The sequence below is a fragment of the Daucus carota genome, chromosome 8, assembly GCF_001625215.2.
Source record: "Daucus carota subsp. sativus chromosome 8, DH1 v3.0, whole genome shotgun sequence".
Taxonomy (NCBI): Eukaryota; Viridiplantae; Streptophyta; class Magnoliopsida; order Apiales; family Apiaceae; genus Daucus; species Daucus carota.
Genome location: NC_030388.2, coordinates 26,422,679 through 26,544,574, shown reverse-complemented (window position 1 = coordinate 26,544,574; position 121,896 = coordinate 26,422,679). Strand labels below are relative to the sequence as shown.

The window sequence follows — 121,896 nt, the reverse complement described above, 5'->3', positions numbered from 1 at the left end:
CCAAGTTACACGATCGTCCCAGTCCCCCAATGAGGACTAACTCACCAGAATACAGGACCCGGACATATGATCGGCCTTCGTGTTACCCCTGAGGGCCTTCTACAACCATGATCACCCCAGGCCCCCGCACGAGGACAACCCGGCAGATAGCAGGACTGGGGATTATAGATCATGCCCGGACGTAACCCGGGAACTACCAGATGAGCCTGATAACTACCAGATGAGCTCTGGCACTAGTCTTCATATCCCTCGGAAGGGTAGGTCTTCGTATCCCTCGGAAGGGTCGTCGTCGAGACTCACTCAACCTCACACATATTCATCACCTGTGGGCGCGACCACGGAGGGCGCGCCCTTGATCCTTGTTCCTCATTAATTCTCTTCACACTTCAGACACGTGACATCGTGCTCTTGAGACAAAGGGCCGCGCCTCCCGGATTACCCGCGGAGGGCGCGCCCTCTCCCAATTCACGTGACCAAATGTGGCCAAATATGGTCAAGCCTCTCATAGAGGTTACACCTCCAAAGGCTACGCCCTCTCATTGAGTTCAAGCCTCTCATAGAGGTCACACCTCCCATAGAGGTTACACCTCCAAGGGGTACGCCCTCTCAAAGAGGTCACACCTCCGAGGGCCGCGCCCTATCACATAGGCCAAGCCTTCCGAGGGCTACGCCCTCTCATAGAGGTTACACCTCCAAGGGGTACGCCCTCTCATTCAATGCGTCCACATGTGGGCGCGACCCCTGAGGGCGCGCCCTTCATCTTCGATGTCTTGTCCCATGAGTCGTCTCAACAGGTCAGACATGTCTTCTAATATCCGAAGGCCGCGCCCACGAGATCACCCCGCCAAGGGCGCGCCCTTGGTCTTCTTCCCATGGCTATTCAAGATACTCCACTGACATGCTCCCCCCTGCCAGGAGGCCGCGCCCTCGGAATTACCTCCGAAAAGGGCGCGCCTTCTATAAGATTACCAGGGCCAAATCTGGCCATAACATAACTGGACCAACTTGTTTGTTTTGTAAATTGTGCATGTAGAGGGCAAGTGAATTAGTCTAATGCCTTATCATTGAGTACGAAGTACACCCTGCTTTGTAAGTTTAGGTTCTAGGTATAATGGATGGATTTGTTGGTTGCTAAAAGTTATTATGTTTAGATGGATAGGTAAAAGTACTTGCTTCTCCTTTTTCATCTGCATGCTGTGGATTTTATGGTAGTGAAGCTTTGAATATATATATATAGTTGCTTATGTGCTTCTAGATATGACTTTTCCCATTTGTTTTTTGTTTATTTGGCTTGAAAATGCTATCCAAATTAGCAAGCAAACGGATTTCCGGTTTGTTTGACAGTATCTTTTAGGGGAATTATAAAGAAACACCCTACACTCTTAACTTGGTTTCAAAAAAATGATTTTTTTAAATATATATTGAAATTTATGTTTTTGAGTTTCATTTTTGAAAAATACGATTTGCAAAAGGGAATTACTTCTCAAATCAATTGAGAAAAATATAATAAAATGAAGTTGCATATTAGATCGGAGAAGTTTGAAATTGTAATTTTTAAAGTTCAATTGATCTAAAATCATATTTTTGAAAGGAATTTGTAGGAGATTTGTATTTTTGAAGACACCCCAATTCTTTTACACACTAGAAAAACCTAATTTGTAACGACTGATTTTGGTCACATATATGCACTCTGGGATGATCAAAACTAGTCAAAATATTATTCTACATCTCCAAAAATCACATTGTATTTATGGTCTACCATTTATTGTTCCTGTAATGTCACACCACGGAACTCAAATTATTATTTGTAAGAAGTACGATATTTTAATAATAACAGAAGTAATTTATAGTAACCGAATATTTGAATACCAAAAGCAAAAGTAGTTCAACATTAAGTCAAAATATTCTTCTAATACATAAAGAGACTAGAGTACTTGGTATAATTCACATAAGGATTACTAGACTTCACAAAAGCATAACTTCTGATTCCACGTAGGGATAGACTACTAGAAAGTTCACATAAACTAAGGGCTGAGTTGAGTGTTGTTGAAACTACCATCTTCATCACTATAATGTCCATCCATGTTTCCTCTGTCATCATCCATGTTTCCTGCTTCATCATCTGTCCATTCTCATTTCCTTCATCATCTTCCATATCATGTCCATTTTCGGTTCCATCCTCCTCGGTATTCTGTATATGAATCAAAATTAAAGGTCATTTTATTCGAGATAAATGAGCAAAAATAATAATCAACAAAAATAAAAAACTTGTGCAAAAATTTTCAAAAACATAGTAGAACTAGAGGTCAGTCTGGGTAAACAGAATGTATTATTCAGCTAGTGCATGATACCAAAACAATATATGAGATAACATATATGAGATAACAATTTCACTCAAAACTAATCCTAAAAAGAAGTGATTGTAACTTGTAAGTAATGAGAAGCTCTAGCTACACACATGAACATGAATATTTGAAATTACATATGGCGGGAAATCTCCCGCTGAGTGCGAATAGGATAATGCGATTATGTTCGGTCATTTTTTAAGTGTGACCATGATTAGTCTCAAATGTAGTAGGTAAATGTGATAGGTCATAGCAAATTGACTATATTTGGTCATAAATGTTAAAGAACTTTGCGATCACATTCAGTCAAATATGATTTTGGTATTATGGTTTAGTAAGTTGACTTACAAATGACTGCGCTCGGTAAAATTTAGTGACGGTCACTTTTATCCGGTCACATTTAATCATATTTTCTAGTTGTATACTAGTATACAAAAGGGAATTACTTCTCAAATCAATTGAGAAAAAATATAATTAAATGAAGTTGCATATTAGATCGGAGAAGTTTGAAATTGTAATTTTTGAAATTCAATTGATCTAAAAACATATTTTTGAAAAGACTTTGTAGGAGATTTTTATTTTTGAAGACACCCGAATTCTTTTACACTCTAAAAGTATTAATTATCTTATTGTTTATAAGCTAAAAACAAGTTATGATGGTAAAATAACATATGTTTTTTTGAATTGATTCTTGAAGTGATTTTTTCAAAAAAAGTTGTCTAATCAAAAGAATGCTTACTCGATATCAATAACATTAATATTAAATTTTCAGGAATTATAATAAACGTAATACTTTACTTTATTATTTCAAGAAATATTTAATGTGAAAATTGTTTTTATATTTAAGACTTCAGTATTTTTCTTTATCAAATACCATTAAGATATTCAACTATGAATTGATACATGCTCTAATTATTTCATATTTTCAAAAGTTATATCTCATAAAAGAAATGTGACCAAATATTAATTATTCTTTTTGTGGGTATGTTAGTCTTCTAACTTTTTTTCATGTACTTTCAAGTAATTTAATCACTTATTTGAAATTTTTACTTCTGTGAATAAAATTATCAGTATAATATTTTTATTCATAAAAAGAAAATTCTAAAGAATAAAATATTTAGCCCTCAGATTTAGTAATATAATATTTAGTAATTTATAACTTTTTTAGAAATAAATTCTTATTATGGCAAAAAATATTTTACCCGCAGATTTTTTTTTTTTTTTTTGAAATTATTTTACCCGCAGGTTTGTTTATGCAGATTGATGACGTTTTCCTGATAAAGAAAAAGAATTTTCCTCATCCAGCGAAGAGTCGCCAAGTGAAGAAATTGAGCGAGCCAAGTGATGAGGTTTGTCGGGCATTGTCTAGGGTTTGGTTTTCATTCTATTGAAAACGACTACAAGATTCTTTGGATTTTAACGAAGGTTGTCCGTGACCTACGAGGTTTCATTGTTAGCATGAATCTTAAACCAGAAGCACAGTTGTATTCCGCAAAGGTTGATACTTGGAAAAAGATTTGTATTCCGGATACTATTAGAATATCTTTTTGGAATAGGCTGAAGAGATCCTGTGGTCCTGATATTAGTGGGAAGTTGTATTTGGAAGGTGACGGTGGGCTATTGCCGTTTGATTTGCGCAACGATGTGTTTGGAGAACTTGTAGTATTACCGTTTCTTGATTATAACGTGGAACAGAAAAGGATAAAGAAGTCCAAAATTTTGGATTTTGAAGGTTCTCTGGCTATGGTATATGAATCTGCCGGGGATGAATCAGTCATTAGTCTTTGGATGCTAGATGATGCTGGATTGTGGATTAAAAAGTTCAATCTTGAAATGGATTTAGAGTTGGATCGGATGTATCTTTATTTGGGCGCTCAACACTTTCTTGGACTTAATTTTATTTTTGGATACAAATTTTACAATTATAAAACGAAAACCACTAAGAAGCTTCCTTTCCCGGCTCATCTCACCGATGTCAAGTCGGTTGTCAAGTTCACCGAGAGCCTTGTCTCTCTTGAGGGGTTTCAATCACAAGAGTGAAGTGGTAAGTAACTTTAATATTGTGAAAAAATGCTCAATTTTGTAGAATTATTCTTTGTTTACTTTAATTTAGAGTTCATTTTTTACAAATGTTATCAAGTGTTTTTAGACTGACATTCTTGTAATCTTTTACAGGGCAATTTCTGGGAAAGGAAGAGTCGAGCATAATTTTTCGGCAAATGTGTTTATAATAGGACCAGCTTGTTTGTTTGGTAAATTTGTGTAATGTAGAGAGCACAAGGGGTTAGTCTAATGCCTTGTCATTGAGTACGATGCCTTGTCATTGAGTACGAAGTACACCCTGCTTTGTTGTAAAAGAGGTTGAAATTTTTGTATATAATTTTCTGGATAATTTTAAACATTCTTTCGATAAACTTTTTGAAAATAAAAGCTTAAAATAATGTACAGAAAAAATAAATTATTCCGATTCGATTCAATTGTAAATGAGTACAAGATTCTTATGATCATAAATAAAGAAATTCGTGTAGTACATGATTATATTGGAATTACTCCTTAAGTAAGAGTGGAGTTGTATTCTGTGATGCTGATTCTTGGAAAGAGATACGAGTTTCGTATCTAAAAAGAAGTTTTCGGTATGAGCTTATGAAAAAAACAATAAATTAGTTGATAAAAAAGAAATATATATACACACGCACACACATATTTCACACTTTAGTATCAAAATTAATGTAAATGATTTTAGTGAATTATTAGTTCAAAATAAAATTTATAGATAACGAGTGGATACAAATATTCTTAATTATAAATTATTAAAATTTTCACATATCTTTAAATACTTTCATTTCAAAAATAAAATAACATTTCTAATTTTTTTGGATGAAAGTTTAATATATATCATATTTTTTTGAAAAGATAATTAAAAAAATTAATTTAGAAATTACGTGGAAAAATAAGTGACCTACATAGGAGTCCTATCTTGAAAAAAATGTCTCTATTATGACATGATTTGGCATATCTTAATTAATTTTATTTTCAGAAATAAATTTTTCCTATATTAAAAATATATAAACATATACCTTTTTCTATCCTCCATGCTTAGTTATTTTTATAAAAATAAAGAATTTTAAGCAACTCATAAATATTTAGTAATTTATAGCTTTTTTAGAAATAAATTCTTATTATGGCAAAAATTATTTTACCCGCCGATTTGTTTACGCAGATTGATGAAATTTTTCTTGATAAAGAAAAAGAATTTACCGTCATCAAGCGAAGAGTCGCGAAGTGAAGAAATAGAGGGAGGCGTCTGTTCGCTATGTAGGATACAGCAGGTATATAATAGGGTTCAGAACTGCCTGACGAGAATCAACTCGCCTCATCTCGCACCCCTCTTCTTACCACCTCTATCTGCAACACCAAATCACAAATTTATTATTATCTTAATCATTTCTTGGGCTCAATGGCGAGTAAAAGATGTAATAATTATTTATCCGAAGAGATGGTGTTCCTCATACTTTCATACCTTCCTGTAATATCACTTCTACGCTGCAAATCAGTCTGCAAAACCTTGCTATCCATCATAAATAGCCCACAGTTTGTTGAAGCCCACCTTGCTAATTCCAAAAACAAACAAGCATCTGTGCTCAAAGCCTCTCATGATTGGAGGGTTCTCTCCATGGACACTGTGGAAGAATCAGTTCAGCTTAAACAGCAATCATGTCTTGAGGGTGAGGTTCGTTTCATGCGTTCTTGTAATGGTCTTGTTTGTCTTTCTAATGAGTGTTGTGATAGTATATGTATTCGGAATCCATGTACTAGACAGTATAAGATGCTCTCTGTCCCCAACTATGCAAATCGTTTCTTCACTTGTCTAGGGTTTGGGTTTGATTCTGTTGGAAACGACTACAAGATTCTTAGGCTTGTAAAAAAGGTTGACAATGACCTACGAGGTTTTGTAGTTCGCATCTATAAACCAGAAGCATTTTTGTATTCTGCAAAGGCTGATATTTGGAAAAAGATTCATATTCCAGATACTATTAAAAGATCTTTTTGGTATTCGTTGAAGAGATTCTGTGACCCTGATATTAGTGGGAAGTTGTATTTGGAAGGGGAGGCTGAGCTATTACCGTTTGATTTGCGGAATGATGTGTTTGGGGAAATTGTAGTGTTACCGTTTCCCATTTACGGGCAACAGAAAAGGATACAGAAGTCTGAAATTTTGGATTTTGAAGGTTCTCTCGCTATGGTATATGAATCTGCCGGGGATGGATCAGTTCTTGGTCTTTGGATGTTAGATGATGTTGGCTTGTGGATTAAAAAGTTCAATCTTGAAACGGATCTGGAGTTGAATAAGATGTATCTTTATTTGGGTGCTGAGCAGTTTCTTGGCCTCAATATATTTTTTGGATACAAATTTTACAACTACAGAAATAAACGACTAAGAACCTTCCTTCCCCAGCTCATCCCCCGATGTCAAGTCAGTTGTCAAGTTCACTGAGAGCCTTGTTTTCATTCAGGGGTTGGAATCACAAGAGTGATGAAGTGGTAAGCTGTAACTTTAATATTGTGAAAGAAAGAATGCTTAATTTCGTAGAATTATTGTTTGTTTACTTTTCGAGTTAATTTATTTACAAATGTTAATTATCAAGTGTTTTAGCCTGGCATTCTTGTAATCTTTTGCAGGGTCATTTAAGGGAAAGGAAGAGTCGATCATATCTGTGGCAAATGTGTTTATAACAGGATCAGCTTGTTTGTTTTGTATGTTTGTACATGTAGAGGCACAAGGGGATTATTCTAAATCCTTGTCATTGAGTACTAAGTACACAGTACACACTGCTAATTGGTTGTAAAATAAATTGAAATTTTGGTATATCTATGTCGTCCTTGTCAAAAAATTGAGTTCTTCAACGAAATCCCATTCTTTAAAGCTAATAACAAGCCTCCCAAAGATCACAAACGTTATTTTTATTAAGACTGACGACATCGACTGACTACAAAAATATATACTTCCTTCGTCTCATTTTAAGACTTTTTAACATGTTTTTAGAGATGTTAAGAAAATCACATCTAATCGTAATTAATCTTCATAAAATTTAAATTAAATAAAAATTTAGAATCTAAACTTTATATGATATAAGAATCGAATTTTTTTATTGAGTGTAGATATTATTTTTTTACACCAAAATATACGTGTTAAAAAGTCAAATATCAGTTAAAATGGGACAGAAGGAGTAGTTTGTCCATTCTGGAGATTGCTTACTTTATATATATATATATATATATATATATATATATATATATATATATAACTGATATTAAATTTTCATGTACAATAATAAACTTAAGTGTTATGTTACTGCTTATTAGCTCCACTCATTTTTTTATATGTTTTTTCAGCTCAATACGTATTTTGAGCTTCTAATAAAATTTATTTTTAAAAGTTTCTTTCTATAAATAAAAATTTAAATACTATGTTCTTATCAAAAAAATTAAATTAATAATTTATAAAACTATATTTAATCAGAGCCATCCGGAATCTCCATGATAATGTAAAAGAACCTGGGAAAGAGTAGTTGATTGTTCAAAGAAATGTGAAACTGTTTTTTACTTACTGTGATCAATATATAGATAACATTGGGGGGTTTGCAACAATCAGGGTTTGAGAAGTGCAACACCAAGATTGCAACTTTAATATATATCATCGATACCAACTTTTAAGGTGTTCGACTTCTGGGTGTGCGTGTGTGTAATCAATTAGAAAAAAAAAATCATTTCTAATATCACTTCCACTTTAAATCAGTTTCCAAAACCTGGCTATCCATTATAACAAGCCCACAGTTTGTTGAAGCCCACCTTACTAATTCCAAGAACAAACAAGCATCTCTGTATTGGAGGGTTTACTCCATGGACACTGTTGAAGAATCAGTTAGTTTCAAACTGCCATCTCTTAACGTTGTTAGGGTATGGTTCGTTACGTTCGTTCTTGTAATGGTTCTATTTTTCTTTCAGATGCTATTTGAATGTGTTATATATATGGAGTGATGCTAGGCGTACAGAAACCATTACAGAAATTTGCAAGCTGGAATCCACTAGCGCTCTTCATTTTTATATTTATAATCTATCCTTGTGTACCAGGGGCTCTTCTCAGTTTTCGGTTCCTATTGTTTTATTATTTACAAGCTTTGCAAACTCAATTTAGAATTTTATCATATAAAATATAAAATAAAAACAAACACACAATAAATTTTTTTATTTCATATGAAATAATATATAAAAAATATTACGTTACTGATAGACGAAACAATATGTAAATTATCTTTTGAATTTTAATATTATTTTTTATGACTTTTATAAATATATAAGAAAATTAAATATAATTCCATATGATATACATTAAATATAATTTATATTTTTTATTATATTTTATTATATACATATTCAAAGTCATAGAAAAAGTTATATTTTATGTATATCATAAAAAATATCATTTGATATACATATTAATATTTTTCATAACAAGGTGTGATAGAAATATCATATGACTTATAAAAGTCATATAAACTTTAATATTTTTTTATGATTTTTATAAGAAATTATATTTAATTTTCTACTATTCTTATAGAAGTAAAAAAAAATATTAAAGTTCAAAAGATAATCTATATATTGTTTCATCTCTCAGTAAAGTAATATTTTTTATATATTATTTCATATAAAATAAAAACTTTTATTGTGTGTTTGTCTTTATTTTATATTTTATATGATAAAATTCTAAATTGAGATGCAAAGCTTGTAAATAAAAAAATAGATTAAGGAACTCAAAACTGAGAAGAGCACTAGTACACAAATATAGATTAAAAAATTAAAAATGAAGAGTGTTAGTGGATTCTAGCTCATTCTGTGCAAATTTTTGTATCAGCTTCTGTACTCCTAGCATTGCAAATTTTTGTATCAGCTTCTGTACTCCTAGCATTACTCATATATATGTAGGTGTAATCCATGCACTAGAGCACTAGAGACTAATATGCCTTACAAGTTACTAAGAATCTTAATTATAAATTATTTAAAATTCTACATATTTTTAAATAATTTGATTTCATAATTGAAATAGTATTCCAAACTTTTTAGATGAAAGTCTAATATATATTATATTTCTTTCAAAAGATAAATTAGAAAATTTTTAAATTAGAAATTACGTGGAAAAGTAAGTGACCTACACAGGAGTACTATCTTGAAAAAAATGTCTCTATATATTATGACATAATTTGACATATCTTAATTAATTTTATTTTAAGAAATAAATTTTTTCCATATTAAAAATATAAACATATACCTTTTTCTATCCTCCATGTTTAGTTATTTTTATAAAATAAACAATTTTAAACAACTCACCAAATATTTAGTAATTTATAATTTTTTAAAAAAATAAATTCTTATTATGGTAAAAAATATTTTATCCGCAGATTCGTTTAGGCATATTGATGACGTTTTTCTTAATAAAGAAAAAGAATTTACCTCATCCCGCGAAGAGTCGCCAAGTGAAGAAATAGAGCGAGGCGTCTCTGTTAGCTATGTAGGATACAACACTACATAATAAGGCTTCAGAACTGCCTGACGAGAATCAACTCGCCTCACCCCTCTTCTTACCACCTCTATCTGCAACACCAAATCACAAATTCATTATTATCATAATAATTTCTAGGGCTCAAATGGCCACTAAAAGATGTAATAATTAGTTATCCGAAGAGATGGTGTTCCTCATACTCTCATATCTCCCTGTTATATCACTTCTACGCTGCAAATCAGTCTGCAAAACCTGGCTATCCATCATAAATAGCCCACAGTTTGTTGAAGCCCACCTGGCTAATTCCAAGAACAAACAAGCATCTGTGCTCAAAGCCTCTGATGCTTGGAGGGTTTTGTCCATGGACAGTGTTGAAGAATCAGTTCAGCTTAAACAGCCATCACGTCTTGAGTGTAAGTTTGGTTACATGCGTTCTTGTAACGGTTTTGTTTGTCTTTCTAGTGAAAATTGTGATAGTATATGTATTTGGAATCCTTGTACTAGACAGTATAAGATGGTTTCTCTCCCCAACTATGCAAATCGTGTCTTCACTTGTCTAGGGTTTGGGTTTGATTCTGTTGGAAACGACTACAAGGTTCTTAGGCTTGTAAGAAAGGTTGACAATGACCTACGAGGTTTTGTCGTTCGCATCTATAAACCAGAAGCATTCTTGTATCCGCAAAGCCTGGTACTTGGAAAAGGATTCGTATTCCGGATACTATTAAAAGATCCTTTTGGTATTCGGTGAGGAGATTCTGTGGTCCTGATATTAGTGGGAAGTTGTATTTGGAAAGTGAGGCTGGGCTATTGCCGTTTGATTTGCGAAACGATGTGTTTAGAGAAATTGTGGTGTTACCGTTTCCCATTTACGGGCAACAGAAAAGGAATAAGAAGTTTGAAATTTTGGATCTTGAAGGTTCTGTTGGTATGCTATATGAATCTGCCGGGGATGAATCAGTTGTTAGTCTTTGGATATTAGATGATGCTGGCTTGTGGATTAAAAAGTTCAATCTTGAAATGAATCTGGAGTTGGATCACATGTATCTTTATTTGGGTGCTGAACAGTATCTTGGCCTCAATTTGTTTTTTGGATACAAATTTTACAACTGCAGAAAGAAAACGACTAAGGAACTTCCTTTCCCCGCTCATCTCACTGATGTCGAGTCAGTTGCCAAGTTCACTGAGAGCCTCGTCTCCCTTGAGGGGTTTGAATCGCAAGAGTGAACTGGTAAGCTGAAACTTTAATATTGTGAAAGAAAGAATGCTCATTTTCATAGAATTTACTTTTCGAGTTAATTTTTTTTACAAATGTTATCAAGTATATATATAGCCTGGCACAAAGGGATTATTCTAATGCCTTGTTAGTGAGTACTAAGCACACACTGCTTTGTTGTAAACTAAGTTGAAGTTTTGGTATATCTATATGTCGTCACAATTTTTTATTAAAATAATTTTTTATTGAGTTTTTCACAGTTTTTTCATGCTAACACAACCAAATAAAACAATGTGAATTCCAAGTTTTCTGAAAATATATTCCGATTTTAAAATTTGATTTATTATTTACTCCGTCCCTTTTTAGTTGTTCATATTTGATTTTTGATCAGTCAAATTGACCAAAGTTTGACTGTAATTTATTAATATTTTATCAACTAATATTGTGAAAGATAGAATGCTAATTTTATCTTTAATCAGAGCTATCCCGAATCGCCATGATAATGTAAAAGAACCTGGGAAAGAGTGGTTGTTTGTTCAAAGAAACGTGAAACTGTTTTTTATTTACTGTGATTAATATATAGATAACATTTGGGCGTTTGCATGTATATATACAATCAGTGTTTGAGAAGTGCAACACCAAATCGCAACTTTATTATCATCAATTCGCTTCATGGCGACTAAAAGATGTAATAATTATTTATCAGAAGAGATGGTTGGTTATTCAACATTCTTTCGCGTCTTCCTGTAATATCACTTCTGATCCGCTTCAAATTAGTTTGCAAAACCTGGCTATCCATCATAGAAAGCCCACATAAGTTTGTTGAAGCCCACCTTGCTAATTCCAAGAAGAAACAAGAGCATCTTTGCTCAAAGCCTCTTATGATTGGAATTTGGAGGCTTTTCTCTATGGACACTGTTGAAGAATCAGTTGAGCTTAAACTGCCATCCGCACGTCTTGAGGGTAAGGTTCGTTCTTGTAATGGTCTTGTTTGTCTTTCTAATGAAGGTTGTGATATTATATGTATTTAATTGGAATGCATGCGCACTAGACAGATTAAGATGTTCCCTATGCCTTACAAGGCAAGTTATCCTGTCCCGCTCTATCTAGGTTTGGGTTTTGATTTGCATGAAGAGATGTTGGAAGAAATTGAAGTAATAGGGTTTCCCAACCATGTGCAATATAGAAAGTCTAGTGATGACTATAGTATAAAGACAAAAAAGTAAAATGTTTTGGATTTGAACGTTCCGCTGCAATGATCTTCGAATCCGCTTGTGATGAATCAGTTCTTAGTCTTTGGGCGTTAGATGGTGTTTGTGGCTCTTGGACTAAAATGTATAATCTTGAAAATGATTTGGAGTTAGATCGGGTATATCTTTATTTGGGTGCTGAACAGTTTGTTGGATTGAAATTTGTTTTTGGATACAAATTTTATGACCTTAGAAAGAAAGGAACTAAGAAGCTTCCTTTCCCAGCTCATCTCACGGATGTCAAGTTCACCTGAAGCCTTGTTTTCCTTGAGGGGTTTGAATCACAAAAGAAAAGTGGCAAGACATTAATTGTGGGAAAGAAAAGATGCTCAAGATTGTACATTCATTGTTCGCTGCTCAAGATTGTACATTCATTGTTCCCTGCCTTTTCAAGTCTAGTTATTGTTGAATGTAATCTCATAGTATACTTCTTGATAGCTAATTGATTTGTCAAATTAGATGACTCAAGATCCTAACTCAATCTAATTATTTCCACAAGTGAATTTAGCTCACTTAGATTTATGGATCAAGCTATAATTGTTGGATGACGTACATACATAGGTATTACTTGCACGTGCACACCGTGTTCTAACTTTTAGACAATATATCAGTACAGTCTTATTAATTTAAGGACTTAAATGTACTTATTAGTATACTTTATATTAGGATTGGAAAAGTTTTGCTTGTGTTTATGCTTTTTTTGTTTCCCACAAACATTCTCAATACGCTCTGACCACCTTCGCTTTATTAGGGCTTCAATGCATGATCCCCTTGGGATTTTTATTTGTGTTTTCTTAGATTGTGTGTAGTTCGAAAATTTTGACTTTTTATGCTACAATGTGCTTGTGATAGGATACCTTTTTTCCCTGAAATAATAGCCAGAACAGTGTCATCAATGTGACTATGTGAGTGATATATCTTTGCGCCCATTCTGATCTCTTTACATTATTCCTTTACCAGGGAAATTATAATCAGAAGACTGTCATCATTTCCACTGATAAGTTCTTTTATTGCTAATTCCTGGACTAGGAAGGTTGTGAAGTTAAAGTGTTCTTCGTAGTTTATTAGCTGTTCTCTGATATCTGTGTAATATATATCAGAAACTGTAGGACTTGGAACGTATTTATCCATTTATAGATTTTTGTGATCTACCATGATACGTTGTCCTTTGCTGAATTAATGATCAATTAAGATTCATGTGTTGTCGAACTAGTTTTACTAAGAAAGGGAAAATCAAATTAACAATAAAAAGGAATAATTAAAAGGATTTTACCTTGTATTATGGTATTCTACTAATTGTTCAGGACTTCAGGATTTCTAGTGAATTGATCCCCGGTGTTAAGTCGTGTGTTGTTTAAGATTGGACCAGTTGTGTTTGTTGGTGTTCGTGTGCAAGGGGAATATCCTAGTTTTGTCAATAACCTTTGAGTATGCTTGTATGTTTCAGTTTAAAATTTTGGTATATTTATCCTTACTATTAGTATTGAATGATTTTTTCTTGCATTTAGGTAAAAATGATGTTTAGTTGGATGGGTCAAAGTCTCTGTTTCCTGTGTTATAATTTCTGGAATAGAAAAGATTTGCACCTTGTATTATTTTCTACTCATTGGCCCCGTACTTGAGGTGTTTTTGAGAGTCTAGATCTTGTATGTGGAGGGATCATCACTATTTTTGTTGTCAATATTTCATACATTATTTCAGTTTAATCTTTTATCTATAAACTAGATTTTCTTACCCGCGCTCCGCGCACGGGTGTCCTGATATTGTAGTTGTTTTTTTTTTGGCGTTGCGAAATAATTTTTATGATTAAGAACAGAAAATCAAACCATCAAATAATCCCAAATTAAAAATTAAATTTAATAAAATAAAATGTCATTTAAAATCAACATAACCCGGATGAAAATACTTCGTCCATGATATGAAAACATCAGACTTACCACCCATCATTTCTTCATGCATCATATTTGTATTAGTCTTGCAATTCTTATTTTGAGCAAGTCAAGTTAGACCATAAGCTCCGACTCTGGAGGTACTTGAAGAAACAATTTCACAACCAGGTGGTTTAGTATCCTTATGTGGTCTTCGTTTCTTCAACCATTTTAATAGATTATCGTTTGAAAATATTTTAAATAAATTTAAATTTCAAATGCTTTGAATTATAGCACTTATCGAATCAATACTTACGTATTAGTTAAGACAGTTAAAAACAAAAGATAGAATGAATGCATAATTTGTGGGATTGTGCTAGAATCAATGCTTTGAATTATCGTTTGAAAATATTTTAAATAAATTTAAATTTTAAATTCTTTTTGCTATAAATTATAGCAGTCTATATCCATGTATCGGGAAATATAAAAAAAAATATATATATAAAAATTTCATTATCAAAAGCTAAATTGTGGTGTTAAAAAGTGTTCCATTGATTAGAAAGTATAACAAAAAGTCTTGATTTGAAAATTAAATGTATTGAATATGAAAACCAGTATATATTATACAAAAAAGTATTGTAATAATAACAGCTAAAATCAGTTAATTAAATCAAATAAATTTTGACTGTTTTTCCTTATTTACATATGGGTTATAGCAGGCTAGAACCATGTATCAAAAAAATTTAAAAAGTCAAAATATATAAAACCTTCCTTATCAAGAGCTAAAATTATGGAGTGAGATATTTATTTGAAATTATAACAAAAAATCTTGATTTGAAAATTGAATATAATGAACATGGAAACTGCAAAAATTTAATAGAAAAGTATTTTAGTAATTAATGTCAAAATCAGTGGAAATCAAATAAAGTCTGACTTCCCTATTTGCATATGAGCTATAACAATCGAGATCCATGTATCCGAATATTAAAAAATCTAATATATAAAAATTTTCTTATCAAGAGCTAAAATTGTGGAGTGAAAAAGGACTTCATTAATTTGAAATTATAACAAAAAGTCTAGATTTGAAACTTGAATATAGTGAATAGGGAAACATCTACATATTATACAAAAGAAATAAATGCCAAAATCATTGAAAATCAATATTTTGACTACTTTTTCCTATTTACATATGAGTTATAGCAGGTTAGATTCATGTATCTGGACAGAAATTGCGTCATATTCATTCTCGGTGGTTCTTGTCAAACAACAATGACACACGATAAGATGTAAACAAAAAGTCTAGATCAATAAGCAGATGTTGAGGAAAAGTGAATATAAATCTTCACACGATGAGCATCCGATAGTTGCATGGACGAATCATCTCTATTCAGCAGCTGCAAGGAAAACTCAATAACAAAAAGTGGCTCAATAAATGCATTAGAGTACATATATGCATCCTAATCACTATCAATACGAAAGGAAATTATGCAAAAATAATCGTTAGAAATAAAAAATAATCTCAAATTCCTGGAACATGAAATCAATAGAAATCGTGAGGACGGATTTCTTAGCTTTTCTCTGTAGCAAATTATCAAACACGTTAAATACAAAATCATATACTGATTATGATACCTGCAGCGTTCAAACAACAAACTTCAGAACCCGTTCAACAATAATAGAATAAACAAATATACACAATGGAGCAAATATTGTAAATTAAGTTGGAAATAGTGCAAACCTATTTCACGACCAATGGTGTTATTCTCTTTTTGACTTCGAGACGTCATCCCTTGTCGAAGCATCGTCGCAAAAGGACTTTGACGGATACTACCTGATGCATACACGGATCAACGCGATTTGTGCAAGATAAGTAGAATTCTATTATTAAATAAAGTAAATATGCGCAAAGCAAAGTTCGTAGGTAGAGAAATTAATGTGAAAAAAGCCAAGATCAGTAGTACCGCAGTAAAATCCAACCGAGGACACAAATCAGTTCGAAAACTAAGCAAGAAAACATACTCGTCACGATTAGAGGCTTGGAAGAAAGAATGGTTTTGAATGTGAAATTAAAATCATCTGCTTTGATCTGATAAGAATATCATATGCAAATAAGTAGTAAAGCTTAAATATGAACTGACGTCGTGATCAGTGACACGATTTAAGGATGCGTGATTAATGCTATTTTGAAATTCTAATCTTGATAAGATGATCGTGATATGATTTGAATGGGCTCTCAGATCCAACGATACTCGGGTCGGGTTTCTTGAAGATCCGAAATATTTCATCACAGTGTTAATTTGAATAAGAAGATGCGGGGTCAAACCGGAAGCTTGATGGGTTGATCCACTCCAATGTAAAATTACCATATCAGCCTTAAAAAAGAAAAATAAAAATAAAGATGAATACAAACAATCAAGGATATGAGGTCTTGATGACGGTTATATATATATATCCACTCTCTACCAAATATATAGATATATAGACATATACATATATACATATATATGAAATCAATCAAACAAATTAGCATAATATATATATCCACTCTCTACCAAATATATGGATATATAGACATATACATATACATAGATATGAAATCAATCAAACAAATTAGAATAAATAAAATCGTTGTTTTAATTTTTGTCATACTATTGTTTAACGAAAGCTATAATCAAGGAAATTTGAAACGAAAATTGAAGAGCGACAACCATATGATTCCAATTTTGCAAATTTTTAGATGGTAATGAAAAGAATCGAATGAAATTCACTCCATTCCCATTCTGAAGCACCAATCATGCATATAATCAAGTAGAGCTAAATATTGACCACATGTCCCTTCTAAATTGCTTACAATTTCTGATCCTCAAAAGATATTATTTTTCAAATAAAATTAAAAAAATTCAAACCAATTAAATATATAAAAAGCATTGATTATGCAGCTGATTGAGCATGCTTAAATATCAACCAAATGCTGCTTCAGACACCCTACCATTGCGACGCTCTGTTAGTGCTTTAGTATATAATTTTGAACTAATTTCATATTTATTTTAAAATAAAAGATAAGAGAGTAAAACATATATAATGACGCATCTCACAATTTTTATATATAAGAATTACTTTATTAAAACTAAAAAATAAAATAATGAAGAAAACAATAACACATAAATAAATTTAACAAAATAATAGTCAAATCATAATTTTTTAAAGTATAATATATTTATTCGTGCATTAATACCTTATTCTTTTTAATATAATCTTATGAAAATATTTTAACTATACTTTATTTTTAAATATTTTAAGAAAAGACGATTACCAGTTTAAGAGGTAATCACTCTTTCAATTTATTGAATTTTTAATGCAATATCATACAAAAATCTTTTAAGTTCTTAGGAAGTCTTTACAAATTTAATTCGAAAGAGATAAGCAAAAAATTACAATTAAAAATAGGTAAATATACAAAAATATATTGTAGATGTGAAATAAATTAAATGTATAAAGATAAGAAAATTATTGTTTAAAATTTTCTTAAATATTTTTATTTTAAATATTTTAAGATAAGATGATCAACAATTTAAGAGATAATTCAATTTTTGAATTTTTAATTTTTCATGTAACATCGTACAATAAAGTCTTCAGAGTGCTTAGGATGTCTTCCTATATTTAATCAAGGAGAAATTGAAAGTAATTAATTACAATTAAAGATACACAAATATATGGATACACACACATATGAAATCAATTAAAAGAATCAAAATAAGTAAAATAAAATCTGTTACAATTAGTAAACTTCCCTTGCAAGTTATACTAATTATTCAATTAACATACTTGAAACCGGAGGAGAAAAATAAAAAAGATGAGAGAGATACCGATGAATTTGAGTTTTTAAAATAGATGATAAGAATTGATTTGATTTTGAAAAACAATCAATGCTTTACATATTGGTTAAGACAATTAAAAATAAAAGCTGGAATGATTGTAAGAAAGGAAAGAAAAAATAGGATACATACCAAAAATGACAGCCATTCAACACGAATTAATTGTGTCATAACATCCAAAGAATAGGAAGCATAAATCAAGGCTGAAAATATGAGATTACATATTTAAAGTAACCATTGAGCTGGATTTTATGTGGCATTTACGTGGCTTTTAACGAATTACGTGGACTTTGTGACTGGGCATCATTCAGGAATTATTATATAAATAGATAAATAGATATTGCAATCCGTAAGTTTGAGTTTAATTACATATCAGCAATTTTAGTAACTTTAATTTTCTAAAGAACCTTGTCTCAGAGGGTGTTGGGTGTTCTAGAGGATTGACATTCTTTTAAGAAATTGTCTAATCAAAAGAATGCTTACTCGATATCAATAACATTAATATTAAATTTTCACATTAATGTGAACTTAATTAATTCAAGAAAATAATGTGAAAATTGTTTTTATATAATACTTTATCATTTTTTTTATCAAATACCATTAAGATATTCTACTATGAATTGATGCATGCTCTAATTATTTCATATTTTCAAAAGATATATCTCATAAAAGAAACGTGACCAAATATTAATTATTAATTCTGTGGATATGTTAGTCTCTCAATTTTTTTTCAGGTACTTTCAAGTAATTTCATCACTTATTTGAAATTTTTATTTTTGTGAATAAAATTATCAGTATAATATTTTTTCATACAAAGAAAATTCTAAAAAAGAATATTGAACCCGCAGATTTAGTAATATAATATTTAGTAATTTATAACTTTTTAAGAAATAAATTCTTATTATGGCAAAAAATATTTTACCCGGAGATTTGTTTAAGCAGACTGATGACGTTTTTCCTGAAAAAGAAAAAGAATTTACGCGAAGAGTCGCGAAGCGAAGAAATAGAGGGAGGCGTCTGTTCGCTGTGTAGGGTACAGCGGGTATATAATAGGGTTCAGAATGCCTAGTCTCGCACCCCTCTTCTTACCACCTCTATCTGCAGCACCAAATCACAAATTTATTATTTTCATAATCATTTCTTGGGCTCAATGGCGAGTAAAAGATGTAATAATTATTTATCCGAAGAGATGGTGTTCCTCATACTTTCTTATCTTCCTGTAATATTACTTCTCCGCTGCAAATCAGTTTGCAAAACCTGGCTATCCATCATAAATAGCCCACAGTTTGTTGAGGCCCACCTTTCTAATTCCAAGAAGAAACAAGCATCTGTGCTCAAAGCCTCTTATGATTGGAGGGTTCTCTCCTCCATGGACACTGTGGAAGATTCAGTTGAGCTTAAACTGCCATCATGTCTCGAGGGTAAGGTTGGTTACATGCGTTCTTGTAATGGTCTTGTTTGTCTTTCTAATGAAGGTTGTGATAGTATATGTATCTGGAATCCGTGTACTAGACAGTATAAGATGCTTTTTGTGCCCAACTATGCATTTGGTGTATGGCATTGTCTAGGGTTTGGTTTTGATTCTATTGGAAACGACTACAAGATTCTTTGGATTGTAACAAAGGTTGTCCGTGAGCTACGAGGTTTTATTGTCAGCATGAACCTTAAACCAGAAGCACAATTGTATTCCGCAAAGGTTGATACTTGGAAAAAGATTTGTATTCCGGATACTATTAGAATATCTTTTTGGAATAGGCTGAAGAGATCCTGTGGTCCTGATATTAGTGGGAAGTTGTATTTGGAAGGTGAGGGTGGGCTATTGCCGTTTGATTTGCGCAACGATGTGTTTGGAGAACTTGTAGTATTACCGTTTCTTGATTACGTGGAACAGAAAAGGATAAAGAAGTCCAAAATTTTGGATTTTGAAGGTTCTCTGGCTATGGTATATGAATCTGCCGGGAATGAATCAGTCCTTAGTCTTTGGATGTTAGATGATGCTGGCTTGTGGATTAAAAAGTTCAATCTTGAAATGGATTTAGAGTTGGATCGGATGTATCTTTATTTGGGTCCTCAACACTTTTTTGGACTTAATTTTATTTTTGGATACAAATTTTACAACTACAAAAAGAAAACCATTAAGAAGCTTTCTTTCCCCGCTCATCTCACCGATGTCAAGTCGGTTGCCAAGTTCACTGAGAGCCTTGTCTCTCTTGAGGGGTTTGAATCACAAGCGTGAGTGGTAAGTAACTTTGATATTGTGAAAGAAAGAATGCTCAATTTCGTAGAATTATCGTTTGTTTTCTTTTCGAGTTCATTTTTTACAAATGTTATCAGATGTTTTTAGACTGACATTCTTGTAATCTTTTGCAGGGTCGTACCTGGGAAAGGAAGAGTCCAGCATAATTGCGGCAAATGTGTTTATAATAGGACCAGCTTGTTTGTTTCGTAAATTTGTGTAATGTAGAGAGCACAACGGGGTAAGTCTAATGCCTTGTCATTGAGTCTACCAAGTACACCCTGCTTTGTTGTAAAATAGGTTGAAATTTTTGTATATAATTTTCTTAATAATTTTAAACTCTTTGATAAACTTTTTGAAAAGAAAGTTTAAAATAATTTACAGAATTTCTAAGAATAAATACAACATATATATATATTAGGGTTCGATAACGGAAACCCTAAAATGCAACTTTATCATCATCATTACAGCTGAATAAGGAGTAAAAGATCTATCTATTATTTATGTGAAGATATAATATTCGACATTCATATCTTCTTGTGATATCACCTTCAGCTTTGAGTTTGTAAGACCTATCTATTCTTTATAACAAACCCTCAGTTTGTTGAATTCCACCTTAATTGCAAGAGAAAATAAGGGCACCGGCCGTTAATAGTGTTCAAATTGTCATCATGCTGTAAGAGTATGGTTCGTTATTTTCATTCTTGTAATGGTCTTGTTTATCTTTCTGATGCACATGTCTATGCCCTAAAGCATGTTATGCTCTATGTTTATTTTCTATCGGCTGTGCAGAGGTGATATATAATATAGGCTGGTCGAACATTACAACAGATAAGAAGGAATGAGTTGTGACCGATCATGTATTTTCAACTAGTCAATTTTTGCCAGTTTAATTGGATGTATTTTCGATTAGTCAATTTTTGACAGTTTGACTGGTGTTTGAAAATATTTTATTATGATCAGTTAAGTAATGATAGAAAAAAAAATATTTTATTCCGATTTCGATTCAATTGTAAATGAGTACAAGATTCTTATGATGATAAAAAAAGAAATTCGTATAATACATGATTATATTGGAACTCCTCAAATAAGAGTGGAGTTGTATTCTGTGAATGCTTCTTGCAAAGAGATACGAGTTATTATCTAAAAAAATTTTGGTATGAGCCTAGGAAAAACACAATAAATTAGTTGAGCAAGAAGAAATATATATATATGGACCTATTTTACACTTTAGTATCAAAATTAATGTAAATGATTCAATGAATTAATTAGTTCAAAATAAAATTTATAAATTACGAGTGGATACAAATATTCTTAATTATAAATTATATTAATTTTCACTTATCTTTAAATACTTTCATTTCATAATTGAAATAACGTTTTAAATATTTTTTAGATGAAAGTGTAATATATTTGAAAAGATAAAAATTTAAAAAAAAATTACTTTAGAATTATGTGGAAAAGTAAGTGACTTACGTGGGAGTCCTATATTAAAAAAAAAAAAATAGCTCTATTATGACATAATATTTTGGCATGTCTTAATTTGATTTTAAGAAAAATTATTTCTGTATTAGAAATATATAAAATATACATACATATATATGACCTATTTTACATTTTAATACCAAAATTAGTGTAAATAATTTAATGAATTATCAGTTCAAGATAAAGTTTATAGATTACGAGGAGATACGAATAATCTTAATTACAAATTATATAAAATTCTACATATTTTTAAATAATTTGATTTCATAATTGAAATAGTATTCCAAACTTTTTAGATGAAAGTCTAATATATATTATATTTCTTTGAAAAGATAAAAATTTATAAAATCTTTAATTTAAAAATTACTTGGAAAAGTAAGTGACCTACCCGGGAGTCCTGTCTTGGAAAAAATGTCTCTATTATGACATAATTTGGCATATCTTAATTTTATTTTAAGAAATAAATTTAAATTATTTCTATATAAAATATATATAAACATATACCTTTTTCTATCCTCCATATTTGGTTAATTTTTATAAAATAAACAATTTTAAGCAACTCACTAAATATTTAGTAATTATAAATTTTTTAGAAATAAATTCTTATTATGGCAAAAATCTGCGGATAAAACTTTTACCCGCAGGTTTGTTTAGGCAGATATTGATGACGTTTTTCTTGATAAAGAAAAGGAATTTACTCGAAGAGTCGCGAAGTGAAGAAATAGAGGGAGGCGTCTGTTCGCTGTGTAGGGTACAACGGGTATAAATAGGGTTCAGACCTGCCTAACGAGAATCAACTCTATCTTATATACCACCTCTATCTGCAACACCAAATCACAAATTTATCATAATCATTTCTAGGGCTCAAATGGCGACTAAAAGATGTAATAGTTATTTATCCGAAGAGATGGTGTTCCCTCATACTTTCCTATCTTCCTGTAATATCACTTCTCCGTTGCAAATCAGTGTGCAAAACCTGGCTATCCATCATAAATAGCCCACAGTTTGTTGAGGCCCACCTGGCTAATTCCAAGAACAAACAAGCATCTGTGCTCAAAGCCTCTGATGCTTGGAGGGTTTTGTCCATGGACACTGTTGAAGAATCAGTTCAGCTTAAACAGCCATCACGTCTTGAGGGTGAGGTTCGTTTCATGCGTTCTTGTAATGGTCTTGTTTGTCTTTCTAATGATTGTTGTGATAGTATATGTATTCGGAATCCATGTACTAGACAGTATAAGATGCTCTCTGTCCCCAACTATGCAAATCGTTTCTTCACTTGTCTAGGGTTTGGGTTTGATTCTGTTGGAAACGACTACAAGATTCTTAGGCTTGTAAAAAAGGTTGACCATGACCTACGAGGTTTTGTAGTTCGCATCTATAAACCAGAAGCATTTTTGTATTCCGCAAAGGCTGATACTTGGAAAAAGATTCGTATTCTGAATACTATTAAAAGATCTTTTTGGTATTCGGTCAAGAGATTCTGTGGTCCTGATATTAGTGGGAAGTTGTATTTGGAAGGGGAGGCTGGGCTATTGCTGTTTGATTTGCGGAACGATGTGTTTGGGGAAATTGTAGTGTTACCGTTTCCCATTTACGGGCAACGGAAAAGGATATAGAAGTCTGAAATTTTGGATTTTGAAGGTTCTCTCGCTGTGGTATATGAATCTGCCGGGGATGGATCAGTCTTTAGTCGTTGGATGTTAGATGATGGTGGCTTGTGGATTAGAAAGTTCAATCTTCAAACGGATCTGGAGTTGAATAAGATATATCTTTATTTGGGTGCTGAGCAGTTTCTTGGCCTCAATATATTTTTTGGATACAAATTTTACAACTACAGAAAGAAAACGACTAAGAACCTTCCTTCCCCAGCTCATCCCCCGATGTCAAGTCAGTTGTCAAGTTCACTGAGAGCCTGGTTTCCCTTGAGGGATTTGAATCACAAGAGTGAAGTGGTAAGCTGTAACTTTTATAATGTGAAAGAAAGAATGCTCAATTTAGTAGAATTACTGTTTGTTTACTTTTCGAGAATTCGAGCTAATTTTTTTACAAATGTTATCAAGTGTTTAGCCTGGCATTCTTGTAATCCTTTGCAGGGTCATTTAAGGGAAAGGAAGAGTCGATCATATTTGTGGCAAATGTGTTTATAACAAGACCAGCTTGTTTGTTTTGTATGTTTGTACATGTAGAGGGACAAGGGGATTATTCTAAAGCCTTGTCATTGAGTACTGCTTTGTTGTAAAATAAGTTGAAATTTTGATATATCTATATATGTCGTCCTTGTAATGGATGGATTTGTACTTATAAGAATTATTACGTTTAGGTGGATGGGAAAAAGTTGCTTTTCTTTCGTTTGCCCTGGATTTCATGGTAGGCTTGAATTAATTAGTTGCTCAGAGCTTCATAGATTTAATTGTTCTCATTCGTTTTATTGTCATTTTTGGCCTCAGAAAGCTAGCCAAAGCAAGCAAATTGGTTTTCCAGTTTGCTAGACATAAAATTTTAAATTGATCAGCGAAGTAAAGATATAACTTTACTAAAATAATTTTTTATTGAGTTTTTCACATTTTTTTTCATGCTAACACAACCAAATAAAACAGTGTGCATGAATTCTAATTTTTCTGAAAATATATTCAGATTTTAAAATTTGATTTGTTATTTACAGCTATCAAAACTAGTGAACTCTTTTGTTTTTTTTAGCACCATACCATCTATGGACAAGATATTATTTATAACATTTTTCAAAACTTTTAAAATTTTAACAATTTTGAAGTAGTTTTACTCTTTTTTAAATTCGAAAGGTTTTAAGATAATGCTTATATATTTTAAGGTAAGTGATTAAAATGATATTTTTGAGATTGATGAATAAAATAATATTATTATCTCCACTTTTGTGATCACATTAATGTTTCACTTGTTGTGAACAATAAATTTTTGAGAAACTATGTGAAAATTTACATTTTTAACTTATTTTGAAAATTTGTCTTTTCAAATGTATATTTAAATTTCTGTTTTTTAAAGTTTGAATTTCAAAAATATGATGTGCAATCACAAATCAATCTTAAACTCAAAGTTTAAAAAAAATGAATTAATTTTGCATTTTAGATTGTAGAAGTTTCAAACATTATTTTGATAATAGTTATACATTGTTGTATCTGTTTTTAAAAGAATTTGTAAGTTAAGAAATTAAGCTCATAGTTTGTAAGAGCAACTCGGATAATCTCTTAGCATCCTCCTCAAAATTAATATAAATTATTAAATCTTAATTATTTGAGAAAGATTTAGAAAATTGTTGGAGTGAAATTTGAAAACATTTTCTCTAAAAATATGATTTAAGAGTGAAGTATGGAGTGATGCTCTAAAATACACATACATTTCCACTATGCAATTCTTAAGTTTCATACTGAATGTACAAACAGTTTCATTGCACATACTGAATAGATAGTTAGTTTTATCACATATTATTATCCTGTCCTGCTCTATTTATGTTTATTTTCTGTGGCGTGTGTATATACGTCGGTGGAAAATTACATAATAAGGTTTAAGTTATGACCGATTAATTATAACGTATTTTCAACTAGTCAATTCTCGACCGTTTGACTGTGTTTGAAAATATTTTATTATCATTTAATAGAAAAAAGTAAATTCGGACATTTTTTCCCCGTTGAAATTAGTTGGTTTTTTTTTTAAGAATTTCGGTTTTGGATTCAATTATAAATGACCACAAGATTCTTCGGATGGTAAGAAAACACATTTGTGTAGTACATGATTATACTGGAACTCCTCAAGAGTGGAGTAATACTATTCTGTAAACGCTGATTCTTGGAAAGAGATTCGAGTTTCGTATCTGTAAAAAGATTTTTTTGATATGAGCATAGGAAAAACAAAAAAAAATAGCTTAATATATGTTATATTTCTTGAAGAAGATAAAAATTTAGAAATTTAAGTGACTTCCACGGGAGTCCTATCTTGGAAAAAATAGCTCTATTATGACATAATTTGACATATCTTAATTTTATTTTAAAAAATAAATAATTTCTATATTAAAAATATATAAACATATGCCTTTTTCTATCCTCAATATATGGTTATTCTATAAACAATTTTGAGCAACTCATAAATATTTAGTAATTTATAACTTTTATAGAAATAAATTCTTGTTATGGTAAAAATTATTACTATTATACCCGCAGATTTGTTTAGGCAGATTGATGACGTTTTTCTTAATAAAGAAAAAGAATTTGCCGCAATCGAGTCGCCATGTGAAGAAATAGAGGGAGGCGTCTGTTCGTACTTCGTAGGTTCAGACTGCCTGACAAGCCGTACACGAATCCAATCCTGAGCAACTCGCCTCGCCTCCAACTCTCCTATTCTAGCAGCACCCACCTCAAATTTATTAATATCAATGGCGACTAAAAGATATAATAATTATTTATCAGAAGAGATGGTGTTCCTCATACTTTCTTATCTTCCTGTAATATCACTTCTCCGCTGCAAATCAGTGTGCAAAACCTGGCTATCCATCATAACAACCCCACAGTTTGTTAAAGCCCACCTTGCTAATTCCAGGAAGAAACAAGCATCTGTACTAAAAGCAGCCTCTTATGATTGGAGGGTTTTCTCAATGGACAGTGTTGAAGAATCCGTTGAGCTTAAACTGCCATCACGTCTTGAGGGTAAGGTTCGTTACATGCGTTCTTGTAATGGTCTTGTTTGTCTTTCTAATCAAGGTTGTGATAGTATATGTATTTGGAATCCGTGTACTAGACAGTATAAGATGCTTTCTGTGCCCAGCTATGCAAATCGTGCCGTGACTTGTCTAGGGTTTGGGTTTGATTACGTTGGAAACGACTACAAGATTCTTAGGATTGTAACAAAGATTGCCCAAGACCTACGAGGGTTAATAGTTAAGATCTGTAAACCAGAAGCACTGTTGTATTCGGCAAATGCTGATACTTGGAAAAAGATTCGTATTCCGGATACTATTAAAATATCTTTTTGGTATTCGGTGAAGAGATTCTGTGGTCCTGATATCTGTGGGAAGTTGTATTGGGAAGGTGAGGGTGGGCTATTGCCGTTTGATTTGCGGAACGATGTGTTTGGAGAAATTGTAGTTTTACCGTTCCCCAATCACGTGCAACAGAAAAGGATAAAGAAGTCTGAAATTTTGAATTTTGAAGGTTCCCTCGCTATGGTATATAAATCTGCCGGGGATGAATCAGATCTTAGTCTTTGGATGTTAGATGAAGGTGGCTTGTGGATTAAAAAGTTCATTCTTGAAATGGATCTGGAGTTGGATCAGGTGTATCTTTATTTGGGTGCGGAACACTTTGTTGGCCTCAATTTGTTTTTTGGATACAAATTTTACAACTACAGAAAGAAAATGACTAAGGAGCTTCCTTTCCCAGCTCATCTCACCGATGTCAAGTCAGTTGCCAAGTTCACTGAGAGCCTTGTCTCCCTTGAGGGGTTTGAATCACAAGAGTGAAGTGGTAATCTTGAAACTGATTTGGAGTTAGATCGGGCGTATTTTTATTTGGGTGCTGAGCAGTTTGTTGGATTAAACTTGTTTTTGGATACAAATTTTATGACCGTAGAAAGAAAGAAACTAAGAAGCTTCCTTTTGCAGCTCATCTCACGGATGTCAAGTCAATTGTCAAGTTCACCAAAAGCCTTGTTTTCCATAAGGGGTTTGAATCACAAAAGAAAAGTGGTAAATAGTGGGGAAAAAATGATGTTCAACCTAGTACATTCATTGTTCCCTGCCTTTTCAAGTCTAGTTATTGTTTAATGTAATCTCATAGTATACTGGCTTGATAGCTAATTGATTTGTCAAATTAGATGACTCAAGATCTTAACTCAATCTAATTATTTCCCCAAGTGAATTTAGCTCACTTAGATTTATGGATCAAGCTATATAATTGTTGGATGACCTACATACATAAGTATTACTTGCACGTGCAATATATCCGTGTTTTAACTTTTAGACAGTATATCAGTAGAATTTTACTAATTTATGGTCTTAAATGTACTTATTAGTATAATATACATTAGGATTGAAGATGTTTTGCTTGTGTTTACGCTTTTGTTTGTTTCCCACAAACATTCTCAATGTGCTCTGACCCGCTTCGCCTTATTAGGGCTTCATGATCCCCTTGGGATCTTTTATTTGAATTTTCTTAGATTCTGTGTAGTTCGAAAATTTTGACTTGTATGTTACAATGTGCTTGTAATAGAATACCTTTCTGCCCTGAAATAATAGTCAGAACAGTGTCATCAATGTGAGTGATGTATCTTTGCCCATTTACGTTATTCCTTTACCAGGGAAATTATAATCAGAAGACCGTTGTCAATGCCACTGATAACTTTGCTCTTATTTGGATGGGTTCAAATTGTTCCTTTATTGCTAATACCTGGAATAGGAAGGTCGTGAAGATAACGTGTTCTTCTGAGTTTAGCTGTTCTCTGAAATCTGCGTAGTATATATCAGAAACTCTAGGACTTGGAACGTATTTATCTGTTTATAGATTTTTGTGATCTACCGTGATACCGTTGTCCTCTGCTGAATGATCAATTAAGATTCATGTGTTATTGAACTAGTTTTACTAAGAAAGGGAAAATCAAATTATCCAACATAAAGGAATAATAAAAGGATTTTACCTTAATACCTTGTATTATGATATTCTACTAATTGTGCAGGACTTCAGGTGTTTTAGATTTTCTTGATTTTGTGAAGTATATCACTATTTTCTACTTGTTGTCAACTTCTCATACATGAATTTTTTTCTGTATCATCTTTCGGTAATATATGCAATGCCATAGGGTGAAGCTCTATTTAAAGGTTGCACCTTCAGCACACTTGGATTTGTAGTGAATTGATCCCCGGTGTTAAGTCACTTGTTGCTTAAGAGTGGACTAGTTGTGTTTGTTGGTGTGCGTGTACAGGGGAATATCCTAGTTTTGTCATTAAGCTTTGAGTATGTTTGTATGTTTCAGTTTGAAATTTTGGTATATTTATCCTTACTATTAGTATTGAATGATTTTTTCTTGCATTTAGGTAAAAATGATGTTTAGTTGGATGGATCAAAGTCTCTGTTTCCTGTGTCATATCAACATACTACTATGTCTTTTAACTTGTCATGATTTTGTAAAATATGTTTTGTTAAGGAGATTAATTAACTTGACTGAGCATGCAACTTATTGTAGCTTAGTACTTATTGTTGGAGGTAAGACTAATTTGTTAGTCTTATTAATCTTCTTGCTCTGCGGTATCTTTCTTATATCTGAACTACCCATGCTCATATATTCTTCTAGAGTTGTCTGATATTTTCAGATTGCATTGTTGAACTAAGTTTTATTTAAAATGTGTCTCTATTGGTAATGTTCTTGGTGGTATTAAGCAATAGTGTCAGGGAAGCAACAATGCAGAATGTTGTACAAGCAATAACACTACTCTTATGACAGAGTTATCAAATTCAAAGATAACAATTTACATAAATATTTTGCCACTCGTTTGTTGTTGACTACTTGACTTGCTTGCTTGTTACTAGGCAGTTACTGGGAAGTTACTTGCTTGTTAGTTGTGTTGCAAATCACAATGAATTGAGAGCCTAGTTTGAATCAAAGTGTTTGAAGTGAAGTTAACTAGACTCGACTTGCATATTTTATTGCTGATACATTCAATACGCTGTACATAAATCATTTGAAAGTTGGATTGTCTAAGTTCTAGACATGATAGGGCTGTTCGGTTATCATATATCACTATCCTTCTTCTGCCATCCATACTCATTCACGGTCTCTTATTATCTAGTTATGAGTAGTGTTCTAATCAGGGCATAATGTGCTTCTATTTTTATAACAGACGGGTGATTTAGCGTGTTTGAGATTAAGCGATCATTAAGCTGATCGAGCCGTCAAAGAGGTGTTGATTAAATAATTTCTGTTTTTTTTATATCATGTAGAGTTCTGTTTTTCCTAATATTAAAATTTGAATAATAGATTGAAAGTACTCTAGTAGATAGTACTAGATTGTGTTTAGATTGTTTTTACCATATTATTGTCTCTTCTTAGTTTTGCTAATACGTTACTGAATATATAAAAAAATTAAATACATATATTGATGCTCAGCTTAAGTTTTAGAAGTGAACTTAAGCAGACTTTTCTTAACCGTTAAAAGCTTCTACTGCTCAGGATAGCAATTTTTTTGAACACTGGTTATAAGATTACTTATACTGTTATGCACAGGATTACATGTGCTTCATTTGTGTTTTCTATATTGTGTATTCCTTTTTGCAAACATTCTTATGTGTTCTCTCCCACCATGCTTTATCTGGCCTAAATGCTTGATTTATGATCACTTTTATTTGGGTTGTTTTGTAGCTTAATTTTTGTTTTTACTTTTATATTTCGATGTGCTAGCAATTACACAAAAAATCCCTTACATCACATAGATGATTAAATTACTTTCTTGCCTTGTAATAATAATCGGAACTGTCCCATTTTGATATGTGTACATATAGTGTTCCTTTATCAGACCCTGAAGGCTGAGAGTATAAAGATTCATCAATACCATCGTTATGTGCTTCCTGTTCTGATGGGTTTATATTATTTCTTCCAGGTGTTTTAATTTCCGGAATAGAAAAGATTTGCACCTTGTATTTTGTTCTACTCATTGGCCCATACTTGAGGTGTTTTTCAGAGTCTCGATTTTGTAAGTGGAGGATCATCACTATTTTCAACTCGTTGTCAATTTTTCATACATAATTTCAGTTTAATCTTTTATTTATAAATATTGCAATCAGTAAGGTTGAGTTTGATTACACATCAGCAATTTTAGTAACTTTAGTTTTCTAGAGAACCTTGTCTCAGAGGGTGTTCTAGAGGACTGACATTCTTTTAATATTTTGCAGGATTATTTCAGGGGAAGAAACAATCATGAAGAAATGTGGCAGATGTGTTTACCATTGGATCAGCTTTGTTGATTATTTATCGTGCGTATCTTCTTTCTTAACTTTAATCTTCTCAACTTCCACTATACAGCTATTCTCTTGAATCTCAGTCTGATTCCTCGTCTCTGTTCTTGATTTACAAACTTCAGTATTCTGAATTTTCTTTATTGCATTGCTAAATTACTGGTCTAAATTTTTCGCGTTTGTTAGGTACTAGGGGAATAGAATGTTTTCTGAAGCAGGAAAATCCCTTTGAAAAATGAACTACTTATTTCAGAAAAGAAATAAATTTTCTGATATGATCATTTTTTACCAATTTTCATAAAAAATTTCACGACAATATGAACAAAAGGAGCTTGCAATTTTTCTTGTTTTGCTGCCTTTTAAAACACATTTGAACAGCGTTTAACTCAAAGCCATAGTATTAAGATCAAGCTGCAGACTTTACACTTCTGACTGTAGCTTGGAAGTCAATGCTCCAAGGCTTTTGTCATAATTTTACAAATAATCAGATATATGTAGCTTATACTATAGTTGTGTACACATTCCACCTGGTCCTCTGTCAATTAGTATCTAATTTCCTGAACAGAGGCAATCAACATTCATTTCCTGAACCTGTATTGACAGAAATAACAGGATGACTATTCGGCTAAAATCTGTAGTGACGGCAATTTGTCAACAATGTACTGTTTGATCCACATTCACTATCTTTCATTGAAATTGCTGATTGATCGAGCTCTGACCAAGGGTGGTAATTCTGTGGAGTTGAGCAGACGAGTGAAGATGATCTTTCCATCCGTACAGCTCTTTGCAAATTCTTCCCCTCAAGAGATACTCTCCGCCTGCTTGGTTGGCGTTGAAACGTATCTGCAGGACGCTGTTTTGGTGCACTTTGTGATCGCAATCTAGCCTTGGAAGACTTTGTATCGGCCATGTAATTTGGCGAGAACTGGTAATCATAACACCTGTCATTCTCTTGTTTATACGAGAAATGAACTTTTGACTGATGAGGTTTATAGTTATCCATAGATGGATTATACTGAGGACTCCTGTATGAAGTTTTGTGGAAAAAATCATTAAAATGCCCGCTTTTTGATTTTGAGCTCATGTCAGTGATAGCTGATGGTGCTGGCGAAATCTGTTGATGATTTTGTTTCGAGTATTGGTGCTGATAGGTGGAGTATCTGTTGTCTGTTGGTTTATTGTTGAAATAGCCTATTATGTTCTTTGCTCTGCCTCTCGGTACTCCTATATCCATCTCCACAATCTTAATGTGGTCGTCCTGTCATGAGTAGTAAACAAACTTCAGTATGCGGATAAACATCAACCAAACAACTGACAATAAAAGACTTAAGAATCAACATTTTCTGTGTACATTAATTACCTCTGGGTTATATGGATTTGGTTCGTTAATCATTTTGATTCTTCGGGCACGAGCTCGAGCCTGAACTGTCAGCAAGGCCTGCAAGCACCGAAATGTTGCAGTAGCCTGTTTCCTCACTAGATGCCCCCTCACCAGTGCCTGTAGCTTCACCAGTCCTTTCAATGCAAACAATGCTTTTCTTGCCTGTGTAAATCGAATAAGTGCTAGTCAAAATTCATATGTAACACATGGCCTTTCTGTTATAGGACTCCTCTAGATAACACTGCTACAATTTCTCAGATCTATTATGTTGACTCAGTAAGTATATCTCTGAACTGCTTGACCTAAAATTAGGATGATTTTGAATTATATTCTACGGTATATGCATCATGACATAATTTGCAATAGAACAATTTGCAGCACATACCAGATAAGACCTGAAAACGGATTGAATTTTGGTTGCAGCAGTATCTTCAACTGAAGTGGCTACGCGGTGGGAAGTACAAGTCAGTCTCCTCACTGCTTCATCCGCGGGCTGTGCTGAACCTTCAGCAGCCACAGCAATGTTCTTAACTAAAGTAGTGGCCGTCCAAGGGGAAGAAGAACAAGTCAGTCTCATCACAGCTTCATTTGCCGCCTTGGCTGCAGCATCAGCAGCCGCAGCATTTGCCACTGCAACTGCCAAAGCACGCCTCTTTTGCTCGTCCTCAGCTTCTACTGTTATCTTAACATTTGAAATTGCGTCCAGGTATGTTTCAGTGGTACTTGATGGCTTTCGGAAGCTCCACCTTCTCTTATCCTTCGCGCTTGCCATTGATTCAGATACAGGAGTCTTCGGATACTGCTGAGAATCCACTAAGACTGCCTGATGGCTGGAACTCTTCTTCCCCGTCAGTAAGTTCTTAATCCACTTGCTAGCCTTCCCCATATTTGTCGCTTCCTTGTAATTCAGAGTGTGTCGAGAGAGAAACAGAGGAGATACGAGGAGAATGTTATGACAAGACCATCCTTGTGTTCTTTATGCACTTCTTAAAATTGTTACTTTGGTTATAACAGATGACTGTTACAAATGTTACACCAGTAAACGGACTCTCAGGAAAAGAAGTAAAAAGTAAATTTCTTTGCAGTTTTCGTGACAAACATGTGAAATGTTTTAGTTTAAAATTGAACAAGTTAAAGTTGGCTTTAGGGGAATAGAATGTGTTTTTTGATTGATTTTGAGGCTGTGAATGTGAGGAGGATGAGAAAGCATGTGTAAGTGAGTGCAGACCATGCATGACAAAAATTCTTGTGTCGAGTTTTTTGGATATCTAGAGGATGGATTGACCCACTTCGTTTAGCAAAACGAGGGGCCGGAGGCAGGTCTATTTGTTGGAAATATTTGTATCCTTATTTGAAATAAACTAAATATTATTTGTAATTAAAATAATTGAATACTGGATTGGAATCCAACTATTTTTTATAAGTAAATTAAGTTGAATAATCGGTCAAGAAATAGCAATGTAAATTATTAAAATTAATGGAAAAAAGATTTTTAACTATAAAGGTAGGAATTTAAATAAAAGAAGTAAGAAAATATATTTGAAACAAATTATTAGGTCAAAAGAAGCCATTTACCAAAATCATGAGTATTCCCCTTATAAAGTAAACATTTGAAATTAATGAGAAAATTTTGTATTATATTTTAGATGAAAATAACACAGATGTCTATCTTTTTTTGAAATTAAACGGATTGCATTCAACTAGAAGAATCAAAAGAAAGAGCCTCCAACAAACACGTAGGATGAGACGCGAAAAAATAAACATGGGATTCTAGCCACCTCATGTGCTACCTTGTTAGCATTTTTTCTGACAATCATGATTTTTCCTTGACACAGATGTCTATCTTGATTTTAAATTATGTGTATCAAATACCAATCATGTTTTACTATAAAATTAATACTTTTATGACTGTTCTATTTTTTACTCTTATAATATGCAATATATTTTTCTCAAACAGGTCGGAGACAAACGGTCACAACTAAAGGAAGTATACTCCATTATGAGGAGAATGTTATGGAAGGAGCTCAAGGCCAGAAACACAGGACCATAATATTCCGAGCTTTTAATGCATTGTAAAGTGTATGTGATACAAATGGAGCCTGTCAAATTTGGATACGTAATTAATAAATTTTGGAATAGTACTCTATTATAGTAGAATTTTTTCTATCCGCGTGAGCCGAAATTGTCTTATCCGTATTATTATTGAAATGAGGGGTGGTTCTTGTGTCAATAGAATCGGATCCGATGAATTTTCATTTGTCTCACAAGGATTGAACTTAAACCTGCAACTTTAATATCCATCATTCACCGTAAATGTCCTAAAAGTGCAGTTGATTCGGACGTAAAAATGACTGATGAATCATTAATAGTCTGTCGAATCTAATTAAATCGAATATTAGTATGATAGCTGGTGGCTGATAATGATTACTCAAAATTTCGACTAGTGTCTGGTTTTTTAAGCACGGATTTCTAATTTTGTTCAAAGAAAATAAGGATTGCAAATAAAACAATTGTATTAAATCGGATTTCTAATTGATATAATGAATTGATAATAATAGATTTTTAACTAATTATATTTGATTTTGATTTTATACTGATTTCTAAAAAAAAAAAATTGGTGTAGAATTCTTAGGATTTGAGGCACAAACACCGTAGGCTTTATGACGGGATTTAGAAAAATATAAAATATATTGAGCAACCCACAAAACTCGTAAGTGTAAAAAAATTCATCAAACATTTCCATATTATCATATTTTAATGAATTTAAAAATCCAAATTATATAATTATCAAACTTCTAAACATGATGTAAAATCTTAATTGGATATCATAAATTTAATAAAATAATTTAAAACTCTAGTTAAATATTAAAATTCTAATATATTTTCTAAATTTTAGAATACATAATATGGGGAAAATTCATAGAATACAGCTCATGAGTCTATCACATAGTAACTAGCTAATGTTTCAAACCGTCCAATGGGTGGTGTAAAAAATGTGGGTATGAAAAATGAGGGTCTTCAAGTTGATATTTAACTTGTGGTCTACTAGTCAGTTTGTTATATAGATAATACATGAGATAAATACTGTTCAAATATAATATACAGCTGGTGTTTCATGACTTCTACTATTTTCTCAAACACTTTAATCACTCATAATCTATTTTCTCAAATACTTTAATCACTCGTAATCTTAATTAACTTCTAATTTCTTACTTCACTTTTTTTACTTTAAACAATAAGCACACCCAAACGGCCCGTAACTTCGGTGTGAAGGTGGGAGTGCATTGGATTCGGTAGTTGATATGGGTACGAGTGTACGACGTGTCTAGCAAAAAACAAACAAACCATGAGTTTCAACACATTGTCATAAGATGGTGATATAAAGCAAGCTACACACATCGACACAAACGCCGTATACATTTTTTTATATTTGGCAATACTGGATTGATGATTAGTGTCTGTAGCACATTGGTATTCTTCTATGATTCTAACAATTTGTATGGGTAATGACATGTTGTTTGGTGCTCAAAATTGGCCACATCTACCACCAACATTTCGTCTTCCATTCGAGTGGTCCTAAATGTTACGGTTTCTCCAAAATCTTTAATAACACTGTGTACATATATGTAACCATCGTAATCAATAAATCCTTGCTAAAATATTCCCCGCTACGTACTTGACAAAAATACAAGGATTGTTGTATGTTGACGGGAGTACTTGAATTTACAATCCGTGATGCTTTCATACTAGTAGGGGCCTTTGAGCCCGTGATTTTGATATCACCTAAAATGCCGTGTTTAGGTTGGCATAATAAACGTAATTCCAGAGAAAAATTCACTCAAACTTTCTTGTAAGATAAAACTTTTGTCATATATTATGCTACTCCCTCCGTAGATTATGGAGTATATATTTTTTAGGAGAGATGATTCAGCAATTATTTTAATAATTTTAAAATTTATGGTTTCATAAATTATTTTCAACTGTTTTTCAACTCTCTGAAAAAAAATATATTATTTACATTTTTATTCAGAAACAAAACAAATTAAAAAAAATAAATTATAATTTGTAGAAATCTTAAAATATGTATCAAATAATGGAAAAAATTGGATAGAATTGAATGGTATGTATGAAAAAAAATGGATAATTAACTGTAAAAAATTTGTTTCAAAAAGACTTTGTAAAAAATTGATTAGGAAAATGTATTCGAGCACTAGCACTCTAGCAGGTCCATGGTCAAGAGAACTGTCCAGCAACTTTTGTCTTTCAAGCCCGGTCACTGTTATTTAAAGCCCAGTCCATTGCATGTTTTCTTTTGTCAGGGTCCATTCGATGTTTGTTTAATTTGTTCAAAACATAGTTGGTTCACTTTTTACCGGGCCCTGGCCTTTCCGGCATTAAAACATTGTTTGGGATTGGCATTATTATTGGGTGAAACTGTTGATGACCACTTGTATCAGTGTTGTATCTTGTATTGGGTCGTCTATAAAATCGTGATTATGTAATATACTCCTTCCATCCCAAATTAGATGAGCTAGTTGATTTTAGGCATGTAACTTAAGATGCATTGACCGTATAGTTTCGAAATTTATTTTTAAAATTTTTCTTATGTAAATGAAAATTTTATATTTAAATTTTTATTTGAAAAAATAAAATTTCAAAAATAAGTAATGTAGTTATGCGGTCAATGGACTTTAAAATCCGTGCCCAAAGTCAATGAGCTCATCTAATTTGGGATGGAGGTAGTAATTCATCTTCGACCTGGATCATTAGGATCACCAATCATGTTCACCGACTTAAGTGATTCATCTAAGATAATATAAGAAAGGAAGAAACGTGATACTAGCCTTATTAAAATTATTTTTAAAAGTGTGCATTAATAAAAGGAGAGTAGTTGTATTTAAATATAAATTTTTGTTCAAATTAAAATTCCTGAATCATCGCGGATATTCCCAAATCCTGTTTGGTCCGTGGATGGAGAAAAAAAAAAATCCTTGACGAAGATCGATCCGGTAATGAAGATTGGGTTTTGTTCGGAGATCGGGATGGATATAAGTTATAACACTCTCCCATCCACTCGATGTCCCGTCCTTAAAAAGTAGATTTGCCACGTTGCATACCAGTTCTAAATATGTGTACACATGTGGTGTTTGGAAAAAAATAAAATCCAAAAAGAAAGGCCTAAAGGCTAAAAAAATGTCAAAGACATTAAATAGGGACGGTTGGAAAGCTACACACTAGAAAATCTAACGAGAAACTAATATCCCGCGTCTAAAAAAAGTGTCATTAATATACAGCAACTTCTAACCATTAATAAATTATATTTATACACATTATTACACACATAGATAAAGTCACGTACACAAAGTGCATCTTCTTGTTGTCCTCTTCCTCAGCAAGTGATCTGCAGATTCGCAGCCATGGCACATACAACAACTTTCATTTTTGTAGCTTTACTGTTTCTTTTCTTGCAAACTTGCTGGTGTGACACTATTGATGACTTGAATCTGGCTCCGATCTTCTCTCCTATATTTGGTAACTTTATGTTTATCTCTTCATGGTTAATTTTTATTTTGTTTAGTTCAGTTTATTCTGATGATGCATGCTTTGAGGTTTTATATATTCATGGGCTTTTTACAAATGTATGATGGTTGTGTGAGTTTGAATGTGTGTGTTTGTTATGATTTTGTGTAGATAACGTTTGTAAAGCTGTAGAATGTGGGAAAGGGAGTTGCAAAGCTTCGCAAAATAGCACTTTCTTTTTTAGTTGTGAGTGTGAGCCTGGTTGGAAGCAATCTTTCTCGGACGATGATGGGGACTTTAGGTTTCTCCCTTGTATCATCCCCAATTGTAAATCTCTCTCTCTCTCTGTTTCGAGTTCCGATTATTTATGTTTGCATCAGTATCTCTGTATCCATGTATTTGTTGACTTGATGATCAAATTTGGGAATTATTGGGCTCGCGAATTGGAATGTTTGTAGAATTAATAGGCCAAGTATTGTAGTGGAATATGACTATATGTTACTATAAGACTGAGAGGTCAACTTGTTTAGGTAACTTCATTTTAGAAAGTTTCTAGAGAGTGAATACAGCATATGTTTTGGATTGTATCTTTGTAGGAATATGTATGGTTTCATTACAGTCATAGAGATGTTAAGTTACTGGTTGCTTCGAAAAACAGAGAGAAACAAATCTCTGATGTTGATTAAGCAGAATAAAACTCATTGTCTAGTGGAGTTACGGAGGTTTTGCCTAACTATATAGATCTGGGATGTAGTTTCTCGTGAGTATTAGCTAGCAAGTACTCCTTGGTTGATTCAAATATACTGCTTTGTATCATACTTAACTGAGGGCAAGCAGTGACGAATATTTCCGTCATATTCCCAGTGGATTTCCCTATCCTAGCATTAGCAGTGGCGTTGTAATATTTAAACATTACCCAATCTTTATAGTATGTCCTTCAAAATGATTGTGTAAAAACCTTTAGCCATTTTACGCTTTAGACATTTTCACTTTTTGCTTTCAAGTTTTTTAGTCGATGTAGCATGTGGACTGTGTATATGTAAATATATCTAAAGAGGACAGATTCTTGTATGAATCATAACAGGTCAAAGAAAACCAAACTAATATTAATTTTTCATTTCCTTTTAGATCAAGACTCTTGCTATGCCATAATCAGGTCTACTATGTCTGCACAAGTTAGAGTTATAATAGCCAGAGTCGAAGATTATAAATAATTAATCTGCTATATGCCAAAGTCGAATATAAAATAATTTAATTTGTCACCGGACATCTTGTACTGTACTAGACTCGTAGTCAGGAACTGATCGTTCAAGTATATGTATAAACTATTAATTTCAGATGGATTTTGTTGTCATCTTGATGCGGATAGTTTGAATTGATTTTCAGGTAGCATGGACTATTCTTGCACACACACAAAAGCCCCCGCTCCTGCCCCTGTTCAGGATGAAGACAAACCAACTAATGCATCAATTTTTGATCGTAATAAACCTCTTTCATCTGTGGTTAATTATATTTGTGTATTTCCTGATTCCTATACTTTAGTTTAAGCATATTCAGTCCATGATTCTGCTCTATTGTAGCTTGTCGTTGGGCTGACTGCGGAGGAGGCAAATGTAACAAGACAGCCCAATTTCAATACACTTGTCAATGTGAAAAAGATTACTATAATCTGCTCAACGCCACTTATTTGCCATGCTTGAGAGATTGTAAGAAGCAAGAAATATGCCGAAAAAATTCAATCATATTCTTGCTCAGTGTCGTAAATTTTGATTGTATTTACTAAGAATATATCTCATATAAGGTGCACTTGGAGCGGACTGTGCAAATCTTGGGATCTCAATATTGAAACCATCGTCATCTGCTTCACCATCAACTTTGCCTGATAAAAATTCTAATAGAGGTGCGACATATCATGACTGCAATGTCTTTCTTTTTCTGTTTTCACTCTCTATATCTTTAGCAATTATAGTTCCTAAGGTTTTGTTCATTTGAACAGAAACTGGTTTGTTCATTATAAGAGGTTTTAATTCAATGTGATCTTTACATTTGCAGCTTCTGCAATGCCAGTAGGGATCGTCGAACAGTTAACAATGGTGGTATTGTTGGTTTTTATTATACAAGTAGCATATAGTTGAATAAAAAGAGAAGATCTGAGGTTTGTTACATTTTTGTGTTGCATATAGTTGAGATTTTGGTAGATAGCTTTGCTATTGTTAAGCTGATGGGATGCTTATGGAATAATAGAAATTAGCTGCAGTCTGCAGAAGGAGCCAGGGAGGTGAGGAATAGTTTATAAGAATGCTTAATAGTCTGGACATTATTGCTCTACAAATTTCCAATATAGTTTGGGGTTCGAGTCCCTGACATACATATTTTAGTAGTATACGACTATACGTTCAGCTGAAAAAGAATCCTGAATTTTCCCCGTTCAGCGTTTTTTTTGCTAGAAGTATGATATGCTTTAGACTAGCTGTCTGACTGTCTGTAGTCTGATGTCAAAGTATTTTTAGACATTTCAATATTTTTTATGACTTGTAATTTTACCAAATGTTATAAATTGACTGTCATGAGTGCATGCATTCAAAGATAGAATAGTAATGCTATAATAGGGCTATGTTATAGGAGTAGACAAATCACAAAACATTTAATGCTCTTGTGTTTTCCTTTGCTATAAATAGAGCTTGTATCAGTGAATGAAAAACTACTCCGAGCTTCCTTTTCTATGCTCAGCTTCTTACTCTCCTTCTGTTAAATTTAGATTTCTTTGGTGATTCTTTTATAGCTAGTATTTTACAACACGTTATCAGCACGAAGCCCTGCCGGAACTGAGAAGGTATAATGTTATTCAAATGTACATATATATAGTAGACGTGGTTATACCCTCTACAAATAATTTAAATATATATATAACCTTAGTAGACGTGGTTACACCCTCTACTAATAATTTATAAATATGACTGGAGTAGACGTGGTTACACCCTCTACTAATATTTTAACTACATATGGCCGGAGCACCGTCTATTTACGGTACCATTTAATTTTGGGTAATACCGAAATATAGTGGGAACCTTGATTTATAAATTGCCTGCATATCGGATAATAAATTTTGTGCCCTAACTAACTTATGCAGGATTTTCCACTTAAATATTGTTGGTTGGAGATAACCTGTATACGCAGACGTCCGTATGGCGGGTGAAAATCCATTTGTCATTTTATATATAGATCTATTCATAATATCGATGATAATAATGATGTACACATTTATTATTGCTTACTTGTTAACGCACCAGATTCAGTAGGATTTTATGTAATATTTACATTGATAGTTTAAGTTAATAATTTTGGTGTTAAATTCAGATTATAATGACAAATCTTACAAACTTGTCGTTCGTTGCGTTGGACATTTCTGGGGAGAATTATTTATCGTGGGTACAAGATGTAAAGTTGCACTTGGGTTTAAAGAAATTAAGCAACACAATAAAGGCAGAAAACACATACACGGTCGAAGAAAATTTTACCTCTATTATTTTTCTCCGACACCACATGCATGAAGATTTAAAATCTGAGTACCTAGAAGTCGAGGATCCCTTTATTTTATGGGAAAATCTAAAGGATAGGTTCGATCATCAGAAACTAGTTTATCTACCTGCGGCTGAAAATGATTGGGCTAATCTAAGACTTCAAGATTTTAAGAGTGTTCGGGCATATAGCTCTGCCCTATTCAAAATAAGTTCTAGGCTCATTATGTGTGGTGAGGTCGTTACTGAGAAAAGAAAGATCGACAAAACACTATCCACTTTTCATCCCAATAATATCAACTTAGCCGAGATGTACAGGGAGCGGAAGTTTACCAAGTTTGGGGATCTCCTTTCAACCCTCCTTGTTGCCGAGCAGAATCATGAATTGGTGATTAAGAATCATCAATCCCGTCCAACGGGATCTGCCCCTTTACCAGAAGTAAATAACACGACATTCCAGCAGAATGTACGTGGAAAAGGGCATAGAGGTGGACGAGGCCATGGTCGCTACCGTGGACGAGGCCGTGGTCGTGGGCATTTTCCTCCTTATAATAGTTCTGGTCACCAGAAGTGGCAACCTGAAACACAGAACAAAAGAAAGGCACCACAAGGAGGGAAAACTGACAATGTATGCCACAAGTGTGGAATGGAAGGGCATTGGTCACATAATTGTTATATCCCACAACATCTTGTTGATTTATATCAGTCATCTAAAAGATCGAAAGGAAAAATGATGGAAACCAATTTCGCCAACAACTTAGATGATTCTCTTATAATATCAAGTGGGGGAATAAGCGTTAATGGTCCTAATGAATCTAACGAAACTCCCATGTGGGAGGCTGAGGATTAGTTTCATAGAATTATTAGCAACCGGAGGAATGAGCATTAATGGTCCGAATTACTATAGTTACTAATGTGTACTGTGTGCTTTATTTTGAACTATGTAATGTGTTATATGTTTTTATTAAATAAATTATAAATTATGTTTCTTAATTATATACAGAATGATAACTGAAGATATATGCATTGCTGATTGTGGTACAACTCATACAATTCTACAGAATCGAAAATACTTTACCCATATAACCAAATCTGAAGCTCAAGTTGGAACGATTTCCGGCGTATCTAATATAATCGAAGGTTTTGGTAAAGCTAGTTTCATCTTACCTAATGGTACACACCTACATATTCCAAATGCATTATTTTCTAGTAAGTCCACTAGAAATCTTCTTAGTTTTAAAGATATCAGACTGCTGGTAAAGAATATCTCCTTATCACTTCTGCTAATTCTAGCAACAAGAAAATCTTAGAAAAGTTTCACTCACTTTCCTCAGGATTATATATGATGAAAATCAGAACCATTGAGTCACACAATGTCATTGCTTCCAAACTCATAGATCCAAAATCATTTACCCTTTGGCATGAAAGATTAGGTCATCCTGGAGTCTCTATGATGCGTCGTATTATAGAAAATTCCACTGGACATCCTTTTAGAGATCTTAAAGTTTTTTCTAAAAATGACCTTCCATGTTCAGCATGTTCTTTAGGAAAACTTATTACCCAGTCATCTCCTACTAAAGTTAAGCTTGAAAGTCCAAGTTTTCTAGAAAGGATCCAAGGCGACATATGTGGACCTATCCACCCATCATCTGGTCCATTTAGGTACTTCATGGTACTAATCGATGCCTCAACTAGATGGTCACATGTTTGTCTTCTCTCAACTCGTAATGATGCTTTTGCAAAATTACTTGCCCAGATAATCAAATTGCGAGCTCAATTCCCTGATCATTGTATTAAATCAATTCGTTTAGACAATGCCGGCGAATTCACTTCTGCAACTTTTGTCGACTATTGCATGTCTGTAGGAATTTCAGTTGAACACCTAGTTCCTCATGTACATACACAAAATGGATTAGCTGAGTCCTTTATCAAACGACTTCAACTTATTGCAAGACCGTTGTTATTGAAAGCAAAATTACCCACATCTATCTGGGGTCATGCAATACTTCATGCTGCTAATCTTATTAGGATTAGACCAACTGCCTATAACCAACATTCTCCACTACAGCTGGTACTTGGTCAAATCCCTAATATTTCTCACTTCAAAATCTTCGGAAGTGCTGTATATGTACCTATTGCTCCACCACAGAGATCGAAGATGGGAGCTCAAAGAAGAATAGGAATCTACGTTGGTTTTGATTCAACATCAATAATTAGATATCTTGAACCACTAACTGGAGACTTATTTACTGCACGATATGCAGATTGTCATTTTGACGAGTCTTTGTTTCCTCCCTTAAGGGGGAGATAAACATGTGAATAAGGTTAATCCTGACATAACATGGAATGCATCAGGATTACATTTTCTAGATCCACGTACCGGTCAATGCGAACTTGAAGTTAAAAGAATTATCCATATGCAAAATATCGCAAACCAAATGCCTGACGCATTTAACGATTCTAGAAATGTAATAAAATCTCATATACCTACAGTAAACACTCCAGCTAGAATAGATATACCAATTCAGAAATCAAGCACAAAAGAATCGGTTGCAGGATCAAAGCCACGCCTGAAGCGTGGTAGACCGGTCGGTGCAAAGGATGTTGCACCAAGAAAAAGAAAAACAAAGAAAATTGCCCCTGAAGTGGCACATGCTCCAGAAGAAGCAAATACCCCTGAAGTGGTATTATCTCCTGAAGAGATTCCCGTCCCTGAAGATTCGGGATTAAACAATCATGAAATTTCAATAAATTATGTGCATGATATGAAATTATGGGATCGAAGTAAAGCCATAATCGATGATGTATTTGTGTATTCAGCGGCATTGGATGTCGACATAAATTCAGATCCTGAACCACAAAGTGTGGATGAATGCCGTCGAAGAAAAGACTGGCTAAAATGGAAAGACGCAATTCAAACATAATTAAATTCATTGCGCAAAAGAGAAGTATTTGGACCTGTTGTCCAGACACCAATCGGTGTGAACCCTGTTAGGGAATAAATGGGTATTCATAAGAAAACGAAATGAAAAGAATGAAATTGTGAGATATAAAGCCCGACTTGTAGCACAAGGGTTTTCTCAAAGGCCTGGCATTGATTATCATGAGACATACTCGCTAGTAATGGATGGAATTACTTTTCGTTTTATATTAGGTATGGCATCTAAAGAAAAATTGGAAACACGTCTTATGGACGTTGTTACTGCATACCTATATGGATCACTTGATAGTGATATTTTTATGAAAATCCTTGAAGGATTAAAAATGGATGAGTTCAAGAAACCTCGTCATATATACTCCATTAAACTTCAACGATCATTGTATGGATTGAAACAATCTGGTCGTATGTGGTATAACAGACTTAGTCGTTATTTAGAAAAGAATGGGTATATTAGTAATCAAATTTGTCCATGTGTTTTTATCAAAAAATCACAATCTGGTTTTGTGATTATTGTTGTATATGTGGATGATTTAAACCTTGTAGGTTCAGCTACAGAGGTTGATGAAGCTGTCATATATCTAAAGACAGAGTTTGAAATGAAAGATCTTGGGAAGACAAAGTATTGTCTTTGTATACAAGTCGAGCACTTGTCATCGGGAATTTTCCTCCACCAATCTACATATACAGAAAAGGTTTTGAGCAGATTTTACATGGATAAATCTCATCCGTTGACTACTCCAATGGTGGTTAGATCTTTAGAACCAGATAAAGATATGTATTCACATATTGCGCTACAGCCATTGCCTGGAAATCCACGAAGCAAACTACAGTAGCAACCTCAACAAATCATTCAGAACTAATTGCAATACGCGAAGCCAGTAGAGAATGTGTTTGGTTGCGATCTATTATCAAGAATATTCAAGAATCGTGTGGATTACCGGATATCACGAGAAGTCCTACTGTTATGTTTGAGGATAACATTGCATGCATTGATCAACTCAAGGAAGGATATATCAAAGGAGACCGCACGAAGCACATTTCACCAAAATTCTTTTATACTCATGAGCTTCAAAAGAATGGTGAAATTGATATACAACAAATTCGATCATGTGACAACCTTGCAGACTTATTCACAAAATCGTTGCCGAATTCAACATTTGTAAAGCTACAACGTAACATTGGAATGCGTCGACTCAAGGATATGCTGCAACAAAACATCACTGATTGATGTTGTCTTCCAAGGGGAGATTGTACTCTTTTTCCTTCGTTAAAGTTTTTATCCCACTGGGTTTTTCTTTGACAAGGTTTTAACGAGGCAATCTATGATCCGCACTATCATGACAATCAAAGGGGAGTGTTATAAATTGACTGTCATGAGTGCATGCATTCAAAGATAGAATAGTAATGCTATAGTAGGGCTATGTTATAGGAGTAGACAAATCACAAAACATTTAATGCTCTTGTGTTTTCCTTTGCTATAAATAGAGCTTGTATCAGTGAATGAAAAACTACTCCGAGCTTTCTTTTCTATGCTCAGCTTCTTACTCTCCTTGTTAAATTTAGATTTCTCTGGTGATTCTTTTATAGCTAGTATTTTACAACACCAAAGTATTTTTAGACATTTTAATATTTTTTATGATTCGTAATTTTACCTAAAGTAAACGGGAGAATGGGTACGGCCTTAAAGGTCGCGTGATCACCAAATAAAAAAGTAATATTTTAACACCAACTCCACCAAGAAATAAAATTGCCGACTCTAACCACCGCTAGAACCTTACATCAAACAAAACGACAATAATCACAAACATTATGTGTGATTTTGCTTTCACTTCACTGTTCCAGAAGGCCCAAATTCATCAACTAATTAACAACTTAACATAATGTTTGGATCGGACACCAAGATTCTAAGTTCAGCCCGGTAGTCTTTTTGGAGGCCCATCTCGAACGAGTTTAAGGCAACTGAGGATCGTGCCTTAAAATCAGTACCTATAAACTCTTAACAATTTTTTGGATATTACATGTCAAACATTCGATGACAACTACTGCTTGACATACACAGAATGATGTTATCTTGATCAGGAAGTTTGATATTTTGAAAGGCTCCAAAATAATTTTCAATATAGATTAGGAAAATAGGCAGGTTAGCCGGAAAATAAAATTATATATTTATCATAATGTTTAGGATAATTTGATTGTGTGGTATACGATTTTAAGTCATAAATCACAAATTTAAACTTAGCCAAATGTGATAAACTGAGAGTTTAAAATGTCTATTTGAATAATTTTTATTTATCAATGATTTATGAGTTATTAAAAATATAATAATAAAATTAAAAGTGATTTATGAATAATTTATGATTTTTGGCTAACTTTTATAAAAAAAGGTTAATAAAAAACTAAGTTACGGAAATAAGTACCTCAAACTAACTTCCGGTTATAACTCAGTTTTCGACTTATTTCTGATTTTAAGTCGATTTTTGTTTTATTTTTTTACTTTAAGTTAACTTTTGGCTTATTACAAACAAGCGTATTTCAGCTTAAAGTTAGAAGGAAAATAGTTCTAAATGTCACAAACCCACAGTTAATATCCACAATAAGAAAGTTAAGAAAAATAGTCTAAAATATCATTTATTAACGTCAGATAAATATTTAATTTGTGAAAGAAAAGGATAATAACGTTCGACGATAAGTGTTAAGAAAAAGAAAAAAAAAAAGGATAAACGGACTATTATGTTAGATTGCAAATTTAAAAATAAAGATCATTATTTCTTTAAGATTAATATTTAAAATTATTTTTCTCGCATTTATGATATCCGAAACTAATATCCAAATGAGAGACAATTTTAGACCAATGACTTAAAATCCGAACAAACCGGCTCAATGGCGTCAAGATAGAGCTGTAATTCGAATAAGGCTGCTCGCGAGCTCCCTCGGCTCGAACTCGTCTAACTGGACTCGACTCGTTAAATGAGCCGAACTCGAGCAAAGGTTTCGGCTCGTTTAATTAAACCAGCCGGCTCGACTCGACTCATGAAAATAAACGAGCCGAGTTTGAGTAGAGGTTTAGGCTCGATTAAGTATAAAATTATACGAGTTGGCTCACTTGGCTCGTTAAAATCGGTCCGTTTAACTAAATGAGTCAGCTCGACTCAACTCACGAAATTAAATGAGTCAAATTCGGACAGAGATATAGACTCGATTAGTTAAACGAGCCGGCTCAGTTCGACTCGATTAAACTTGACTCGAATTACAGCCCTACATCACGAGGTGCCACGAGCTGAGCAAGTTGGTGGAATGTTTTGATCACCATTAATATATCATCATCAACTTACCATAACTATTTTACTTTAGCATGTCCCGCGCACTTCCACTCAACCAGCGTTCCCCCTTAAATAGATGTTACATGCATATCCACGTATATTTCGACGGTCGCTCCACTCCTATTAAATGCATTGGTGCCATTAGTCTTATTTCAACCCCACCGATTGTTTATACTATCATCATTCATTACGCAAATTCTTGTTCAAGATTCATATGCTCTTCGTTGATTAAGAGATTAATTAATCACAGAATTTTAGTGCTGTTAATTCGGCCATTCTCTTCGTCTGTGGTCATATTGTTGAGCAAATTTCATATTTCAACTTATGATCCGGTCTCGAATTTTCACTCATCGTGGACTTTAGACTTTCATAATATTCGCCTTGCTCGATTCGTTTTGTAATACGGATTCCGACCCTAGCTGCCTCTGAAAACTAATAATTCCATAAAAATATGTTATCAAAATGATTTCATTATTGAGTGTCGTTGACTCATCCATGTGTAAAGGAAAAAATGAGTGACATAAAATAAATGTCATCTTTTTTCTACTAATATTTATATTAGTTTTTTACATTACTTGAAATATATGATGAGATTTTTAGAAAATAGAAATTAGTAATTTATTTTTAATATTTGTTTCTGAAAAATATATTAATTTTTATTCATAAAAATAATAATTTATAAAACTGTATTTTATAACAATGTTAAGACATGTGTCGAACTCTTCATTCTAAACATCCATATTCCCTCGACCCTAAAGGTTCTTTACCTTACTTTTTGGCACGTATTTTGAGCTTTCTATAAAATATAATTTGATTATACTTTTTAATTTTTTTCTCAAATAAAAGTTTTATGTTTAAACTTTCATTCAAAAAATAAATTAAAAAAAAATCTAAAAAAATCAAAATGCATGCATACAGTTTACCTAAACGATCATGCAGCATGTGGGAAGGAGGGAGAACACTACAGTGTTCCAGGTAGCAGAAAATGAATTGAATGGCAGGTGCAGGAAGAGATTAAAGAACGTGAAAGGGACAAAAGCAAAAGCTGGCATTTGTTTTGTGCAAGAAGCAGCTTTTGAAATGCAAGTAGAAGATGAATACACAAAGGGAAATTATGACGTACTCAGGCCACGCCCCCATGCGCATACTCCAACCCTCTGCACTCTCTTGTTATTAATAATGTCCGTATAATTTCTGTGGATTGTCAGTCACTGTTTCAATGCAATGTGTTTTATGTTTCTGGGCATTGCATATGAAGAAAACAGAATGAGTGGTGTTCTATACATTCCAGGCAACGCCAGTGGAAAAAATATGGTGTGGTTTTCCCAACATGGACTGTCACTTTGAATTGTTTATAACTAATTCACTGTTAACCATATGATAAAAAAACTCAATTGAACGATGATGGGATATCATGCAACTAATTTTTGCAAGTGCGGAATCATGTGTGAGACTGATTTGTATTTTTGTCTGGACTGGCTTGAAGAATTTTTTTTCCTTGTGAACAATTTTAATTCGAATAAAAGATTTAGAATCAGCTTATTATTTAAAATCTCCGTTCCGTCACTTTCGAACTATCAACTAAATGAACAAGAATGAGGGCATTTAACGTGTGTTAGAGTTAACTAGTTACTTGGTTTAATTTAAAAAATGTTTTATGTTTATAAGTAAGAAATTATTTATAAATGAAAATTAAATTATTTTACGTATTTATATAACTTTTTTGAAAATTATATATATCAAATATAAAATTAATTGATATAATAATAAAATTTATAGATTATCTTTTAAAACGATCTTTTACATTTCTAAAATCAAATTCTAAAAATAATAAGTCGCCTAAAAAGTATAGAATTTTTAATTTTTCACATTCTAACCCAGAGCATCTTCAAACCATATAAGGTCCTTGGCTAAATTGGGAGTTGACATATCAAAATTAAAAAATACAGCCGACCTCTCCAAAAACTCACCTTCCAATCATACCTATCATACCTATAATTTTAGTCAACCTTCTCTGGAGAAAAGGATTATATTTATCGAACCTGTACAGGTGTGTACGTAATCTTTAGGAAGATTGCACATCATTTATTATTATATTTAATTGATATATTCTATTTTAACACTCTAAAATATTAATAATATACTATTTCTAAATTATAGCCAACCAATATAGTCAATACCATTGAAACAAAATGTCTTACATGAGCAAATTTTATATAATGTCTTACATGTCTAATTTCACTAACAATTATAACGAACGCTGTTGGGGATTAGACGTTGTAAATTTTAGATTCTATAAACTTTTTATACAAATAAAAATAAATTATTTCTGATTTCTGAATAAAAAATTGAGTTTAAGAATCGAGCTAAAACACCACACCGGAGAGTAGTGAACATTGGGAAGGAAGAAAGAAGGAAAGTGCATGTCCCGATATAATGTCAGGTGTCATCCTTTAGCAGTTGGCGGTCTGAGATGTGTGATATACAACCTGCAGCAGCTTCTGAACTGCTGGAGATGTAAGTAGTACTAATAATGCAAGTGCCATTAATATTCGGCGATAAGCTTGGGGGCAAATGCCCACGTGACGGACGTACACTACAATGCGACACTCACACTTTCCTTCCGCCTACGTAGTTGTTAAAACCTCCGACCCATTGCCAATGCTACAGCTGTACGGACGGACCCATGCTCACGTGGATCTATCCATTATATTATTCTTTACATCGTATGAAATTAAATTGCATTCTCATCTCTCGAAGATGATGTACATACACTCCTTTCGTTCGTTTTTATTTATTGTTAGTATTTTACTCTTTTAAATAAGAAGAATGTTAGAAGTATGGTTGTAAGAAAAAAAATCGAAACTAATTGATTAACATATGATTATTCATTAGTAATATTGAAATATAATCAATAAAATATTTTTTAGGTATTGATCGAAGATTAATCAAGAATTTTTAAATAAATTAAAAATATTTGAAATACCAGATATAAGACAGAAAAACAATGATAATGTACGGCAAAATAAAGTAAATAGAGAAAATACAAAGTAAAGCTGTTCAATTCGGAGACGTTATCCACTCAGCATATTTGAGGTTGACTAATGAGTCCGTCCAGATGAGAATCGGCCCTTCTGATGACCCATTCGACTGTTTGGACTTGTCTCAAGACCATGGCCCATTTCTTAACATTATTCAGATTTAGTGCAATTCACAAGCTTTGAGTCGGTGGAGTCGAGTCCCACGGATTTGCCGATGAAGGAAATTTAAGATGATTTTCGATTAAGGTTATCTTTTTTCTAGTTAGGTTAGGGATGGAAGTCGACTTTGACATTTCCCTAAAAATTTGTACCAATTTTGCTTTTTAGATGGGACTCATCGTCAAAGTTATGTAGTAAATTTTTTCAGTTCCAATTTTGTCCTAACCATTCTTTTCCATTTCTTTTTGGATGTTTTTATCATTTTTTCATATTTAAAGTTTTTCAATAATAATAAAATTTTATAATATAAAAATATTACTTGATTTCATTATTTTCGTCCACTATATTATATTTATTGATAATAATATGTATTAAGAAAAGTACTTTTTTCTCCGCATCCAACTAAATGTGGAAAAAAGGATACTTGTAAATATTTTATCGTGAGATTCTATGTGTAATGGATTAGTAGATGTGCCGACTGTGTTAACTTTATGCATTGAATATGACTATGAATCTGAACAGTGTGTCGTGCTCTATGGCCTTACAAAATGAGTAACGATGATCAAATGGAGGTGGATACGGGGAATAATAGGCGCGCCATGTTGATGTAGTAGGCTTTCCCAATCTGATTTCATTGTTTCAACTTCCAACCCCGTTTGTATTAATAAGCTGCCCATCCGTCATCCATTGCTTCGTTCAGACCTGTTTGGTTAAGTCATAGCGCAATTGACTGAAGAAGACATGCAAATAAATACAAACGGAGTTTGATATTAGCCATCAAAACTCCACTTTCTAACTGTTTAATTCGATAAAAATACGTTAAAAATGTATTTTTAAAGAAAATAGGTTCTTATATTATGAAAAAGAAGAAATTTCTTTAGAATCATTATAGAGTTGAACTTTTCACTAAAACATTACTCCTTTTTGCTCAAAAAAAAAACATTACTCCTTTATTTGATTATATATATGGAGATCATGCATATTCAATTTTTCATTGATAGTTCAAATAAAGTGTTGTAGAATTGATTTTAAATTGTGAAAAAATAATTTAAAATATTTCAGAAAAAGATAAATTAAATTATTTTTAAATCACGTGAAACACAGTTAAAATGAGTGCTAAACTATTGTTTGATGAAACCGAATCCACAATATAATAATATCTACGATCTGCTATTTGTATAAACATTCGAATCTGATCACCGTGAGATGTCGAGTGCTTGTCAAAGAAAGATCAACATGTGATGTTACATTTAGCACTTGGCACATTTAATTTATCATAGCTTTTTAGAATTTGTTTTGGTTAAGATTTCTCCCTATTTAAACCCACATCTCTACTTTCAGAAGTAAATTATGCAATCATACTGCCATATCTATGTTTGCTTATTTCAGGATAAAAATAATAATCTTCAAACTTACAATAATTACATACATCTATTCACGATTGTGCAAGATATAGTGAAATGACTCCGCATGATATTTTTCTATATTTTCTCAACCATTTAAATATAAAAACTCAATATCCTTATAGAGGTCATTAAATCATCAATAAGCATATAATTTGTAATCCCCTCCATATGATTTGCAATAATTATTGTGCTAGCATGCTCTAGGGGAGTATCATTATACGAGCGTAATGCCCATTTCGCTGCCATTCGGTAGAGTTCCCAACAAGTAATACTCAATTATGAATATATTTTTCTTGGAGAAAAGGTAAATTATTTAAAAAATCATTATATGATGTATAGGATTTTATTATTAAATTATTATCCTACTTTGAAATATCCGGGATATCAGCTCATTTGTTTAATTGAGTATTTGTTGATTTTAATATCTTGATCTTCAATAGTCGAAGTACCTATTAAGTACATTACTGAATTTTTATTTGTTGATAATTTTTCGAGTTAGGTACAGAATGTTAGACAAATATAATATCACAAAAATCGGTAATCAAACCTAATTAATTGGTTGATCTATCGTTTTTAGGTTTAATCGAAAATCGGACACTAATCAGAAGGATTAATCAGAGTGGAAATTGGAGATGATATTAAAATATTATTTAATATATAATCATTATTATATTAATTGTTGGTTAACAAATATATATTTAATATATCATAAATTCTATAATTATTTATATTTAAAGTGATATAGTATTTTAAGTTTAGTAAATTATTATATGTATTTTGATTAAGAAAAACTTATAATGATTAATTGAATTTTAAAAATCGAATCACTTGACAATATTGCAAAGGATTAATCGGGAATAATCGAGTAAATTGGAAAATTTTAAAATAATGGAGTCTGGACAAGTATAATAATAAATGTTTTATAATTTTAGATAAGAAAAAGATAAATTTTTCCTATCACATTACCTCTCAATCTCCAATTTCATTTAATTTTATTATTATTATATAATATCTAAAAGAAAGACCCACATAAATACATAATCACTGAACTCCCCTCACACATTATATATACAGTAACGGTTTTTCTATGGTGTGCCTATGGGCACACACTAAGCACCAAAATTTATAAAATTGAAAGGTTTCTATTGGTTTACCTTCTTTAATAATGGTGGACCCCCCTACAATTACAACAACCACACTAATCAAAACCCTCCAATTTTATTAATGTTAATGCTTAGCATGTGCCCATGGGCACACCCATACAGTAATTGCAAACACTTTTCTCTCTCACCCTCTCTCTCTTCCTATATATTTTATCTGCCGCTATATTTTCTCTCACACTTGTAAAACTCTCCGGTTCATCTCTCCCAAAATGAACCCGGTTCAGTTCCGGCCACCAGAAACTCCAATGGAGCTCATGGAGTTTCTATCTCGTTCATGGAGCACCTCTTCCGTCCAAGTCTCCAAAACCCTCAAAGCTAACGCCGTCACCGACGACGCCGTTAAGCCCTCCGGCACCATTTTGGAGAATATCTCCGGCGCCGACGATGAAGAGGCCACTGTTTCCGGCAACCCCTTTTCGTTTGCTTCCTCGGAAACCTCGCAGCTTATGGAGCGTATAATGTCTGTAAGTGCTTTTGCATGTACATATATACATACATAAGTTTGTATGTATTTTCTGGTTTGTTGTAGATACAGACAAAGTTATTTATGGGTTTGAGTTGAGTTTAGTTCAGTTTTTGTTTGGTTTGACATATGCTTTGTTTCCACCTTCTTGGATTTTTCTGACTGTTTATTTGATTTTTTGATCATAAAAATGGTTTTCAATAAATAAAATACTCCCTCTGTCCCATTTTAACTGATGTTTGACTTTCTGACACGTATATTGAGGTGTAAAAAAACAATATCTACACTTAATAAAAAAATTCAATTCTTATATCAAATAAAAGTTTAGATTCTAAATTTTTATTTGATATAAATTTTATAAGAAATAATTATGTTTAGATGTGATTTTTTTAACATCTTAAAATACGTGTAAAAAAGTCAAAAGCAATTAAAATGGGACGGAGGTAGTAAATTTTTTATCTGGGATATAAATTTTTGATCCAATGGACAATAAGGCCTAAAAATTGGCTGTGTTCTGGGGAAAATCAAAAGATTTATGAAGTGATCTGGGAACTATCAATATCTGAAAAACATTTACTTTCAGTGTTTTGTGTACACAGACTTTAGTAGTACTTATGTTTCCAAGGAGATTAAAGTTTGAAAATGCACAAGTTGTGGTAAAAGTGAAGTTGTATTCTCTGGGTTTTTTATGCATAAGTATTTTTTGGTGTTCTTCAAGAATCATGTTACTATTGTTGCCTCAAAATTAAATAGATTGTTTGTTGGTTTTGTTTCTTATACAGTGGTGTGATTAAAGTGATTGTAGCTAATTTTTTTTGAAAAAGTGGTTCTTATTTTTGGTTTTGTGTAAAAAACAGGAGGTATCACCAAGGACATCTGGAAGATTATCACACAGTAGTGGTCCTCTGAATAGCTCTGTTACTGATACTCCTCCTATTTCCCCATCCCATGATCTCAAGGTCCTTCAAATATTTAATAATATCTTTTCTATATGTTACATGCATATGCTCGCGCCCATATATGAACTATTATGATTTTTGCCTAATTCTCATTGTGCAAAAATTGCATGCTTTGATGGATATGGAAGTGCTATAACTTCAAATCAGAGATGAAATTTTGAAATCTGTTGAAGCTTTTTTTTGAACCAAGATCCGTATAAACATTAGATGCTTTCCCTCTTCCCTCTGTAGTTGTAATCTTATAAGAATATTTATCATATCTTTGATCATTATGACTGAACTGTAAAACACTATTTTTCTATATCTTTAATGATTTTGTTCTCGCTTTACTGATATAAAATTTTACTTCTGTTTTAACAAATCTGTGTTAGTGTAAGAAATTAATAGTACTTGTCACTTGGTTGTACATGTATTGATTATTTTCCATAACTTCAAAATATGTGCTTGATTTCAAAGAATGATGCTGTTTAGAATGATGAATAGACGACCCATATTGGTCCCTATTGTTCTAAGAAGATAAACAAGCGGAAGTCAATTGTTGCGGTGTAGGTCCCACTTTATCACAACATTTATGAAATTGCACCAACTTTGTAGTGGTGACAAATCTGGCACACTAAGTTGCAAGTCATATAACTTGGCTGTGGTGTGTTCATCAGGACATTATTAAGTGGAATATTGCTTTCAAGATAATTGTGTTGTTTGCACTTTGACAGTCTACAGAACTATCCACTAACACTAATATGTGTGTGTGTGTGAACTGTGCAGTATTTTCGTGCGAATAATCCTGTAAACACACAGTATAGGAGTATAAATGCTGGTGGTGGTGCCCCTTCTGTGGGAGGAAAAACAGTGGGAAGGTGGTTAAAAGACAGGCGAGAGAAAAAGAAAGAGGAAGCTAGAGCTCATAATGCTAAGATTCATGCTGCTGTTTCAGTGGCTGGGGTTGCTGCAGCTGTTGCAGCGATTGCTTCTGCTACAGCTGCCTCTTCCGGTACTGGAAAAGATGAAGAGATGGCGAAAACTGACATGGCAGTGGCTTCTGCAGCTACACTGGTTGCTGCACAGTGTGTTGAGGCAGCCGAAGCAATGGGTGCAGAGAGGGATCATCTGGCTACAATTGTTGGTTCGGCAGTTAGTGTACGGTCAGCTGGAGACATTATGACCTTAACAGCAGTTGCTGCTACAGGTGACTATGTAAATTGTATTTAGTAGTCTTTGCATGTGGAAATCCTGGAGGCAGAGTTAGTATGCAGGATAATTAACTGCTATTAGTTTTCAGCTTTATTTTGTGTTTGTTTAGAAGATGGTAATTGACTACTAGTATTGGAAGCCACGTTTAAACAAATTTCTGTTTTTGTGTTGCAGCTCTGCGTGGTGTTGCTACATTGAAGGCTAGAGCACTGAAGGATGTCTGGAATGTAGCTGCTGTAATACCTGTAGAGAAAGGAACTAATATTGGTGGCAATCATGGAAGTAATGGTATATGCAGTGGAGAGCTTGTTTCTGAAGGGAATTTTGTTGATATTTGTAGTCGAGAATTACTTGCTAGAGGTTGTGAGCTCCTCAAGCGCACGCGCAAAGGTGTATATATATTTTGTTGTACAATTGATTTCTGCTTATGTCATATGATCATATGAGATTAAACTTCCATAAGATATAACATAACTATATAAATGGCACTATGGCAGGTGTTTGGTTTGAGTAAAGTGTAAAATCTAGACACATCTGACCCCTGTTTATATATTTTTTATTGAATTGCTGGAAAATCACAACAGCTGTAAAATAATTATTGGCATGTTAATGATAGTGGTAGCTGATTATGGTTTTGGATCATGCAGGTGATCTTCATTGGAAGAAAGTGTCCGTCTATATTAACAAGATGGGCCAGGTTGATATATATTTTTTTAATATTTAATTTTCCGTTTTCCTGCTTAAGAATTGAGTTAATTGCGATTATTTGTCAAACCTTGCCTGAAAAAGAAAAGTTTTCAAGTATCCTTTTAAGATTGGTTGAATTAACAGACTGGACTTTTACATCATGATCATTCGAGGCTTGAAAAAAAAGGTGGACCAGTCAAAAATATTTTGAGATAAAAAAATGAAGTTATTCATGATTGAAATGAATGAAGCTGCTTTATGTGTTGTTCATATATCATTCATTGTAAATTATGCCTAATATATTGTATCTTGAAGCAGTTAAAAACTTAAAATACTCTTTTTTTCAGGTTATACTGAAGATGAAGAGTACACATATTGCTGGGACCATAACTAAAAAGAAAAAGAGTAAGTTGTTACTGCACTTCCACTGTATCATCATGTTAGAGAACTGGAGGTGCTCTTCACCTGCAAAGTATTTAATATCATGATTTCATCTCTAATTTACGTTTTGAATTGTGTAGATATAGTGTTGGAGGTGCTGAAAGATATGCCAGCTTGGCCGGGACGGCACTTGCTTGAGGGTGGTGAAGACAGGAGATACTTTGCGCTGAAAACAGTATCGCGTGGAGTGGTTGAATTCGAATGCAGCAACCAGAAGGAGCACAATATCTGGACTCAGGGTGTTTCAAGCTTGTTGGTACTCGCTGCTGAAAAGAACAATAAACATAGATTATAGGATGAATATAAGAAAGGGTAAGAACTGGCAGATGGGGTATATTGGTAGAATGTTATGGTCTAGTGAACTCTAGTTCGAGCTTTTGAATTAACTATTTGGTTTTTAAACATAGTAGGGGTGCTTTCTTTCTTGTTTTATGTTCCTCCTTCCGTTGTTTTCCTATGTCAAGGAAGGCCTTGCTATTGTAAAAAGGTGAAAGGAAATTATAAGTTATCAAAAGGCATTTTTCAGTCTTTTCTCGGAGAACATGAATTTTTGTCCTCTGTTTTATGTTTCAAAGGAAACTAGTCATGTGACTGAAGTCTTCTTTGATAGCAAAACTTGTTATGAAATGAAAAGGGCTATATTGGACTGGAAGCTGGTCAAAAAGAGGAGCATAAAATGAAAAGTTTTAAGAGAACCATTGAGCTTCAGTGTGCTGGACTCTGGAGTCCTATAGCTACTCAGTACTCGCTACTGAGTTGTTTATATTTGGGATTTAGAATTCGACACGTATTTTAAAGCTTTTTACATGATATAATCCTGTAAAGTATTGTAAAATTCTTTTTCTTTTTGAATACAATGTTTGAATATTTACTCAGAAACAAATATATTTTCATTGATGTGATAAATACCTGTACTATAAACTTTATAAGCCGCATAAAACTTCCTCGTATACTATTCATCTTTCACTTCCAATTGAAATATAACATGAATAAATAGGTTGAGATATATTTGTATGTTTTTCTCCTTTAAAGGGCATGGATTCATAGCTATAGCTCCACGAAAGCTTTTATGAGCTACGTACGGTAAATAAGCAAACAGGGAATCTACTACAGCGACCAAATAGCAACATATAATCTCAACAATTCTGCTTTTTACAAGGTTCATCATATATATATACCAAACGTTTGCTGAACTCCGGGTGATATCCAAGTATCAGTTACATATTCCGAGAACAGTTGGAAAGCCATTATAGTCTAATCAGAATGTACATAATGATCATCATCCATTCTTATAAGTGGCAGGATTGGCAAAGCATATTCTAGTTAATCATCCCCTTGTAGAATGGCAAGTATACTCATGAACAGGTTGATTATGTCCAAGTATAGAGCTGATGCAGCTGCCACATATTCATCGTAACTATAGCGTTTGATGAGATTGTCAGTGTCATATATGATGAATCCGGAAAATATGATGGCTCCAATGCATCCGTAGATCATGGTCCCTAGTTTTCCCATGGGGAAAAACATCTGTATTCGCAAACAAATTACAGTAATCAATTTGTCTAGAAATGACATTCTGGAAAATGATAGGAAAATGACTGGTAATGAGACAAGTTATAATGACCTGCATCAAGCCAAAAAGGAAGAGCACCAAGAGAGAAGTGAATAGAAATGGCCCGAGAAACTGAAAATCATGTCCGCTCTTAGCTGCCCAGAATGTGTAGAGAGTGAGGCTAAATACCACGGCACACGTCAATATTCCAGCCTCGAGTACGACTTTCCCTGATAACATTAACCCACATTTACATAAGCATGTCAGTTTTACAATACCAAACCCCGATCACCAAATATTTCTCGCTTGAGTAACAATCAGTAAAAGATTCCTTGTAGACGGCATTCGAATATTGTAATGAAGACTAAACTGGCCTCGTAGATCCTCAATATGAGTTTTAAGCAACAAAGTCGGGAATAGGAACAGAGAATACAAAATCTAGGGTATATTTGAGTTTATATCAAGGTTTGTGAATTGTGATTGTATCAGGAGTGAACAGATAAGGAAGAAGATCAAAACACACAGAAAGTTATTCAATAGAAATTTGATCAAAGTTATTCTATAGAAATTTGATCAGACTGCAAGCAAACTAAACACTGGAAAGGCCAGCAAACCTTGTATGAAAACACCAACCACCATTGTTTGTATTGCCTCAAATCCTAACAAACCTTAAGATTTAAAATCTTAATTCTTAGTATTAACAAATTAACATATCTAATCAAAATATTATCATCTACTGTACTATTTTCTTCGCTTACAAAAATCCTAAAAGAGGTTAAATTACATGCAGACTATACATTGTGAATCTATCTGAACAGGGCAATTCTTTAAAAAAACTATACATGCAGACTAGCGTATATAATGCCTTCTATATATTACCACACCATATAAAGAATTACAAAGGAATAAAAAATGATACATGCTATATATAACATAAAAATCACAAGAAACAGAAACAAAAATAAGGATAACTTACCAGAGTGCATAGAGCAAGACAAACCGACAGAGAAAGAAATGAGCACGGTGAATATCATAAGCAGAATCAGATTCACTGGATGATGCTTCTGATAGATATGCAACGGACACAGAACTGCACCATTCAAGAAAAAACCTCAATCAATTAACAAATGCATAGAACAACACATGCTTAAATCAAATCATGATATCATAATAATCAATACATATACGAATATCAATCACGCGCAATCCGCAGAGAAAAGAACAATTCCAAAATATTACAAACAAATATGAAAACAGAGCTGCGCAATTCTAAAATACAAAAACACATAAATAACATATACTGATAAATCTCTATAAATCCTAGGAATCGAAAACAGACTTATGAAGGTGCGGACGATACTCAAAGTATACATATGATCAATATCGTCAATCAAATCAACAAATCACAATAATCAATACAATATACATAGAACACCGAAATGCAAAACTACAAAACACACACTTTTTATCAACATCGTCAAATTAATTGAAAAATCTCAATTACAGCGTCAACTAAATCACAACAATCTGCACACAAAATATAGAAAAATCATGATCAATTGCTTGAATCGAATCAATAAATGTCGATAAAATTAGGTAGGTTTGGAGAACGTACTGATGAAGGTGAGAACGACACTGAGGATATAAATAGCGAAGCCGGCAGGCGTATGAAGAACAAAATCGTTGATCGGCTCAACGAAAACAACGACAGAAGCGACACCGACGGTGAGAAGCAACTGCAGAGACAGAATCACGTAAACTTTACGTATAAATCCCCAACGAAGCTCAGGATTCTCCATCATTCCAGGGTACAAGTAGCCGTTCTGCGCCTCGAGATCGAATCCTGGAGCTTTGCTATCAAACGCCATTGATTATTGATTTCCACAATGATTCAATTCGAATTTTGTTTTTATGTTTTCGCGTGTGTGTATGTGTGTATCAATGGCGGTTAGGTTAGGGTTTAGAGAGAGGAGAGAGAGGAGGTTGTTTCAGAATTTTGGATTTGTATGTATGTTTGTATGTATAGATATTTGTGGATTCATGAAATCACGCGGAGAGGATGCTATTAATGGGATGTGTTTGGATGGTGGTGGTTTATTCAAGAGTTCTTTGTTACGGTTATGGTGTCTCGACAGAATTGGAAAAGCGCGGGAAACTTTGTTTTAAATGGAAATTACGTGTCTAACGGGTTGATTTCGGTAAAAGTAAAACGGAAATTATTGAAAATCAGGTACGTAGTAACAAAGAAACTTCAGCTCATTATTTGGAACTTCATCTGCACTTTCGAGTTATGAAATAAAAGGCTAGTCTAATTGACACCATCGTGAAATTGCATTTTTCGAATTAGTAATTCAGATCTTCCTTATTATTTGATTGTAATAAGAGTATATTTGAGGAATTTTCTGATATTTATATTATTCATTTTATAACTAAATGTAAATATTTAATAACTGTTTAATATTCGTTATATGCAGAAATAAGTTGATTAATTTCAGAAATATAGATATTTACATATTTTTCGATTTATTTATAAACACTAAATAAATCAAATGGATCAGACAACACTATGCTAATCCAATATTAAAGCCCACACGCATGAAACGGATTACTGCCGCCCAGCTATTATCTATCAGATGGGCTTTAAAATAAGAGCGACCCATATCTCAAGGTAACAAAAACTAACAGTAATGAATTGCCTGTAGCACAAGAATTCAGCATGGGTCAATCCATTCTCATTTACTTCCAATTTCCAAACTAGGGTAGAATGCCCGTGGCCAGGTCCATCATTTGTAAAGCATATTATCATATTGTTTATTCTAATTTATATTTTAATTTGAATTTTGAATTTTGTAACTATTTATTTTCATTAAATTTTTTATAAAAGTTAATTTGGAATGTAACTGATAGTACTCATAATGCCCAATTCGGCGTGACATACTAATAGAATATATTTTACATGATTTTATTTTCATATTTCATTATAGTTTGTATTGATTTAGATTTTTATTCAATAAATTATAATATTTTATTGGAGAATTTTTTTTATTTTTTTGAGTGGAGTTATTTTGTGGAAAAATGACTATTGTGGAGTTAAATGAGATAAAAAGTTGAATTTATTAGTTATACTCCCTCCGTCCCACCCATTTCTTTACACTTTCTTTTTTGGGTGTCCCACCCAATTCTTTACATTTCAAAACTTACCAAAAATAGTCAATAGATCCCACCACTTCTCCACTTTCCTTTCCTTTTCACACTACTTTTACTCCACTATCTTCTTTTTATATATTAAAAAATCAATGGGTCCCACCACTTCACCTATTTTTTTTCGTTTTTCTAATGCTTTATACATATTTCTTAACCTCCATGCTCAACCCATTCGATAAGAAATGGGATGGACGGAGGCAATAATAGATTTGTACATCATTTGGGTCCTACCTTCATTTTCTGATGTCGATTTTGGATGATAATATAATTCACGCAAGTTTACAGAGAATTATTCAGAGACACTTCATGAAGCAAGATTTCACTGAAAAACATAATTACAGTTACTAGAATTATTTACTACACTAGTTACTGCTAGAATTACAGTTTGACAGTCGTGCATGTTGCAGGCAGGGTAGCATAATGAAGTGGAGTATAATGAACACATGCAGCATTCTGTCTGTTTATACCCTTGGATGAAATTCACCAGCAATACAAAACAAACAGAGTCAAATCAAACATCACTTCAAATCATCTCTCCTTTTCTCTATTCCTTGCCAGCTTTGCTCTAAAGTGCTCAGCTCCGTAAATCTTTCATTTTTGACTCCACCAACTTAATTGTAGTTTCTCCTCACGCGTGTGTACCATAAACACTTTGCACGAACCATAAAATCATCATTTAAATCTTCTGTAGTATTAACCTCGAGGGCATGATTTTAGTGTATAAAGCTTATTATTTTATAGCAAAATTTATGTTTAAATCTACTAATTTAAATGGAATTTATGCTAAAATTTCGAGAATTACGGAGTGAAGTTAAGACCAGACCGACAAAGAGAACGAGAACACTGAAGTAATGAATTATCTAATCAGAATATAAATATTTTATTCTAAACATAATCAATTTAACAAATGATATGGAGTAGTCATATCATGAGATAACCACGACCTCTGGCCTCTGCTACATTTGATTCGCCCAAATTGTAATGCCTATTTCATCTATTCTCAGTTCCAACTTCACAGTGGTTTACAGTTTACAGTTTGTTGTATGTATTTTGGTTTTACACATATCATACTTATTCCCACTATTTAAACAGTTTGCATTCGAAAATATTGTCACTAATTCTAATACTGTAGTAGTTAAGGTGGGCTAGCTCTTTGCCTCGCAAGCAATTCTAGAAGTCGGTTATTAATCCCGATTAATCACTGATTGATCTGATCGATACAGGTTTCTTAGCTTGTCGAACTGATTGAATCAGAAAATTATCTCATTAATCTCCTGATTATCATTAATTAATTTAATTAATTCTTTTTTCATGTTTTAATCGATTAATTATGATTCACGTTTTTTGTAATACTGCTAAAAATATGAGCCAGATGCCAGAACTGTGTTGAAATGACTCCGATTTTGTTTGTTAAATGAAATTAAAATTTACATTATATACGAATATGAAAGGTAGCGGGATTTTGTTGACCAATATGCATTGCAGGCTTCACAAGATCTAGTGCTCGTGCTGTCGCTGCCACCCAAAAGCACACCAAGTATGTTGTCATATTTTCTATCTTATCTTATGTCTTGGGCTGTCAATTAACTGTTGAAATAGAGCCTCCTTCTACAATTATAAATTACTACTGTAAAACCTTATTCGTATTGCGTCATATGAGAAAAAAACTGAGAAAACGTATCATTTATTTTTTATCGTGTAAAACTAACACACTTTGCACTGGAATATAATTTCAAATATACTTAGATTAAGAAATAAATAACATTTGGTTTTGAGAGTTATATGAAATTAAGAACAATACTTTAAATTTAGCTCAGCTGAATTGGTTGAAAAGAAAAAAGAATTAGGGTCAACTTGATTGGATCAAATCTTGGTCTCGTTTGCTTTCAAAAAAAAAATCTTGGTCTCGTTTGATTTATCTACTTTTTGAATATAAATAATTTATTCTTGAATATATATATAAATTTATATTTTCTTATGAAAATAAATGATTTATTTTTGTAAATACAAAATATTGAAGATCCATTACATATTTATATAAACGGTTTTTCTATGGTGTGCCCATGGGCACATGCTAAGCGCGAAAAATTTTGTGTTTAGATCATTTTGATTGGTTCTTCTCTCTTGATAATGGTGGACCCCCCCTGCAAATACACCAACCACCCCAATCAAAATCTCCTAAATACAAAAATTTTCGCGTAGACAAAAAAATTTTCTTCCTAAATAGGTCCAGTAAATATGCATTCATTTGCATCTCACCTAATTAACTTTTGGAGCTAAACTTGAAAGTCATAATATGGACTCGTACGTTAACAAACACTGTGGCAACCGCAGGTTCATTAGCAGAGCAGCTTAATGACAGATGTGAAGCCCAAGACAAATGCGAACAACACAATTGTCAAACACCTTTCCAGATTAACAACGACTTAAGTAATACTTTCCCATCTTGACTTAAGTCACTGGAAACATGTAAAAAGCTTATTCAGGCATAAAAGATTGACTTAATTTGGGGACCATATCCACCATTTCCCATCTTGAATTCGTGATCATTGTATATATGCACTGTAATATGTTTACACAGTATAAAGAGCCCCAAACACAACTTTAAACAATAAATCACAAAGTTGCATGTAGCACTAGGGGTGTACACGGTTTGGCGAAACCGACCAACCCGATCCAAACCGATCATATTTCGGCCGATCGAATCCGAATTTTTTTAACCCGATTAGTAATTGGATTGAAATAGTATTAACCCGATTTAATTGGTTTGGACATGGGTTTCGGGTTTTATGAACCGATCCAACCCAACCCGATTGAAAAATATGGGAACATATTGAATTTATCCATCTCACCACATATTAGCCTAATCCAATTAGTTTTATTGTATTTGTGTGCTCTAAATTTAATATATTAATTTTTGTTTGCTATTTAAATATATATGAGAATAAATTTATGAGTGAGAATATGAGATTAAATTTATGAATATATTTGTTTATTATTTGTTACAACTTATTTTTTTAACTAAATTCAATTTTATGTCTTTGACAAGATTGTTAAAGTAATTTTTAGTGTAAAAAATTGATGTTGAAGACCTATTCGACACCGACGATTATAACCAAACCAATCCGAACCGATCCAAACCGAAGTAATACAAATTGGTTTGGGTTATAAATTTATACGGTTCGGATTGGGTTGAAATTTTGACAACCCGATTTAATTGGGTTGGGTCGATAAATTCCGTTAATCCGCCCAACCCGAACCGTGTACACTCCTATGTAGCACAATTGTTCAATTCCAAATAAAGACATCAGATACAAGCTCATGTAAACACGTCATTCTCTAACTAATTTTGTCGATGTAGCATTACTCGCACAAAAAAACTTAAATTTTCAAATGCAGCAATCACTCGTTATCATATTTCGCAACCCAAGAGATAAAAAACCATCACTTCACATGAGAGAATACCGCAAAAGACAATGAGAAGGGTGTAATTCGTAAGGTGAAGAACACCCATCCATTACTTGTGAGTTGTGACATAAACTGTGCATGAACAATATCTCTACAAAAATAGGGAAGCCTAGTAGAGAAATTTGAGATGTAGCAAGGAACCTAATAATGGACGAGACTGACGAATGGAGAAGGAGTGTAACAGAAACACAATGAATAAGAAACACGTAGTGTGTATTTATATGTTTTTGACTTTACATAGGATTGGTGCCTGTTTTACTGCACGAGTGAGCTTCAGACCGTGACATGATACTGAATATTGTTTCTTTTTAGACATTTTGGAACACAGGGTTACAAGTGGAAACTCTTGTGGGCTGTGTGTGTAAAATAATGCAGCTTTTTAATTTTTTATTCATTTTCATTGTTATATGCTCCCTCCGTCCCAATCAATTCTATACAGTTTCCTTTTTGGGACGTCCCATCATTTCTATACATTCCAAATATTGTACTCCCTCTGTCCCATTTTAACTGATGTTTGACTTTTTAACACGTATATTGAGGTGTAAAAAAACAATATCTACACTCAATAAAAAATTTCAATTCTTATATCAAATAAAAGTTTAGAGTCTAAACTTTTATTTGATATAAATTTTATAAAAAATAATCATGTTTAGATGTGATTTTTTTAACATCTTAAAATACGTGTAAAAAAGTCAAAAACAGTTAAAATGGGACGGAGGGAGTAACTTTTAATAATATAAAACACTATTACACCCACTTCTTTCTTCCACTATCTCCATTCTATAATAATATAAACACTATTACACCCACTATTTTCCTCCACTATCTCAAATCTATCATTAAATATAAATGGGTCCCACCACTTTACTCACTTAAATATAAATGGGTCCCACCACTTTACTCACTTTTCATCTCACTTTTTACACTTTTTCTTGGTCTCCGTGTCCAAACCAAATGTATACAATCTACGGGGACGGAGGGAGTAGCTTTCACTATTATTTTCTACCCGTCCGTGCAATTCCTACCACACGAATGATATGAAAACAGATCAGCTTTAGCTTCCTGTGGTGTTATTAGACCTGACAATTTGGTACACAAACACGAAAAATTGGAGTTTGGTTTTTAGTATTCACTACACGAACTCGAAAATATACGTTGATAATATGTCTGTTGGAAAATAAATATTGGACGACTTTCTTTTTAAGATAATCAATTTTCACTAGATGACAGTGTAGCTCCCCTCAGATATGCATCTAAAATTCGGGATTAAATTATCCTAACAATTTTTTCCGCTCACCATATGTCTTTAACATACAAATATCATGACCAAGCCCATTACACAACTATGCGGAAGTGCAAATATTTCCTTAATAGGTTCTGAATGTTGGGATTTAATCTAAAACATGTTTTTAGATAATAATATTTTTATTATGTTTTATTTATTTGGGTTAGTGCTAAATCACGTAACCAGGTTAATAGGAGATAGAATAAGTTATTTGTTTGTTTCAGTAATAATATCAGGAGGAGTTTTGAATAAGTGGGGATGTTGGAGTATGTGTAGGAAGTAGTTATTAGCTAGTGTTTCTCTTGCATTCAGTTTCTATCATGGTATATATATCCTAAATGTACGTTCAGTTTTATTTTACAACAAAGAGAACACAATATAGCCATTAAGTGTATTCTGGTTTGTAAATATAAGTGTTAGTTTTTCTGCATTATATTGGTAGTCTTATTATTATCTTTATAAAATTTCAACACTGAACACCTGATCACCAGGTTATGTAAATTTGGGTAAGCTAGTTCCACGATAAGTGTACCCTATTGCATACTTAAGAAGTTAATAATTGCGCTGAGATAACACACACAAACCCTAACTACAAACCCTATAATAAGTTAATAACAATAACTCAACCAACACTTACATAAAAACTACAGTAAATGATAGTATAGTTTATAATTACTCTTGATAATTGCAATGTACGTTTATTCCACAACGAGCCGTACCTGAAATACATGTATATGTGTTGCGTGTGGTGAGGACAAGTAATTATACATGCACAGTTCACAGTTGCATATATGCAAATAGATGTGGTAAACTTTTGGAGGAAAACAACAAAGAGAAAGCAAAAACAATGTGCTTCCAAATTTAACTCCACCATCTCATTTCTCAACTCAAATTACATATTTACATTGTTGAGAAATGGAAATCCATCTCTGGTTCACATGTGAACCATCAAATCTTTCTTTTCGAAAACTACCTCCCCCTTTCCTCTTCCCACACCCCATGTTCTTTACACAGAAGAGAGAGAAACGTTAAGTTAAAAAGAAATGTGAAAGCAGAGGGCAGAGACAGAGAGATAAAAGTACATTAAACTACTGATGTATATATTCACGGTAAGATTAAGATTGTATGAAACAAATGTGTTTGCTCTCCGAGAACTTCATCCCCCTTTGGTCATCTTTTTACATTTCACCGATTTCAAAGATTTTTCGCTTGCTAATTTCCCTGCACCAGTTCCTTCATTTTCTTCTCTCAGACTGTCACTTAACTTAAGGTTTTTAAGGAAAATAAAATAAACAATACGAAAGTAAAATGTATATAATTCCCGAGTTGAGTTGAGTTAAGTTATCGACGACTCAACTAAAATTAACGAATATAAACTCAATGCTTTGATACCATGTTAAATAAGTGATTTTTCCGATATCATGTTTACCACGATCACATTATATTCTAACAAATTCATCAGACCGAGATTCCTAAATTTTAAGAAGATTAATAAGAAAAGTTTGAACTGAAGAATCAGTTGAGCTAGAATTTTTAAAGCTATAGATAAGGGGACAAAGATTCCTCCTGAGAATCACAACCTAAACTTACATTTCCAAAGCAACATAAACAAATCAATAACTGAAAACATTGCATTTATTTACTACATAAAAGAGCATGTAATGATTAAAGAGGAAGTGAAGTTAATGTTGAAGTACATATACAATGCAGATGAGGAGTGAATTCATCAAGGGTATACACGAACTTTATCTTTTGACTAGCTATACAATATAATATATTCTGATAATTAATAAACTTAGCTAATTAAATAGGTATATGCACATATATATTCAAGACTATGAATTAATTAATATATATCAAATTCATTCATATTTGACAGAACTAATTAATTTAAGGCATGTACAATTTGTTCCTACACTTGCACCGCCAAGCTTCAGGGTAGTACTCTAATGGTAGAGTGAAACCGGGATGAACCGGTATGTGAACCGGACTACACGGCGTGCACCTCCCGCACTTGGATCTACAAGACGGCGGCGATGATCCCGGTCCACTCAGTTTTCTCCGGCTCATCATCTCTCGCTCAAATTCCTCCTTCCACTCTTCTCCTTTCTCCACCACCCCTCCGCCTAACAAAACATTCATTAAAAACCCTTAGAAAATTAACACAATCCTATTTAATATAATTAATAATATATATAACCAGGGCAAAAAATTGTTAAAAAATGTGCTAAACTTGAATTTTACTCAAATTATTAGCGGAGTTTCTTACCGAGTTTTCGATGAGTTGAGGTGCGAGTTGCGACAGCAGACGCCGCGAAAACGACGAAAAAGAGAGCAATAATATAAGAAAAAAATACAGTGCGGCGGTGTAAGACACCCATTGATGAAAACTAGAGTATAAGTAGTGGACAGAGAGATTGATGAGTGAATTAATTACTAAGAGTACTGGAAGAGTTCAGAAGAAGATGAAGATTTAGTACTGCAACAAGCCTGAGAGGAGCAAGAGTAAGTGAATACTAAATACAGTGGGGGAAGATATCTATTATTGCTTAGGGTATTGATATTATTAGTAGAATCTGGTTCTCATCTCGTGTGGCCAAGAGTCAAAGTCAAATACTAGCTAGCTGCTACTTGCGTTACAAGATGACACAGGGGGGTTTTGTAATTGAATATATGATGGAGCGAGAAGAAATAATGTCACTTTATGTCTAGCTTTTGTATTCACCACTTTTTTCCTTTATTGCTAGGGTAAAATATTAAAGTAGGCTAGAGAGTAGAGACCCCAGTTACTGTATTATGTACTTTAGCGTACGGTGGTCATGGTTATTTTTTTTAAAAACCAGATTGCACCCTTGCAATTTTACTATATAGTCTATTTAGAAGTCATGTAAAGCACCTGTCAATATTAAATATTTATTTTTTTAACAATTTCTTATATATTGTAATTGTTAACAAGTACAAAATATAATAATGAATTTATCAAGAGTTTATATTTATAATAAAATAAATATTATATATATATGATGTTGGAAATCGAACTTTTGACATTTATATGAATTTATTAAAGTATTAATATCTACCTATTCATATGATTCTGAGTTGAAATTTTAACTGATATAATTAATAGTTATAATGTATCGTACTAAATTATCAATTATGAATATATTAGGTTATTATAATTTAGAGCATGATCGTCGAAATCAGTTAAAAAAAACTATAATTTTAGTTAAAAAAAACTTTAAAATTGGACCTAGCTATCTTACTTTGATTAGTTGATTGCTAATTAAGCATGACATCGTTATATTTTATAATATTAATATTAATATTACTGAACAGTGTAGTATTCGTAAGGACGAAAGCTTCTGAACTTCAATACTGTAAGTCTGTAACGTCTGTAGTGTTCCTAGGTTGTACATTTCAATTTTCAACTTGCCTGAGTTCAAGTGAAATTTTAAATTTTATGCATGTCTATCGTGTACTTGTAAGTTGTAACTTGTAAAGCATAGCACAATCGCTTATATTAACTACAAAATCACACAAACCCACTTTAATATATGCGAGATTTACGTGAAATATGTTGGAATAATCTTAAATATAATTGTTTTTATTGTTTTAAAATTTCAGTATAAGTCCGGTAGTTTAGTATAATGCATGTTTGAATGAGTCGTGGAGAGCATTTAGGAGAAGTTAGTAGTATAACTGTTGTAGGAGTCGTGGGTGTACCTGTTTTAGTGGCCTTGTTTTTAGCCATCACTCCTTATCTGCATTCTATATATTGTACTGCATGAATCAATGACAAGATAGAGCTTCACGTATTATTGTTCTCAGTTTCTTATACATTCAACACCTATCTGTACATATGCACACTTTGTTTTACAACACTTGGTATCAGAGCCTTGTGTTTAGGTTATTGTATGCCTAAATATCAACCCAAACACACAAACGTAATCATGGAAACAATCAAAACAAAAGAAAGTTTTGTGGGTTTAAACTACCCGATGCTTACCAGAAGTAACTACACAACATGGTCCCTCAAAATGAAAGTGTTTATGAAGGCGCAAGGAGTTTGGGGAGCAATCGAACAAAAGGATCCTAAAGTAGCCGTGGATGAAAGAACGGTGCAGATGGCTCTTGCAGCGATATATCAAGGTGTGCCAGAGGATATATTGCTGACCATTGCTGACAAAGAAACTGCTAAGGAAGCTTGGGAGGCAATTAAAACAATGTGCATGGGAGTGGAACGTGTAAATGAGGCAAAGGTGCAAACATTGAAGGGAGAATTCGAGTCTCTTGTGATGAAGGAATCAGAAAAAATAGATGATTTTTGTATGAAGCTGAGCGGCATTGTGACCAATATCCGGGTACTTGGAGAAACGCTGGAAGAATCGAGTGTGGTAAGGAAAATATTACGTGCTGTTCCTGACAAGTTCCTTCAAATAGCTTCAAATATCGAGCAATTTGGAGATATGAAAGCTATGACAATTGAAGAAGTAGTGGGTCGACTTAAGGCTCATGAAGAAAGAATGAAAGGCAAGTGTGAGAGTGGAGGAGAACAACTTCTTCTGACTCAGAAATGGAAGACAAGAGGTCAAGGAGGAGCACATGGCAGAAATGGTGGACGTGACAAAAGTAAAATTAAGTGCTATAATTGCAACATCTTTGGACACTACGCTTCAGAATGTAATAAACCACCACGAGACAAGGAGCAGAGACAAGAAGCTAACCTCACACAGATGGAGGATGATGAGCCAGCTTTGTTATAAACAGAAGTATGGAACCAAACGGGCAGATAAAAGTGCCAGATGGGCAAGATAAAAGTGCCAGATGGGCAAGAAAAAGAGGGTCAGATGGACAGAATTTCTGAAAGCCAAATGGGCTGAGTTTAAGTGTCAAATGGACAGAGAATTTGAAAGCCAAACGGGCAAGGATGAAAGTCAGACGGGCTAAACCAAATAGGTTGATGACAAATTTAAGATTAAGGGGGTGATTGTTGGAATAATCTTAAATATAATTGTTTTTATTGTTTTAAAATTTCAGTATAAGTCTGATAGTTTAGTATAATGCATGTTTGAATGAGTCGTGGAAAGCATTTAGGAGAAGTTAGTAGTATAACTGTTGTAGGAGTCGTGGGTGTACCTGTTTTAGTGGCCTTGTTTTTAGCCATCACTCCTTATCTGCATTCTATATATTGTACTGCATGAATCAATGACAAGATAGAGCTTCACGTATTATTGTTCTCCGTTTCTTATACATTCAACACCTATATGTACATATGCACACTTTGTTTTACAACAAAATATTGGCAAAAAACCCGGTTTTTCAGTATCAACCTGAGCAAGACAAGAAGACATGCATGGACCTAAGATTAGTCTCAATATTGTATGCTAACTGCTAAAAATCTACAGCTGGAGCAACCTTTTCCTCGGCTCTTCCTTCACATTCACCAGTTTACGTATTTTGGACACAGGACACGTATATATTGTTTGTGAATTTTTATCCATACATTGTGATTATGCATATATGCTGGTCCTATTTTTCAATATTAACAATTATTGTTTCTGATTTTAGCATAAAAGGCGCTCTTTTTCTTACACATTATAATAAAAAGTGTCAACTAATATTATTAATTTTTTTTGAAACGATATTATTAATTTATTATATGTTGTGACAAAATAGAAGTTGGGGAAAATAATTTTTTTTGAATATATTTTACATGGTTTAGACAACCGAGCTAACGTATCAAGTATTATCCCCCACACGTTGCTGTAGTGTCATGTTCAACTGTCCAAAATATGTCAAGCTCAATCGCGAACCCCTCCGTAAACAACTATACCCTACCAATTCTTGGCAAAATCTTAAAAGGTATTTTTAGCCCGTATTTAGTCCGACCCAAATATTCTTAATTGGACTTAAGAAATTGAATAAAATAAAAGTGAAAAAATAAATAAAATGACGATAATAGTGGGACGGGTTGATATTTGATGTATAAAAAAAATATAGTGAATAAACTAAAAATAGTATGATTTTTTTATTATAATTAATAATTTTTGAAATATTAATAATTGGATGGGACATGAAAGTGTAAAGCAATAATTGGAATGAAGGTAGTAATTATTTACTTCATCATATACGTGTTTTTTTATAATTATGCCACGTTTGTATACTCGAGATCCCGCAACATGCATATATGTTGCTCAATTTTTTTGGCACATTCGTTTTTTGATACTCACTTTTAAAACTCTCTGTATATTATATCTACGTTGACGTATAGTTATTTTACGAATAAATAAAATCTACTTGCATAACAAATTTGTTGTGATTGTACAGATTATTCCATGTTAACGTTATAGTTGGTTGGTTATACTTGGGTGTATGAACGAGTAAAGTATAAAAAAGAAGTTTAAAATATATTATGCACAATTCAAAAGTATTATTTATTTCTTTTTATTAATAACATTTTTTAATTTCTATCTTCTAACAGCCTACTTTAGAGTTCACTCCTCTATTGTAATAATGATTTTTACATTTCTGGGCCAACAAAAGATAAACTCTACTACCCAATTGTGCTCACATATATATGAATTTAATCATAAAAATCTTTGATCCATGCCTTCTTTACACAATCTCCCATCTCTGCTATATTTTTTTAAATTTCTAATTAAACTTTGTTTGATTCCACTCCACCCTAAAAACATATATAGTATATCAAAATTTAACTTCTGAGCTAATATATATATAAATAAATGTTTTGGTACCTTAACCATACTAGCCTGTTTCATTTGACAGAGAAAGAATCCAATGAGCAAGTAAAAAGAATTTAAAGGCGAAATGGAGAAAGGGTGCACACGTGCGGGGAGCGCATGCGAGAGTCCGTATGGATGTGGGGGCGTGGGTTGCTGGCACTAGTCAAGTCCCAACCGGGGGTGATCTCAATCTCCAATTTGTTTGTTATGAAAATCTTTAAACTTGGAACCGAGTTTTGTTGAAAGTACTATAATATCAAGATTATCAAAATTTAATTATTTGTATACTCCCTCTGTTTTTTTTTATATGACACTTTTGACTTGGGCACGTAACTTTAGGTGGGTTGACCGGATAATAAAAAACATTATTTTTGATTGATTTTTTTTGTGAATTAAAATTTTGATTGTATATTTTTATTCAGAAAAAGAAAAATTCAAAAATAATACTTTTAACTATCCGGTCAAAGCACTTAAAAGTGTGTGCCAAAAAGTCAAACGTCATATATTAAAAAACAGAGGGAGTATAATATTATAATTATTATGGGCCTGTCTAACCTTTGCCCTGAGGGCACAGGTTAGTGTGTATTTAATACAGCCGGGTGGTGGTTGACAGCTGATCTGAATAAGTTTTAAGCATTTATTACATCTAGTTTTTTGTATATAATGCATCATTATTATAACAATACATTAATTACTAACAAGGTAATTGAAAATTTACATTTATCAAATACTCCCTCCGTCCCTTTTTACTTGTCCTTTTGAAAAAATAACGCATCTTAAGAAAATGTTAGGTGGATATCTTGTTTTCATACATATCCCTAATAAATGTAATGAATTAGATAGAGTTATGTATATATATATGCTAGTCAAACATTGGAAGTTGTTACATTTTGAAAAAACATACAAAAAGTTGCTTTGAAAAGAGAAGTGGACAAGTAATTTGGGACAAATTTTTTTTTCAAAAGGGACATGTAAAAGGGGACGGAGGGAGTAACGTTTATTTATTAATGTGTTGTATACTTGTATTATAATTTTAATTATTATATATTTTTTAATAATATTAAAATTACAATAAATTTATTATAAATATCAATTTGGTTGATTTTAGTTAGATGACTTATTTTAATTAGAAAATTAGTGTATATGCAGGGGGGCCTCATTATTATTTGTAGGAGGAAATCAACTAAAAGTTGTCATATAAAATTTGATAAAAAAAATTATTCTATATTGTATGACATTTTTTAGAAATAAAATAAAAGTTTTGTATAAAAACAAAATTTTGAAAGATAAAACAAAATGAATATACAGTTAATATCAATAAGGCGTTAATTAATTTTATAAAAATACACTGATACTCATGCATATTTAATGACTGTGACTACAGCTTATCATGTGCCCTAAGGGCACAGGTTAGACCTTCCGAATTATTATTCATATATTACATCAGTATCTTTTAAAACTCCGTATAATTAACTATACAACTCCATACTATCAACTTAAATGTTTGATTAATTCTTATTTTATATGTGTTTTGGTTCAAATATGCTTTTGTTCTTGTCGATCTTGAGATGGCAGGGCAAGCAATCAAGTAGTCGTTGGAGCTCATTCTAGTCGAAGCAGGCAAGTTGAAACTGTACGTTTTATTTAATGAAGAACTCAATGAGACTGGTTCAACAAGCAACACTGATGTTCCACGTTCAAGTCAATATTCCAGTAGAGCAACAAATTTTGTCAATCACGTACATTTATTTAACATATTGCTTCATCACTGCACAACTTAGCAAAGAAAAATCCAAATCAATAACTTACAAACTACAACTTCATCTGCAGGCTACTGTGATGCTATCATTATAGGCATTTTAAGGGATGATGGTTGGCACAAAGATTAGTGTTCTAACTACATGTTAATCTTGCTCTGCACTGGTAAAAAACTACAGGTAGAGGTACTTTACTTGTACATCTAAATATTAATATATCAGCAAATGTTTTTTATTTACTTAATTCAAATTAGGGAGAAAACTTGTTGTGATTAATGTGTTGCTTTGTAGTTGTAGTCTCATTTTTTGGATATTCCCCTACTACTTATTGATTTATTTTTAATTTAGATTCCTGTAAAAAGTATGAATTATATCAAGCAATAAAAACGCGAAACTGCAAGCTGGTGGAGAGGATGATAAAAAGTGATATAAATGTATCTTCTTCTTTTGTGTATAAATTGGACTTATAATTATAATTTTCATGTTGACTTTTTTTATAGAGCAAATTTGTGTGAACAAAATCTGATCGAAGGAAGAAATGTTGAAACACAAAGGCAAAAGATTCTGACCCTAGACTAAAAATTTGTTATTTATTATGATATTTTATTTTGGTTCAAGGAATATTAAATTTGTCGTGATGATTATATTTGTATTGGTGAAATGAAAAGAATATATGCAGAGCCAGGATGCAAAGATATATATATATAGGCCAAAATTCTATGAAGGGACATCTTATATAGAGTTACATAGTAAACCCTTGATTAAATCTCCAGCGTTCAATCTAATCTAATCTAACGACTGTAATATTTTGAAAAAAAACACATTGATGCTTACTGTTCCTTGTCGTGTGTCTCTCTACTCTCCCTCTACGCTCCTGGCTTGTTTTGCGGGCGCGCTCTCTCTCTACGTTTTCTATTGCTCCCTCCCTCTCCCTCTCTCCCTCCTGTCTTTGTGGCGCACACAATAAACCATGGCTTCTTTCTTGAATGAACTCAAATTACCAAATCAACTCCGAATGTTCGATGTTATCAGGTTTTACGTTAATTCTTGCTATTTCTATCTGTTTTGATTATCAAATTTGTTTAATTGTTAAAAATTTGTGATTTTACATTCATAACTTGTCGATTTACTGATTTTGATTGTGATTTTAATTCTATTATTGAATATAAATACTCGATTTGTTAATTCATTAATTGATATAGTTTTTTTTTTTTTTTTTTTGACAAAATTAATTGATATAGTTAAAACTTGCTGATTCATTTTTATTCCACTACAGAATATATGATCTTTCTTGATTATTCTATTGTTCATCACTTTCTTGATATTCTACTATAGAATAGTTACAAAATTGATTTAATATAATACAAGTATTTAGAGTATTTCGCATATGTTCTACGATTGAATAAATGTTGTCTATATTTTAGAGCAAATTAGTAATATATTGTGAATGTTTTTGTATATATTCTATTATAGAATAAATGTGTTCTCCAATCAATACTTGCTCTTAGTGCTACTCATTAATATTCACTTTTATGTTCTGCATTAGCATCATGTTTATATTTCTAAAAGAATCGTTTTTATGTTCTTTATTATAATCATTTTCTATTCACTATTAGAATTATTTTATGTTCTGCATTAGAATAAAGTTTTTGCTATAGTTAAGAAGCAGAAATTATCTATGAATGGTGTAATATTTGTTATTTTCTTGTTTTAATTTTTTTTACTTGATTTTTATGCTTGTAATCAATTTGTTCCTTTTATTGCCAAAATATCTTTATTTTAGGATTCTATTATAGAACAAAGTTGTGATCATAGATTCTACTCTGGATCATAAATACTCAATTAGTTAATTATTTACCTGGTATAGTTAATTTTTTTTAATTGGTTTCGGTTAGAACTATATCATATATGATATTCTGGATCTAATTTGTTGACATGATGGTTTGAATGATGCTAGAGAGCAAGCCTTTTGAGACCCATGCCACTAATCTACCGTCAAACTCTGTGGAATATCGTCGAGGTAAACTAATTAACCTTTCTCTTTAAATTTCGTAGATGATCTGAATTAAAGTGGTTATGAGGTATTTATGTTGTCACACTTATTGTGTAAGAGCATTCACTTCTATAAAATTCTTCCAACTTTGCACATTATGCGGATTCTGTTATGCAACACAGTGCGGTGGTGGTGAGAATTGCAGTCTTGCAGACAATATGCAATGCATAGTCAGTAGAAATGCAAGTATTACGAAATTCAGAATACTATAATAGTAGATACAGTTGCATGGTCATATTTTAATTTGCATTTTCTAGTAATTCTTTTTATTGAGTTTAGATGCTCTAATCCAAATCCTACAAAAATTGGACGGGAATATATTGAACAACTCACTTCAAGCTCCTAAATTAGAACATAATAACAAATAGGCTATAACTCGATCTGTACAGACTCAAGAGCAAAACACTTAAAAACTTAGACTAATCAGCTTGATCTCCTTCAATCTAGAGATAAACAAACTTGTATTTTTGTTGTTAGCGATTATGAAATTCAATAAATGTTTAAAAGCTTTTGATTTTCCACTTGCAATCTGAATTTTCGTGACAACATATGTTACTCTTTTTGTTTAAAAGCTTATAGATTTGCCTGACGATGCCATGTCTTGAGTTTTTCAAAAGTGGTAATGCTCGAAGATACGTAAGGCAGCTTTCCCAGCATCCAAGAAAATAATTCTTATCTATATTTCTTTACTCCTGGAGCTTTAGATTTGCTGGAAAAAATGTTCATCTTTGATCTCAACATGCGTATCACAGTCACAGGTCTCCTTATATATTAGTTATTTTAATTCTTTAATGGTATTTAGAGCTTTAATGATCCCGTTAAAGAAAATTAATAGGGCACTTGCAATTTTAAACTCATGCCCGAAATTTAAATTTCTTTGTACATATTTTAGGTAATGACAATTGTTTTTTTTTTTTTGCAGTTGATGAGGCACTTTTTCCCATACTTGGCACCTCTTCACGACATCAATGAGGAGCCTATTTGTCCTCAGCCTTTTAGTTTCGACTTTGAGCAACAATCCTGCACCGAAGAGAATATCAAGAAACTCATCTGGAGGGAATTCGTGATTCTCAAGTATAAAAATCATATAAATAGAGTATATATATTGAGTGTGAACAAAAGTTGTTTCTACTAATAACATTACGATTCTTTTATCATCCTTGTATATTCTGGGGTGTGGTAGACCATTAGAGTTCAGAGTTTTACTCTTTGAAGAGTATTCTAACTCTTTATTCCTTGATGGTGAAATGATCTTTCCAAATATGTAGTCTATTTCAAATCAATTCCTTTTTTTAATCTTTTTCACAAAATATTGTAATTTTCAAATCGACATGCAGTATAAGATAAGTGCAATCACTTCAAACTTTGTTTATTTATCTATAAAGTAAAACTTTGATTTTTAATCTGCAAATAATCTGTAACTTGTCCTTGAAAAGAATAAAAACATGCTTTATTGACAATCCAAATATTTATACAGTAAAGCCACATGTGAAATAAAGTTGTTACATGTAATATGGAAGCTCAATAACTAACCAGCTCTTCTTCTCTTAGCCATTCCCACATATAAAATTCACATAGCCTATTATTTGTAGCTTCCCAGTTACTAACTACACCTCTTTTGCATCCATTTTTGTCAAAATCTGTAAATATAGTGACAAACTTCATGGACACTCTAACATCCTTGTACTCTTTGGTGGCTTTTTGGCAGATGCTAAAATTGGTCATTATTTGACTATGGGAATGTACATATCTATCGCTGCTCTTTTAAGGTTTCCAAAGGCAGTACACACTATTTTGTAGTATCTTTCATCGATCATGATCTTTTGAATCTCTATTTGTTCCATCTTAAGTGTGTACCTGTCATGATCAAGTGAATTAAAAAGTTACACAGGCAGGACTTGTTCAATTGTAAATGTAGAACTTGTAAAGAGGTTGGTCTAAACCATGACGTTGTATATGTAAATACCAACACATTTATATAAATTCATGTTGTGTTCATATTACATATGATGTAAAATTGAAAAAGAATTTTATATAATTAAATCACTTAAACTAAATCCATTAGCCAGCTACAGGGCTTACAATCTCATAAATTCACAAATTAACAAGGAGGTAAAATGACTTATCCTTTATTAACTATTATCATCAACAGTCATAAGAAATTTTTGAGTAAAACTAACATAAAAACAACTCAAATTCATATTATCACATAATTATTACACCAAATTCTAAATTGAACTTCTAATGTATACTTCTACTAGAGAATACATAACAAAAAAAGAACATAAACAACACTAGAATTAGATCCAATATTACTCCAATATTGAGCATAAAATACTTAAACAACACCGAAGAAATCTGATTTATCCTACTATGGAATCATAAAACTACACCAAAATTCTATAAAACAAAACTTTATGCTTCTACATAAACAACAGGAGGAATGTCATTTCCGCTATACAAAACAAAATACTGAAAATCATATATATTCTATTACAGAATCATAAACTACAGAAAAATTATTTAAAAAAGCTAAAATATACTAATACTTTATTCTACTAAAGAACCATCTCAACCATATAAGCCACATATACTCTACAGCAGAATATATGTAAATAATATAATAAATTATTAATATATTCTACAATGTAATTAATCATGATTCCACAATAGAAAAAGATTCTTGTTAGAATCAAAAAATATACATGATACACACAAAATTAGATATATTCTATTACGGAACACAAATAATACAAAAAACATAAAAAAAAAAAAGATTTCTTCTCATACCTCTTCATCTTAGCATCTTGTAAATTGTAATTATGATTTCTCTTTTCAGTCGACTAGAAATAACGAAAATAAGGTATGTATCTCATAAATATCTTTAATAAAACACGAATCTGAATGCTTCATCTTAGAACCCTAATTTATAGAACGAAAAATACATGGATTACCTGCGGATATCTTCGATTTTGACCTTCAAAGCTTCGATTTGCTTTTGCAGCAAGCTTGATTTGTTCTTGTGAAGTTGCTTCTTCGATCTTTAATCTCGAGAGCTTCGTGTGTATGTGTGTATCACCGTGTGTATTCTCTGGAGGGTTGTAATTGTGTTTTAAATTATAGAATAATATCTTTTAATCTTGACCGTGTATTTTTTTTAATGAGATCAATGGTTCAGATTGGAGTGTGCTATGTAACTCTATGTAAGGAGCCCTCCCTAGAGTGTCACTTATATATATATATATTTATTTTGTCTTCGTAGATAAATTATCTTCCACCAACTTTCTACTTTTTTTTTTTTAAATACTCTTATATATTTTTTTTTATACTCTTATATTTAAGTCGGGAGAAGCGTGAGAAAAAAAAACATGGCAACTACTACTACAAAATAAACAATTTAAAAAAACTGGAGGGGCATTTTTGTCAAACCAAAAAATGTTTCCCTCAGTTAGCTTGTCATCATCATCCCCGGACAACAATGCTGATGAATGAACGAAGTGTTCAAAACTTACACCTTCTATCTATACATACACATATACACACAAACACATTGTAATTTCCCTGATTCACCTTCAAATCTGATCGCATTGCCATTCAGATCGCTTAATTTTATGCACACACTCATAATATTACATAATTACACACAATTATACACATACTAACACGCACTAGTGTGTGAAATTGGTGAAATATGGGAGTTGTGCCATCCTCGCCGCGCCGGAGCGGTGCGCAGCCGCCGGACACGGCGGAGTATTTGATCGGAAGATTTGTCGGCGAGATATCGTTGCCGATCACCTCTGATTACTGGAACAAATTGCTCGAGCTTCCGATTGATCTTCATTGGCCGTCGAATCGTGTTCAACAAGCTTGCCAAGTATTCGGTTAGTTCAATTCTTGTTTCGCTCCGTGAAATTCGTGTTTTTATTTGTTAGTTTGCTCACATTTTGCTAGTGTATAGCTGTCTGCTCATTTTCAATAATTTAGTAATTAAAGTGCTTTTTACGTCGTGTAATTATAGTTGTTTCGCTAAATTTAAATTAAAATTGCGAATTTTGATGCAATTTTAGTCGTTTTCCTCATCTCTAAAACAATTTAGCTGATAAAAATGCTTATTCAGGTACTTATATTCTCAAATATGTTAGCATTTATTGAAGTTTTTGAGTATAAAACTACATACTAATTAAAGTTGTGTTGTGAAGTTAGATTATCTAAGGTGTAGTTACACTTGAAAATTGCATTGGATGCCTGTATTGTTTGTAAGAGCAAACTGTTGTTATCTCCAAAGTTAAACTATAATTCCATACATTATTCTCTTCGTCACTAAATCAAATTAGCTTGGGTAATAGAAAATAGAAGCGGGGGTAAGTCATCCCCCACAAAAAAGAACGAGCATAAGAACCAGATGTTCATGCTAAAGCATGAGCTAACTTGGCCCCGAATCGCTTAACAAATCAAGTGGAAATTTAACCCATTTGAGCTAGAAGACCTTGATAGTCTCTGTTCTCTGATCAAGAAACCAGAATCAAAGAATAAAGTAGACCCTCCTTTAACCACCTGTAAACAATCACTTTCGACCATGCATAAACGATTGAAACTGACCTTCAACTCCAGACTTCCTTTAAACCTATTACTTCAGCCTCCATCAGTCTCACTCTACCAGCTGTGGAACCATTACGAGCCTCAGGCACCTTCCAAGAGGAACTTCTTGCCACCTAGCCCCACCCATACCATCCCTCGTCGTAGAAAATGGAGGCAGCAACATTGATCTCTGCTAAGTGACCAATTCTCCTAAAACCTCAAGGTGTTGGAAGAAGAGCTTACCAGGAAGCCCATGTTCCGGGTCTCCCGTGGTCCTGAGCTCTGATACCATGTTAAGAACCAGTCCATCTAAAACCTTAAGGTGTTAGAGAAAAGCCCCAAATGGATCTTATGATATATTTCAACAATCTCAATCGTGTTTCTCAAAGGATTGCCAAAGTTTCTCTTCCACCTCCACATTATGAAGTGAGGTTAAATTTATATGAGCTTTTAGCCAATGATCAGGAGTGTATTTTGCTAAGCTCACCCCTTCATACGCTGACAAACCTTTGTGCTTTAAGCATAATCATTGCTTGTTCTCTAAATTTCCCAGCAGAGGACGCCCATTCTTGCCACTACATCTTTACCGAATCTTAAAAATGCTTGTCCTAGCCAATTTATATAGGTCAACTAACCTTCATCCCAAGCATACGTCCTGAAAATCCCAATACTGAGATACAAAGCTACACCTCCCTAAGGCATGATGCTCTTTTTTAAGGCATCTCGGACAACCCAAATCAACCTGCACATACCTTTATTTAAGAACTAAGATGCTCATTGGTAAACAACCCGCAGCTTCCCTCCATAGAATATTCTTAATTTTTGGAGGAACTTTTAGCTCTTGAGCTTTCAAAAGATGTGAACATTCTTTTTTCCTTTTTAATGTGTTTTGGTACAGATGTAAACGATTATCCTGAATAAATTACAAATAAGGGAAAAAAGATGGAATTTCTACCCTCTTGGTCCCCGTTTAACCTACTTTGACATAATATACCAATCTTTCAAATCTATACACTATACAGCTGCTACATGAGGAGGGGCCTGGGACCCCTATAGGGTTCTATGAAGGATGTAATGTTCTATTTATCTACATATTCAATAATATAATTAATTAAATCAATTCCTTGTTCTCGTCGTTACTTCTGGTCTGGGTGTCACTGACTGAATGTTTATTGCTTCTTAGAATCTTAATATGTACTCTTATGTGGGATTATTACTATGTACAGGATAATTGTATGACATATTTAAATAATTGCAATGTCTATAATCTGTATATGTGCAAGTTTTATGATGTTCTGATGTAAAGTATTTCACTTATCAAGGAAATGAACTTCAGCTTCTTTGCTCATGGAAAAAGCAACATCTTTTAATACCTTATCGGGCTTGAAATCTGTCTAGTTAAACCTATAAGCAACAGCAAGTGTGTGAATCTTTGTGTCCCTTTTTTCCATATATATAACTGTACATATATATTTCTTATTTAATACATTTCAATTGTGCAGAACAGAACAATTGTTCCACAAGGCACCTAGCAAAGATTTTGATACACCTAGCTTGGTGTTTGCAAGAATTAATTTCTGATTCCAGGGTGTTGTCTTCAGCTTCTACGAAAGCTATTAATGCAATGTACATCTCATCAGTGTTTCTAAAGTACTTAATTGAAGATGCCAAAAGCGATACCTTCGAAGAGTTATACCTCTCCTTAAATGAGAGCGAGGAACTACCGAACAACTTCTTATCAGGTACATAATTTTATTTGAGTTAGTTGTAAACATTACATCACTGTTGAATGTTGATCAAGCTTCAAGGAACTGTGTTACCGACATTTTACGTGATCAGCACCTCCTTTGCCTTTGTGAAGGCTTGACATCTGTACCTGAGATAACGACTGCTCATGGCTATATGGAGTAGAAAGTTAACAAAAATATCATGTGTGGACTAGGATAGCATATAAAAGTTCTTTCCTCTAATTGTAATTGTTACTTTTTCAAGTTACCTTTTACAGCCGAAATGCTGTTTTTAACTTGATATTAGGGATTAATAATGCATCAAATATCATAGCTTGTAGAATACAATATGGTGGATAGCATGCAAGAAAAACTAGAGCAAATAATGTTTTGACTCCAAACCTCCAAGATTTTTTTGTTTTTTTAAAATCTGTCATTAAAAAGTATTACGTTACTTAGTGTTACAGCTTATGCAATGTTTTCATTATGCTTTTGGTCATGGGGAAGCAGAGATTGATCACTTTCCATGATTCCATTAAAGCAGATAATTAATTTGTTATTTCACAGGGGCTGTGGACTATGAATAAATACAGTTTCTAAGAAGATTCTTGTGCATAACTTAATATTTTTTTTTCTTTGAACTATTTACAGATCAAAGCATTGAATACTTTGTTATGCATAGCATTCTTACTTATATTGGTCAAGTAGACGTGAGGTATGCCACAATTATTCAATTTTTCAGTAACTAGTATGTTACTTCACAACAATCTTTGAAAATGTATTTTTCCTGATCTTGTATGTTTTGATCTCCAAGCCCCAACACATGTCTTCTGCACCACGGGCTGCTTGACTTCATGCTTGTTGCCATGTCTACTCAGTTGCTTTCAGGACCATCACCAGGACCAAGTGATGTCCACCCATTTATTGATGCTGCAATATCTCAGGTTATGTGTAAGAAGTTTACATATTATATCTGAATCTTTTTCAGATATTATGTTTATATATAAATGATTTTAGTTGGCACAAAAAATCTGAAAAAATTTCCTTTATGCAGGAAAGCAGTACAGTCGCCTTGGTAGTTAGCAAGCTACTACTTAATTATATCACACAGCCCCAATTTCCTGTGGAAATTGTATCTTATGCTATATTTTCAGAAGATCGGCCTGGTGTTCTGAAGAGAGTTGGTTCTGCTGCTGGTATGGTATTCTAAATTACGCAAACTTTGATAATTTGGGTTCAGCATCTCTATCTTCACTTCTTTTGGCATGATTATTCTCTCTATAAAATGCAGTTTTTGATGTAAATTTAGTGGCCTATTAACTGTCAAGATCCTTTTTCATATTTTCTCGTGTTTCTTGATTCCATAGTAGCTTCAGTATGTATGGTGAATATTGTCTCCATTATGCTTGGTAGCATCATTGTTATATCAGTGTTCTCTGGGTTTTGCACCTATTTTTATCCAGAATTAAAAAATATGTCATTTTATCTGTAGCTACAATTTTTATTCACCATGCCATTGTTCCTTTTCATAGCAAACATTTGCAATTTAAAGAAGTTTCTATTAAAAGCTTAGCTACTATATTTTGTGTGCAGCAAATTTTATGTTGTTGCCATTAACATATCTCGTCAGTTCAACTAAAGAAGCCTCCAGAAATCCATTGGCTGAAAGCAGTCTTAATATTCTACTCACTCTTATCCACTACCGCAAATGTTTTGTGCTGAAGCATGAGAAGGATACGAGTGTTGGTACAGCTACTTCAGATTCTCTCCTGAAAGAAGATACATATTTATCGGAAAACCCTTATTGCAAAGCCTTAGCAAATGCCAAGGATGTCGAATGTGAGACCTCTATCCTGCAAATACTTACTCACATATGAAGTGTCGGACACGACACATATCCAAGTGTCGGACTCGTAAAATCTGAAAATCGAGGACACGGAGACCTTGTCCTATTTTCTTACAGGGTACATGGACATGACATAATACATCAATATACAAGCATGGTAGGTAGATACTTTAACAAAAAGTAACAATCAAATTCAGATCAAACCCAATATTATAAAAACATTTGTAAATTAAGGATCTCCTCTTCTTGCTTTTTTATTTTTTCTTCCTTCTTTCTGCTCTTTTTTTTTTTGGTTTGCATTATAAATTCATCTTATATGTGATCTTGACGTTGGTCAAAGTGTCCACATTTCAGTCAAAAGATCCGACACGGAATAAGTGTCGTGTCCGATTGTCCAAGTGTCGGACACGGGTAACAGAAGAGTCAGATTAACATATTCTTACATAATCCATAAGATGTTCTTATGTGGTGAGACACCCATTTGTCTGCTTGCAGTTGACCGTGTGAATTTAGTGGGCAATGCAGTCAGTGGTTCACTTGTGAGATTACCTTTTGCCTCTCTATTTGACACTCTTGGCACGTAAGTGTTTTATTGTCACATTTTCTGTTTATTTGTGGCACCTTAAAGCATAAGGCATCACTCACTCCCGGGCCCTGCCAGTAATACAAGGACAAAATGTTCAGCCTTTAAATTAGGAAACAGATTCATTGTTACAATTTGTCTAATTTCAACAAATGCAGCAGTAGTAGTCTAAAACATATTTTGTTGATAATCTTTACTGTTAGCATTTTAATAAATTATTTGTTGTTTGCTAAAAATAATACTACACCAGACCCAATTACTAGAATCTAGGCCATTGTTAAGTTGGTTCAAGGGGCGACCATGTGTGGGAATACACATAGAAAACTTTTAAAGTTGAAGTTTCTGAGTTGATTTTCAGTGTCAAATGAACTGTTTTATGTGGTATAGTTGTATTGAGTTTCACTTGTGATGGGGAAATTTTTTGCAAAGCAACGCTGAATTGCAGAAAGGTTATGACAGAATCTAAGATAACATTAAAATACATTAGGAAACCATTCATGGAGCCATGGTTTAACCCGTGTAACCGTTTATAACCAATCCAAGGATTGTACAAGCCCTAACGTAGAGCAGTACAAGAGCTTACTTTCCAAGCATATTATTGGAATTTATGGCGTATACCTACTGATGGCTGTTCTACGATGGTCATAGTTTCATAAAAGAGTCCTTTAAAGATGTCTATCCATTTGTCTAAAACAAAGTTTCACTTTAACATCATGGGTGCTCAGTGCTGCATCTTCTTTATGCATGGGATCTCTATGCCTGTATCGTCCCATAGTGGCGCTTCCTCTTGCCTGACTTAGCTCTTAGCATAGTAGAAATTTGTATTAAACGTCATTTGGTTCTCTTTTCTTTACTACATTTTCTCAAGAAGCCATATATCCATTTATAATCAGTAGGTGGTTTCATTGACATGGTGTACTTTCTGGAGCTGAATATTACAAGTTAAACTGTTTCAGGTCTCTGGCTGATGAAGTTGCTATTTTACTGCTTTACTCACTACTTTATGAAAATGCAGACTTTCTGGAGTATGTCTTGGTGCGAACAGATCTGGATACATTGGTATGATACAACTGTTTTTTTAACCTTCTCTTAGACAAGTGTTTCTTGAGTACAAAGTAAACTCAGTACTGTACCTACAAGAACACAAAGAAGACAGGATCTATTATATCATGTGATGAGTTTCTGGTAGAGTGCATCAATAACTAATAAAAACTGCATCTCGTTTGTGCTTATTTGCAATATACATAAACTCTGGACTTCGTCTCATGCACTTGAAACAGCTATTTCTTTGCTTTTCCTATATACATTATGTATTGGAAATGTAATTAAGATACATTCTTAACATCAAGTGAAGCAGAGTTATGAACCAGTCCCCTCGAAAAAGTCTTCTCGTCCACTATTAATTTTGGCATCATAGTCCATCAACTTGCTTAACATAAATTGTCTATTGTTCCTTTTTCAGCCTATTGCTGTATGGCACATCCGTTATGTTACTACTTACCAGTTACCATCGAATGTTTACTACCTATGTTACGTCACGGCATTCAGAAGTAATTTATCTGTTGCTTCAATGATTTTTAACAGTTAATGCCTTTGCTGGAAACGCTGTATAATGCTTCAAAAAGGTCATCCAATCAAATTTATATGGTGCTAATCATCCTTCTTATACTCAGTCAGGACTCCACTTTCAGCGCCAGCATTCACAAATTGGTGAGGATAATTTCTGCTAGCTTGTATTAAACTATCAAGGATTCTACCTAATAATTATTTTTTGGGTCAGATTCTACCTAATGTTCCATGGTATGAAGAGCGCATTCTTCATCAGATATCACTTGGTTCCCTCATGGTCATAATTCTCATAAGGACTGTCAAGTACAACCTATCTATGTTGCGGGTATGATGCCTTGTTTGCTTTGTGTGAGATGTAAGAGACTGAGTCCATATATTTCATAACTCATCATTTTCAGATTTCATCAATGTGCTTGCATAATTTTCGGTGATTGTTAATTAGTTTATCTTCAAGTGTATTGGAAAAAATTACTTGTAATTTGTGTAAAACTGTGATTTCCAATACTTTTGACATAGTGGCATGTCTTAAACTATTAATAAATTGATGTATATATGCGTTGCAGATAACTCGGGACCTGGTACTTGTTATCTATCATAATTGCCTCATCTGACACATTATGTAATAATAAAATTACATGATAATACCTGGACATGCATGGAAACAATTTGGAAACAATTTATTAAGTACTTGAAAGTGAATTGTAGACCAATATTATAGCCCTGCACGGACCTCTTGAGTTTGTTGTGGGTGTGCTAACTAAAAGTGGGTGTTGCAGATTATTATATAATCTAAAATTAAACCAGTGTATGGACAATGAACGAGGTTTTGAACACTTTAATGAACTTGAAGTCATCTAATCTTTATCCATGCGTGTCCATCAACAGAAAGTACTGTATATGAGTCGGGTTTTTTAATATCTAAGCCCTAGATATAAGCACCTAGCAAAGTTTGCATATGGTTAAATATTAGGAAGCACATGGCCTCTCAGTTTAAATACCCAACAAAAGCCTCACCCCCTCCATCCCTCGCCAGAAGATCCGCAAACGCCCAGCATTAAAAGTAGGTTCCTTCACTTAATATGTGCGATTACAATAGAAGTATTCATAAAGATTCTACGCAACATATTGTACAATTTGATTAAAAGAAGTAAATTTGCTACCAGCAGTTTTCACAATCTCATTGATATGTTCTAACACTTTCAATTTAAACAGGATGTATATCTCCATACAAATTGTCTTGCCACTCTGGCAAACATGGCACCTCATGTGCATCGCCTGAGTGCTTTTGCATCTCAGCGATTGGTTAGCCTTTTTTATATGCTATCACGAAAGTAAGCAACTCATTATTGTCTTTGTTGATATTTTTGAAAATTGTATAGTTCATTTGCAAATTACAAAGTGTCAGCTCTGATCATGGCTTACAATTTTGCTATCCATTTAACTTTTTAGCTTTCATGTGGTCAAACAATTCAGGTACTCCAAATTAGCTGAGTTGAAAAACAATATGATGCACTTGAGCAATGGTGAACTAAAAGATGATGACATCTCAGAAGACACGGTAGTCAATCATACTACATGTATCCTCCTATTATCATTCAGATGTTCAAATGCTAATTGAGGATATAATTTGTTGCAGTCGCCAGAACTGCATATATATACGGACTTCCTACGAATCGTTCTAGAAATATTAAATGCTATTCTAACGTATGCTTTGCCCCGGAATCCTGAGGTATCATCTGCTATTGTAAATGTAACATGTGATCTCATTTATCATATCTATCTAAACCTTTTTTGCTCTTTCTGACAAATCTAAACTTAACTTCATGCGGAAGGTTGTTTATGCAATTATGCACAGGCAGGAGGTTTTTCAGCCTTTCAAGAGTCATCCACGGTTCAATGAACTGATTGAGAACATTTTTACAGTATGTCGACGATCAAGTTTATTCCTTACATGTGCATCCCGTCCCACTCACACCACACAAACAAGCAAAATATAGTAGCATAGTGTTACCATATAAATATCATGTTTACATGTAATGTTAGTTTAGACTATATTGCAGTTTAAACCCAATGACCCTTCTACCTGAATAGGTCTTGGATTTTTTCAATGCCCGTATAGATGCCCAGAATAAAGAAGGTGAATGGTCTGTGGAGAAGGTACTTCAAGTCATAAACGTAAACTGCCGGTCATGGCGAGGTGAAGGAATGAAGGTATGAACCAATTCAGTTTTTGAAACATTTGTAACTTAAACTGGTACTAATTTGTTTCTGACACATTGAAATTTTCCCCACCTTAAAACACCCTCTTCTTGCAGATGTTCACTCAGTTACGTTTCACATATGAACAAGAGAGCCACCCTGAAGAGTTCTTTATTCCATATGTGTGGCAACTAGTTGTATCTCGCAGGTTGTTCCTAACTTGTTTCCCTGTTCAAGTGATTATGCTTTTGACTTGCACTGTTCTTATACGGAGACAGTACAATCACCCCCACACTCTGCTGATTAAGTTTTCTTAATCTGCTGTCTAATTTTCTTAATCGTGTTTGAATTAGCATGATTGCAACATACACACAGCATTCTGATTAATTACGCCATTCCACTTGTTTAACTGTAAATAATTTATACTTACTTACTATTTACTTATATTACTTGTAGTAACATATCTGATTCTGAGATCTTTATATTTCTTACTAATTCGCTCGTCTTTTCAAATGTTGTCTTGCAGTGGTTTCAGCTTTAATCCCAAAAGCATAAACCTATTTCCAGTAGATATCCCTGTGGAAGTAAGTATATATGTTATTAAATGCACTTCCATTATATACCTTGCATTAACTAAGAAAAAAAATTCCTTGACAAAGGGTTTATTAAAATCACTCAGGGCTTTGTGTAGCTATAATATATATTTTCTATGCCTTTTGGGTCTGTGTGAAAGGCCAAGACCGTGATATATTTAGTCTGAGATTATAATGGTGTGTCATAGGCACATGGAGAAAGGTTTATACTTTATATTGATTGGGATAAATGATTTACTTAGTTTACCACCTCTGTAAAATTCTTAAATTGGTGTTGATCCTGCTGATGCATCACATTCATTAAGATTAAATTTAAATCGTTGCTCTGATGCTTATCGGAAGGGTAAGGCTAATCGATATTGATGGGTTTGGAAAAGTTCAGTGCAGTACCAGAACTAAAAAAAATTATATGATATTTTGTTTGAACTTCCGTGTTTTAAATATTTCCTATTTGTAGCAAATCCATGCTCAACAAACACGGATGTAACATGTTTTTCCAATCTTGTTATTCTGGATAAACAGATAAGTTATGAAGCAAGGGAGGTTGACAAGCTCCAAACTGATGAAGAGTTGTGAATCTAATAATTATGTCCAATTACTTGGATTTGTATATATTCACTATAGATGCTTTCTCATTTTAGCATGTTTATCTTGTCCAACTTCAGAACCGTCTCCTGGAGCTTAAATCGGTGGTCTGTAACAAATAAAAGGGTACTTTACCCAGTTTTATGTCATATGTTTCTACCCGTTATAAATTTTTAAGTTCATGTCAGTGCAAGTTCCATCTACATACATCAGCTATGAGAAGAGTTACTTTTGCATTAATATTTTGTTCGGTGTAGAAAGTTGTGTTTGCACATATAGTCGCAGGGAACTCAAGATTTAGCAGTGTTAGTCGACTCCTGTGAACTCAATGTAATATGAAGTGCTTACCAATATCGTATACAATTGGTTGTCATTGTGCAGAGTCCGTGACTCGATGTGAATCACTGATTCATACTATCATGATAGTAGTTTTTCATTTAGTGTTGCCGTTGTTTTAGACTGGAGCAGGCAGATTAATATTTAGCTAGCTTCATCATTCTTTAGCTTATCTTCACACACACTGGATTCATGTAGAATAATATCATTAATCTTTGATTATATTTATCTGGTTTAATATAAAAAGAATATTATATTGTTAATATTATCTCTTTTTGATTTTCATCTTCCTTAGATACATGCAAGTGGTTATGACATTCATAATAATTGTAGCAGTCCCATCTTTGTTCAGAAGCCTACCTATTGATTCAAAGAAAAGGAAAACTTTTTATATATACAAAAAGTTTTTACAAAATTATTTAAAATTCAGAAAATTTTGATAAGGAAAAAAATCATCAACTAGATGAAATAAAAATATATGTTCGAGGAATTCTATATTGAAAAATATGTAATAAATGCAGAATCTGATTACAAGTTCGATTGTTATTATAATAATTTTTGCGTATTATTATAGTTGATATTATTTTTAATATATATTTTGTGACCGGGTTGAAAACATTTTGAATAACCTGCAAATTATTATTCAAATTAAGGACAAAAAGCCCCAATTAACCTATAAAAATCCAGGAGTTCTTCTGAAATATTGCATTATTTAACTACATACAAAGTTAAAATTCGTTTATTTGTAATAAAATTTTAAAAAAAATAAAATAAAAATTGAGAAATGTAATTCCTCGTGATCTTAACAAACAAACAAAGCCTTAAACTCTTCCCTTTGCGTTATCTCTCTGCTCAGACCCCATAACAAAACTCACAGACCTCGAGTCAATTACACATAACCTATACACACAAATTATTTGTATTTGTATCTATAGCTTTATACTTCAATGGAGGAGAGGAAGAGATGTGTGCTAGGGTTTCTTCTCCTCTTTTTCACTTTAATTCGCGATTTATCAGCGCTATCAATCACCGTTAACGACGTCGAGTGCGTTTACGAGTACGTTCTATACGAAGGCGATACAATCTCCGGTAATTTCGTTGTTGTTGATCACGATATCTTTTGGGGCTCCGATCATCCCGGCATCGATTTGATTGTGAGTCAATTTTGCTCTCCGATCTGTTCTTTTACTGCCTTTATATTTGTTCTGATTAATTTGATATTTGATCTTTCCGTGTTTTCATGGGTTTTTGATTTGGGGTTGTGTGAAAGTTTGGATTTTTAAGTGGGGAATGTGGAAAAGTTTGGATTTTTGTTGTGGGGGTGGGTTTTTTTTGTGTCTGATCGTGGTTTAATTGGTTAAATTTATGATCTTTTGGATTGATTTTGATAGAACTGAGATGTTATAAGTGGAGGGGAAAAAACTTTTATGTTGAATTGTTAAAGAAGAAAACAATTTTGGTATAAAGGTTTTGTTTTTTAGGATTTTTTGCCTGAAATTATTCATGTTGGGCTCTGTTATCTTATTTGTGGTAGATGAGGGTATGTGTCAATTTTTGTTGTTGATACAATTTTCTTGTATTTTCTTAGACTTTTCCGTTATGAATTAGAATCGATGCTTTAATAGATTCTGTTTAATCTTGTTGTAGAGTGAAATGTATTTCACTGAGGTAAACAACTTTGCTGTTACTAATAGGGACTGTGTTGAGTACTATGAGGCTGTAAATTTTCGGGTGACTATGTGCTATCATTAAACAATGGAAACTTGTGATTCCATCTTGAAGTCTCTCTTTAGAACCCTATGAATCCAATATGTTAATTATCAACTGACTCGTTTGTTTCATTTGAATGTATCAAGTGTACTACTGATACATGCCAACTCAGTCTGACCCAGCTAATATATATGTTCATTACATTGGATTTTTGGGGTTCTGCATACGCATCTTCCATTCCAATCAGATTCAACCTTTATTTATGCAAATCTCTCCGATTAATCTTATATTTATAATATCCACATCTTACTGTCTTAAAGCCCTATGAGAATATGCTTGAACATGTATCAAAATCTTTAAAAAATATGTACAGTGAATCACCTTATTGAGTTGAAAGGCGTTCCTTTTATAAACCATGTTCTCCTGTTATGGGTCCTATATTGATCTTTGATTGATATTTACTATGTGCGAAGGATGTTTACTATGTACAAAGGAGATTAAGTTTTTCAAAATGTGTTGATCGGTTTTTCGTGTATGCATTTATTCATATGTCGCGTTGTGTATATAATATCAAGAATTAGTTGATTTCATTTAATTCTCTTTATTTAACATCACTTTGCCATGTGGACAAGTCCACGTCAAGTCCTAGTTGAATCCACGTAATGAATTAACAGAAAGCATTTATTTTAACGCCTACTCTACATAATTCTAATGAAGTAAAACTCATTTTGTATTCGAAATTTCGATTGACTTAAATTTGACCAAACAATTGTCAGTGATATACTTGATACATTAGAACAAAACAAGTGAGGTAAAATAATTAACCCGAATCCTAGAACACATATTTATGTTATAAACCAAGCAGTCGGGAGCCATTTACATACTCAACATATTTAGATCAGTGTTGGCAAAAGCACAATTAATTGATCGTTTAGTTAAAAGATGAGGCAAGGCTTTGTCCCCTTGATTTTACCAGGCAATAGCCCCTTTTGCTTGCCCTTGATCAGATAAAATGGTGAGGCATCGAGCCTTTAAATTTGATATCTTTGTGTTTTGTAACCGTGAAAGCACATCCTAGAAAAGGCAATGCCTCATCTCTCACCTTCTGATTAGCCATTCACCTCAGATAACACTGGTTTCAAACTTTATATGCCGAAGTTAACTTCTGTTCTACTTTGGAATTTAAAGTTTAATTGAGAATTTCATTCGCCCGTTTAGATGTAGATCCATAAAAACATCACTTTGAATGCTTTTGGGAAAACAATCCCGGTTCACATAAAATCTGCATGCTAACCTAAATGGCTATAGGCCTATAGCCAATGCTTTGTCAGATTTGTCGTGCTCATATTCCTTTGTGTGGTCTTTTACAGGTAACATCTCCTGGGGGTAATACGGTTCATACACTGAAGGGTACATCTGGAGACAAATTTGCGTTTAAGGCACCTCGAGGTGGAATGTACAAATTCTGCTTTCACAATTCGTACTCAACTCCAGAGACCGTCTCTTTCTACATACATGTTGGCCATATCCCCAATGAGCACGACCTTGCTAAAGATGGTCTGTGTCAGTATAAACTCAGTTCTTACATCTGTGGCTGTATTGGTTGCTATAAAATCATATGTTGTTATCTAGTTATGCCCTCTACAAAATTGACATTTCATTTATATAATTTTTTTATTCAATTTGCACATTGATGAATGATCTTAATGTCACTGTTTCTGTACATACTCTGAGGCAAACTCCCAAGGAAAATGATCATCTCATTAGTGTTTTTACCCTTTTTGTTTTCAGAACATTTAGACCCTATTAACGTAAAAATTGCCGAGTTAAGGGAGGCACTTGAATCAATTACAGCGGAGCAGAGGTACTTGAGGGCACGTGATTATCGTCATCGGCACAGTAAGTCATTATATCCTTTGAATGAAATTGAGATCAATATTTTAGGTAATTATATTTCGGGGCAAAAAAAATTCTTATATAATGTTCACCTAGTAAAAGTTGAAAAACACTCGCTACACAAGGTGGCAACATGTTAGGACAGCCATGGAAACTTGTCAGCTGAATGATTGTGTTTAATGGTCAGTTAGCATCTCTCAGTAGTACTACTAAAAATACTTGTCGAATTAGTTGTGTTATACTCCCTCCCATAGTTGCACGGATCGTGGATCGATCCGGTACGCGGTACGAGTTCGGGAACGTGGAACGTTAGTTTAAGTGAATGGGGTACGCTGAAGTGTGAATCGGGTACGCGGGTCGATATAAGGATCCCGTTAATATATATATATATATATATATATATATATATATATATATATATATATATATATTATATGTATATGTAATAAAGGTAGAAAAATATAAATATGTTATAAAATACAAGAAAAGATATTAAGAAATATGCACACATGTGATTTTGCAAGGTTTCGCAAAACTATCAAAAACAAAATTTTTAATTTAAACTATAATTTGAAATCAACATAAATTGAATAAGAATCAATTGAAACAAAATTCCCGCAACTAATTGATAGTGAATCATTTATCGGTGACTTTAAGATTTTATTAACATTAACTAATTTCGTTTACTTTTTTATATTAATTAATATAATAGTTTTGTTTTTGGATTTTTATTATTATATTATATTGAATTTGAAATATAATTACAAGATTTGTTTTTGAAACTAGATAAAAATGATAAAAATTAAATGCGAACCGTTAAGCTTTGCACATGTGTTGACTGTTGAACAATAAAGTAAAGGAGTAGAAGGATACAGCTGTCTCTGATCACTTGCACAGTTACACATACAAGTCTCATTCACACCGTACACACTTCATCTTCTTCACAGTTCATCTTCTTCATCAGCAAACAAATATACATACATACATGTGTATGTATATTACGGATCATCAAAACAATACAGCACAAATAGATTTTCTTCCTTTCTTCCTCGTTTTAGTGTAGTCAGAGCAAGCATCCGCGGTTCGCCGGAAAGACGAATTGGAGCGCGATCCCGGCCGATCCGGGTCGACTTCGACCCGTGTTCCGGTACGAGCGAACCGGTTCGCAGATCCATAGGCCGTACCGCGAACCAGGTAACTATGCTCCCTCCGTCCCCCTCAATTGTTTACATTGGAGGGGGACACGGAGACCAAGACGATGTAGGAAAAATGAGTAAAGTTAGATGAAAAGTGGGTAAAGTGGTGGGACCCATCAATATTTAATAATAGATTTGAGATAGTGGAGGAAAGTAGTGAGTGTAATAGTAGTTTTTATTGTTAAATATGAGATAGTGGAGGAAGATAATGGGTGTAATGATGGAAAAAACTTACTATTTATGGTAATGTAAAGAAATGAGAGGGACATCCCAAAATGGTAACTGTAAAGAAATGAGAGGGACGGAGGGAGTAAATTTATTACCACTGATCATGTTACTTGATCGATTGTTTAAGCATTTTTACTCTCATTTCAGTTTGATAGCTTACTCAAAAATATTTAAAAAGTAGTTATAAGGATAAACTCTGTTTTTGAAATTTTAAACTTAGCAAGACGTTCATCTATTTGGAGAAGATTGTACTGAATTTATCCACTTTTGACTTGCATTTTTAAACCCTTAAAAATACTAGAATAACTTATATATCAGATGAGTTCTACACCAGTGGATTAAAAATAACTTAATTTAATGTAACAAATAGTGGCTGGGATTTATCATATGAGGAAGTGCATATGATTTTGTTTGTGTTGCATAAATCTGCATGCATAACCATGTTTTCTGATGCTCTGATCTGGAACATGGCTTTTGTTTTTTCTGTCCTTTATGTTTACAGTGTGCCTATTAATTTGTTGGTTTCTGCTTCTGTAGCTAATGAGAGCACACGGAGGCGTGTTATTGTTTATTCAATTGGAGAGTACGTCTTGTTGGCACTAGCCAGCGGACTTCAGGTTGCCTATATACGAAGACTCTTCAGCAAGTCAGTTGCATACAACCGTGTGTAAGGTGTGCATTTCAGCTTATGGCTAGGTATAGTGACACAATAGGAAGTTTTCCAGGCCTGGTTTATGTGGTACCATGCAGAGAAGCAATCTTAGGAAAATCTTGTGTACTATTTAAGCAGATCGAAGCGTCATAATACTATTTATTTACTTCTTTTCTCTTCCTTTTTATTTTTCCATTTGTATCAAACTTTTATGGGTAACATAATTAATTTACACAAGTTTATTGGATGGTTTGAGATTTAAATATGATTGCAGTGCACAAGATACATAACAATTGTCCCTTGTCCCTTTGTACGCTTGTTAGAATTGTTTGAGCAGCAGTGTATTGTGACAGTAGGACTTGTCATCTATTAACACATGAACACAGTTGAATGGAACTTTTTCTGGTCCAGACTTGCCCTTTGTTAAGGCCATTGTTTCCTTTCAAACACAAACACAAATAAAAATAAAAATAAAAATTCAATATGCAAATACAAACACAAATAATAAAATATCATGAAGTTGTGCTGGGTGTCAGCTATATGAAATTTGAGATGCTCTCTTTTATCATACTTGATATTTTTGTGGTCAAATTAATCTAATATAATAATTTTGTTAAAATAAAACATATCATTCTGAAATAAATTTATATCATAACATTATGAGAAAAAAAAATTAAAATAGGATCAAATATTGATATATAATAAAAAATTTACATCATAATATAAAAAGTATATTAAAATGATGATATATTATAAATCAAATAAAGTCATAAGCCATTAGATATAAAGAAATGATTTTAAGGTGAAGATGGACTTCATTCATTCAAATGGTCAAGTGCACATTAATGATTTTTAAACGAGCTAGTTGGAACTTTCAGGCTTCTGATATTGATTTACAGGTGGAGCTAGTTGGAACTTCTAGGCTTCTGATACTGACCCGCAGAAATATAAAATTTCATGTCTAATCTGTCATGTACTCATCTAGCATGTGAATGAGTAGTATTGACATATCACGGTATCAATCACTACCATGCAAATAGGCTCATATATTAACAAATTATACCATATCAAACAAGTTTGATGTAATCTGCAAATGCTTTTACCTCAGCAAGCTGCTGATACATTCTAAAATAATAATTGCAATTGCCAGAAGTGCGCAGCTTCAGTACTCTGTTTATAAGTTTGACCAGTTAATACTGAAACTAAACATTTAAGCCAAGTAAACAACATAAGTAGAGGCAATGAGCTATAACCCCTTTTCTGCACTGAACTTTAGTCCTTTGCATCAGCAATCCCACCTGCTGTTATCTGGAACACGTAATCTTGTTGAGAAAAAACTTATTAATTCTTGTGGAGAACTTTTCAGATCTTGTTGACAGCTTGTAAGATATATTGCCATCAGTAATCAAGTTGATTGTTGATTAAAATGATGTGCAGGTAAGGAATTTCTAAAAGAATACATCAGGGCTACATGCAGATTAATAGGGTATATATTAAATCAAAATTTTAGGATGTGTAGAAAATTATGTAATATAAGAAATCGCTTGATTCCGAAAAATATTGAATGGATTGCTTTGTTATAATGTAAAAAATCAGAGTAGACCAAAGTAGGGTGTCCCAAAAGGATATTGCTTCAGCTTCGGGGAGGTTGGGTGCATCAAACACCTTGCAAACACGCTGTTCACCTTTGCCCTTTCTGAACATCAGCCGTATTGTGGCTGCATGAGCAAGCACATGTCCTCCTGCTGGCTTCTTGGGATCTGATATGAATACTCCACCACCCGGATCAGCTATAACTGCAATCATCAAAGTTGTAGATACAGATCACCAAATGTATCTAAGATGACATTTAACATGAGCTGCAGTTGTTCTAATTCATCTTGCACTCTGAAGGGTCTGTACGTGTTGTTTGAAGAATTGTGAAAAGAATAATTTAAAATTAGGGAGTAAATTAGATTGTAGCGCACCTTGATTCGTCATATAAACTGCTACATTGAATTCCTCAGCAATTTTGATCAAGCGGGATAACATCTGAGCAAGTTTTTGCTGCCAAGGAAATAGGTAGTACCATGGAAGAGAATCAACACATAAAGACAAGACAATGGTCAAATGACCTCAATCATATTGCTAAGAACTTTAAGCCAATTGACCTGACGATCTGCAAGTTCTCCTCTTCCTGTAAAATCCACTCGGAACAGAGCAATAACAGAATCAACGATCTGAAAGTTCCATTCCAGAGAGAAATCAGCCCAATCTAGAATGATGTCTCATTGCAAAAATAGGACTTAACATTTAAAATTTACCAGAAGTCTGAAGGGCTCTTCAGACATTTTGGCTGCTAGACCAAGAAGTAGGTTGTACTGGTGCTCATATGTATATGCACGTGCATATATGATCTTTCACAAGTAGCAGATAGAAAACAATCAATTATTTCACTAATAAAACTAGTTCTGTATCTGATAATTATGACACAAGATGGACAACAAAAGGCGTTACGAAGACGCTTACATTGTCTAAGACAGCTCCAGCATCCATGCCAAATCTTTCAGCAATAGGTACAATTCGATCTGGTCGGCTGAGAGTGCACATTGTCAAGGATAAGTAGTTCATAATGATACTTGCAGTTATGCTGCATGGAGTATTTATATGGGATGTAAACAAATTTAAGGATACAAAGTTCCTTCAGTATCAATGTAAGCAACTTTTCCATTTCCTCCTTTCATATGAGTAGGAAGCTGTTCATATAGGAAGTAAATTCCCTCGGTCAGTTCAATTCAGCAACACAGATTTATATGGAGAACTATAGGTTAAAATCTTAGAACAGATCAAATGTTAAGTGACGCCTGTCAGTGATACCATCACTGAAGTTTACATATTCACTGTTGTAGTGTATGCAAGTTATCGCATATACCACATATTTAAATCACTGATAGATCAAAGTAAGAGTTACACACGTTGCTATATAACTGAATCAGCAGCATTATAAATCTGCAATGAGCTGGAGCCTCTAACAAAACTGATAGAGCTTTTGCTGCCAAGTATTAGTGACTAACCTGTGTTGAAACGCAGAGAGTATGGGCAAGCTGTGTCTTCCCAGATCTGTTTGCAAGTAAATGAAGAAGATTATATCTGAAACTTATGATTTTCTTAATTTATTTACCAGTTTTTCAAACTAGGCAATGAAGTTTACCTAAACTCTCCAAAAGCTTCCGTGATCGAGCTAGTTTCTATGCCACCTAGCATATACATGGAGAAAATATTAAGATCTTACTCATAAAGTAACCAATTAAGGATTATAGTCCCTGAAGACATTAGTTTTACCGCCTAGAAGTTCATCAAGAGCTTGGCTTCCAGTTGTTATTCGAACCACAGATTTCCTCTACACAACATGATTTGATTAAAGAACAGTTTCCAGCAAATTCAACGAACGTTATATTTACATAAAACTAGTCAAATGCACCAAGTAATAACATCAAGCTTGTGTGCAAAACTTGATTAAATCAGAGACAAGGGGTTATCGATATCAATTATTAAGTTAAGACTTAAGATTCTTACTTTGATCAAAGCATCACTTCCAGTAATATACCCAAAATTCTGAGAATAGTGACCAAACAGAAGCCAAATTACAGGCGCAAATAACAAAGAATGAGATACAAATCGCTTCATTATTTAGAAGTTAGCTAATTAATTTGAATTGCTTCACTAACCACTATCTTCTCAGCAGCTTCACAGATTTTGTCAACTTTTGCTTCAGATAACCCTTTGATGCCAGTTAAATTCTATAAATATTAAAAGTAAGTTTACTAGAAAGCAAGCCCAAAACTTAAAAAGCAGAACAATTCTTAATGTTAAATTCCTTCTCACCTTTTTCGTGTGCATCATCAAGCCATTGCAAGTATAGATCCCTGCATCTTGAAGCTTCTTCACATCTCCAGAATTGATCCCATGATTAGTCACTGCAAAATGGGCAAAATATAATAACAAAAGAAAACAGCTAACAACTATATACGATGTGGCAACCAAACCTATCAGATAGCTAGAACTTGTGAATCTCAATCAACATGAGAAAGAGAACTATAGTTTTGTAAACGGAAACGTTTAGGTAAAAAGAAAATCCGAAATGAGGGAATATATTCATTTATGGACAGCTGAAAGAATGAATATACAAATGAACTGGCTGTGACAATCTGACTTTATTAAGTGAGGCCTGGCCTCAAGTTTCATCTATGTTCTAAATAAGTTGTAGTTCAAGTTTCATCAAAAATCGATATATCACTGTAGATTATTTTAATAAAAGAAACCCGAGTTTGAAGGATATGACTATGGTGCTTAATATCCGCAATCTTTCACTAGCAAAGTAGTATAGTAAATAGTAACTTGCAAGAGAACCACACAAAAAATAGATAGGAATCCCATAAAACAAAGTTCATATATCAAATATTGGAACTGTGGACCAAATACTATCAGTATAGGTTAAACATAATAAAGTTTGACAGAACATATATCAAACTTACTACACTATAAAATAACATCAATGGCTAGAGTTGTAGTTATATAAACACAACAAATTCATATCTCAAGCTAAGTAATACCAAAACATATCAACCATGAATGAAAAGCTGGCAATCAATTCACAATTTGAAAATAACAGAGCTAAATGCTTCTGCTGAGAACGGAGTAAAACAAATTATATATGATCAGCTCTAGACATTAATACAAAAAATGATATAAAACCTGAAACTTTAGTGAACACAGTTCATCACATGCCTATACATATTACAGCTTAGACACATTTAAAACACTACATGCACTTTAAACAATCCCTTCAGTATGTATATAATAACAAAGTTCCATTTTACACTATAGAAAAATAGCACATCAAATTCTGGTTAGACGTTAAATGATACACCAAAACAAATAACCTCTACTTGGATATCTAGGTACATCCAAATTATGAATATATAAGGTATTCAACTCTTCTGCTCAGTCTCATATAATAGCACAACCAATCTAATTGCAGCACAAAACAAATTTATGATTGGCTCAACAAAAGAGAAGAAGATGATATTAAACCTAAAATTTGAGCAAACACAATAGATCTACATGCTTATACATGCCATAGCTTAAACGAATCATATGCACAGATCAGTTTGTTCCTTACACTCTTAAGAAACAGAACATAATTACTAAAGTAATATTATACAACTCTCTTCACCTTTCAGTGAAGTCCAAAAAGCTAGCATTTATTTAAAAGTTGAGAACAATTAGAGTTTACTGCTCAGTTGCATTTCATGTATAACTCATCCAGACTAATCGCACCATGAAACCAACGAAATAGGATCAGCTCAACATATATGATATTACCAATTAAGACCTGGTATAACAACTTTCGAGACTACACTTCTCACAGTAGGTTGACATAACGAAGTATGATTGAGAATTTATCAAATTTGTGTCTCTATAAAAACAGAACGTCAATGACTAAAATAATGAACATAAGAATTTAGATATCAAGCTACATATACCAAAACACATCACCTATCAATGAAAAACTAGCAATTAATTCAAAATCTGAAACTAAAAACAATTATCTCAACATATTGAAACTAAACACACCTCAAAACGAGTAAATAGAATCAGCTCAACATGTTAAAACTGAAAAATGAAATATAACCTCAATTCAAGTAAGCACAATGTATCAACATGCTTATACACATCATAGCTTAAATGCACCAACAAGCACTGCAATTTTGATCAAATCCTTTCTGTATACAAAGTTTGATTAACGATGTTTTAATTTTTATAAATAATATTACATGTATCAAAGTCGTTACGTTACAAACTCGACTCTCGAGAAACATAGCACCAATCACGTTAGCTACAAGCACAACAAATTTAAATCTCAAGTAGAATAATACACAAAAGCACATCACGTGTCCATTAAAAGCAAGCAACTACCTCGAATTTAAAATCAGTTAGAGTACAACGCTTCTGGCGAATCTCATATAAACCACATCCAAGCTAATATAAGCTCGACAGTTTAAAACAACTAGAAAAAGATATTAAACCTAAAAATCAACTAAACTCAATCGATCTACATGCTTTTACACATCAAAACTCAAACAAATCAAAAAACACAGCAATTCATTAATGAAACAGCGAAAAGTCGATGAGGACAGCTTAGAAATCCTTACATTTGTCGATCATTTCGAACAACTCTTCTTCGTCATCGATCTCTTCTCGTTGCACGAGCTGCAACTGTTCTTCGGACCTGCTTTACATCACATATGGATACAAAAAACAAATCGTTAGATATAATACATGTAAACGACGAATCTACTGTGAATTATTAAACTGTATAATTGAATTGAAGAGATGAATTACTTGAATGCTTGCATTTTGGTTTGATGAGGGAGATAGAGAGAGAGAGAGAATGATAGTTTAGACTTTAGAGAGGGAAAATGAGAAGTTGAGAGTGATCTGATTTTTCGAACTGAATTTGAATTTTGAAGAAAAAAGAATGAGTACTTATACGGAATTCAGAGAATATTAATAAATCTGATTAAGTTTACGTTTGGGTTACGATCCTCTGTGCATGCACCGCAGACTAGCGCGCTGGTTCTGCCGGTGACATGCTAGATGAACCGGGCCAGGCTTGTGAGTTGTCACCACGAGTGGCTTCCGTACTGAATTCAATTCTGCTATTTTTGGTTTTATAGATTTTTTCTATAAACATGTTTTACACAGTGTTGTAAAAAACGAGAATCGGATTTAATCGGTGAAATTATGGAACAAAGATTAATCGGGGATTAATTGAGTTGATCAAGGATTAATCAAATTGATCGGTGATTAATCAGAGATTTAATCAGTTCGATGAGTTGCGGAACATGGATTAATCGGTGATTAATCACCGATTTTAGAACAGGAGTTTTACAAGAAAATTACTCAAAATACATAATTTAACATGTTATAATTCAAATCAAACATTTTAAAATCAATTTAATACACTCGATAAAAAATTATTGACAAAATTTATCTTGAAATTTAAATAAATTTGATAAATTTTTCGGTTCCCAAATGAATACTTATATGGGTGCCCTCAAAATTATATTTATCGCATATTTTTTTAATTAATTATTGATATAAAACTATCTCTCTTAGATTGAGCATAGCTTAGGGCTATTGAATACATAAATGTTTTAAGAAAGATATTTCATTTAAAAATTCTTCTGTTATAATCATTTTAAAATACTTATTCAATACATATATTTTAACCTATGTATTTTTCTAAAAATAAATATCATAATTACATTCCTCCATTTTCTTTCACTATCATACACATATTTTAAGATGTATAAGTATAATATCATAATTTATTTTATAAAAATTAGTTATTAATTTGTTCAAAACGAATTGATTAAAATAATTTATATGAAAGATAATGGGAAAGGTAAGAATTGAGAGTAAATAATTTATTGAGTTAAACCCAAATCACCTCCGATTTGACACTTTTCGCTCGACACTTCCACCACTAACCCCAGCTTTTAACCCAAAAAATAATCAAAATGACCCAAGTTGTAACTTACAAATATCTATCCATCTCTATCACTACTGCTGGCACAGTCTCACACATATACTATAAAAATATTACTCTCAAACTTTCCACTATTAGTCACAATAATCAATCATACATACTAAAATCAAACACTTACAGAGCCACCTAAATTCTCCGTACTATCCAGACATAAAGGCGGTGGACGTGCAGAGAGTGACAAAGCTGCTAGGGTTACACATGGGTAGAAAGAAGCTAGTCATCAAGAGAATCGAAGATAAGTGTAATCGACAAGTGACTTTTTCCAAGAGAAGAAAGGGATTGTTCAAAAAAGCCCAGGATCTTTCTATTCTCTGTGATATACAAATGGGTCCTGTTCCTTGACAACCGCGTGTTAAATAAGGGTTATCTAACACACTGTACGGGTGCCGTTAGATCTATATTTCAAAGGCCCAGATTCAATCTGAGATTTTAATGTATCCGCTATAAAAAACCGCGGATAGGGAAAACTCCCTTCCGCGGTAAATAACCGCGGATAGGGAGTTTTCCCTTCCGCGGAAAATAACCGCGGATACATTAAAAACCCAAAATTGGATCTGAGCCGTTGAAATATAAATCCAATGGCCCCCGTACAGTGTGTTAGATAACCCTTATTTAACACGTGGTTGCCGTAGAACAGGACCCTATACAAATTGCAGTGATTGTTTTCTCTAGCCGCAACAAGCTTTACCAGTTTTCGTACGGCAACAGGTTATTCTTGCTTTCTCCATCTTTTTAATACATGATGATGTTTTTCACTAATAATCTACTCGACTTAGGTTTTTTTTTTTCTGGAAGCAGGTTGCTCGTTGGATATAAAAACATACTCTATTCATTTTGGTCATAGATATATTAATATAGATTTATACAACTTCTTTTAGGCCGCAATGTAACCGATACTTCCTCTGTCCCCCTCATTTCTTTACAGTTACTATTTTGGGATGTCCCTCTCATTTCTTTACATTACCATAAATGGTATGTTTTTCAATCATTACACCCACTATCTTCTTCCCCTATCTCATATTTAACAATAAAAACTACTATTACACCCATTACCTTCCTCCACTATCTCAAATCTATTATTAAATATTGATGGGTCCCACCATTTTACCCACTTTACATTGTCTTGGTCTCCGTGTCCCCCTCCAATGTAAACAATTGAGGGGGACGGAGGGAGTATGTTTTTTTTGTTTAATTTAAGAGATTTTCTGATTCATGTCTTCCTTTTTGGTTTCGTGTTTTTAGTATTATTCTTCGTTTCTTTAATTAATAGTTTTTGAATTATTGCTGTATTGAGCTATGTAATTATATATTTGAAAACTGAAGTTGAAACCCACCTATCAGTTCTATCTCTGTACTTAAAACGTAAAAACTCAAGTTAGCTAGATTTATTAGCGGGTTGTCTATAAAGTCGACTCAATCTTTTGAATTGATCCCAGAACTCAAATGATTTTTGGTAAATCACTTGAGAGACAATGAGATTGTCATAAAAAACAGCTCTAAAATCTTAATAAATTTTAAGAGAATACCTTTCCGAACAGGCTCAGCTCAAACTAAGGGAGGTCTTCCCTGGAAAAAGAAGTTCACAAAGTGTGGGCCTTCTACCTCCACGCTGCATTGCTCCGTCAAATTTCGTCCATTGCAGAAAATTCATATCGGGATCATGTCATCAGGTCATATCTTTATTGTGCAAAATTAAGTAATTAATTTTGAATATATTAATATTATATATATATAACAAAGAGAAATAAATAATAATTATAATATATAATTTGTGACAAGAAATAAAAATTATATGTTATACATCCACTAAGAATAGCAAATGGAAAGGCTAAAATGTAATCTAGTAAATAATAAACGATGCAAAATAAAATATTAATATAAGAATATATAATTACATATAATAATGAATATAGTGCTGATATTAATTTACATATTAATGGTAATTGGCCATATGAAAAGAAGGTAATATAATATAATAAAATAACATTCTTGTATATTTGTATAAATATTATAGGCTTGAAAATTGGGGTCCTCCAAATTTTGTGATTATATGTTTTGGGGCTGTTTGCACGTGTTATTTAACGGCCCTTTTTTCAAATATTAGAAAAAACACGTGAACAATATTGTTTAAGGCGTAATATTATTAAAAGCACAAGACCTAATTTTGAAATGCGACTCGAGAAACGCTTTTTCGTCTCGAAAAAATATCACATATTTTAACAAAAAACATGTTTATTATTATATTCTTAACTTTCAAATATAGCTAAACATGTGTAATAACCAAATTATCATTAAAAACATCAATTAAAAATTTTGGATAGTTCAAATGATCCGGGTCATTTAGTTCGATTTCTCGTCCTTCAAATTTTCGTCCTTCCGCTTCATCTACATCTATATAAATTCAAGAAGAAGCTATATGAGTAGAGGCGACAATCATATTATGTCATATACTTTCATATCGTGTATTTTCATATTTCGTGTACTTTAAAGTGAAATTCATATTCAACTTGGTATTGATTTCGTGTACTTAATTTAAAACATGTATCTAATCGAAACATTTCGTGTACACTATATATAAACAAAATTTTAATAAAAACAATATCTTTAAAATATGTATGTATGTATAACTTCACCAAATATAGATAATATATTTATATTTACATAGAATTCTATACAAACATACACACACACACACACATATATATTAATACATATCTACACACACACACACACACACACATATATATATATATAAATAGATATATATGTATTCTCACATAATTATAATTTTATCTTTAATATATTATAACATATACAAATATAATTATATATAAAATATTTTGTATACTCTTGTGTATCCAAAATGAAAACCCATATCTGAAACAACATCTATCGTGTAATTTTGTGTTCGTGTACCTTCATTTTTCGTGGATCGAAAATCAAAATTCATATCCAATTTTCTCTTTTCGTTTTGTGTTAACATATCATGTGCCAAACTGACGAGCCTATCTTTCAGTTACATCTTAGGTAAATGTTCATTTTGTTATTCCGTATCAATTATGGATTATCTCATAATAGTTGAGAAATGAAAAAAATATACTACTCCCTCCGTCCCATTTAATTCTATACACTTTCCTTTTTTGGATGTCCCACTCAATTCTATACATTTCAAAATTTTCCCAAAATAGTCAAGTTTTATAATATAAAAACCCCACCCACCTACTACTTTCAACTACTTTTTCAAATCTATCAATTATATATTGATGGGTCCCACTACTGTACCCACTTTTCTTTCTCTTTCTTCCTACTTTACATTACTTTATACACTTTTCTTAGTCTCCGTGCCCAATCCATATGTATACAATTCCGAGGGACGGATGGAGTAATTAATAAGAGCATTTCCAATCTAAACCAAAACTACATAATAGTGTAGCTTTTAGTGTCAAACTAAGTTTAATATAATTGTATGATGTTGTAAAATTTACATCAAATGAATAGTGTGAAGTTAAATTTGGTGTATTATTAACACTATTTCTACATCTAGTCTGATGCTTTTAAATTAAAAAGTATATTCTAGATTTGTCCTAATTATATTGTATTATATACCAATAAAAAAGCACTTTTAAAGAATTAGATGAATATATTTAATTATAGATAAAAGATTCTTTTAAGTATAATATACAGTGTAAATGGGTTAAAGACTATTTTGTCGATGGTGTAAAGTTAACACTGAAATAGTTTATTTTTTACAATGTTCTAGTGTTATGAGTTTGAGATGGTTTAAGTTTTCAATTAATACAATAAGTATAAAACCTTCAAGTAAAACTTCAAAAGTTATTTGTAGGCTTTCTTGTTCAAAAATGAACAATGTCATATACATGGGTAGTTATAATGTTTTTGAAACATAAGAAGTGCTATCAAAACTTAGTTTAGAAAATGTAAGTTTAGAAAATGTCCGGATATGCTCTTAAAATTGGCCGGGAAGAACCACTATAGAAGTTCAAGTGGTTTTAACAGGGGATGATGTTGATTAATACATGTACCGTCAGTTGTAGGAGTACGATGTTATTTGGGAAGTGGTCACAATTAAATACATGTAAATTCAATTTTAAATATCTAATATCATACTTCCGCCTTCCTATTTTGATAATTTTTTTTATAAATTTTATATATATTAAGAAATCATAAATTTAATGTCTTAATTTTGTTTTCATTACTAAAATTACATTCATTATGCATAGATATAGCCAAGTTCTCATCCATTTTATTAGAATTTCATAGTTAACTGCTTAAAAAAATTTGAAAGCCATGTGAGTTGATAATAATCAAGGTTGGAAATAGTATAAAAGTACATTCAACAAGAAATAATATGAAGTTGCATTCAACAAAGAAGAGGATAAATATTATGGGATGTTTTTTTGACAAATAAGATTATTAAAATGGGAAGGGGAGAGTACTTTGTAGAGTTAAGATATGTTTGCGACACAAATGAATGATAGTAAAATAATCATATGTTAACAATCCTTTTGTAAACTCAAAAGAACAAAAAAAATGAAACATAATATAGTTCGACAGAATTGTTCAACAAAAATAATTTTACATAGAAAATCTGAATCACATTATTATCTATAAGGGTGTAAATGAGCCGATCAGTGCCGAACTCTAGAGTGCTCGTGTATCGTTTGTTAATAAATTAGTGAACTTGAACTCGAGCTCGAGTTTGGATCGAGCCAAAAATACTGTTTGGGTATCGACTCATTAAGGAATAACTTTGTTCACGAACGGCTCGCGAACCGCTCAAGAACATGTCTCACGAGCTTTTGCTCACGCACCGCTCATTAACTTACGCTCACGAACGTGTCTCACAAATTTTTGCTCAACAACCGCTCATTAATTTTGTTCACGAGCTTGTTTAATGAACTTGGCTAACGAGCTAGCTTATGCTCATAAATTTATTTACGAGCTTGTTTATTATTTAATTTAATTAAAAAAATTAAAATTCTAACAATATTTTAATTTATACTCTAAGGATTCATAAATTCATAATAAATCATTCATTAATAAAACTTCCAAATCCGAGCTAGGTTCACGAACCACGTTCACGAACTCATAATTCGAACTTGTTCGCGAACTGTCGAGTTGAACTCTATTGTGCTCAAGTTCAGCTCGTTTATAAAACGAACCTTAAAATTGTGCTCAAGATCGACTCGTTTATGAATCGAATCGAGGTCGAACCGAGCTTTTTCCGAACCGAACACCGAGCGGTTATCGAGCGTATCAACTCATTTACAGCCCTAATTATTTATAAAAACTAATATGACTACAACAAAGATATTGTTAGGGTATCCAACATCTCCTTAAATCGAGAAATGGTGTTGGATGCTACACTATAAAGGTTATAGTTGTGTATCCTCCACAAGCAGGTGCTTTTGGTGTAATGTTTAGCGCTTGATCCTAGAAAATGGTATCAGAGCATGTCATGAGTTCGAATCCCACTAAGGCGTTCGGTGTGATATGACTTGATTTCATTATTTTTATATTATAGCATATTTTGAAACCTTTCAATAAAATATAAGCACCGACTCATCACATATTTAAATTATTTCATCACTCATAATATAAAATGAATTAATAATGTAAAAAGAACTTAATTTTCTTTGAAAATGAAAAAGATCATTTTAAATCTATTTATTGTATATGTTAGTTATGATATTCAAATAGATATTATATCCATTGGATATTTGATTTTCATCTAATTTATGAATGTTATATAAACTTGTGATGAATTCTAGGTCCAGAATTTTGGTTAAAACGTTTCTCGTAAAAACCAGAATGCACCCATATATGTTTAGATGACATAAAAATGGTCTAAATTATACGTACATTCTGAGGAGAGTTGAGAACTGAGCTTATAATGAGCCTTATCGATTCAATTCTAAGGAGTTGTGTGACAATTTTAAGGAGTTTTGTGACATATGGGAAAGTTAGCATAGAAAATGAAAAAGAACTAATCATATAATATTTCTATCAATCGAAAATAGTATATAGAAGCGATCACACCACTCGATAGGTAATTAGTTCCAAACACGTGTAAAGTAAAATAGTGCAACCAAAATTCATTCGATATCTTTTAAGAATCATTTGTATGTGCATGAAGATCTCTATTAATATTTACGACAATTGCTATATATTTTGGTCTTTGTTTCGTCTTAATAGATCTCCAATGACATCAAACTGTAACTTTTATTCTAGGAATATTGCTTACACACACACACAAACACACACACACACACATATATAAAATATTTCTTAATGCAATTAAAAGCTCGGTACGAAATACCAAGACCTAGACTATTTGTTGAGTCTATTTGCATCCATAGCTGGAATGTTAAAGTTCTTAGACAAGCATATTCGTATCTATAATTTTCGATCATTGCACTTTAGAACGTTACGCACAATTATTATTTCTAATATATACAAATTCATCTAACTCATAGCTCATGAATTAATTCATTGATATAATGATCGTTATAAAAAAGGAATGATGATTGTAAGACCACTAAGATATTTCAACTCTAGTATGTGTCAAAGTTATTATTTGTCATCTTCTACAAGGTTTCATTTAACATGTCAATTAAAGTGTCTATAAGATTAAACTCAACATTATATTCAAAATTACGTATTAAGTTTTTCATTAATCGGTGAGGAATCTTCGGGATAGTCATCACCGGATAACCTCAACATAAAGGGAAGTTTTAGCCATTTTTCTAGATAGAAAAGATCATTTGGAGAGTTAGCAAATAAAAATGTATATTGAAATGTGCTCCCCCACTCATCCCTATTGAAAGAAAGTGATTTAGCTCGAACATAGGAGGCTTGCTTACATAAGTTGAGCCTCCTCCCCCTCCAAATTTCTTTTGTCGAATTCCAAATCGACCTCATGTGAAAAAAAGTCTTTGGATACAAGGCTTATTAAAAGGTGAGGGATGCTCAGGCAAAGCCAACATGATAGCTTTCTTATCATCATTCCTTGCCTTATGAGTTCTTGGTATGCTCCATCTCAATAATCTTGGCATCATCATTGCCCTTGTCTTCCACATAAACGTTTCTGCCATTTACTTTTTTAGGGTGTCTCTCTAATTCTTCATGCATACTCGAATGTGTTTATCATTTTATTTCCTTTTTTCTAAATTATTGAAAGGCTGGGTTCATTAACATCTAGATCAATGAATAAATTATCTAGATCCTTGTCATTTTCACCCAAGTTGGAGCATGATGTATACCGATGATGTCATATGAGGGGAAAGACTAGAGTTAGAGATGATAATCAGGTGTTGGGGTAGTCCAGCATCTCCCTAAATCGAAACATTGGTGCTGGTTGCTATACTATAAATGTTATAGTTGCGCCTACTCTACAAATAGCTTCTTTTTTGGTGTAGTTATAAGCGCTTAATCCTGAAAAATTGATATCAGAGCAGGTCACGGATTCGAATCCTAAACAGTAACAATTAGATAAAGAAATAAGGACATATATACAGATGATAGGAGATCATACTGTGTGACAGCCTCTCACATGATGACATCTTAGTTTGGAGAAGCTAATGAGTTAGTCAGTCAAGGATTTGATAAGCAAATTAAAGGACGAAGACATTGATTGCATTGTCCGATCTAGAAATGAGAACAAGTTAATAATAATTGGCTAGGCCCATGCGTTACTAAGAGGCCATTGTGGACATAGAGACATAACAAAAAATATTGCAACAAGAGACGAATAGGCCCAATCTAGGCTAAAACTTCCATCGTATTATGGGGTTATAACAGATCTCGTCGATAAAAGGTAGTTTTCTAATGACTACAGTAAATTTTTGGGGTCCAAAAGTGGTATTGTCGAGTATCAACTCTAAGTTATCATATCAATTACTTGGCCACCACACTCCCCGTAAGTGATTAGGTCTCAACAACCGACTCTATGAATTTACGAAATATGAAACCTAACCCATCCAATGACTTGCTTGATCCTGTAAATAAGGTATGTATGATATTATCTAGGGATACAGAACTCTTAATTTCGAGATGGAATACTTCTTCAATATTGTGAGCAAAATCTTAATCCCAAAAGCAATATCAGTTACCCATAAATTCACAAATCGTGCGCCACCGTTCGCCACTGATCATCATCGTTAACAATGATCACAATCCCAATAAACCTCCTTCAATTTGTTATGACCAAATTCTTATGTCAAGATCTCCTATTTCTGATATTCTCAATTATTAAAGTTTTGATAGTGAGGCAAATATCGCCCAAAAGATTTTGACAATAAGGAAAATATCACCCAAAGAGACAGGGCGATCTATACTCGATCCAAAAAATTTAAAATATTTAAAATACATTAAAATCCAATTAGAAATCTTTTAACACCTAAATATTTGAGAGTGTTGTTTACGAGTTACAATGCACAATGTATAAAACAATGAAAATTTTCATTTGTTATGCATTTTAATCTTATATTTAGCGAACAATCAACAAATGCTTTTTTCTTCTCGTATAAGACCTTTAAGCTTTTTTCTTCTCGTATAAGACCTTAATAAAAATGTAGGGTACTATAGGCAAAGAAAATTTTGTCACTCTTGGCACTTCAAAAGTTAAGTTTGGCAAAATTGTAAATGATCAAATAAAAGAGTGAACTATATGTATTTAGACTTCGTACAAAATAATATAAGTTAAATTCAATTAATGTCAAGAAGACGTGACGTAAAAGTTTAGCTTTTCAAAATATTTTAAACATTTATCGAGGTTTTTTATTAGATAATAAATATTATTTATCTAATGCAACAAACCTGGATCAATTCATATAAAACAAATTGTTTATATAATTGCATTGTTATGTAGGATTATCATGATATATGAAAACGAAAATCACTTCATTTACTTCTTTGTTGTGATCATAATGTGGTCTTTATGAGCGCTGATTACTTATAATTTTCATCTTTATTTGCAACAGTATGACTGAAATTATTCAACAATATTATGATGTTACCGATTCAGACGATGGGGAAGCCACCAAAAATCATGAACACAAGGTAACTATTGGTAACGATATGTTTCATATTTGTTGATAGAGAGCAGCATATTTATGATCCATTTAGTTTCGTCAATTTGCTCCAATGCATTCATATCTGTAATATTTAGTTTATATTTATATACATTAAAAATAGGTTTAAGAACAAATAGGTTGATTAGGTGTTTAATTATAGTATCTTAATTATTATTTTTTTGTGAGAAATGTGTTGATAATAAAATAGAATAGAATAGGCCATAATTATATGTTCTAAATCGATCGATGATTAATAAATATTTCTTGTATTTTATTTTTAATATAGTATCGTATAAATTTGGCTTTTTTTTATTTTGTAAAACCCATCAAAAAGCAAATAAAAGAGCCCAACCAAATGAAGAAGTAGATGCACATTTGTATTTTCTCTCATAATACATTCTTGAATTATTTAGTTTTACTTATCTTAATTGCAATTTCTCTTATATTACATTTATGTTCCCGATTTTATACTAATAAAAAATAATTCATTTATTCTCAAATTATAGGTGGCTTATGGTTTAGTATCCTAAACTTAAAAAACCCAACCTTTTGATATCTAAATTAAAAATCTATTCAAGCCTTCTTTCAAAATTTGACTAACTACCGTCAATCAATGCTGACATGGAAATTGAAAAAAATTACAGAAAAAATAATTAAAAAATATGTGAAAAATCAAAACTTCATGAATTGAATTGAAATTTTGATATGTTGGTCTATGGGTGATTTCAAAAACATGGATCGTGAAAGTTTTTTGATTTAACGTGTAGAAATTTGAACTTTAATCTCAAGAACACGAAGAAAAAAACTTATTAAAATGCAGATTTTTATACATTAGCGAACTCGAAATTAAAAATTTTCACCACCAATGTCCTTGAAATCACTTATAGATTAACATATCAAAAGTTTTGTTTCAATCCGTGAATTTTTTATTTTTCATGTTTTTAATTATTTTTTTTCTTTTATTTTTTCAATTTCCTCGCCAGCATCGACTAACAGCGCAGTTAGTCAAATTTTGGGAGAGGGGCTTGAATCAGACTTTTTGAAAATTTAAGGCCTTGTTTGGGAATTAGCGGTTAGCTGTTAGTGGATTGAAATAAATGTTTTGACTAGCTGATTTTAATAAATGTATTGACCACTGGATTGAGTTAACAGTTTCTTATAAAACTGTTTAGTAAATAGCTGTTTGATTAGTTTTTTTGATATATACCAAAAATTCTAATCCAAAAACTTCTCAAAGTAGCTTTTTGAGCTCAAACCTCTACTTCAATCCGCTTAGTATCAAAAACTAACATTAACGGTTGAAATGGTCAAACCTCTAAAACACCCCAAAACATGTTATCCCAAACCTATCCCAAACCTCTAACTTTCAACTTCCAAACACCGCCTAAATATCAGAAAATTGGGTTTTTTAGCTTAGAGAACTAAACCATAAACGACTTGTAGTCAAGGTACGAATGAATTAATTTTTCCAAAACTAAAAGATGGAAATCAGACTGCACCTAGAGAATTACAGGAATTTAACTACGTCAGTGATATGTTCTTATCTGGATGCAAGCATGAAGTTTATGTGGTTGGTAAATGGTAGTTCATTGCTAATTTTCTGATGTGATTTTGATTTGTGAATAGAAATCAAAATATGCAAGTACTGGTGCTAATGGAAATTACTTGCAAAGAGTTGAAAGGCAAGTACTCTGTCATCTAAATGTTAATAGATAAGTATGTGGTAAGATTATATATGATTGACTTAAGTCTTAATTCTTTTAGGTACCTCGATGAACTAAATTTTGATCAGCTCACCTTGGATGATCTGGTGCAACTGGAGTTAGATATGAAAACTGCCATAGCACAAACAAGAGCAACAAAGGCCTCAGTCGATGTATGTAAATCTACAGTTTATATCTCTTTAAATTGGTAATAGACATTGTTACTGTTGTATCCAAGAATGTATACAAATGCAGTGTCTAATGTTAATTAATCAACGAAAGGCACGGATTGTGTGTGGTCTTTAGACAGACAGAAAAATCCTGCAGCAGACTTTTGTAACATACATTACAGCTTAAGCACAATTTCTATGCAAAAACAGCTTCCTTGCTCAAAAGTAGTGGTCAGGCCTAAGTTAGGTGTGATAGTCCACCTAAATGCGGGTAGTATTAATTTGCTATCTCCAGTAATCATGGTGAGTTAGTTTTGTCGAGACAGAAAATATTGCTTTATGAGTTCTCTGGTTTTGTGAACAAGTCTAAATTAGTCATTGTGAACGAACCTCTTAAATCATATCTAAACATGTCTCTTACGCACTTGAATGTTTAGAATGAACTGAGCTCTTCGGACAAATATAAATATGTTTACATAACAACCTACTGGACATGATTGCAAGTTAAAGTTATACAGGACATACTACTGCAGTTCATTCTAATACGCAGGGCGACTACTTAAAGTCATCTTAATCTATCTTGCAGAGACAGACACGGATGATGGCACCAATAACAACTCTCCAGGAAAAGGTATCCCTCATCACTTATTTTGCAAATTACTGGATTATGGTTTGTCAATGTTGCTAATTTTAAACAACCCATCAAAGACCATAGGAGAACAGTATATTTAGGAAACCACTTTTAAGTGAAATATTTACTCATACCATCTAACCTGTATTCTGCAAGGACAACTCCTATATGCTCTCCCTCCACTTTAAATATAAAGTCCTGGCACACTTTAGAAGATCAAACTGAACTATATCATTTCATTAAATTTAACTTACTATATAGTAGCAATTATTATATAGTAGCAAATTTGACAGTGGAAGTCGATATAGACCACTGAATCTGGGATAGTTGGTAGTGCTCAAAATCTTAAGTTTCATAATGAAAATGAATTTATAATATACGAAAATTCGTAATGGAGACTATCCTATCTTTTCTCAGAGGGTAGACTGAAAACATAACTAAAAACCTAGGAAAACTGCTAGTGTATATAAAGCCGTACTTCTATGCTATAGCACATATATTTAATCAATGATTAACTAGCTCAAATTATATTGCTGTTTGATCAACTATGGTCTGTAGTATCAATCAGAAATATATATGCATATTGCCTGTAGTACTTGTGTTGATGAAGCACAATAAAAGATGGGTGCATATCTATTGCATATGCAGAGCATATTTAATGCTTAAGACCGTAATTTGCAAAATCCTCAGACAGCTAGTATTCATGCACAGCATCAAGATCACTAAGTTGAATTGATATAACGAAGGAAATTGTAATGATTTGTAGCTTTGCTAACATATGTGCAGGAAAGGTTGCTCAGAGAAGAAAATGAGATCTTGGTGCAGCAGGTAGATATAAAATCCAATTATTTACCTTGTTTACCTAAACATCATTACTGTGCGTATAGAATGTTGAAAGGAACCCAAGTTCATGGTTTACTAACTTCTGTGCAACTATAGATATCTGCAATGGCAAAACAAAATGACAATAACAGAGAGGCGGATATAGAAATGCACGACCGTGAAAAAAATGAGACAAATCATTCACCGTTGCAGCGCACACTAAAGTTGCTTTTTTAGTTGGATCTTTCAGAACCTGCACGTAGACATCTCTGATCAGAAACTCGGACGAAACAATAGCATTTCACTGTTGTTGCTTCTAAAAGCTCTAGTTTCTTGCTTTTTACTTAGCAACGCTAAACGGGAATTCGCCTTTTTACTAAAGGCCAGGATAATTAATCTTTGGAAGCATGTTTTTTTGTTTGTTTGCTCTGTAGAGTTTGCTCGGTCTTTGTAATGCTTAAAGTGTGGTTTTTTGTGCTATTTTCTTTGTAGTCTTTACTTTATCATGTACCACATGATCACAATTGCCAGAAAAGGTGATTAATATGGTGGCAATAATGATTTCAGACATTTCCAAACTTTTCATCAAACATAACTAGGAAAGTACCTGCAACAGAGTGTCTGCTCAGCAGCAACGTGAGCTTTTGGGAAGGCTTGCAGACCATGGTGCAGATATGCAGATCCAGGTTCACAATTGTCAGCATTCTAATAAACTATAATTGTTAGTATCTGCATGAGAGACTATAGGAACGAAAGAAATGGGAAGGAGTCCATGCATATATATATTTTTTAGTGTAACACTGTTGGAAACATTTTGGTACTATTGGAAGTTATTAAAAGACTGTGTGGTCATATCATATATAACAACATGAAATAAGATTTTGATTTTAGAAAAGATTTTGAATTCGGTTGCTCTAATCTCATATTATTGTCAAAGTTAAATATGTTTATAACTGAATATTTAGTGAGACTAAAGTGTATATTGAGATTTTGTCAAAAAAAAAAAAAAAGTGTATATTGAGATTAGTATATATAACATTTTCTCTAGTGTAGAACAATTAGAAGCAGTGGCGGTGCCACATGAGGACACCTGGGGCTCGTGCCTCTTACATGTATTATTAACAGATGCCCCCAGCTGAACTATGTGATTAGAGTTATGATGTCTTTTATATATTTGGTGCTGGCTCCGCCAATGTATAGAAGTATAGAATTAATTTATAAATATGTTAGGTTCGATCAGACTGGAAAGTTGAATAAGCTAGCTGTGATTAGTTACAAAACAAAATATTTTAGGGAGTAACAAAGATACCTTGTTTACATACTTTTACACTGTAGCACATTGCACAGTAAAATTAGAGTGAAATGTGCTTTAAGATTATGTGAGCAGCAATGTATAATATCGAAATCTGAGTTCACTTTGATTGTTTTAGCACAGGAACTTGAGTTTATACTCGTTGAAGTTTAACATTGGCTTGGAATTGATAAATGCATCTATTCATTAAAGTTTTAACCAAGAATTAGAGTCCCTCTCCAAAAATTTAATAAACTCTGGAAGACAAGTTAATTCTGAAACTTAGAAACTTAAGTAGAGGAGTTTGGATAGATCAAATATTAAATATATTTTTTTAAACGAAAAATATTAAATATTTATATAATCAAGCGTGACAAGTTAATTTATAGTTAGTATTAATTGAACTAATGTATTATTATGAATATTTTATGATTTAGTAAAGTATTATAGCATGTTAAGGTGAAATTTGATAAACTATTCGTCAAAATTATAAATGAAAGAAGTTGGACATTAATTAATTGATTCAAATATACAGCCTCTTTTTAAAATTTGATTTAAATTATTAAATAAACTAATCATTTTATAATTTAAATTCGAACATCACTTCAGTTTTCTCGAATTGAAAGCTAGTATATCTAATTATGTATGAATAATTTATTTAAATATATATATATATATATATATATAGATTAAAAATTATAATATCATATATTTCAAAAAAAAAAAAGGGTACAAAGACATAATTCCACGTTCATGTTAAAATTTGTTAATATCTTTAACAAAATAACTTACAAAGGAACTCGACGATTCTTCTATCTATATATAAAAGACTTAATTACCAAAAAAACTATTAAACTTATGTGACTTTTTCATTTTGACCATAAAACTGTTTTTGTTGCAGAATAATGCAACTAAGTATACAAAATCAATTTGACATAACCCAATTTTAATGAATCTCTAACCATGATTATTTCATAGCTGACATGAATACCGCATACAGTACAACACATCAATTTTTTAATTTAATTTTAAAATTTTACATAATTTATTATACATACATAAAAAGTCGGCTATATTTACATTTTATTATAATGCATGTCAAACTCTCGTTATCAGATCATCAAAATATTGCAAACTACCACAATATTTTAATAATGCTAAAAAGAATAATATAGTGTTAATAATCAAATCTGAATCTAACATCAGTGACAAAAAAAAATCCGAACCTAACATCAGTAACAAAAAAATCATAGTTTAGTGCTAAGTTTCTAAATACACAATAAGTTTGGTGGCGAAAAAATCTATTTTTTCTTTAATAAAATTATCAATTCGATATAAATTAATATAAATCGCATGATAAATAATCGATATACAGTACCTAATAGACGGTGGTTTCAAAATATCACACTAACATCGTCGCCTTCGAACATAAATTTTAGTACGCTTTGTGTTTGTGTAGATTGTGAATTAGGATTTTGACCCTTAATGAGATAGTAAAAGTATTAATAAAACCCATGTACTAAATAATTTAATCAATAACTTGATAATATATGTGTCACCCATCTTAATTTTAACTTAAACATGGTTATGAACTAGTGAGATTGGGTTTTTAAAATAAAGTATTTTAAAGTTACTTGCATTATCCTGCAACAAATATACTATTGTGGTTAAATTGAAAAAAACATGATAGTTATATAGTTTTTTTGGTAATTAAGTCTATATAAAATGAAAAATCGAAAAGAAAAAAACGAAATTAAGAAGAGATTTATAAAAGATGCATGTAAAACATATAGCCAATATAAATAAAGAATCCTTAAAACTGATTAAACCAAAACAACATAATATCTTAGCTTCAAGATAATTAGACAATCATAATATAATATCGGTGAAAAACAAGAGACACCGGATCTTACAAAATATTATTCCCTCCGTACCCTTGAGTTGTATACATTGGGGGACGGGGACGCGGCACGGACTTTAATGCTCCTGAAAAATGTAGTTGTGCAATTTATTTTTAAAATTTTTCTTTTATGAATTAAAGTTTGGATGTTATATTTTACAAAAAAAAGAAAATCTCAAAAATAAGTTACGGAACTATATTTTATAAGAGCATTGAAATGCGTGTCGAGCAGTTAAAAAGAAACGTATAGAATTAAATGGGACAGAGGGAGTAATCCTCTAACTTGTTTAACGTTGTTCTGCTAAACAAGAACAACGGGTGCAAAACAAGATAGAAACTCTATACATGATAAACAAGCAGTGTACTTACTGATGGCTTGTTTGTGTATATGAAAAAAAATACTTCTGAACAATTAAGCAAAAGCCAAAGCTCTTGAACAAGAATATACATGTGATATTCTATGCGTAAAATTATATTCATATTATATGTAGACAGAGCTCTAACAAATATAGAGCTTTCGAGCAATGAAAGAGATGAAAACACACAGGATTCATACATGTATCGAAAGCAAATGAAAACACACAGAAAAACTTAACGTGAGCTGAAGATTAAGACGACGTAGAGGACAGCTTGGAGGTTTGTTCCAAAACAAGATGCGAACATATCTACGAAGTAATGGAGTGATATTTAAATACTATAACCCGGGAATGGTGCCGTTTGTCCCTGACAAAACTCAACATGCAAGCTGTGGCGACACGTCGAGTCGTCGACCCTTAACACTATGCTACTCACTAAACTTTGGTTTTGTTACATCTACATTAATTAAGCTACTTCGATTTTACCAACGTCACATTTAGAAATATAATCGATGCGAGCCGAACATAGTCAGAGCTCTCGATTAAAAAGAGGTTAATTATCAAACTCATCACTATAGTGAACAAATGGTATCAACTTCATTACTGATCTCCACAGGATCTCAAGTGGCTCACTAAACTTGTTTAATGATATCAAACTCATAATTTGAAGTTTATTTGAAAATAAAGTATACAATCTTTTTATTAAATTATTTTAGGATATAGTTATCTAAATAAATGCATGAAACTAAATTTTAATACATAATTAACTAAACAATTAAGATTAAATATTAATATTTTTTATTAATTATAATTATTTTTGAATAATATTGAAATGTTTTCTCTTTCAATAAATTTTATTTATGTGAATATTATTGTTGGCAAAAAAATATTTTTTAATTTTTTTAAATCACCAAGTTTTTTAAAATTTTAAGAAAAATCTAGAGATAGAACATAAAAAAAAAAAAATTGCCAACAATAATATTCACATAAATAAAATTTATTAAAAGAGAAAACATTTCAATATTATTCAAAAATAATTATAATCTAATAAAAAACATAAAAGTTAATCTTAATTATTTAGTTAATTATATATTAAAATTTAGTTACATGCATTTATTTAGATAATTATATCTTAAATTAATTTAATAAAAAGATTACATACTTTATTTTCATATAAAGTTCAAATTATGTGGCATGACACGTGTCAAACCCTACCACCAATCTGTCATTCCGTCTAAACTTCCGTTACTTTTTTTAACGGCAGTGATGAGTTTGATACCGTTAAGCGAGTTTAGTGAGCCACTTGAGATCCCGTGGAGATCAGTGATGAAGTTGATACTATTTGTCCACTTCAGTGATGAGTTTGATAATTAACCCGATTAAAAAGTGAGGTTTGAGCTTGAGTTTAATTGACTCTTTAATTTTGAGTTAGAAGCGAGGGTCGCCCGGTTAAAAAGTTGAGATTTAAACTCGAGTTCGATCGAGTCTTTAGTTTCGAATTTAAAACTCGGCTCTAATCCTCTTTTCTCTCCCTTTTATGTGTTAATGATTTTTACTTAAGAATTTTTGCTCTGATATCACCAAT

General features: G+C 32.7%; 16 protein-coding genes across 24 annotated transcripts; 12 read left to right on the top strand and 4 right to left on the bottom strand.

Annotated features, from left to right (window-relative positions):
- The first annotated feature begins 5,802 nt into the window (after positions 1-5,802).
- LOC108198446 (F-box/WD-40 repeat-containing protein 1-like) lies at positions 5,803-7,192 on the top strand. The gene is made up of 2 exons (XM_017366201.2): positions 5,803-6,712; positions 7,026-7,192. Exons 1-2 carry the CDS (start codon positions 5,803-5,805, stop codon positions 7,190-7,192), a joined length of 1,077 nt encoding a protein of 358 aa, XP_017221690.2.
- A 2,895-nt stretch (positions 7,193-10,087) lies between these two features.
- LOC108198445 (putative F-box protein At3g16210) lies at positions 10,088-11,127 on the top strand. Its single transcript, XM_064083811.1, has 2 exons — positions 10,088-10,575; positions 10,677-11,127. The coding sequence occupies exons 1-2, from the start codon at positions 10,088-10,090 to the stop codon at positions 11,125-11,127; spliced, it is 939 nt and encodes a 312-aa protein (XP_063939881.1).
- Positions 11,128-19,259: 8,132 nt separating this feature from the next.
- On the top strand, positions 19,260-20,345 carry LOC108198444 (F-box/WD-40 repeat-containing protein 1-like). Its single transcript, XM_017366198.1, has one exon. The coding sequence runs from the start codon at positions 19,260-19,262 to the stop codon at positions 20,343-20,345; it is 1,086 nt and encodes a 361-aa protein (XP_017221687.1).
- A 2,353-nt stretch (positions 20,346-22,698) lies between these two features.
- LOC108198443 (F-box/WD-40 repeat-containing protein 1-like) lies at positions 22,699-23,446 on the top strand. Its single transcript, XM_017366197.1, has 2 exons — positions 22,699-22,714; positions 22,797-23,446. The coding sequence occupies exons 1-2, from the start codon at positions 22,699-22,701 to the stop codon at positions 23,444-23,446; spliced, it is 666 nt and encodes a 221-aa protein (XP_017221686.1).
- A 2,635-nt stretch (positions 23,447-26,081) lies between these two features.
- On the top strand, positions 26,082-30,817 carry LOC108197769 (F-box/WD-40 repeat-containing protein 1-like). Its single transcript, XM_064082400.1, has 2 exons — positions 26,082-30,537; positions 30,737-30,817. Exon 1 carries the CDS (start codon positions 26,233-26,235, stop codon positions 27,313-27,315), a length of 1,083 nt encoding a protein of 360 aa, XP_063938470.1. The 5' UTR covers positions 26,082-26,232; the 3' UTR covers positions 27,316-30,537; positions 30,737-30,817.
- Positions 30,818-31,168: 351 nt separating this feature from the next.
- On the bottom strand, positions 31,169-33,066 carry LOC108197768 (protein IQ-DOMAIN 19). Its single transcript, XM_017365464.2, has 3 exons — positions 32,566-33,066; positions 32,160-32,342; positions 31,169-32,057 (listed from the first exon to the last, which is right to left on the bottom strand). The coding sequence occupies exons 1-3, from the start codon at positions 33,064-33,066 to the stop codon at positions 31,425-31,427; spliced, it is 1,317 nt and encodes a 438-aa protein (XP_017220953.1). The 3' UTR covers positions 31,169-31,424.
- Positions 33,067-37,513: 4,447 nt separating this feature from the next.
- On the top strand, positions 37,514-40,083 carry LOC108197716 (uncharacterized). The gene is made up of 7 exons (XM_017365406.2): positions 37,514-37,712; positions 37,872-38,027; positions 39,087-39,179; positions 39,281-39,406; positions 39,502-39,600; positions 39,753-39,855; positions 39,945-40,083. The coding sequence occupies exons 1-6, from the start codon at positions 37,598-37,600 to the stop codon at positions 39,833-39,835; spliced, it is 672 nt and encodes a 223-aa protein (XP_017220895.1). The 5' UTR covers positions 37,514-37,597; the 3' UTR covers positions 39,836-39,855; positions 39,945-40,083.
- Positions 40,084-41,063: 980 nt separating this feature from the next.
- LOC108197715 (uncharacterized) lies at positions 41,064-42,068 on the top strand. Its single transcript, XM_017365404.2, has one exon. The coding sequence runs from the start codon at positions 41,064-41,066 to the stop codon at positions 42,066-42,068; it is 1,005 nt and encodes a 334-aa protein (XP_017220893.2).
- An 11,304-nt stretch (positions 42,069-53,372) lies between these two features.
- LOC108197177 (VAN3-binding protein) lies at positions 53,373-57,517 on the top strand. The gene is made up of 7 exons (XM_017364714.2): positions 53,373-53,712; positions 54,569-54,670; positions 55,436-55,856; positions 56,036-56,251; positions 56,509-56,558; positions 56,896-56,953; positions 57,070-57,517. Exons 1-7 carry the CDS (start codon positions 53,458-53,460, stop codon positions 57,282-57,284), a joined length of 1,317 nt encoding a protein of 438 aa, XP_017220203.1. The 5' UTR covers positions 53,373-53,457; the 3' UTR covers positions 57,285-57,517.
- A 580-nt stretch (positions 57,518-58,097) lies between these two features.
- LOC108199034 (protein LIFEGUARD 2) lies at positions 58,098-60,608 on the bottom strand. Its single transcript, XM_017366795.2, has 4 exons — positions 60,157-60,608; positions 59,518-59,631; positions 58,614-58,771; positions 58,098-58,516 (listed from the first exon to the last, which is right to left on the bottom strand). The coding sequence occupies exons 1-4, from the start codon at positions 60,407-60,409 to the stop codon at positions 58,313-58,315; spliced, it is 729 nt and encodes a 242-aa protein (XP_017222284.1). The 5' UTR covers positions 60,410-60,608; the 3' UTR covers positions 58,098-58,312.
- Positions 60,609-68,324: 7,716 nt separating this feature from the next.
- On the bottom strand, positions 68,325-69,132 carry LOC108198870 (EPIDERMAL PATTERNING FACTOR-like protein 4). The gene is made up of 2 exons (XM_017366642.2): positions 68,768-69,132; positions 68,325-68,624 (listed from the first exon to the last, which is right to left on the bottom strand). Exons 1-2 carry the CDS (start codon positions 68,877-68,879, stop codon positions 68,389-68,391), a joined length of 348 nt encoding a protein of 115 aa, XP_017222131.1. The 5' UTR covers positions 68,880-69,132; the 3' UTR covers positions 68,325-68,388.
- Positions 69,133-70,448: 1,316 nt separating this feature from the next.
- Positions 70,449-71,261, top strand: LOC108198441 (uncharacterized). The gene has a single exon (XM_017366196.2). The coding sequence runs from the start codon at positions 70,449-70,451 to the stop codon at positions 71,259-71,261; it is 813 nt and encodes a 270-aa protein (XP_017221685.2).
- A 9,271-nt stretch (positions 71,262-80,532) lies between these two features.
- LOC108197248 (uncharacterized) lies at positions 80,533-90,918 on the top strand. Of its 3 annotated transcripts, none has more exons than XM_017364821.2 (18): positions 80,533-80,932; positions 83,132-83,371; positions 84,008-84,071; positions 84,171-84,300; positions 84,411-84,552; positions 84,950-85,195; positions 85,698-85,782; positions 86,742-86,844; positions 87,370-87,495; positions 87,566-87,679; positions 88,567-88,685; positions 88,828-88,912; positions 88,991-89,083; positions 89,187-89,276; positions 89,446-89,565; positions 89,670-89,761; positions 90,080-90,137; positions 90,669-90,918. In XM_017364821.2, the coding sequence occupies exons 1-18, from the start codon at positions 80,743-80,745 to the stop codon at positions 90,720-90,722; spliced, it is 2,151 nt and encodes a 716-aa protein (XP_017220310.2). In that variant the 5' UTR covers positions 80,533-80,742; the 3' UTR covers positions 90,723-90,918. The 3 variants fall into 3 exon arrangements, with proteins under 3 accessions (XP_017220310.2, XP_063939500.1, XP_063939501.1); XM_064083431.1 differs by having other exon boundaries at positions 80,794-80,932; positions 83,137-83,371; XM_064083430.1 differs by lacking the exon at positions 85,698-85,782 and having other exon boundaries at positions 80,605-80,932; positions 86,801-86,844.
- Positions 90,919-91,887: 969 nt separating this feature from the next.
- Positions 91,888-96,996, top strand: LOC108197200 (transmembrane emp24 domain-containing protein p24beta3-like). The gene is made up of 4 exons (XM_017364748.2): positions 91,888-92,221; positions 94,148-94,334; positions 94,569-94,676; positions 96,635-96,996. The coding sequence occupies exons 1-4, from the start codon at positions 92,015-92,017 to the stop codon at positions 96,766-96,768; spliced, it is 636 nt and encodes a 211-aa protein (XP_017220237.1). The 5' UTR covers positions 91,888-92,014; the 3' UTR covers positions 96,769-96,996.
- Positions 96,997-97,775: 779 nt separating this feature from the next.
- Positions 97,776-103,270, bottom strand: LOC108198673 (meiotic recombination protein DMC1 homolog). Of its 6 annotated transcripts, XM_064083039.1 has the most exons (16): positions 103,134-103,255; positions 102,944-103,023; positions 100,614-100,705; positions 100,457-100,528; positions 100,305-100,343; positions 100,071-100,128; positions 99,940-99,985; positions 99,803-99,848; positions 99,423-99,484; positions 99,258-99,324; positions 99,053-99,145; positions 98,900-98,968; positions 98,717-98,795; positions 98,379-98,545; positions 98,003-98,066; positions 97,776-97,919 (listed from the first exon to the last, which is right to left on the bottom strand). In XM_064083039.1, exons 1-15 carry the CDS (start codon positions 103,145-103,147, stop codon positions 98,022-98,024), a joined length of 1,029 nt encoding a protein of 342 aa, XP_063939109.1. In that variant the 5' UTR covers positions 103,148-103,255; the 3' UTR covers positions 97,776-97,919; positions 98,003-98,021. The 6 variants fall into 6 exon arrangements, with proteins under 6 accessions (XP_063939109.1, XP_017221941.1, XP_017221940.1 ...); XM_017366452.2 differs by having other exon boundaries at positions 97,776-98,066; positions 102,944-103,020; positions 103,134-103,270; XM_017366451.2 differs by having other exon boundaries at positions 97,776-98,066.
- Positions 103,271-104,355: 1,085 nt separating this feature from the next.
- LOC108198622 (MADS-box protein FLOWERING LOCUS C) lies at positions 104,356-117,342 on the top strand. 2 transcript variants are annotated; one of them, XM_064082385.1, is made up of 8 exons: positions 104,362-104,669; positions 104,995-105,051; positions 113,346-113,424; positions 115,065-115,120; positions 115,203-115,314; positions 115,898-115,942; positions 116,729-116,770; positions 116,882-117,342. In XM_064082385.1, the coding sequence occupies exons 1-8, from the start codon at positions 104,542-104,544 to the stop codon at positions 116,999-117,001; spliced, it is 639 nt and encodes a 212-aa protein (XP_063938455.1). In that variant the 5' UTR covers positions 104,362-104,541; the 3' UTR covers positions 117,002-117,342. The 2 variants fall into 2 exon arrangements, with proteins under 2 accessions (XP_063938456.1, XP_063938455.1); XM_064082386.1 differs by lacking the exon at positions 116,729-116,770 and having other exon boundaries at positions 104,356-104,669.
- The last annotated feature ends 4,554 nt before the right edge of the window (positions 117,343-121,896 follow it).

Excerpts from the sequence above, each read along its gene's own strand:
- LOC108198446 (XM_017366201.2), top strand. The coding sequence starts at position 5,803 with ATGGCGAGTAAAAGATGTAATAATTATTTATCCGAAGAGATGGTGTTC. Across the intron at positions 6,713-7,025 it reads TAAGATGTATCTTTATTTGG|GGTCATTTAAGGGAAAGGAA; the intron begins GTGCTGAGCAGT and ends AATCTTTTGCAG.
- LOC108198445 (XM_064083811.1), top strand. The coding sequence starts at position 10,088 with ATGGTGTTCCTCATACTCTCATATCTCCCTGTTATATCACTTCTACGC. Across the intron at positions 10,576-10,676 it reads TATAAACCAGAAGCATTCTT|TGGGAAGTTGTATTTGGAAA; the intron begins GTATCCGCAAAG and ends TCCTGATATTAG.
- LOC108198444 (XM_017366198.1), top strand. The coding sequence starts at position 19,260 with ATGGCGAGTAAAAGATGTAATAATTATTTATCCGAAGAGATGGTGTTC.
- LOC108197769 (XM_064082400.1), top strand. The coding sequence starts at position 26,233 with ATGGCGACTAAAAGATATAATAATTATTTATCAGAAGAGATGGTGTTC.
- LOC108197768 (XM_017365464.2), bottom strand. The coding sequence starts at position 33,066 with ATGGGGAAGGCTAGCAAGTGGATTAAGAACTTACTGACGGGGAAGAAG. Across the intron at positions 32,343-32,565 it reads CCGTTTTCAGGTCTTATCTG|GCAAGAAAAGCATTGTTTGC; the intron begins GTATGTGCTGCA and ends CGATTTACACAG. Across the intron at positions 32,058-32,159 it reads CAAATCCATATAACCCAGAG|GACGACCACATTAAGATTGT; the intron begins GTAATTAATGTA and ends TACTCATGACAG.
- LOC108197716 (XM_017365406.2), top strand. The coding sequence starts at position 37,598 with ATGGCACATACAACAACTTTCATTTTTGTAGCTTTACTGTTTCTTTTC. Across the intron at positions 37,713-37,871 it reads GATCTTCTCTCCTATATTTG|ATAACGTTTGTAAAGCTGTA; the intron begins GTAACTTTATGT and ends GATTTTGTGTAG. Across the intron at positions 38,028-39,086 it reads CCCTTGTATCATCCCCAATT|GTAGCATGGACTATTCTTGC; the intron begins GTAAATCTCTCT and ends ATTGATTTTCAG.
- LOC108197715 (XM_017365404.2), top strand. The coding sequence starts at position 41,064 with ATGACAAATCTTACAAACTTGTCGTTCGTTGCGTTGGACATTTCTGGG.
- LOC108197177 (XM_017364714.2), top strand. The coding sequence starts at position 53,458 with ATGAACCCGGTTCAGTTCCGGCCACCAGAAACTCCAATGGAGCTCATG. Across the intron at positions 54,671-55,435 it reads CCCCATCCCATGATCTCAAG|TATTTTCGTGCGAATAATCC; the intron begins GTCCTTCAAATA and ends TGAACTGTGCAG. Across the intron at positions 56,559-56,895 it reads ATATTAACAAGATGGGCCAG|GTTATACTGAAGATGAAGAG; the intron begins GTTGATATATAT and ends TCTTTTTTTCAG.
- LOC108199034 (XM_017366795.2), bottom strand. The coding sequence starts at position 60,409 with ATGGCGTTTGATAGCAAAGCTCCAGGATTCGATCTCGAGGCGCAGAAC. Across the intron at positions 58,772-59,517 it reads GTCTTGCTCTATGCACTCTG|GGAAAGTCGTACTCGAGGCT; the intron begins GTAAGTTATCCT and ends TAATGTTATCAG. Across the intron at positions 58,517-58,613 it reads TCCTTTTTGGCTTGATGCAG|ATGTTTTTCCCCATGGGAAA; the intron begins GTCATTATAACT and ends TTGCGAATACAG.
- LOC108198870 (XM_017366642.2), bottom strand. The coding sequence starts at position 68,879 with ATGGGTGTCTTACACCGCCGCACTGTATTTTTTTCTTATATTATTGCT. Across the intron at positions 68,625-68,767 it reads CTCAACTCATCGAAAACTCG|GCGGAGGGGTGGTGGAGAAA; the intron begins GTAAGAAACTCC and ends ATGTTTTGTTAG.
- LOC108198441 (XM_017366196.2), top strand. The coding sequence starts at position 70,449 with ATGGAAACAATCAAAACAAAAGAAAGTTTTGTGGGTTTAAACTACCCG.
- LOC108197248 (XM_017364821.2), top strand. The coding sequence starts at position 80,743 with ATGGGAGTTGTGCCATCCTCGCCGCGCCGGAGCGGTGCGCAGCCGCCG. Across the intron at positions 84,553-84,949 it reads GAGAGTTGGTTCTGCTGCTG|CAAATTTTATGTTGTTGCCA; the intron begins GTATGGTATTCT and ends TTTTGTGTGCAG. Across the intron at positions 89,084-89,186 it reads CTTTGCCCCGGAATCCTGAG|GTTGTTTATGCAATTATGCA; the intron begins GTATCATCTGCT and ends TTCATGCGGAAG.
- LOC108197200 (XM_017364748.2), top strand. The coding sequence starts at position 92,015 with ATGGAGGAGAGGAAGAGATGTGTGCTAGGGTTTCTTCTCCTCTTTTTC. Across the intron at positions 94,335-94,568 it reads GCACGACCTTGCTAAAGATG|AACATTTAGACCCTATTAAC; the intron begins GTCTGTGTCAGT and ends TTTTGTTTTCAG. Across the intron at positions 94,677-96,634 it reads TGATTATCGTCATCGGCACA|CTAATGAGAGCACACGGAGG; the intron begins GTAAGTCATTAT and ends CTGCTTCTGTAG.
- LOC108198673 (XM_017366451.2), bottom strand. Across the intron at positions 99,485-99,802 it reads CTCTCTGCGTTTCAACACAG|CTTCCTACTCATATGAAAGG; the intron begins GTTAGTCACTAA and ends CTATATGAACAG. Across the intron at positions 98,796-98,899 it reads GAGAACTTGCAGATCGTCAG|CAAAAACTTGCTCAGATGTT; the intron begins GTCAATTGGCTT and ends TTTCCTTGGCAG.
- LOC108198622 (XM_064082385.1), top strand. The coding sequence starts at position 104,542 with ATGGGTAGAAAGAAGCTAGTCATCAAGAGAATCGAAGATAAGTGTAAT. Across the intron at positions 115,943-116,728 it reads TAACAACTCTCCAGGAAAAG|GAAAGGTTGCTCAGAGAAGA; the intron begins GTATCCCTCATC and ends ACATATGTGCAG. Across the intron at positions 116,771-116,881 it reads ATGAGATCTTGGTGCAGCAG|ATATCTGCAATGGCAAAACA; the intron begins GTAGATATAAAA and ends GTGCAACTATAG.